The sequence below is a fragment of the Peromyscus leucopus genome, chromosome 3 (assembly GCF_004664715.2).
Source record: "Peromyscus leucopus breed LL Stock chromosome 3, UCI_PerLeu_2.1, whole genome shotgun sequence".
Classification (NCBI taxonomy): Eukaryota; Metazoa; Chordata; class Mammalia; order Rodentia; family Cricetidae; genus Peromyscus; species Peromyscus leucopus.
The window spans coordinates 104,143,349-104,272,280 of record NC_051065.1 but is presented as its reverse complement, the minus strand read 5'-3'; the positions used below and the strand labels follow the sequence as shown (position 1 = coordinate 104,272,280).

The window sequence follows — 128,932 nt, the reverse complement described above, 5'->3', positions numbered from 1 at the left end:
TAGCTATTGTGGTTGGGTGCCAGGAGAGCAAAAGCGGCACTCCATGTGACGACATGGAGATGTTTCCTTGCACCAAGTTGAGAGGTTTCCAGGAACCATAACTTGAACTGCAGACGATCTCCCTTTTCCAGTTTTCAGCCACAAATCAAAACCGAGCGTGGTGAAACCCTTTCAGTGGAAATCTCTAACCCTTAACAGTGCAGAACAGTGATTTATACGCTGACATGGGGCAGTTTAGAAAGGCAGGGAAAATTAAGGGGCCATGGAAGAGAAAGTGACCCTTCACCTGGCGTTCCCTGAGGGTCAAAAATTCTGCGAACATTGCCTTACAGACGATTTTTATTAGATAGGAATATTTCAAAGAATGTTACAATAGCTGAATTGGTGGGGCACCCATAATCCCAACACTAGGAGAGCCTAAAACAGGGGGATTGCAGTGAGTTTGAGGTTAGCCTGAGTGTCAGAGTGTTGCCTTGTCTCAATCCAAAAAGAAAAACTCAAGGTCTTAGGTTGCTCAGCCTTAAACTTTAACGGTGTTTATCAACTTGTGTATCATGACCCCTTTGTGGGAGTCGAACAACTTTTTTTTCACAAGGGTCCTCTGAGACCATCTGCATATCAGATATTTACATTACAGTTATAAAGTAGCAATGAAAGTAATATGCTTGGGGGTCACCACAACATGAGGAACTGTATTAAGGGGGTGTAGCATTAGGAAGGTTGAGAACCACTGAGCTTAAAGTATGATTCATTGTCATTTTAATTTATTTATTTTGAAAGGTTACAGGTAGCACAAGCTGACCCTGACTCTTCATGGCCAATGATGTTCCACCTCCTGAGCGCTGGGAATCAGGTGTACACTGCCACACCTAGCTTCATTTGATTTTACTTTTTGAGGCAGAGTCTCACACTAGCCCAGGCTGGCTCAGGCTGGCCTCTGTCTCATGCCTCAGACATCCCAGTGCTAGGATTATAGGTACCACACCTTGATACATCTTTGAGTTTAAACTTTTAAGTATGCTAACTGCACCCTGTTACCTTCTGAGAAACTTAGAGGATAACTAGCCTTATTTACCAGTAAAAGCATGATTTAACTTCAATGTTGCCACTATAGAGAAATTCTCTCTACAGCAAGTCAAGAAGCCTGGCTTTTGGGGGGCTAGCAATATGGATGCCTGCAATGTACAAAGCCCTGTGAGACACCCCCCCCCCCAGCACAGCATAAATCAGGAGTGTGGGTGTACTCTTGCCATCCCAGGATGCAGGAGGATCAGGTCATTGTCAGCTGCATACCGATTTCAAGCCAACCAGGGCTACAGGAGACTCTGTCTTGAAACCTAAATGTATCGTTAGGGTCTGGAGATGTAGTTCAGCTGGTGGAGTGCTTGCCTAGCATCCGTGAAATCCTGAGTCTTATCCCCGCTCCCCCCCCCCACCATATTGCATAAACCAGGCATAAACTTGTAAGCCTAGCACTTGAGAGTGGAGACAAGTAGCAAGTTTAAGATCAACCTTGGATACATGAAACTATTAAAAAAATAAATCCTGGCCAGGAATGGGGGCTTATGACTTCTATCCCAGCCTGGAGCCAGAGGTAGGTGGATCTCTTTGAGGCCAGCCTGTCTATATAGCAATCAAGTTCTAGGCTAGCCTAAGTTACATATTGAGACCCTGAATCAAAAAATCAAATCAAAACAAAACAAAAAACCCTGGCTCCACCTGAGTGGAAGTCTCTGAAAAGAATTTGTTAAGTCACCATTTGAAATAGGGTGAGTTGTATTCCCCTCTCTTCTCTGCTATTGACAGAACCAACTCCAAAGTGTGTGTGAGCAAAGCACAGGAAAATGTGTATGGAGAGGGCAGTGTTTGTTTTTAGACAGATCCATGAAGGTAAGGATACATACTAGCTTGTGTAGCACTGTATCTCCAAGAAATGACGAACTGGTAACTGACCAATGAAAGGACAGTGTCCATCTAAGATTAATTCTGCTAAGGTTTATAAATTATGATGCTTTTGTTTGTTTTTTTCAAGACAGGGTTTCTCAGTGTAGCTGTGGCTGTCCTGGAACTCACTCTGTAGACCAGGCTGGCCTTGAACTCACAGAGATCCGCCTGGCTCTGCCTCCCAAGTGCTGGGATTAAAGGCATGCTCTGTGGCCACTGCCACCACCACCCAGCAGAGATCCAGTTATAACAATAGGTCATCTCACCTCTGTCTGACCTGTCCATTTGTGAGTTGCTGTTTACCTTAAATTGCAGGATGTCAGATCTGGCAGATAAACATCCTGTGAGGGAAATGGACATTGGCCTCTGAGCCAGCACTGGCCTTTCCAGCAAAAGGAGTTTCCTGAGCACCAGACTGGTGGTTGTAGACCCCACCCCACCCCAGCAGCAGCAACTACTTTGACTCCTCAGACTGAGTCCCTCAGCTCTGGCCTCGCAGCCTGAAGATACAGACACGTTGAAGGTAAAGCTCCCTTTCCTGTTTCATCATCTTTCCTGCCTCCTTTTCGTTCAGGGTGAGTAGCAAAATCTAGTCAGTTAGGATCCTCCAAGGCTAGCTTTTCTTCTGGGGTTCTAGACATAGACCCAACACATCTGAAAAGATCAATGATACAGTTTGCAGGGATAAAACTTTCAAGGTTGGTAGGTATTACCAGCTGCCAGGAATACAGTTCCGAGTGACAGTCTGAGCCCTCTTGGAAGTCACATGTAGTTATTTTGGGGGAGATAGAGAATGATCAGGGCCATGAAGATCTATCTACCTGTCAGCCACACCCCTGCCTTTCTACTGTCTACACTCCTGTGGCTTTTCAGGTGACATGTGCTTTGGGTTTAGTATTACAAAAAACGGGTAGCATTAAGTTAGAGTTGGAGCCCAGCTCAGACTTAAAATCATTTGGAAAGATGTTTTCAGTGCTTAAAAAATAAAGTAGCAGTCAGAGTGAGGTCAAGATAAGCCCCTCCTTCCACAAAGAAAAAGAAAACCCAAATATATAAATATAATCAGCCAAGCCACTTGATACCTGTACCAAGTACTTGATAAGTATTAGCTGTGTGTTGTCCTAGAACAATATTTCATAGCTTGAGACAGTGCAGCTTAGCCTCTGTGTTTCTTGGGGGCTTAAAATATGTTAGTTCCATAGTCATCTTAGAGGACGCATAGTACACTAGGAAGAATTCGGCTTCATCCTATTTATCCTTTTGTAGTTTACTTCAGCTCCATCCTAAGGTGAAAATCGCAAACCTCTTTCAAGGGTAACAGTGAAAATTATTAGAAGTAATTTATATAACCAGGCGTGGGGGTTCACATCTGTAATCTCAGCTGAGTCAGGAAGAGCTCAAGTTTGAGGACAGCCTGGGCTACATAATGAGACGCTGCCTCAAACAAAACATAACAAAACAAAACAGAACAGAACAGCACAAAGCCCCCTTGCCAGTCACCCCGACACTGCTTCAGGTTTGGTGGCAGACTGCTTCACCTGCTGGCCCTTCTGACTGACTTGAAAAAGGAATGTGCACCGGGTGGGTGGTAATTCCAGCACTCGGGAGGCAGCGGCAGGCAGAGTTTGCGGGCCAGCCTGGTCTACAGGCTGAGTTTCAGGACGGCCATGTGTCTGAAGCTCATCTTCATCCGATTCTTTCCCCTCTTTTCTTTTCTTCCCAGAGACTACCCAGCTGTCCTGAAACTCAAACTCACGTGGTTAGCCAAGGATGACTCTGAACTCTCTCTCTCTTCTTTTTGTTTTGTTTTTCAAGACAGTTTTGTTTTGTTTCTCTGTGTAGCCCTAGCCGTCCTGGAACTCACTTTGTAGACCAGGCTGGCCATGAACAATTTTAAACTCTTGCTCTTCCTGCCCCACCCCTACCCTACCCCCAAATCTGAAGTGCTAAGTCTACAGTCATGCATCACCACACCAGGCTCTTATCTTCATACTTTACTATGAATTGGTCTTGGATACATTTTAAAATATATTTAATTATTGCAAAATACACACAACACAAAGCTTAGCATCTTACCCTTCTGAAGTATGTAGACCAATAAAGTACACTCACAGTATTTCGTAAGCAACCACCAGGACTCTCTCCATCTTGCATAACTGAACTGAAAGTATACCACGAAGCAGCAATTCCTCAATTTGCTCCAGCCCCAAACTCTGGCAACCAGCATTCTACTTTTTTGTCTCTCTGAACTTTATTGTTCTATATAGCTCATTTTGATGGGACCACACAATATTTATTTTTGTGTATTTGGTTTGTTTAATTCAGCCCAGTGTTTTCAACATTTCAAGCATGTTTTCAGGACACAGCAGAACTTCATTTCTCTTTATTCTGAATAATCTATTTATAGAGTACCTTTATCTGTTCACCTGTTAATGAACACTTGGGATAGCTGTACACTTCCACTGTACAGCTATCAGCATTAAAATCACTATAAATATGGGTTGCAGACATACTTTAATACGAGGAAATTCTGATAGGACCAGAGACAGTTTATTACATTTTATATTTGACTAAGTAATTCTGCTATTGTAAAAAGCTGCTATGTGCCCTGAGCAGTGGTGGCACACGCCTTTAATCTCAGCACTCAGGTGGCAGAGGCAGGTGTATCTCTGTGAGTTCAAGGCCAGTCTGGTCTCCAGAGAGAGTTCTAGGATGGCCAGGACTGTTATACAAACAAACAATAAATAAAGAAGCAACAACCAAAAAGCTACTATGTTTTATGTTTTCAGGCAATATGGAAGTTCTTAGAAGTTTCTTTTGTGATTTGTTTGAGTTGGTTTGATTTTTAGTTTTTGCTTTTTTTTTTGTTTGTTTTTTGTTTGTTCATTTCATTTTGTTTTGTTTTTTGACACAGGTCTCATGTACTGCAGGTTGGCATCCAACTTGCTTTATAGTTCAGATGGGCTTCAAACTCCCAATGTAGCTGAAGATGACTTTTAACTTCTTATCCTCCTGCCTCCACCTCCCAAGTATTGGGATCACACCACTTGTGACTATTTAAATTTGTTTTATTAGCTCGGGCTGTCCTGGAACTTGCTGTGTAGCCCATGCTGGTATCAAACTCATGATCTTTCTGCTTTAACTTTTTTTTTTCTTTTGGTCTTTTTGAGACAGAGTCTCTCTGTTTAGTCCTGGCTGTCCTGGAACTGGCTCTGTAGACCAGGCTGGCCTTGAACTCAGACATCTGACTGCTTCTGCCTCCTGAGTGCTGGATCAAAGGCATGTGCCACCACTGCCTGGCCTACTTTAACATCTTGAGCACTCGGATTGCCGGTGTGTGCCAGAAGTTATTTTTGTTTTGTTTTAAACACAGTTTCTCACAGCACATCACAAGCCATGACAGCCCTGTAAGGAGATACAGGTTAAAGAGTCTATGGCAGCATTGGTCTTCCTTTTTACCCTAGAGCAGCAGACTTTAGGGAGCTTGTCTACAGCTTTATTTAGCAATGGCATTGACGTGTAAGAACTCAAAGATAGAAATCAAAGACTCTTAAAAAAAAAAAAAGAAGAATGACAGTTAAACGGTCAGAAGCACCTACAACTTTATTCATATGTGAAATGTGGATTATTACAGGATTCATCTGACAGGGTCATGCTGTGTAGTGAAGAGCCCACCTAGGCAGCAGTCAGTGTTGTATTTGATGGTAAGTGTGTGGACATGGTAATGTTTATAATAAATGGGATAGTCTGAGTGCATCTGCAGCATTTCATATGAGGAAATCCTGATTCCTAGGCCTTGGCATTGCTTAGCACACATGTGCGAAGCCACCGTGATTAAGATTAGTGTCCTCATAAAAGGGAAGAAGGAGCTAGCTGACCTTATCCACCATGATGGGCACAGCAGGAGAGTTCCATCCAGTGAGCCAAGAGCAGCAGACCTTCACTGGAAATGGCATCTGCTGGGCTTGATCTTGGATTAGCAGCCTCTATGATGGGGAAAATGACATCCAGCTCAAATGTGATCTATGTATGGTGTTTATTGTTGTAGCCCAAATGGATTAAGATAACTTCTGACCGACTTTATTTCTTTACATTGATTTACTTATTTTCACATTTATGCCACGGCCTAAGTTTGAAGGTGAGGGGACAGCTGCTGGGATTGGTTCTCTCCTTCCACCATGTAGGACAGGGGGATTGAACTTAGGTCATCAGGTTTGGTGGCAGGCTGCTTTACCTGCTGACTCTTCTGACTGATTTTTAAAGTAAAAGGAGAGGATAGGTGGTAGGAACTATGGGAAAGAATCTGAGGCCAGGAGATTTCGTCAGCCAGACACAGATGAAGGAGATGTAATGAGCCAAATGGCAGAACGTAGATGAATATAAATGGGTTAATTCAAGTTTTAAGAGCTAGCTGGGACTAAGCTTAAGCAAAGGCCAAGCTTTCATAATTAACAAGAAGTCTCAGTGTCAGTATTCAGGAGCTGGTGGTCTAAAGAAAGACCTAATATATTTGCCTCATACACTCTGTGTAGATGTAACCAACCATCTTATTAAATAAGAAACACAGAACCAATGTAAAAGAGAAAGCCAAGAGGTCAGAGCTCAGAGCTAAAATCTTACCCTTCCTCCTTCGGTGGTCCTAGCTCTCTGAAAAAGGAGCTACTTCCTGTGTGTATATCTTTTCATAGTCTTTTTGTTCTGCCTTCTCATTGCTTGTAAACCCAAACACGTGACTGCTTCGTCACTGTCTGTATGTACAGCCCTCCAGGTCTTAAAGGCATATATCTCCAATGCTGGCTGTATCCCTGAACACACAGAGATCTACCTAGCTCTTCTACCAAGTGCTGGGATTAAAGGCATGTGCCGCCGCCGCCGCCGCCGCCGTCGCCGCCGCCGCCGCCGCCACCACCACCACCACCACCACCACCACACTCTTGCTTAGGGCTCTAAGAGCTCTGACCCCCGGGCAACTTTATTTATTAACATACAATCAAAATCACATTTCAGTACAATTAGAATACCACCACAACTCTGCCTCAAAATAAAGTAAAAAGGAAGTGGGAGCTGGGGCTATAGTAGAGTTCAGTGGTAGAGCATTGCCTAGCATGAGACTCTTGGTTTAGGAGAGTCCAGAGTTCAAGGCAGCCTGAACTTATGGTGAACAGGATGACTTGTCAAGAAATAAAGAAAAACACACAACCTTGTCAAAAGCCAACAAACAAAAAATTTTAAACCAGATGTGGTGGAACATTTTTTGATCACAGCACTCACAAAGTAAAGGCTCACTTTACTCTCTCCGAGAGTTCCAGGCCAGCCAGGGCTTCTTAGTGAGACGCCATCTTAAAAAAAAAAAAAAAAAGAGAGGAAGAAAAGACAGAATATACTAGGCAGATATAACCATGCTTGTAGTCCCAACACTTGGAAGATGGGGACAGGATGACCAAATACTCAAGGTCTTCCTCTGTTACTGAGTAAGTGTGAGGTCAGCCTAGGCTGCATGAAGTTCTGTCTTAAAACACACACAAAATTAAAACACCATCAAAATGCCATGTAAAATAGAATACAACTTTCAAAAAATGAATATAGAAAATAATTGATACTAAAATAATAAATGTGGCTCTCTCCAGGAAGCAGAACTACAGTTTCCTCAAGATGGTTCTTTACCTCTTTTCTTTGTTGTTTTGACTATGTCTTAGTTTAATAAACATGGATAATAAGTAAATAGTTTTTTTTTTTAAATCTTATTCAGGCCTGGTGCCAAAGGGCTGTAATCCTAGCTGCTCAGTAGGCTGAGACAGGAGGATCACAAGGTTCGGGGCAGCCTGGACAATTTAGAGTGTGTGCTTGTGGTGATATACTGTGTACCTTAGTAAAATTTACCTGAAGCTCAGAGGACAGAACAAGCCACTAGATTAGACACAGAGGCCAGACAGTGGTGGCACACACCTTTAATCCCAGTACTAGGAAGCCCACATGCCTTTAATCCAGGAAGTGATGACTGGATGGAGAAAGGTGTATAAGGTGTGAGGAGACAGGAACTAAAGACTTTTCAGCTGAGGAACACCTTTTGGCTAGAGGACTTTCAGCTAGAAAGCCTTTTCAGGTTGAGGAGTTGGTGAGGTAAGAGGTGGGGTGGCTGTGGCTTGTTCCTTTGTCTCTCTGATCTTTCAGCATTTACCCCAATATCTGGTACCAGGGTTTTTTTTATTACAAGACCATTTAGCAATTCGAGGTACATGTGGTAGTTTGAATGAGAACGGCACCCATAGACTCTTATTTTTAAATGTTTGAGCCCCAGTTAGTGGAACTGTTTGCAAAGGATTAGGAGGTGTAGCCTTTTGGGAAGAGGTGTGTCCATTGGGGGCAGACTTTGAGGTTTCAAAAAACTCATGTTATCATGTAATTCCCAGCCTCTTCTCTCTCTCTCTCTCTCTCTCTCTCTCTCTCTCTCTCTCTCTCTCTCTCCCTCCCTCCCTCCCTCCCTCCCTCCCTCTCTGTCTGCATCTAATTTGTGAATCAAAATGTCTCTGTTGCCATGCCTTTGATCTGCCATCATGGACTCTGACCCTCTGCAACTATAAGCCCTAAATAAAATGTTTTCTTTTATAAGTTGCCTTGGACATAGTGTTTTATCATAGCAACAGAAAATTAATTAAGATAGTGAGAACTTGTTTCAAAATAAAAAGATGAGGTGATAGGGGTGTGGGAGTGGTGGGGGTGGTGGGGGTGGTGGGGGTGATAATGTGTAACAAGCTTTCTCATCAGACTTTCTTTGGGGACTGCCATCCCCCAAATGATGACATGGAGACATTATTATTTATGAAAGCTTGGCTCAGTTTAGGCTTATTTCAAACGAGCTCTTATAACTTGAATTAACCAGTTTTTATTAATGTACGTTTTGCCACGTGGCTCTTTACCTCTCCTCCACCCTGTATGTCTGACTCACTCCGTGTCTTGCTGGCGTCTCCTACTATGCCATATTCTAACCCTGAGTTCCTCTCTCTACCCGGAAGTCCTGCCTAGTCTCTCCTGCCTAGCCATTGGCCATTCAGCTCTTTATAAGCCAATCACAAAGCACCTTAGGCAAAGACACATCTTCACAGTGTACAAAAAGGTTATTCCACGACAAGAGTGCACATCTTTAATCCCAGCACTTAGGAGGCAGAGGCAGGGGCTCCAGTCTAGCCAGTGCTGCATAACAAGACCCTATCACAAAAAAGAAGTAGGGTGGGATGGGGGAGAGGAGGTGCTGGGATATAGCTTAGTGGTAGAGCACTTCACTAGCACACATGAAGCCCTGGGTTCAATCCCCACAACCCCTAATACCACTAAGTAAAAATAAATAAATAAAAATACATCAATATCTTCAGCCTAATAATTACCCAAAGAGATATATGAAGACTTCCTGGTTGACTCTGTCTAAATGAGCCTAGCCTCATCGAAGAGAATGACGTTGGAAGAACAGTAGTACACTGCGGGGAAGCAGTACATTGCACCTCGACCTCAAATGGATGCTCTCTCAGTGTTGTTAAAATCCCACTGTAGAATCAAGTTATGTGTTTAGAATACTAGTTCAAGGTGGCAGGTTCCTCAGCAGTCATGGAACACAGACCTCTAAGGTCTGGGCGTCAGCTGTTCTGTCAGGAGTGTCCATCCCTGAACTGAACTTCCTGAGGTGGAAGTTCCTCACTCTTGGAAGCCTGACATGCTTTTGTAGTGCTCTTGCCACGGGAAGGTCTTCCCTCAGCTGGAGCGCCAATCTGAACCTCTCTTTTCTTCCTCAGAGTGGTGCTGACATTTCTACCCACCCCCAGGCAGGTGTTGAGGAACTTTCCAACTATCACCAGGAAGCCTCCAGCCTGTCCTTTCAGACCTCTTCCCAAGTCCCTGACCCAAACATCACCTCTCTCTCAGTCTGGTTGGTTGTCCCATCATTGAGATGCACCATTTCCATTGTGTGCCCATAAATTACTTTTTATCCAGAACCATAGTATATATGCCAAAACAACTAACAAGGAGCTGAAGAGAGAGTTTGGAGAACTTGCTGTTCTTGCAAAAGACCTGGGTTCAGTTCTCAGCACCTGCAATCATCTGTATGTGGTTCGGAACCACCCAGTTCCAGAGAATGGGATACCCTCTTCCGATCTCCATGGGCACAAGGCACACATGTGGTACACACACACACACACACACACATATACACAAAACACAAAAAACACTCGTGCACACAAACAAGTTAGGGCTTGGTCATTCCATTCTGTAAAAGAAATTTGGATCTATCCTTTTATCATTTAATAGAAAATCCAATACATGAAGAGGGTATGCTCAATGGTACAGCACTTGCCAAGTACACACAAGGCCCTGGGTTCATCTCCAGCATCTCAAACTCAGGCCGTGGTTTCTTAACCAGACACACATTTAATCATCTTTCTCCTTAACTGAGAGGTCACCATGGAGTCACTAGAGACCAATGCCTCTTTTATGCTCAGTCTTCCTTATCCTGTGGCTTTCATCTTTCAACTGTCCCCTCAATTCAAAGATGATTGTGACACTTCCCCATCACTGCCCAGTTTCAGACAGGATGAAGGGGGATACAAAGCCACCAACTGTACTTTCTGGTTTAGTCAGTTCTTCCTTTGTGAAAATTTCAAGGAAGCACACCCATCAGCTTCTACTTCCACTCTGTCACCTGGCCACTTGCTCCCTGCACGGAACACTGACAGAAGTAGTTTTCATTTTATTATTATTATTTTATGTGTGTCTGTGTGTGTTACCTGTATGTATGTCTACATGATAACATGAGTTTTTTGAAACTGCGAGCATGCTGGTACCCAAGAGGCAAGAAGAGGACATCAGAACTGCAGTTACACATAGTTGTAAGTGCCTTGTGGGTGCTGGGAATTGAGGTCCAGTTCTCTGGAAGAGCAGCCAGTGCTGTTAACCAGTCAGTACTTCTCGAGCCTCAATATATAGTTCTTTTTTTTTTCTTTTGGTTTTTTCCAGACAGGATTTCTCTGTGTAGTCCTGACTGTCCTGGAACTCACTCTGTAGACCAGGCTGGCCTTGAACTCACAGAGATCCACCTGCCTCTGCCTCCTGAATGCTGGGATTAAAGGCGTGCACCACCACTAGCACCACCCATCATGTAGTTCTTTTTTTTTTTTTTGAGACACGATTTCCTGCAGCCCAGGCTGTCTCTACCTCCGGAGTGCTGGGATCACAGGTGTGAGCCACCTTGCTCAGTTTTAACCACAGTTGGGGATATTATTTTAAGGTATGTTACTTTTGTGTGTGTTGCATTTGTTTAACGCTGTGAAGCTGTAATACTGTGCTTGTCTAAAACACTGACAAGTGTAATAAAGAGCTGACCAGCCAATAACGAGGCAGGAGAAAGGATAGGCATGGCTGGCAGGCAGAGAGAATTAATAGAAGGAGAAATCTGGGCGTGAGAGGAGGAGGACATCAGGGGCCAGCCATCTAGCTGCACAACAAGCAACGAAGTAAGGAAAGAAAGGTGGACAAAAATAGAGAAAGATAAAAGCCCAGAGGCAAAAGACAGACGGGTTAATTTAAAGTTAAGAAAAGCTGGCAATAAACAAGCCAAGCTAAAGCCGGGCATTCGTAATTAAGAATAAGCCTCCACATGTGATTTATTTAGGAACTGGGTGGCAGGCCCCTCAAAAGAGCAAAACCAAACAACAAACTACCTTTTCTAACTTAGGGCTTCCCAAGGACTTTAAAATTCCAGTATACACATTGGGTGTGGTGGCACAGCCCTGTAGTTCTAGCATTCTGGAAGCTGAGACAGAATTTCCTGGGCTACATAGTGAACTCTAGTCTATCTTGAACTACACAGAGTGAGACTCTGCCTCAAAATAAACAAACAGGTGGATAAGTAAACAAATATAATTGCAGCATTTATTAGGAATCTTCTGGGAAAGACAAAGCTGCAACCATGGTGCACACATTCCAGAAAACAGAATGAGCCTAAGGAGCCCTGTTACTTTGTTTTCTTAATTTTTAAAATACATTTTATTTTGGGCCAGAAAAAGATGCCTCAGTGGTTAAAAGCACTGGATGCTCTTTGCAAAGGACCTAGGTTTGGTTGCCAGCACCCACATAGGGGCTCATAACTGTCTGTAACTCCAGTTCCTGGGGATCCAATGCTCCCTTCTGGTCTCCACTGACACCATGCACACGTGGTGGCCAGACATGTGTGCAGACAAACACCCATACATATAAAAATAAATATACGAAACTAAAAAACAAAATCAAATACATTCTGGTTGTCTTCACATTCAATTCCAGCCAATGGAAACAGAAGAAAGAAAAAAGGGTGCACACACATTCCATTTTTAGTAGTGGGTATCGACCCCAGAGCCACGCTCATGTCACGCAAGTGCTCTGATCCACACCCCACACATCCCTCTGTTGTAGAACGGCATTTTAAGGGGTGTTACTTTTGTTTATGTTGCATTTGTTTAACTCTGTGAAGCTGTGATTCTTTGCCTGCCTAAAACACCTGATGGTCTAATAAAGAACTGAATGCCCAATAGCAAGGCAGGAGAAAGGATAGGCAGGGCTGGCAGGCAGAGAGTATATATAGAAGGAGAAATCTGGAAGGAAAGGAAGAAGTAGCCACAGAAGGTGAAGGACTCCAGGGGCCAGCCACCCAGCTACACAGCAAGCCATGGAGTAAGAGTAAGATTTACAGAAGTAAGAGAATGGGAAAAGCCCAGAGGCAAAAGGTAGATGGGATAATTTAAGTTAAGGAAAGCTGGCAAGAAACACTCCAAGCTAAGGCCAGGCATTTATAAGTAATAAGACTCTGTGTGATTTATTTGGGAGCTGGGTAGTGGACCCCCCCCCAAAAAAGAGTAAAAACAAACAGCAACATTCCTCTTTTTTATTCTGCCTCAAATTTATTTGTAAAAACAGTACAGAACACCAGCCATCTTCAAATGGTGAGGGGACTGGGGATAGAGTAACACCAGTCTGTCTTACAATGGCAGATAGAGGCCTTCACTGTGGGGCCTTCATGGGAGCTGGGAATCTTTAGGAGTTTGAGCAACAAAAGGAACTGAAGCCGGGCCTTGGGCCAGTGCCCCAGCCTCCACCTTGGTATGGGCTTCTTCTTTGCTTGGCAAAGCCGCAAGTCAGCGTTCTAAGCTTGCTGAGAGCCACGAAACAAGTTGGTAGAGCTTGTGGTTGAGACCCTTTAGCAACCTGGGGTTAGCATCCCCAGGCCTCCCAGAGGCCTTAGCCATGCGCGCACTCACCGTCTTCCCAGTCCAGGCCCTCCTGTGCTTCTTGGCAAAGCGCATTTCCTCAGGAACTTGGAATCAATGTCCCTCAGAGATTCATTTCTTTGTCACCTGAGTTTCTTGATGCCATTTCTCTGCCATTTTGGAGTTGGCTCATGGGGCTTGACCTCACTAAAGATCCTGAAGGTTAAGAAAGTATTTGAGAGGTGGACTTAGACAGTGACAAATTCATGTTCTTAAAAAGTGCACCTCTTCCTCCTTTTCAAGATTGTGACCTACAAGTTGCTCCAGCCGGCAGAACTCCCATTTCAGATAAACACTGAGTTTTGGGGAGCAGGGAGATGGCTCAGTTGGTAAGATAGCTGCCATGCACGCATGAGGACCTCTTCTGGTTTGCTTTCTGTTGCTGTGGTAAACACTGTGACCAAAAGCAACTTGGGGAAATGGTTTGTTTCACTTTACATTTCTAGATAATAGTCCCTCACTGAGGGAAGTCAAAGCGGGAACCTGGAGCAGAAACCCAGGAGGAAGGCTACTTATTGGCTCCCTCTCTGGCTCTTACTCAGCTAGCTTGCTTCTACAGCTCAGGTTACCTGCCTTGGAGTGATGTTTCCCACAGTAGCCTGGGCCTCCCACATCCATCATCAGGCATGACAGTCTCTCATAGACACGATCACTGGCCAATCCGACTGAGGCAATGCTCCACTGGAGGTTCTTTGTTTGCAGGTGATTGATTATAGGTTGGGACTTTTGTCATATAGGTTTTAGTGTCAAGTTGACACTAACACTAACCAGGACAGGACCTGAGTTTGAATTCCTAGCATGCATGTAAAAGTGAGGCATGGTGGTTAACTCCTATAGCCTTAGCTCCTAGAGGAAATGGGAGGGACAGATGTAATAGGTCTGAGACCTTTGTAGGCCCCAGATCTTAGCACAACTGACTCCATGATGGAAGTACCATTCAGACCATAAAACTCAGCATGTAGACAGTACCACTTGCCAAAATGAAAACAAAGACCTAATCCATCAAAGTCCGTAGTTTTGGGAAAGTCTCTAAATGTACTAACCTTGCCCTTTGGCTTCTGTAGTTCTGCTCTGGCTAACTGTTCTAACTGAGGTATGTCAACCCAGAATATGGGTTTTGTACTTAAAGGCTCACCCTGAGACAGGATCCACTGTGACCCTGAACACCTACTGTCACCACCAGCTGGCTAATAAACACTTTCTATTGGCTTAAACCAGTGTCCAAGTAATATTCTTTGGTGAATATTCCACAACACAGAGACAGACAGATTTCCCAGAGCTTGACAACCTGAGTTCAATCCCCAGCGCCCACATGGAGGAGAGAACTGACTCCATAGTTATCCTTTGACCTCCACACACGGGCACAGCCATGGCATGTGCATGCCTCCTCCCACACAAATAAATAGATGAAAAAAATGTTAAAGAAGATATGTAACACGAATTGCTGTATGGTCTTATTAATAAAAAACCCAGAGCCAGATACTGAGGTGAAAGCTGAAAGATCAGGGGAATAGAACAAGCCAGCCACAAGTCTTACTGCTAGGAAATCCTCAGCCCAAGAGAGCTACTTCCTGTGTACTCACGCCTTATATACCTTTCTGTGCCCTGCCATCTTACTTCCATTTTCTGCCCAGTTACATCACTTCCTCTTTCTGCCCAGCTCTATCACTTCCTGTCTGTCTGTACAAACCTCCAGACCTCTTTGGTTAACTAGTGCTGGAATTAATAGTGTGTGCCACCCCACCTGGCTCTGTTCCCAGTGCGACTGTGAATTCACAGAGATCCAGATGAATCTCTGCCTCCCAAATGCTAGGCTCAAAGGTGTGTGCTACCACATCTGACCTTTGTCCTCTGATCCCCAGGCAAGCTTTATTTGTTAGAGCACAAATAAAATATCACCACAAAGATACCAGTGTTGAATTCTGCCCTTCATGTGAACAGACACATATTTGCATGTGCACTACCATACACATCCAGCATACACACACACACACACACACACACACACACACACACACACACACACACAAAAAAAAAAAACAACAACAACAACAACAACAAAAACACTGATAGCTTTGGTGCTAGTGAGTGTTTACCGTGTGTGAGACCCAATGTTTGATACCCAATACCACCAAGACTAATTGAGGGATTCATTCGAATGTAAATGATCAAGACCCTGCCTTGTGCTTTTGCACATTTTCTCATCTCTCTTTAAAATGAGTAATTTCTAAAGATTTAACGTATGGTTCTGGAGGCTGGGAACCAGGAGCCTGGAGCACACCTGCTAAGTGCCTTCATGCTGTGTCATCCAATGGCCAAAGGCAGAAGGACAAGAGAGGGCCAGCCTGCTTTGGTTTCCAGCAAATTCACTCTCTATAACTAATTACTGTGCAGCACTTCATCACTCCATTCCTGGGCCAGAGCCCTTTTGACCCATATAAAACCTGTTGCACAGCCAACCTTGAACTTTGGGAGCCATATTCAAACCCCAGAGCCTTCCTAGAGTATATATTCTCTGAAGTGGCACAGTGAGATAACAATAAGCAGAAGTTATAGGTCTTAAGAAGGAAAAAGAGCAGAATTGGGGGGACGGAGGTGACCTCATTAGGATGGTCAGATTATTGGGAACCTGAAGAGATGCTCATGGCAGGAGGAACATCAAGTACTCGCTCCCTGATAAGGAATGTGCTTGGCATGCTTGAGGAACAGCATGTTATGGCCAGGTGCCTGGAACTGGGTGAAATCAGAGAAGGGGTATAAGGTAGAGCAAGTTGAACCCCGGGGGATGGGGCAGGGGATAGAAGCAGGAGGTGGCATTTAAGAGCTGAGAAGCCTCTATGGATCTCTGAGCAGAATGACATTTCAACTTACATTTCCCAGACACTGTTCTAATTTAATAGGTTATAAGAGCCACCAGAACCCTAACCAAAAGAACAAAGCTGTCAAACTTGTAGAAGAAAACTCACAAGACCCAGGGAAGTACTTCCTGACATCTATCAGTTAGTGTAGAGCATGTTATAGAGGATACAATTAAACAGCAACATGGAACATAGCATGGGGTGCGGTTTGGAGAGAGGGTACCGAGCTTCCTCACCATCTCCAGGCAGGTATGCAACCCTCCAGGACCCCTGCACATTCAGCACTAGGCACTCTCCAGACCCGTTCTTTGGGTTTTCGGGCAGCATCTTTACGTATGCATGGTGTATTACATTACAGGCTGTTGATGACCATTACCACCTTCATCTTCTGCAAGAGTTGTTTATTAGAACAAAAGATGCTCATACTAGCCCGGTGTGCTGGGACACTCCTCCAATCCTAGCACTCGGGAGGCAGAGGCAGGTGGATCTCTGAGTTCAAGGCCACCCTGGTCTACCAAGTGAATTCCAAGAGACAGCCAGGACTACATAGAAAAACCCTGTCTTAATTTAAAAAAAAAAAAAAAAAAAAAGAATCTTATCACCAAAGAAGTTCTAAGGGATCGAAGAGGCCTGATATCAGAGTTGTGGGGTCCAAGCTGAAGCAAGCACTCCTACCACTCAAGAAATTAAAGCGATTCCCAGAATCCTAAGCTACAGTTTAGAGGCAGGAAGCAATTGTGTATATATCTTTTTAAAAGTTTTAGATTAACTTTATTTTATTTGTATGAATGCTTTGCCTGCATGCCTGTCTGTGCACCACTTGAAATTCCAGGTGCACTTAGAGGCCAGAAGAGGGCACCAGATGCCCTGGAACTGGAGCTACAGAGGTTTTTGAGCCACCAGCTGGATGCTGGGAACTGAACCTGGGTCCTCTTGAAGAGCAGCCAATGGTTGTTGGGGAGATATTCAGTCACACTGTGAACCCTGAGTTTGCATTTCCATTAACTGAATAAAATTAACCTTGGGTCAGGAGACTGAGTTAGCAATTAGTTGACAGAAAGTAATCATAGAGGATCAGAAGGTGTCGGGAAAGATAGACACAGGAAGTAGTAAGGATGGGTTTGGAGTGGCCCGCACTGCCTAGGTCTTGCAAAGACTTTTGTAAAGGCATACTCGCACAGCCTTATTCATAGTAGCCAAATGGTAAAAACAAATGTTCACCAGTGGATGAATAGCTAATCAAAACATTGTATTTATTGAACCTGAGAAAGTCTTTGTTGAGAGTAGTGCCACATGCTTATAACCCCAGCATGTAGGAGGCTGGGGGTGCAGGAGGCCATCACAAGTTGAAAGCTAGCCTGGTCTACCTTAGTGAATTCATGTTGTTTTTATATAAACCTCAAAGGTTTGATTTTACCAATAAAGACTTTTTTTTTTTTTTTTGGTTTTTCGAGACAGGGTTTCTCTGTGTAGTTTTGGTGCCTTTCCTGGAACTCGCTTTGTAGACCAGGCTGGCCTCGAACTCACAGAGATCCGCTTGCCTCTGCCTCCCGAGTGCTGGGATTAAAGGCGTGCACCACCACCGCCAGGCAACTTTTTTTAATTTTACCAATAAAGATTTTCCCAATAAAGCAGGGTGAAAGCCTGCTAGCTCAGAGAGGCAGAGCAAGTACCCAGCTAACCTTCCTCCTCCACTGTCGTCCCAGAAAAAAGGCCTTTCTCAAACCACGCCATCTCAAACAAAACTCCTCAAATTCAATGTCCCTCCCTCTACTTCCTGTGCATCTCTCTATCTGTCCTCCTGACTCCCTCTTACTCTCTCTGTGTTTTTTTTTTGTTGTTGTTGTTGTTCACGTCAACTGGTTTCTTGTTCCAACTGTTGACCTATGGTTGACTTTATTTAATCCTGTTTATAATAAGCAGAAGCTCTTGGATTAAAGGTGTGTGCAAGAGCTGGGCCACACAATTTTTTGCAGTAACTAATGCGATCTTGGGGTTCACAGTATGATCAAATATCCGCAAGAAATCTGAGTCTAGCCAAGACGACAAGAAATTCTGTTTCACTTCTCACTCCCTCTCCCCTCCAAAAAAAAAAAAAGTAAGGAAGGAAGGAAGAAAGGAAGGAAGGGGGTTGGGGATTTAGCTCAGTGGTAGAGTGCTTGCCTAGCAAGCACAAGGCCCTGGGTTCGGTTCTCAGCTGGGGGGGGGGGAGAGAGAGAGAGAGAGAGAGAGAGAGAGAGAGAGAGAGAGAGAGAGAGAGAGAGAGAGAGAGAGGGAATATGAGAAAGTTTTCTAAAGGAAGGAAACTTTGAAGTACTCCATTTGTAGAGTGTCTATCTAACATGCACAAGACCTGAGTTCAGTCCCAGCACTGCTAAACTGGGTGTGATGATGGACTGGAGAGATGAAGGCAGGAAGATACAGAGTTCAGGGTCACTCTCTCTCTCTCTCTCTCTTTTTTTTTTTTTCAAGACGAGGTTTCTCTGTGTAGCCCTGGCTGTCCTGGACTCACTCTGTAGACCAGGCTGTCCTCAAACTCAGAGATCCACCTGCCTCTGCCTCCTGTGTACTGGAATTAATGTCATTCACCACTCACCTCCTGGATCTAAATTTAAATATTTGAAAGTTACTTTAAAAATTAAATTGCAAAAAAAAAAATTTAATTGCAAGGCTGCATATGGCGGTATACACCTGATGGCCTGACACAATTAGGTCCTCTTTTTCACACACTGGGATAATAATTAAGCAGGTAGAGAATTGTTCAAGTTAATAGTAGGCCCTCTTTATAAGCACCTCCTTTCAGGTGTGTGTGTGTGCATACATGTGTGCAAGTGCACATGTGTGCACGTGAAGGTCAGAGGAAAATCTTAGTTTAATTCTTCAGATGCCACCTTGTCTTTGAAAGGTGTCTCTCAGTGACTGGGAAATCTCCAAATAGGCTCAGTTGTGTGCCCAGTGCGTCCCAGGGGCTTGCATGTCTCTGATTCCTCGATGTAGGAATCACACAGGTATGAACCACCAAACTTTGCTTTTTGAAAAAAAAAAAAAATTAAAGTAAGCATCTCACTTTGTTGCGGTGGTTTGGGGGGTTATTGAAATAGAGTCTCTCTATGTACTCTGTGATATCCTAGAACTCACTATGTAGACCAAGCTGGCCTCACACTCACAGAGACCCTCCTGCCTCTGCCCCCTAGGTGCTAGGATTAAAAGTGTGCACCACCAGCCGGGCGGTGTTGGCGCACGCCTTTAATCCCAGCATTCAGGAGGCAGAGGCAGGCGGATCTCTGTGAGTTCGAGGCCAGCCTGGGCTACCAAGTGAGTTCCAGGAAAGGCGCAAAGCTACACAGAGAAACCCTGTCTCAAAAAAACCAAAAAAAAAAAAAAAAAAAACCCAAAAGTGTGCACCACCATGTCTGGCTAGAGTCTCACTTTGTAACCCAGACTGGTCTCAGACTTGTGCCTCTGCCTCCTAAATGCTGGGATAACAGGCATGAGCCACCACATACAGCCTGGCTTAAGTACTACTTCTTCTACCCCTGCTCTGTGTGTGTGTGTGTGTGTGTGTGTGTGTGTGTGTGTGTGTGTGTGTGTGTGTGTAGTGTGTGTATGTGTTCATTCCCATGTAAGCACATGCCTGTGGAGGACAGAGGTTGGTGTTCAGAGTATTCCCCAGTCTCTCTCTATTAACCGAGGGAAGGTCTCTTACTGAATCCAGACCCCTCTGATTTCCGTAATCTAACTAGCTATCATGGGGGGCTGTGGCATTAAGCACACAGGGGTTTGGTTTCACAGAGATAGATGACTGATACAATCATTTGGCCCAGTATCCCCTTGAACTAATGGCTGGAACTTCTGGAACTCCATCCTCCCAGAGGTTGCCAGCGGGTAGCATCCCCTGAAGTCTCCATCCCCACCCCACCACTGCCTTGCTCTCCCTCCAGTTCTTGGAAGATAGAGGACAGGCCCACGCCTTGTGTCCTTATATGTTGCCTCGGGAAAGGAGACACATGTGTCCCTGGGTGTGTCATGTCTCGTGCCTTAAAAGCCAGGCTCTTAGGACCCCTTTTGGCAATGGTGGGGAAGGAGAACCCCACAGGAGGCACATCTGCTTTCCCAGCTGCTCACCTGGGTGTGTTGAGGGAGGGGACTGTAGTGGTCCAGCTCTGCCACCTACTAGGGAACTCCTAGACCTTGTTCTTCTCCATTCTTAGTAGACTTCCTGAATTCCTCCTCACACATGAGGTCCACTGTCCTCTGCCTTCAATTATGGCTCTCAATTGTCAATACCAGGAAAATGGGGAAAGTCCCCATCCACATCAGAGCCAGGGCCCCACCACAACCTGCTCTCTGCTTGGGCTCCCATGTCCGTTTCCTTCTCCCCGACATCGTAGCTGAGCAGTGTTTAGAGTATTCCCCAGTCTCTCTCTATTAACCGAGGGAAGGTCTCTTACTGAATCCAGACCCCTCTGATTTCCATAATCTCACTTACCATCATGGTAGGCTGTGGCATTAAGCACACAGGGGTTTGGTTTCACCAGCAGTTTCCAGGACGAGTTACGCCACCCTGTCTCCTCTCCATGCCTTGTGCATGCTTGTCCCTCAGCTGACAACAGCCTTCCTCTTCCTTTACCAGGGCAGAGTAAGTGTTGCCTTCCTGAGTCATCCGCCTGCTGACTCCTCTGGGAAGTCCTCCTTGAGTGTCCCACTTCCCTGGTGACATCAGGGGCCTCTCCTGGGTCACTCCAGCTTCTTTGCTTTCTTCAGATCACATTTATTCTGCTGGACTAATGGCAGACACAGAAGGTTCTCCATCAACTATTATTCCTTTCCACAGTGTATGTCTGTTGCTAGAAAGCAGCTGTCCAAACTGGAGCCCAAGTCATGGCCCTCTGGCTTGTAGGCGTGGCCACACAAGTTGCTCCATCCACAGGTATGTGAGCAGAAGCGATAGGTCATGACTGCACGGAGGCTTTTAAGTGGGTGTGCCTCTTGACACACTTGTTGTCCTGCGATCAGCTGTATTTAGACAATGACAAGCCTCTTTGGAATGGTGCTACAGAATGGTGCTGGCATGGTCCCTGGGATCTGTTGATGGAAGGAAGATACCTGCTGTTATTTTGTTTGATATGGAATTTCTATGGAGACATATTTGTCTCATAGCTAAGTACTAGCCAGCCCTAAGTCCTTAGCTTCCAAGATAAGATAAGGTGGGGTGCATCCCATCAAGGATGGTATGGCCATAGACCAGATATATTGTTACAGCATCTAGTGTTGTCTTACTTAGAACATACCTTAATGTTATGTTTACTTCTTTCTGGGTGGCCTCTTTGCTAGACTGGTCTTAAAGGAAAATGGGGTGGGTTTCTGCTGCCTCCTCTGGGAAGTCCTCCTTGAGTGTCCCACCTCCCTGGTGACATTAAGTGTGTCTCCTGGGTTACTCCAGCTTCTTTCCTTCCTTTAGATAGCATTTATTCTGCTGGACTAATGGCAGAGATAAAAAAATGAATCTCACTGAGGGCCAGGAAGGTCCCAGACATTGCCCCAAGCCTGGGAGTTATACCAATGAATGAGACAGACATGGGCATAAGCTTTAGGGGGGAATCACTGGCAATGTGAACCCTTCAGTGTAGAGAATTATTTCTGAGTGGTGATGGGGGAAAGGCAGCACCGTGTAGAGGGTGGAGGTCAAGCTGGACTGGGCAGGAGGCTCCCCTGCTTCCTTGACTTATTCTATCACACTTACCATTGTCTAATATGCTACACATTGAAGCATGCTCCTAATTAGTCTTAACAATAAAAACCCAGAGTCAGATATTAGGCTAAAAGCTGAAAGATCAGAGAAAGGCAGCAGCTGCTAGAAATTTCTTACCTCTACAAATCCTCAGACCAAATTGGGGTGGGGGGGAGATACTGTCTCCACTTACCTTATATTCCTGTCTCCACCTCCCTAGTGCTGGGATTAAAGGTATAAGATCCCAAGTGCTGGGGTCAAAGGCATAAGATTCCAAGTGCTGGAATCAAAAGCACGATCCACCACTGCCTGGCTCTGTTTCTCTTTTAGACTGATTAAATCTCAAGTAACCCAGGGTGGCCTTGAACTCCTGATCTTCCTGCTTCATCCTCCCAAGTGTTAGGATTAAAAATGTGTGCCACTACTGCCTGGCCTCTATGGTTAACTAGTGGCTAGCTCTGTCCTCTGATCTCCAGGCAAGCCTTATTTGTCAGAGCACAAACAAAATATCATACAGCAACAGATTTCCCTCACTCACCTGTTTTCAGTTTAATTTTTATTTTGCATTGCTGGAAATTGAACTCTGGATCTCCTGTATGTTAGGTAGAGCTATATGTGCACACATAACCTGCTTTGTTTTCTGTCTCTTCCACAAGAACATACATTCTAGTAGGGCAGAAATTTGTGGTGTTCTTATTCACTGAGGTCTCCTAGCAGGCCCTACCTAAGAGCTGTCTGTGCCTGCCAGGCCAGTAATGTTCAAGCTATGTTTGCTGAGCAAATAAATGGATGAGGCACACAAGCTGGACTGAAATAGAGTCTTCAAGGCTCCAGGGTCTTTCTAGGCAAAGAATACCTGAGATGCACACAGATGGATCAAAGCAAGCCACCCTCGGTCTGGTAGGGATACAGCCAGACCAGGGCTTCAACCCACAACGCAGATATGATGGATAAATGGGAGCAACTCTGTTATTTATGAATTTGAAGTGAAAGGCTGGAAACAAGTGGGTGCAGAGGTCAGATGAAGTAGTAGAGTTAAGGGTGTTGTGCTCATGTCCCGAGACCCCCGAGCAAGACCACCACAGAGCCGATATCCGATGCAAAACACACAGGGTCTTACTGATTACAAGTCCGGGCTTGGTCCATGTCCAACACTCTGACACAGCGGGTGGAGGAGGACGGCCCTGAGCTCTCAGAATGAGGGGTTTTTAAAGGGAAAAGCCAAAAGCAGAGTGGAACAAGCCTTTGTGTCATATGACTGGATGAGGGTGTTGTAACCTTTGGATTTAGTGGTTGGGGTCCAAAGGAATTTTCAACAATAGTTATCAGAAGGACATTTGGAGCCCACAGATGTTGCTTATCAAGATTGGTTTATTTGAATGGCAATCATGTTAGTAACTTTTAATTGGCTAGGGTTAGTTAGGGGTTAGTTACCCATTTTGGGGCAGGCCTGGACAAGTCTCAGGCTTTGTCCTTGAGCTGCCATGAAGGCTGGCTTGCCTAGTACATACTGACTGTGAGGGCTGACTCAGTGGCCCACGCTTTGTCCATGACTCATGCACATAGCTCTAAGTTGGTGAGGGGTCCCAGACAGTAAACAACTGGCTGAACCTTGAGCAGTCAGAGTACATGCAGAAAGGGAGCTACTGCAAGGACTATGTCTTTTGTTCATGGCCCTCCCAGAAACTGCTTGCTCAGGTCTCAGGAAACTGAAATTGAGGCCTGATCTCTGAGAGAAGAGTGAGCAGCCTGTTATGGTATCTGCTTGGTCCTTTCAAGGGGACGTCAACTGTGAGTTGCTGAGAAGAACCAATAGTCAAGGTGTCTTTCAGCCACCTTAGCTCTGTGCCGCAGGGGCAGCTCTGGCACTCAGACTCCTGCCTTCAGTGGCTCAGGTGTTGAAGGTTTGGTCCTGAGCTGGTGACTCAGGAGAGGTGATTAGATCACAGCTGGGTTCAGTGGGTTGATCTTTTGGACAGCTCATTTTCAGGGGGCTGTTAGGAATGAACATAAATGTCAGGCTGTCGGGAAGTGTGGCCTGGTTGGAGGGATGACTGGGTGTATGTACTTGAAGGGTCCCTTGTCTGTGGGCTCTTCTTGCGTCCTGCCAACCATCAGGTGAACAACTTCCTTCCACTATGCCCTTCTGCCGTAATGTTGCAGCAGACTGTGGCCAGAGACCTCCTAGGCTGTCAGCCAAAATGTATTCTTCCTCCTCATGCTGTTTCTCTCAGGTTCTTAGTTGAAGGTACTAGAAAGTGACGAATACACATATGACTACAGTAGCCTAGCGACTCTGGAGTTGACCCCCTGCCCATGGGGAAGCAGCTGTCATCCCATAACAGAGGGAAATGAGGTTAAGCATCATGTTCAGGACTCTTAGAGGCAAGCGGTGGAAATCCTGTTTGAATTGGCTTGTGTTTCTAGAACAGAGCCTGAGAGCAAAGTTCAACCTGAGGTTGCTGACTGTGGCATTCAGGCCTGGGCAGCAAGACCTTTACAGAAAGAGAAGAGAACAGAGAGGTGTGATATTAACTATCCACAGCAGCACGGTGCTCCATCCATCCTACAGAGGCTGCCAGATCAAACTCATGTTGCACAGGGAAGCATGAATTCTAGATGGCTATGGCTAGTGTTTTAGCACAGGCTTTCACATTTGCTAATTCTGACAGCCCTGGGCCCAGGCGCTATCTCTAGGGATAGCGTCATAGGGGTGAAGGCTTTACCTCTCACCCCCTCTCCAAATTCTGAGTGTAGTTCTTCAGTTTACCCTGGGGAATTGTGTTAGTAAGATCATTGTAACAAATGCCTGACATAATTTATGAAGAAATTAGGCTCATCTTTGGGTCTTTTACTAAGATCAAGTACAGTTCAAAGAGGAAAGGCTTGGTTTTGGTTCACGGCTTTGGAGGTTCTAAGCCAGGTGTCTGTATGCACACATACACTAGCAAATTAACCAACCAACCACCCCACCATACACCCACACAGAAAACAAAACCCAGTTTTGTTAGTTCCCACCTGTGCTGATTAAATTTTTGTCAACTTGACACAAGTTAGGGCCATCTGAGAAGAGGGGACATCAACTGAGAAAATGCTTCCATAGGACTGACCTCTAGGCAAATCTGTAGAAGTGCTTTCTTGATTAATGATTGGTTTGGGAGGGCACATCCCACTGTAGGCAGTACCACCCTGGGCAGATGGTCCTGGGAAATATTAGAAAGTTGAATGTGAGCTTGGAGCAAGCCCAAGGACCCGAGTTAGATTCCCAGCACCCACACGGCTGCTCATAACTACCTCTAACTCCCGTTTTAGGGAATCTGATGTCCTCTTCTGGCCTCCAAAAGCACCAGGCACACAAATGGTACTCAGACATACATACAGGGGTAAAACACATCTATATGCACAAAATTAAAATTAAATAAAATTTAAAAAGAGCACCTGTAGGCAGGGGATGGGGCATGCCTTTAATCCCAGCACTTGGGAGACAGAGGCGGGTGAATCTCTTGAGTTTGAGATCAGCCTGGTCTACAGAGTGAGTTCCAGAACAGCAGGGGTTACACAGAGAAACATTGACTCAAAAAACAAACAAACAAACAAAGCGAAACAAAAATAAAAAAGAGCAGAGTTGGAAAATAAAAGGGAAGAAATATAACCTCCAGGATTGTGGTTTTTCAAGAGCTGTGGCTTTGGGAAGTGATTAAGTTGTTTATGGGTGCTCTATAGTCAGGAATGGCATTAGTGGCCTTGGAACATGGCTCAGGGAGCCTGGTCATTCTTTTTGCCTGCATCTGCCATGTGAGGGCATAGCAGACCTCACCTGTTACTGCTTGTCCTGGTGCCCTGACCTCAGACTTCTCAACCTCAGAAGCTTCAGGAAGCAAAGGTCTATTGTTATACATTTCCCTATGTAAGGGCTTTTGTTGTGTGTGTGTTGTTTTGTTTGTTTGTTACTATTTTCAAGACAGGGTTTTCTGTAGCACAGACTCTCTTTGAACTCTCTATGTAGCTGAGGATAAAAATGGCCCTGAACTTTTGATCTTCCTGCCTCCACCTTCTGAATGCTGGGATTGCAGGTGCGTGTTGCCACAAATGGCTGAAAGTGATCATATAAAATACCAAAATCAAGGTCTAGAGGTTAGCTCAGTTTATGTGGTGCTGAGGATCATATCCTGGACCCCATTTCACAGCACATTTCCCAACTTAATATCCTCCTTTATGGGTCTGTTGTTTTATTTTTAAATTTTCATTATTTATTTATTTTGCTTTTTGAGAAAGGGTTTCTCTTGTATAGCCCTAGAACTCACTTTGTAGACTCAAGAGATCCGCCTGCCTCTGCCTCCTAAGTACTGGGATTAAAGGTGTACGCCATGTCCTCTCGCCCCCCAGCTATTGTTTAATTTTCAACCCACTCTGTCTAATTAGTGCTGCCCCTATGTTTGTGGGAATAGGTGGTCTTCCACTGGACCATGGGCAGATTGGTAGCTTTTGAATGAATGAATGAGCAAACCTTCATTCCCTTAGTACCTACCAGACCTTAAGCCACTGCCCACAAGCTCCCTTACTGGGCACCTGACAAGAAGCTTCAGTCACTCCATGTTATGAGATGGAGTGTGCTCAACACGTTCACACACAGTCTCTCACAGTGAGATGAGACTTATTACCCCCAACTTTGTAGGTAGTAAATGATCATATAGAGGCACAGAGAACTCCTGAAATGGCTGCAAGAAACAGAGGTGTCATAGAAGCTAGAGGTTGGGTGGGGTAATCAAGAATGTTGAGTGCAGTTGGGCTTGTGGACAGAGCCTGTGTGAGACTCAGGGCTGATAAGAACTTTCTAGGGAAGAATCTTGAGCAAAATTGGCTATGATAATAGAGTGATTCTCCCTCTCCTTCGATTTTTCATTATTGTGTATTTGTTTAATTTATTTGAAGCAGGTTCTCAAGTTCTCTAAGCTAGCCTCTGCTTTCTAAGAGCTGGGATTCTAGGTATGTGTCAATATGCTAGGCTAAAACTGATATTTTATTTTTATTTTTATTTTTGACATACTCTCACTTTGAAGGCTGGCTATGAGTTCAGTGATTCGAGATATTTGATTACACTGTGTAAAGATATGTCACTATGTTTGGTTTAATAAAAATCTGAATGGCCAATAGCCAAGCAGAATTTCCAGGCACAAAGGATGCTGGGAAGAAAGGGGGAGTCACCAGCCAGATGGAGAGCAAGGAGCATGGGCAATAAAGAGAAAAGGAAGCCGGGCGGTGGTGGCGCACGCCTTTAATCCCAGCACTCGGGAGGCAGAGCCAGGTGGATCTCTGTGAGTTCGAGGCCAGTCCGGTCTACAGAGTGAGTTCCAGGAAAGGCGCAAAGCTACACAGAGAAACCCTGTCTCGAAAAACAAAAAAACAAACAAACAAAAAAAAAGAGTAAAGGAAACCAGGCCACGTAAAAAGAACGTAGATTAAAAGATATGGATAAATTTAAGTTGTAAGAGCTAGTTAGAAACAAGCCTAAGCTATTGGCTGATCTTTTATAATTAATAATAAGTCTCCATGTTAGGATTTGGGAACTGACTGGCAGGACAGAGTAAGACTCACTATAGTTCAAGGCCAGCCTGGTCTACATAAAGCAATGGTTCTCAACCTTCCTAGTGCTAGGACCCCCATATAGTTCCTCATGTTGGGGTGACCCCCAACCATAGAATTATTTTGTCGCTACTTCAAAACTGCAATTTTGCTTCTGTTATGAATCATAATATAAATATTTCATATACACGACATCCGATATTCCATTCCCAAAGGGGTTGTACCCCATAAGTTGATAACCACTGACATAGAGAATTCTAGGACAGTGAAAACTACCTAGAAAAAAACTCAAAAAAAAGAAAAGAAAAAAGAAAGAAAATACCTGCCCTGGGGATCGTTTTTCTTCTACTGGGTTGCCTCATCCAGCCTTGAAATGAAGGTTTGTTCCTAGTCTTACTGTATCTTGTTATGCATGTTAGGTGGATATCCTTAGGAGGCCTGTTCTTTTCTGAAGGGAAACAGAGGAGCAGTGGATCTGGGGGAGAGGGGAAGTGTATGTGTGGGAACTAGGAGGATTGAAGGAGAGGAAACTGCAGTTGGGATTTTTTTTATATTTTTTATACAATATGTATAAAAAAGAATAAAAATAATCAAAATCAGAGGTTATAGTGTAACTCCGTGGATAGAGCACTTTCCTGAATGCAATCCACAGCAGTGTATAAAACAGAGGTGGCCGTGCATTGCAGACTGTGGAAGCTGGAGGAGCTCAGACAAAGTTAGACATTTGTAGCTAGTATTTCTTGTTGGACTTTCTTTGACCTCCAGCCCCCAAATAATGACAGGGAGACTTATTAATTATGAAAGCTTGGCCTTTAGCTTAGACTTGTTCCCAAACAGCACTTATAACTTAAATTGACCTGTTTCTGTTAATCTATATTCTGCTACATGGCTCTTTACCTTCCCTCCATTCTGCATATCCTACTCCCTCGTGTCTCCATGATGTCTCCTATCATGCCAGATTCTGCTGTGGAATAATCTTTCTATACACTGTAAATATGCACTACTCTCATTGGTTAATAAAGAGCTGACTGGCTAATGGCTAGGTAGGAGTTTTAAGGCAGAGAGAACGCTGGGAAGAAGAAGGGTGGAGTGGGAGGAGACTCCATGAGATGTAGAGCGAGCAGGATGGGAAGTGTGTACATGAGGTAAACAAGCCTCAGGACATCACATGGATGAATAAAAATGGGTTAATTTAAGTTGTAAGAGCTAGCTAAAAAAACAAGCCTAAGCTATTGGCTGAGCATTTATAGTTAGTAAGTCTCTGTGTGGTTATTTGGGAAGCAGCTAGCAGGACAGAACAGTCCACCTACAAGAGTTCCTCTCTTTGCCCAGAAGTCCCAACTATTCTCTCCCTCCTAGGTATTGGCCATTCAGCTCTATATTAAACCAATCAGATGTCTTAAGCAGGTGAGGCAAAACATAGACACATCCTCATGCAATATAAACAAATATCCCAAAACAGACTGGATCATGGGCTATGGGAAGAACCTTCCATGGACATGAGGTTCATTATAGGAAAGAGGAAGAAAGGATGGTGGCCAGGACATGCTCTGCTGTGCAAATGACCTACACAGACCTCTCTCTCTCTCTCTCTCTCTCTCTCTCTCTCTCTCTCTCTCTCTCTCTCTCTCTCAAACACACACACACACACACACACACACACACACACACACACACACATCTCATCTCATCTATACCTTCAGGGCTTCTTTTTACACATGATATAAAGGTCATGACCCGGAAGCTACCATTGAATCTGGCTCTCCCCCAACCCCAATTCCTTCTCCTTACTTACCTATTCTTCTTCAACCACATTGACCTCTGCTGTTGCCTGAACAAGGTGTTTTCTTCTGTATAGAACTTTTGCTCTATTGTTATGGCCACATTCAGCACATTCTGTTCATGTAGGCTGGCTGTGTTAGTTGGTCTTGCTCAAATTTTACCTCCTCAGAGAGGAATTTTTGGACACCCATGCCTGGTATCATCTATTTTACATCATGACACCCTAGCATTTTATTTGTTTATTAAGATAGGTTCTCTATATGTAGCCCAGACCCGCCCCCAACTCTTGGTAATCCTCTGGTGTCAGCTTCAGTTCCTCTGTCTAAAAGGGCTGAGATCCTCTCTCAGCCCCTCCTTACCATTTCCTGTGCCCCTCTCTCTAAAGTCCTCCAAACCTCTATGATCAACTAGCTGCTAGCTCTTGTTGTTGGTTTTTTGTCTGTTTGTTTGTTTCTTTAATCTTTTGACTCTTTGCTCTTTGGCTTTTTTGGGGGCCCACCACTCAGCTCCCAATAAATCACACATGGAGGTTTATTCTTACTTATAAATGCCAGGCCTTAGCTTGGCTTGTCTCTTGCCAGCTTTACCTAACTTTAAATTATCCCGACTACTTTTTGCCTCTAGACTTTTAACTTTCTCTTACTTCTGTAAACCTTACGTTCACTATTACTCTGTGGCTGGCTGGCTGGCCCCTAATGTCCTCCTCTCCTTATTCTCTTGCTCCTCCTTTTTCTTTTCAACCCAGATTTCTCTTTCTATTTATTTTCTCTGCCTGCCAGCCCCGCCTATCCTTTCTCTTGCCTTGCCATTAGCCATTCAGCTCTTAATAAAGATCATCAGGTGTTTTAGACAGGTAAAGCAACACAGCTTCACAGAGTTAAACAAATGCAATATAAACAAAAGTAACACACCTTAAAATAATATTCTACAACAAGCTCTGTCCTCTGACTCCAAGCAAGCTTTATTTGTCAGAACACAATCAAAATATCACACAACATTTCCCCCTTTTTGTCTAAATAAAAAAAACGAAGGTTTTAGCTAACATAGTAAAACTATATACAATAAGTACAATAACTATATACAAATATTTACAGGCAATAATTACATTAACAATGTCTGATCCGTTTGCCTTTGACAAATTCAGAGAAAATACTAATACTCTATTAACTATCTTATCTTGGTGAGTCCAAAATGTTGTACCAATTCACTTTCTATCCTAACCAACCCAAAACTATCTTTTTATGTCTCTCAATCTTGTACACTTTATACCTCTTTTGTGAGTTTCTTTGCTGAATTTGTTAACAAAGAAAATTATAACTATGTAGTCTTCAACTCCATCAGAGACCTGAGAAGAAGGATGTAGCATGAATTCAAATTGGTCTTAATAATAAAAACCCAGAGACAAATATCAGGGTGAAAGCTGAAAGATCAGAGAAGAAGAATAGCCAGCCACTAGGAAGACTTCTTACCTCTAGGAATGCTTAGACTGAAAGGGGCCCAAGCTCATGTCTCCACCTGTCTTATCACTTCTTCTCTCCACCCAACCACACCACTTCCTGTTTCCTCTTCCTAAGTGCTGGACTTAAAGGCATGTGGTTCCCAAGTACTGGGATCACAGGCATGAGATCCCAAGAGCTGGGATTAAAGGTGTGTGCCACCACTGCCTGGCCTCTAGTGGCTAGCTAATATTTTGTTAGAGCCCAAAAAGTAACACCACAGAATATAATGTTACCTGAGTAAGCAGGAAGCAAATGACTTCTAAAAAATGTGACAAATTACAGAAACAGCTGGCTGCCTGGACAGTCATCCAAGTTTTCTCTGTAATATTGGGGCATCAATTTTCAGCTTACAGGCCTAGAATATCTGACAGACTTATCTATGAAGCAGGATTTTCTGAAGGGCTATCCTACCTTGTCTTGGCAAAGTTCAGCAGTCCTTTCTCTTGTGTCCTGCTTGTCCAATTTGGACAGCATATTGTCAGCAGTCAAGTGAAGGGCAATTTCTTGCCCACTGGCTAACTTTTGTGACAAAGAAAGTAAACTCCATATGGAGTTTCTTTGATGCCCATCATCTTCTCTGAAGTAGAATGATGCTGCCAGGAGCAGACATGTCTAATTGTCATAAACAAAACAAATAAACAAAAATCTTAAATGCCATGTTCTGTAGATCTCTGAAATGTTTGAAGACCACCTGTCTATCTAAAATATATCTGTTTGGCCTTGAAAACATACCTAACATGACTACAAGTTCGATTGTAATAGGTGACTAACTCCTAACCTGCATTTCTTTATTATCCTAAATAGTTTGTAATAATAACTCTCAAGGACTAGAAATTTACATTACATTGTTAAATGAGCTATATAGGTACAATACCTTGAACAAGAGTAGAAACGTATATACAGTATGCTCTAACAAAAATAACCTTAAATTTGTATCAATATACAAAAATATCTTAAACAAGAGTAGAAACATATATACAGTATAATAAAAATAACCTCATTTGTGTCAATATACAAAAATCCATACCAATATAAAATATTTAAGACTAGTAGTTGCTTTCTTGGTTTAAAAGTGGATTCAATAATCTACCCTTTTATCCTTTCATTTCTATATCTCCCCCTTTTTCTTTTCAGAACCTTAGTTGGATGCCTTCATTCTCCTGGAAAGACAAAAACAAAACCCTGCCCCAACCCTAACTTTGGGGAGTTCCCCCCTCTTTTTTTTTCAGAGCTGAGGACCAAACCCAGGGCTTTGCACTTGCTAGGCAAACACTCTACCACTGAGCAAAATCCCGAGCCCCAGGGAATTTCCCTTTTGGCAAGTTATATCTGATCAAATGGAAAGCATTTGTTAGTCATATAAGTTAGTTTAGATTGAATGGTCACTCTGGTTGATGAACTATCACCTCGTCTAATCAAGAGGTCTCTCTTGTTCAAATCTAATCTTTATCAATTTTGATGGTATCCATAGCTTTTCTTCTCCTGTGAAATTAAAGCAAAACCTCTTCCCTAACTTAACACATATCCTGGTTTCCATTCTTAGGTCAACACATCTTTGAAGTAAACTGTCTGATTTACTGTTTATCCAATGTTTCTCCACAGCTGCCATTCCTTTCTCATTAGCATTTAGAAAATTTAAAGTTAATAAAGCATTGTGCAATCTATCTCTGGAGGTCTTTATTACCCCTTTCTGTTTATGTAGCATATCCTCTAGAGTTCAATTAGATCTCTATAACTGCTTGCCCTGTATGGTGTGATATACCTGTAAAATGCTTTATGTTGTAATACTCAAAATTGTTTCATTTTACTAGAGATATATGCTGGATTATTTTCAGTCTTAATTTGTACAGGTATCCCCATGATAGCCATAACTTCTAACAAATGTGTGATTACAGAATCAGCCTTTTCAGAAATCAAGGCAGTTGCCCACTGAAATCCTGAATATGTATCTAATAATAGCATGAGAATAGCTTATAATTCTGACTTTTGAACAGAATCATAATGGTAAGAAGTCTCTAGTGGCTGCTGCTCTGCTTCTCTGATCTTTTAGCTTTTACCTGAATATTTGACTTCTGGTTTTTATTGGTAAGACTAACGCTTCAGTTATCTTCTCTCTGCATTGAAATTCCTGTAGGGGAATGTGTAGAATGTAAAATAACCAGAATGCAATCAAGCTCTGGAGCCAAACAATCCACATGTTCATCCTATAATTTCTTTTTTACCAGAGCCAATTCTCTCTCAGCTTCAGCTGATAATTTTCTTGAACTATTTAAGTCCTGTCACCTTGTAAATTTGAAACAAGTTACTCAGTCCTTGAGTTGTTAATGCAATAGTGGGCCTTAGCCAGTTAATGCCTTCCAGCAACTTTTGAAAGTCATTAAGAGTCAGCAATTGATCTCTTCTGATTTATACCTTTTGGGGTTGAAATTTTTGTAAACCTATTATATATCCTAGGTAACTAGTACAATCTCCTCTTTGTATTTTTTCAGGAGCAATTTATAATCTCCAACAAGACAAAATTTTCTTTACTTCTTCAAACATTATCTCTGAAGTATCTACATTTAAATCAGCTAGTAATATATTTTCCATATAATGGTAAATTATATATTGAGGAAATTGTACATGAATCATTTCTAATGGCTGTCATACAAAAGCACACGGTAGGGCTGTTTAACATCACCTGTGGGAGAACTTTCCACTTATATCTTTTAATGGGCTGTGAATTATTATAAGTAGACACCATGAAGGCAAATTTTTCTCTATCCTGTCCTTGCAAAGGTATAGTAAAGAAACAGCCTTTTAAATCAATCACTATAATAGACCATCCTTTGGGTAATAGAGAAAGCATGGGAATTCTAGGCTGTAAAGAGCCCATTGGCTAATTAATAGCTCATTGATCTGTTACCATTCTCCATTTTCTAGATTTAATTTTAATGACAAATACAGGAGAATTCCAAAGACAGGTTGAATGCTTAATATGTTGAGTATTTAGCTGCTCCTGTACCAGCTGTTCGAAGGCCTTAAATTTTTCTGATGTCACAGGCCATTGTTCCACCCAGACAAGTTAGTCAGTTAATCATTTTAAAGGTAGGGCTGTTGGTATCCTTGAAAGATCAGCAGCTGTTGTACTGTGTTTATGTACAACTTCAATGATCAGTGACTGTTCTTTATAAAACTTTTTAAAATTTTTCCCAGAAACATATGTTAGTTTATGGTTTGTTTCTGAGACTGGAAGAATGGTAATCTGGGTATTTCATTGCTGTAACAAATTATGTCCCCATAAATTCATTGCTATGTTAGCCACATATGGCTTTAATTTTCCTCTCTGTCCTTCTGGTCCTGTACACTTGCTCCATCTCATGCTTTATTTTATCTGAGATAAAGTTCCAATCCCTAAAAGCTGAACATTTATTCCCTGAAGAGGCCAATTTGGATGCCAAGATTCTGTTGCAATAATTGTTACATGTGCCCCTGTGACTAGAAGACCTCCAATGACAATGTCATCTATTCATATTTTTACCTTTGGTCTTTGATCATTCAGAGAAGTTTGCCAAAATATTTGCTTTATGATTTCTCCTGCATTTTTTGTTTTATCTTCTAAAGCTGTTCAATCATCCAGAACAGTATCAATCTTTCCATAGGCATTAGATCCTTTAATTGCTCTGGGGAGGAATTTCCCCCATTGTGACAGGAAATGATTCAACCAAATTTGACATGGGAGCCTTCAAAGTCCTCCTAAGGCATTTGCAAATGGCAAAGGATTACTTTGTCTGTCCCTTGTTGATCTATATTCACTGGTCCAATGTTAGCCTTTGCTGCATCTTCTCCATATTTCAGAAGGCAGAGCCCTTCTGTTTGGATTAGTTCTAGAAAAAAAAAATTAGGAATGCCCTGCCTACAGTTGCTTTTTTTTTTTTTTAAGTAATTCATGTATTCTTTTTTTTTTTTTAATGTGCATTGGCGTTTTGCCTGTGTGTATGTCTGTGTGAGGGTCCCCTGGAACTGGAGTTACAGACAGTTATGAGCTGCCATGTGGATGCTGGGGATTGAACCTGGGTCCTCTGGAAGAGTAGTCAGTGCTCTTAACCGCTAAGCCATCTCTCCAGCCCCCTAAAATTGCTTTTTAGGTGATCTTGTTTACCACAATTAAAACATCTGACATTTTCATTTTTCTTTAAGCCTCTGAAAATTACCTCTCCTATCCAAGCATCATGGTTATAAGAGTGAATATTGACTATATCTTGGATCCATTCCTCTATGAGTGCTGATTTGCCTTTAAAGGTCTAATTACCCTTTTGCATTGTGAATTAGCATTTTTTTTTTTTTTTTGGTTTTTCGAGACAGGGTTTCTCTGTGTAGCTTTGTGCCTTTCCTGGGACTCACTCGGTAGCCCAGGCTGGCCTCGAACTCACAGAGATCTGCTTGTCTCTGCCTCCCGAGTGCTGGGATTAAAGGTGTGAGCCACCACCCGTGAATTAGCATTTTCAAAAGCCAAAGATTCAATTATTATTTGTCTAGCTTCTGAATTTGGTATCATTCTATTCATAGCTGAAGTCAATCTTAGTAAAAAAAAAAATCTGTGAAGATTTATATAACTTATGTAACTTCCTCTATAACTTTAGTAAATGACCTAGTTCTCTTTCCAACTTCTTCAACTGTGTCCCAAGCATTCAAAGCTGCTACATGGCATAGAGCCAAGGTATGGTCGTCACATATAAACTGTCTTTGTACATTATCATAATTGCCCTCTCCAAGAAGTTGTTCTAGGAAAATTCCATACTTCTAGCCCTACTTCATTGTTCAATGGTCTTAGCCTCATCTTTCTACCAGGTCCTCCATTGTAATTGAGGACCAGTTTTCAATAATGTTATAGCCAAGTCTTTCCTATCTTGTGAGACAATTCTGTTACTAGTTGACCATGATTTTAACATCTGCTTCAAAAAAGTTGAATGTGTTCATTCTGAGACTCTCACTTCCTTGAATCTCCTCAAATCTAACATTTCCAAAGAAATCCAGTCAGCTCTTACATAGCCTTGGGGTCATTTGGCAGTTGTTCCTGTAGGGTGACTGGATAAATTAAGGTTGGTTTTTTTTTTTTTTTTTTTTTTTTTTATAACCTTGAGCTGTTCCTCTCTAATTTTACAATGTAATGGTGAGGTTGGTTCTCCTTTAAATTCCTCTGTCTTTGTCTATATATCCCTATTATCTGTTTTATTAAGTTTTTCTAAGGCTTGTAACTTATTAGTTAAAATTGCCTCATTTTCTTTAGTAACCTTTTCTAAGACCTGTATCTTGGCACTCATATCAACCAACATTTTTAGGTATAAAACAAGAATTATCAAACCAATAGTGTTTATAATTGACATTATGTAAATTCCAGCTAAGTTAATTATCCCCTCCTTTGCTGCATTTTTAAACCATCCATTGTGGAATCATACAGAGACCTAACTCCCTCCATTGTAATAGTATTTCCATAGTTTAATGTGGGAAGTTCTCTCTCTCTCTCTCTCTCTCTCTCTCTCTCTCTCTCTCTCTCTCTCTCTGTCTCTCACCTAACTCCCCCCTTTAGGAATTCCAAGTTGTCTCACCAAATTTGCTGACGATGACGGTGAACTGTCAGACTAGCTGTCACTGCACAGCATGTCTCAGTGGAGAACACAGGTGATGCACAGTCTGGTTAAGGACAGCTGCTGTTGATCACATTTCTGCAGCCTGAGTAGGGGGTCCATGGAAAGCCCACAACTCATGGGAAAAAGAAGCTAAAGGACCAGTCTCTGAAAGGCAGAGGCAGACAGATTTCTCTGAATTCATGTCTACCCTGGGCTACACAAGACTGATCCACTCTAAGAGAGAAACAGAGCCAGGCAGTGGTGGATCACACCTTTAATCCCAGTACTTGGGAGGTAGAGACAGGAAGTGATATGGCTGGGCGGAGGGAGGAACATAAGGCGGGAGGAGATAGGAGCTCGGCTCCCTTTTAGGCTGAGGATTCGGTGGAAACCAATTAGGGTTCGAGTTACAGAAATGTGCCATGATGCCCAGCTTTTTATTTTTATTTATTTTTTTATTTTATTTTTTCTGAGACCGGATTTCTCTGTGTAGCTTTGTGCTTTTCCTGGAACTCGGTAGCCCAGGCTGGCCTCTAACTCACAGAGATCCACCTGCCTCTGCCTCCCCAGTGCTGGAATTAAAGGTGTGTGCCACCACCGCCCGTCTATTTTTATTTTTTGATAGTCTCTCACTTTGTAGCCCAGGCTGGCCTTGAACTTAAGGTAATATTCCTGCTTCATCCTCCCAAGTGCTAGATTACAGACAGGAGCCACTGTATCTTCTTTTTCTTCTTTTCCTCCTCCTCCTCCTCCTCTTCTTCCTTCTCTTCCTCCTCCTCCTTCTCTCTCTTCCTTCTTTCTTCTAGACCAGGCTGGCCTGGAACTCAGAGATCCCCCTTCCTCTGTCTCCCGAGTGCTGGAATTAAAGGTCTGTGCAACCACAGCCCAGCTTAGAGAACTTTGAAAGTTGCTGTGATACTCATTCCCTAACAACTGTGAGGTATGCTCCCATCTTGATTTGTTTTAGGACTATTTCTACAACTCTTCCCTTCCTGTATTGTCTACTGGTACCTAACCAGGCAGCTGATGTGGCTTGGGTATGGCCTGAGTGAATCCTCCTAGAATTCATGTATTGGAGGCTCTCTCCTCAGCCCGGAGATGCCGTTGAGAGGTTAGCTTAGCACAAAGAGATTCATTGATACCGGTCCTGGAGAATGAGTTGGTGGTCCCTTAGAAATAGAATTATTATATAAGTTACTAGAAAAAATAGTGGTAGAGGCTATAACTCTAGAGTTCTTGTTTTTCTGGGTTTTTTTTTTTTTTTTTTTTTTTTTTTTTTTTTTTTTTTTTTTCCCTTTTGGTTTTTCCCGACAGGTAACCCTAGAATTCTGAAGGCTTGAGGCTAATTGGAGTTCAGGACTTTAAGGTGAGTTCCAGTGAGAGAGAGAGAGAGAGAGAGACAGAGACAGAGACAAAGGCACACACAGGGAGAAAGACTTTTCTCTCCCTAGAGCCTCTGATGGACAAAGAAGGAAGAAAGAGGCTGGGCGGAGGTGAAGGCGTCGGTGCACGCCTTTAATCCCAGCACTGAGGAGGCAGAGCCAGGCGGATCTCTGTAAGTTCGAGGCCGGCCTGGTCTACAGAGCAAGATCCAGGACAGGCACCAAAGCTACACAGAGAAACCCTGTCTCGAAAAAAGAAAGCAAAACAAAAAGAAAGAAAAAGAGTATTAGGGCTGGTCCTCTACTCTTGGGAACAGATTTAGTACTAGCGAGCAGTCTGGTCTGCCTTTATGGACCTTTTTAATTGACTGAATTGTAGACCCAGCCTCTCCGTTCTCTTGCCTCTACCTCCCAGGTCTGAGTTCCACACCTGCGCTGCCCCAATCACCCTTTTGTGTCTCTCTTTTCAATTCAGCAATCCCTTAGCTCTGTCTCCGTTTTCCTGGATCATCTATCCTGCCCAGGTATTTAGTAGCGTCTAGTTCACCTCTGGGTCTCCATCACAGAGGACATTGTAACTGATTATTTCCAATCACCTTAGAGGTTATAACTGGTGGGATCACAAGACCCTGGATCACACCCTGCCTGCCACATGGCTGACTACTGACCAGCGTCTTCCGGAAAGGCCAAGTGATTTTTCTCTCTTTCAGCGTTCTTTATGGGAACGGGGCGGGGAGGGGTGTGATGGGGGGGGGGAAGGCCTACAGCATTATCAGTTCTCGGCCCAATATGGCGTGCTCCAGCTTCTGTACGACTCTCAAAGATGGCAGCCCCCATCTGGAGACCGCCATATTTACCCCCCAAGACGGCCGGTCAGGGCCTGACGCGACCGGAACGTGACGCAGAGTGGAGGCGGGGCTCCTCCCCCCAACCCCTAGCGTCGTTGTGTCTCGTGACAGGCACTTCCGCTCGGGGCGGCGGCGGTGGCGGAAGTGGGAGCAAGGCCGGAGCTTTGGCCATAAAGCCCGAGGCGGCGGCGTTGGCTACGGTGTTTGGGGCTGGGCAGCTCCTAGGAGCCTGCTGGAGCCGGAGTCGGACCTCTCTGTCGCGGCCTGCGTTGTGTCTCCTTCTCAGCGTACCCCGCGGTGAGCGGCGGACTCGGGCCGCCCTTCCCCCGCCGCGGCCCCGGCCTCCGGGCCTGGCGTCCTCGGCGAGAGCCGGGCCGGGCCGGGCGGGGCGGCGCCCGGCGGGCGGAGGTCGGAGGGCGCGGGGTGAACTGACGGGCGGCGGGTACGGGGGTTCTTGGGCCAGAAGCGTTCCCGGCGGCGGCCCTGCTGGGTGGGAAGAGCTGCGGGCCGGCCTCAGGCAGCGCTGCCAGGCGCGTCACATGCCCCGGCCCACCGCAGGCTCTGGAAGACAGGAGCTTCCAGGGTCCTGCACGGTAAATCCTATTTCCGAACTTCCGGGGGGGGGGGGGAGGACCTCCTGAGTGCCTTTCAGAAGGCTTGGTGCCCTCCTGGCTGGTAATCGTGCGGCTGTTGAGAGTAAACGTTGTGAAGATTTCAGATTTCTCGTTTGCCGGGCTGCGTGGCAAGACCGCACAGGTTGCCCTCTTCTCCCAGCAGCCTTCCGAAGCACCGAGGCAGTGTCCACTTACAGAGAAATCAAAGAACAGAGAGGTTAAGTCGCCCGTCCAAGGTCACACCGCTGATAAGTTACAGAGAGAGAGATTGAAGTGTAGGCACTCAGGCTACTTAGCAATCTCCTGGCCTCTGGCCTCTTCTGCTTTAGCTGCTCCAAAGCTTGCCACCTGTTATCTGTCCATCAGCAACCCCCTCCACCTCCTGTCTAGTGTTGTCATTTGAGAGCCTCTTGGTCCTACCTTAAAGCTATGTTGCGTTTGCAGTTGTAACTTACAAGGCTGTTACGGAGTGTAGTGTCACCGAATCAGAAGATTTTGAATTCTGGCAAGGTATGTGTTGGAGTTGAATAGTTTTTCGTATCCAGATCTTTTCTTTGAGTCAGGTCTGGCATGCCTGCCGTGTGCACCTTCCTCTCTACAGGAGTTGATGGGGGCCTAGCTTGTTGATTCTTCACTGTTGAAAATACTGTGTCTTTGACTTCCCAAAGAACAGACTCTTGTCTTTTCCTTGTGACTTCACCAGCTGATTACCCGCATGATTGGGTTAATAAAATCTCCTGTTAGTATGTTTTTCTTGGCACTTGGGAGGATTGGTTCAGACTTGAGTGTAAGAGTTGGAAAGTGAGTTACAGCTACTTCTGAAGCTGACCAAGCTGAAGTTTGGTATCCTAGAGTGTCTGGCGTTGAATTTTGCTACCCAGCCTGATACACTTGAGGGCTTTATGTAATATGTGAGTTCAGAGGAGATCAGTGACTGGTGCCTCCATTTAGGACATGTTTTTCTTCCATTATATATGTGTCAGGCATTACTGGGTCCTGACTCAGGGAGACAGGCATGAATCCTGTCCTCAAGGAATTGTAAAATGGTGAGCCTCACACCAGGAACTCGGTTTTGGAATGGCTGGGCTATAGAAAGAGTGTGGGGCTTTTGCAAAAAGTAGGTTTTTTTTTTTTGTTTGTTTTGTTTTTAAATCTCCTTAGGTGAATCAGACATCCAAAAGTGTAGTGTTCTAGCTAACAACTTGAAATATTTTGCCAACTTTTTGTGTGTAGTGTATACACATATCCATGTGTGGAGGTTGGTATTGGGTGTCTTACTTAATTGTTCAACTTTTTTTTTGTTTTTTTTTTTTTTGTTTTTCGAGACAGGGTTTCTCTGTGTTGCTTTGCACCTTTCCTGGATCTTGCTCTATAGTCCAGGCTGGCCTCGAACTCACAGAGATCCACCTGCCTCTGCCTCCCGAGTGCTGGGATTAAAGGCATGCACCACCACTGCCCGGCAATTGTTCAACTTTTTATGTGATTCAGGGTCTTGTTACTGAACCTAGAGCTTAGCCACTGCCAAGCAGGCTAGCTGGTGAGCTCCAAGGTGCCCCCCTACACACCCACCCACCCACACCCACACTGGTGTTACAGATGCCTCTGCACCTAACCTATTCTTTTTCTTGATTGAAATGTGAGTCCTGGGGATCTGAACTCAAGTCCTCATGCTAGTACAGAGGCCGAGCCATCCTCAGCCCCTATCTTTGTGAGCTTTGGTAACACATTTGTATGGTTTGCTCCTGAAAGGATCATGTTACAGTTTATGATTGACCACCTCTTTTGAAGCGTAACCATCAACACTAAAGTTGATTCCCTTTTTGTTGTGATATTTTTGTCCTTCCTTCAGGGGAAATGGAATCCACTTGCCCGCGATGCCCAAAGAGGAGGCACAGGGTCGGGCGAGGTACTGTAATGTGTGAGCAAAGGCACATTGAATATGCTGGATTTTCCCTTTCAGCTGACAAGAAAGCTTAATGTAGCTCCTGCCATACTTTGTGATGCATTCTAGATTAAAAAAACAAAAACAAAAAACCTGTGCCCCTTTTCCCATGGCTTTCTGGTCCCCTTCTTTAAAGGGCCCAGGTTTTACTCTGAAGGTGGAGGGTAGAACTAAGAAGTCACTCTAAAAATAGTTTTATTAGTGTAATCTTCCAGGTAATTGTTGGCAACCACATGGGTGACTTTTCTGGTTTTCTGTTTTTGGTGCCAATTGTGCCTCATAATCAGAGGTCCTAATCCTGTAAAAGAAGAGTCCTTGTAGATAGGGGCTGTGAATCAGTTTCTGGCTCCACCACCTAGTGAGGCAAGGATGTTTGGTCATTGGATTTGCTCTTACTCCATCTTCAAAGAGATCTAATAATACTTTTACCGTACATTTGTCATTAACCTTTCTATGAAAATATGGTGCAAACTCAGACCCTAAGAACCACTAGTCGTCTTTGGCATTCATCTTTGCTGGGTCAAGTCAGCAGATATGGCCCAGATGGATGATGACAGTCCCTGGGGAAATAACGAGGAGGTGGCCTCCTAATCTGGGTTTAACAGCATCTCATGGTGGAGCTGGGTCCTCTTTGGAAGGATTCTGAAGCTCCCCTTTCTGGCTCCTGCTTTCTGCTCCACTGGGGTTGCTATTGTGTTTTCATTGTGTTACCCGACCCCTACCTGTGCCAGCCTATGCTCTTGCTCCGTGGTCTGGGTGCTGCACTGCTTGCAGTTGCAGAGACATTTTGCAGTTTTCTTGAGTTATTTGTCCTCACATCTTTCACCTATTAGACGACATTAAAGACTGGAGATCATTTGTATTTATGGTTTGAAGTTTAAATAAAAAACAGAAACAAAGCCAGACTTTAAATAGTGGTTGTGAGCTGTGATTTGTAAACCAAAGGTAAAACTGACATGGGTAAAATCAAAACGGGCTTCAGGACTGTCCCTGTCCAGTTTCAGTTTTAGTACTGCACACTGAGTCCAAAACCAAATTTAAGAATAGCTACTTGCAAAATGTCCCTTTAGGGAAGGAAGAAAGCTTGGGATTTGGCTTTAGTGGTGACGTGATATGCAGTATTGGCCTTGTTCATCTGCTTGAAGATGCAGTAATTAATGCACAGGGTGGGAGTCCAGCCAGAACTCTGTTTTGATGATGTCATTACCGCTTTGGAGATCTGTTTGATTCCTGTTGTCCATTTCCTGGTCTCCTAGGATTGCCTGTGTTGGCACAGAGCAGATCTGAGGCAGCCTGAGGACCTGAGCACCTGAGCGGTCTGTAGGGATTACACAGCCTGGCCTGCTTCTCAGTCAGCTTTGCTTATGATGCTGCCAGGCAGAGTGAAGGTTCTTGATGCTCCCTAGCATTAAGTGAAGATAACTTCTTCAGGAAGTTAACTCACTTGACTTCAGGAACCCTGTAACAGTTAACTGCATACGAGCTAAGTGCGCTATATATACATGTATGAAAATGATGTAAAAATACATGTTAATAGAAATTAAAATGGTTAATACCATTTGTTCTAGTCTGTATCATTGTGATTTTTAAAAGGTTGACTTCAGTTTAGTAAACTTTAGTTTGAGTTGAGCACACAGTGAGAAAGCTACTATGAATTCATCTTTAAAAATCTCAGCCTGGACTTTATGAAAAATAGTGGACTGGTACTCATGCTCACACAAAAGCCACCTTCTTTTGAAATAGGGTCTTCTGTAGTCCAGGCTGGCCTTGAATCCTTAAATTGCCAAAGATTACTAAACTGATCCTTCGTTTACCTCCTAAGTGCTGGGATTATAGGCATTCATCACTGTATCTCTTAGATAAATGATTGGTCAGTCTGCCAACAATTCTCCATGCACTTACCAGATCTGGGGACCTTGAAGCCCTAGGTCATCTTTGCAGTTCCTAGTAGAACTGTTTCTGGGGTGTAGTGATATACAACTTTTGAGAGGCAGAGACAGATGAAGCTTTGAGTTCGAGGCCAGCCTGGTCTACATAGTGAGTTACAGGCCAGCCAGGACTACATAATGAAACCCTGCCCACCTCCCCATTTTTTAAAAGCAGTCCAGGTGGGTTGGCACACACTTTTAATCACAGTAGGTGGATCTCTGGTAAGTGAGGCCAGCCTGGTCTACATAGTTTCAGGACAACCAGAGTTACAAAGACCCTGTCTTGGAGAAAAAGGCTTTGGCCTGTGTTACTTTGTCAGTGACTGCAGGAAGAACATTGTTGTAGAAACCCTCCTACCCAGCATTTCCTATAAATGCATTTTAGTATTTGTGTGTTACTATTGGGGTCAAGGAAATGTAAATTTATGCTCACAGCTGGTGTTTCTTGTTGAGATGGTCCTGACTGGTTGGGTGGCAGCTAGAGTAGAGTGCCATCCTGCCTTCTCCATCCCACGTGTGTTTCTTGAAGGCCTCAGTAGTTGATCCCTTATGCAGATGTGTCTTTCTTCTACTAACTTACTTAAAATCACATCTTTTTTCCTGATTATTAAACTAATCAGATTTTTTTTTTTAAAGGTAGGAGCTAGTGCCGGGCGTGGTGGCGCACGCCTTTAATCCCAGCACTCGGGAGGCAGAGCCAGGCGGATCTCTGTGAGTTCTCTGTGAGTTCGAGGCCAGCCTGGGCTACCAAGTGAGCTCCAGGAAAGGCGCAAAGCTACACAGAGAAACCCTGTCTCGAAAAAACCAAAAGAAAAAAAAAAAAAAAAAAAAGGTAGGAGCTAGAAAGAAGAAGAGTTTGCCATTTTCTACATACTAGTTTCTTCCTGCAAGTATATACTTTAATTTTATTTATTTTTTTCCAGACAGGGTTTCTCTTTGTATCCCTGGCTGTCCTGGAACTCACTCAAGGTCAGAGATCCGCCTGCCTCTGCCTCCTGAGTGCTGGGATTAAAGCCGTGTGATACCATGTATGGCCCACTTTTTAAATGGGCACACATCTATATGGAAATAAACTTAGATGAGCAGTTTAAAGAATTTTCACAAACTTAAAAGACTCCTTGCACCTCTTTCAAACCATTATTTCCTTATTGCTAACTCAAATAAGAATTTTCTTTTCTTTCTTTTTTTCTCATCTTTGTAAAGCTATTTATTGAACATCTCCAGCCCCAGTCCTATCCCACTCCCACGCTCAGAACATGAAGCCAGCTGCAGCTGATTTCTAACACAGTGACTAATTTTGCTTGGTTTGGATTCCCTTATGTAAATGGAATTATCCACTGTGCAGTCATTCCGCTATATCTGTTTCCTTGACTTTTCTGAAACTTCGTGTAATGTGTGGTTTGAATTCCATTTTCATTGCACTATATTATCCCATTGTGTGATTAAAATATTTAAAATTAAGTAGAGTTGGTGTGGTGTGCATCAGGTCCCTTAGCACCTCAGAAAGGAAAACAAGTAATGAAATGATGAATGTTCTGAGGTTAGAAAAACAGAATGACTTGAGTGTGGTGAGTGAAGAGAAGCCTTCCATGGCCTTCCATGGTCTCTTGGCTTTTGGTGGTATGTGAGTAGTTTCTGGACCAGTAGTTAATTTTCAGATTTTTATTGTCTACTATAAGAAAAGGCTGCCAGCAGCTGTGGGGAATGTAAAAGTGAGAGTCCTGAAAATAGCTTAAAGAAAATGTTCAAGTTCTTTGATGACTAAAGTAGGGAGAGAGGGCCTTAGTGAATTTTTGGATGACTTTGGTGTGGAAGTGTAACTTAGTGGGAGGCTGGTATTTCGACTGAGAGGTGCCACTGTTGTTAGTGCTGTGCCAGGGAGACATTCTCTTTAATCCTCATGACAGACTGTATTGAAGAATCTGGATAGCCAGGCTGTTAGGCTGCATGCTTTTAATCCCAGCACTCGGAGGCAGAGGCAGGTGCATCTAGGTAGTCGAGGCCAGCCTGGTCTACAAAGCAAGTTCCAGGACAGCCAGGACTGTTACACAGAGAAACCCCATCTTGGGGGTTGGGGGGAAGGGAGAAAATAAAAAAGTAGAAAGATAAAAAAATAAAAATAAAAAACAAAAAACAAAAAGCAGCTGGATATGCCCTAGTTCTGAGAGGGGAATGACTTTGTTATTATAATTTACTATTACAGTTGAACCTGGGGCCTCGCAGGAGCTAGGCAAGCACTCTACCACTGAGCTATAATCCCACTCCAGAATTGCCTTAACAGTAAGTTAAAAATGGGAAGAAAAGGGGTGGAAGAAGAGACTTGATTTAATTTTCCTCTTCAACCAGCCACTGTGTAGGTTCCTCTTAGGAGCTTATGGCCAGGCTGTCACTGATTGAAGTGTCTATGATATCTTAATATCTGGAGTTGGAATCAAAACTTCTGGAGATGTTGAAAATAGTTCTTACATAACTGCCTGTGTTACTAGCTATCTGCTTTTCAGCCTGCCTGCCTAACAAAAAAGAAAAAAAAAGCACTATCACCCTTGTTTCTTATTTAAAGAGTTTAAATTTTAAATAGGTTTAAAAATTTAGCTTAGGACAGCTTTGGAGATAGAGCTGCATGGTAGAGACCAGCAAATGCAAGCTGCAAGCTCCTCCTTATCCTTGCTCACACCACCACCACCACCACCACCACCAACACACACACACACACACACACACACACACACACACACACACACACACACAAAAAGGCCACAAACAAACAAAAAACCTGAGAGCTGTAGCGGCAAAGCCCTTTTAGCAAGAATTGTTTTCCAAGGAACTTGCTTTTTCAAAGTTGCCTTTGTTTTCTCTCCCCTGTGGGAATATGATACCTGGAACAGAGTGTGAACAGTCTGTACATTAATTCAAATTAAACTTCTTGACCTGTCACTTTCTTTTTCCAAGGAGATCTTCAGTATTGTGAAGCCACTATGTAGAGGGCCTGGGACTAGCACCTAGTGTCTAAGCTTACAGAAGGCTCTGTGACCCTAACGTGAGAATGGCACCTTCAGTGAAGATCTCCCTTCCTTAATCTCATGCTTTGTGTTTTAAAAGTGAGCTACACAAGCTGGGTGTGGTGGTGCACACTTTTAGTCCCAGCACTCAGGAGGCAGAAGCAGGTGGATCTCTGTGAGTTCGAGGCCAGCCTGGGCTACAGAGTTCCAGGACAGCCAGGAGAAACCTTGTCTCAAAAAACAGGACAAAACAAGTCAGTTACACTTGCCGTTCTATGATGATGTGTAAATTCTCATGTAGAGACCTTGGAAGCATTATCAGACATAACAGGTGAGGCTGTGCTTTGTAACAACTTCTGAATGTATGCAATAGCACAAGGTTCTTGACTTTGGCTTGCTTTGTTTTGAGAGGAGCTTTGCCATGTTAGCCCAGACTGGCCTCACACTTGAGATAATAGGCCCATCTGTTTCCATGCTTCCCTTTCCCTTCTGTTCTTTAGGTAGAACCCAGGGCCTTGTGCATAGTCAGCAAGTGGTCCACACTGAACTAAACTCCAGCCCTGCATCCTTCTTACTCCTGAAGGAGCATCCATGATAGGGCAAAGGAAAAACAAAGTGCTAAAGTAAGTCACTTGGACCTAGAGGGAAGGGTTCCAGCCCCAAAATGACTCATCACTTCTGCTACTGGCTCATTGGCTAGAATAAGTCACAACATAGACGGCGTCCTGAAGTGTGATCCTACTGTGTATCCAGTAGCTCAGGGCTGGAAGCACTAGTGTCAGTTGAAGTGACTGAGAGAAACAAGACTTTTTAGAGATTTCTGTTCCGGGCAGGTGGTTAACTTAAAAGCTGAAAGGAGCTTGGTTTTGCAGTATATATGTGTGCGTTGTTTGAACCCGGGTCTCCCTGTGTGTCCCAGGCTTGGCAGCCCCTCGGTGCTGGCATTGTAGGTGCTACCAGCCCTGGTTTGGGAGTTTAGCTCTGTTTATGAAGTGGCCTGCCACCTTGGTTCAAGACTTACCCTCCAAAATAGATTTATTCTAGAGTTAAGTGTAATACTTTCAGTCAGGTACCTGGAGTTGTCCTCTGCACACAGTGAGGATGAAAGAAACATCCATTCAGATCTTCCACCTTTGCTTCCCATATTTTCAGCATTGAAATCCTAGACCTTCTAAGTATCCTTTTACTGATGGATGCCATCCCATTTTCATGAGGCAAAGCGTCACACACAGTCTTCAAGTATTCATTAGGTCTTCCTTCCCTGGCTGTAGGACCTCCTTTTCCATTGCCTGTGGTTGAAGCCCTTCACCTGCTGTTGGTAGTGTTGGCCTTCCTGGCTTTGTCCCCCTGGCTGGCAATGCAGTCCCAGTGGTACCTTCCCTTTATAGCCACTGAGTGTGCTGGGATGACAGGTGTGTTCCACCAGGCCTGCCTCTAGCTGCGCTTTTGTATGCTTGGGATGCTTTTATGTATCTATCCTCTGAGTGCTGGGATTAAGGCATGGTCTATCATATCTGGCCATCCCCAACTGGCTTTGACAAATAATCTACATGTATATCTGCTGTGATTAGTGGTTGAAAAGAATAGGTGTAAGTTCCTTGTATTGTGTGGAATGTAGGATTTCAGGTGTTTCCTTAAGCAGGACTTCAAGGTGTAATAAAAGAGTACCTGGCTGGAGAGATGGCTCAGAGGTTAAGAGCATTGGCAGTTCTTCCAGAGATCCTGAGTTCAATTCCCACCAACCACATGGGGCTCACAACCATCTATAATGGGATCTGATGCCCTCTTCTGGCATGCAGATGGAGCACTACATCCATAAAAATAAATAAATCTTTAAAAACTATTGAAAAAAAAAGATTACCTGTTTTTGACTGGGCGTGTTGGGGCACACCTTTAATCCTGAGCACTTGGGAAGCAGAGGCAAGTAGATCTCTCTGAGTTCGAGGCCAGCATGGTCTAAAAATCAAGTTTCAGGATAGCCAGGGTTACACAAAGAAACCCTGTCTCAAAACCAAAACAACAACAAAAAGATTACCTGTTCTTAAAATGCTACTTTTCAATACTCTGGCTCTTAGTCATAGAACCTTATTGATCTCTTTGATTGTTTGAGGTAGGTTCTCTTGCAGCCCAGGTTGGCCTTGAACCCCTACTGGGATTGCGGAGTGTATGCAGCCCTGCTGGCTTCCTTTAGCCGTTTTCAAGCCGCTGGCATGAAGCTTGGCCTTACTTTTTTTCTTTGTGAGAGGGAAGCATTACCTCATGACCTGAGATTTGTCCTTCAGATTGGTTAAAAATTACAAAAGCAGTATAGAAGTCTTTTTTAGAGATAGACTCTCACTGTGCAGCCTAGGCTGGCCGTAAATTGTAATCCCAACTCTGCTCATGAAGTGTGCTAGAGTTACAGGTCCACACCACTCCGACTTGCTAGTATAGAAGTTCATTTGGGCAATGTGGTGGTTACTCAAAACTCTTTTAAAGTGGAGTCACACAGCACACATTCTATAGCTTTGTAAAAATTCTGCCGTGTGTAGTAGAAACTCTTTCTTGTAATATATGCAGGCTTTTGTTTTTGCTGTGCTGGTGAGCAAGCCCAGTACCTCATGCTTGCTAGGTAGGTAGTGTATTACTGACCCACATCCCTCATCTATTACATGCTGTTTTTAATAACTGTGATAACTGCACTGGCCATCCTCTGAAGAACATTTTAGTTCTATCCCTGCAAGGAAAGAATTCAGGGGGTTAGAAGAGATGGTACAGGGCTTAAGGCTACTGGATGAACTTCCAGAGGTGCCGGGTTTAATTCCCAGCACCCATATGGCCACTCACCATGGCCTGTAACTCCAGTTCCAGCAATCTGATGCCCTCTTTTAGCCTCTACAGGCACCAGGCATGCATGTGGTACACAGACATCCATGTAGACAAAACACCCATCCACATAAATAAATTAAAAGAATTCAGTGTTTATCTTATGCTACTTACCCAAGATACAGTGGTTAATACACTCAAAATACACTTAAAATTTTGTTTTCATTGCCAAGGGGGCCTCAGGAAGGTTTGTACTTAACAGTTATAGTTTGAGAATTGTGTTCGTAGGTGTCAACTGTCAATGTTCTTAATTTTATCCACTTAACAAATGGGAAAAATGTTAAGTACTTTAAGCTTTGAGTTTTGATTCATTAACTGTAGTAGTTTGAATGAGATGTCCCCCATAGTCTCGGGCATTTGAATGGGTGGTCTCAAGTTGGGGAGACTTAGAGGTGTGGCCTTGCTAGGTCACTAGGATCTGGCTTTGAAAGCTAAAGACTTCTTCCATTTTGAGTTTCTTTTCTCTGTTTTCCTGCTTGTGAGCCCTCAGTTTGCTGCTCCAGTTGCCATGCCCGCCTAACACCAAGCTTCCCTGCCTTGATAGTGGTGGGCTTTGATCTCTCTCGAACTGTAAGCCCAAACAAACCCTTCCTTGTAATTAGTTGCCTTGGCCTTGACATTTTATCACAGCAGTTGGAAAATAGCTATTAGTTTTAAAAATACATTCATTAGTTATTTGTGTTCGGTGAATTTGCTCTTAATGTGCCAAAGCTCCAGTGAGCCCCTCCTTCCCTCCCTCTCTATAGAAATGGCTCAGATAACAGAGTTTTGATTCTTTTTCTTGACTTGTTTTCTTGGTGAAATTTGGCCGGGTGGTGTGTTTTTGTAGAAGCAAACTTTTCTGTGTCAGATCTGCCACTTTGTTTTCTTCTCTGGGTTTTATGTCATACTTAGCCCCTTTCTATACAGGACAAAAATAGCTGTTCATCTAGCCCTTGGCCCATGTGTGTCTGGTGGGGTTTTTGTTTTGTTTTGTTTTTTGCTGGGATCTTTCTCCAGATGCCTGTTGTTAGTGCTTAAATTATATTGTCTGTTCCTCATTCACAATATACTACTTTATCACATGAATTCCACCTACACATGACTCACCCTTTCTCCTCCCCTTCCCTCCCCTCCCCTCCCACATGCCTTTTTTCCTCTGTCTTTGGAGCAGTTTCCTTCTGCTTTGTGCTATGTTGGTAAGCCAGGCAATTTTCTGTCCTTCAAAGAACTCCATTGAAGTTACTTTGATCAGTGCGGCCAGCAGAATCAGTCATCTAGATACTGAGAGGAAGCTTTTCCCAAGGTGCCCTCAAAGAGTGAAGCAGCTCAATATTTCCCTGTTAAGGTATCTGGACAAATGCTGTGTAGTATTTATAGATCTACAGTGGTAGAAGACCTGTTTTTGACCCCCAGAGCCCTGGGTTTGTTGGGGCCGTAGTAATGGAGTAATGGATTACCCTTTGAAGAAGCAAGTGTTAGATTTAAATTATGTTCCTGAAACTCCTAAGTATTTACTTCTCTGCCTTTGCTGGTCTTTTCCTGCTGCATTTGGAAAACAGTCTCAGAGAGGTGTGGCTCAGTCTGTAAAGTGCTTGCTACAAGCTTGAGGACCTGAGTTTGGATCCTCAGTACCTACAAAAAGCTGGATATGGTAGCACACTGCTGTGACTCCAGCACAGGTGGTAGGTATGAGACTGGGGAGGCAAAGATAGGTGGATCCCAGGGACTTGTTGGCCAGACAGTGTAGCTGAAAAGGTGAGCTACAGGATTAGTGATCGACTGTTTCAAAATAGAAGTTGGAGAGCAATAGTGGAAGACACCTAGTGTCAGCCTCTGGCTTACACACCTACTCACACACCCACATGGGTGCGTGCACTATTCAACAGCAACAACAACAAAATTTCACAAGTACGATTACTTCATAATCTACATTGTAGATGAATGAATTATTTACTGTTGGTTAATACTTTGTGCTGATTGTTGTCTTTGAACTGGATTTCTTTTATTGTTCCTATGGGGAGTTGTTAATGGTGGATTTTCTGTTCCATTAATTTAAAATCTTGATTTTTATGTGTATGGGTATTTTACTTGTATGTCTGTGCAGTATTTCTGTTCCTGGTTCCTCGAGGAGGCCAAAAGTTGTCTGATCCCCTGGAATTGGGTTTACAGATGTCTGAGAACCACCATGTGGGTTCTGGGATTCAAACTTACAGGTCCTTTGGAAGAGCAGTTGGTGCCCTTAACTGATGAACTACCTCTTGTTTTGACAAATCAAGAGACAGTTAATTCGTCCTCACAGAGTTGACCATTGGGCCAGTTTTTCTTTTCAGAACTTTTAAAGGAATGTTAGCCATCAGAATTGAGGGAAATGATTGCCTTCTAAATAGGAAGAGAGTCATAGCTCAGCCAAGTCTTCCCATTTTTCGTGGCTGTCTTTTGGAGGCTGAGTTAATCATCTGTACATGTCATGTGAAGTCTGTCTCTCTGCACCTACTGAGCTGTTCCTGCCAAATGGCCGCCTTTTGGCTTGCAGTCCTGTGAACCCATGAAGCTGTCTGAAGTTGCAGAGGATCCACAATCTGCTTGTTGTCTCTGTGAAGGGTGGAGCCTTCTGGTCAGTTTTTTTGTTTTTTAAAGCCAAGTAGGGTTTTAAAGCAGGCAGGGTTAGAAAGATTCCACTTACTTACTCTTATTAGTGTCTGTAGTTAGAATGAGTGTGTGTGTGACAGGCAGATGGCGTGTATAGTTAATTAGTAACTTCACCTGTTCAAACAGTGCTGATCAGAAACCAAGAAGTGAGTTGGTTTTTCTGCTTCTCATTGCTGCTGTAGAGAACACTGAGTTCTTCTATCCTTGGGATTCAGGGGAAGTGAAAGTGTAGTCAGCATATAGGCAGCCACAGGATGTATCATGCTGAGTTCTGTGCTGAGGAAAGACCTGTGGAGGGAGTTTTTCCTGCACTAAAGAATTTAAGTATGTGAAGGGCCATCAACAAGATGAAGACATGATATGCTAAAAGTTAAGATTGCAATGACTTTATGGTTTGTTTGTTTGTTTGTTTTTTGTTTGTCTTTTGGTGTGTGTGTATGTTTTGGGGTTGTGTTTATTTATTTATTTATTTTTTCATTATTTTGCAGTTTGGGGCTGCTGAACACATGGCTCCAACAAGCATCTACCACTGAGCTACAACCTTAGCTCCACCTTTGTGAACAATGTTTTTGTTGTTAGTTACTATTTGGTGACACAGGGTCTCTATGTAGTCCTGGATGTCATGGAACTTACATAGATCCTCCTGCCTCTGCCTCCAGAGGCATGTGCTACAATGCCTGGCCAACAATGGTTATTTTTAGAGGACTAGTTGTACAAAAAGAATCCCCCAATCCCCACAAAATTCAAGGGCTTTATTTAGAAGAGAAAGTTCAGGGTAGATGCAGTACATGGGAGCAGTGGGTGCAGGTAAGATTGCCTAAAAGTGTTGATTTGTTTGAGGTTTTAATTTTTATCTTACTTTTTTTTTTTAAATGTGTATGGGCATTTTGGCTGTATGTATGTCTGTGCATGTATGCAGTACCTGCAAAGGCCAGAAGAGGGTATTGGATTTCCTGAAACTGGAGTTACAGATGGTTGTTAGCTGCTATGTTGGTGCTGGAATTGAATCTGGGTCCTCTGTAAAAGCAGTCAGTATTAACTGCTAAGTCAGTACTCTCTCCAGCCCTTGTTGTTTTTGTTTTTGTTTTCTGAGAGGTAAGCTGGCCTAGCACTAACTTTATGTCTCAGGCTGACCTCCAGCTTCCAGCAATCATCCTGCCTCAATTTCAGGAGTGCTGGTACTACAGGCATGAGCTGCCATGACATAAAAGGAAATCTTGTGGGATAAAGTCTTTGTCCCATTAATAAATAATGTTGAGCAAGGTATAGTGGCCCAGGCCTTTAATCCTAGCACTCTAGAGGCAGGGGCAGGTGAATCTCCAAGTTTGAGGGCAGTCTGTCTGCATAGTCCCAGGACAGCCAGGGCTATGTAGAGACTCTGTCTCAAAAAAACAAAAACCAAACAAACAAAAACAAAAAACAAAAACAAAACCCAAAAGACAAAAAAAAAAAAAAAAAAAAAAAGAAACAAGGTTGAAAAAAGAAACAAGGTTGTAGCAGGCTTTCTTTGATGCCAGCCCCCAAATCATGACTGGGAGACATTATTAGTTATGAATACTTGGCCTTAGCTTATGCTTGTCCCACTAGTTCTTATAGCTTAAATAACTTGTTTCTCATCTATGTTTTGCCTTAGGGCTTTTTTTATTTGTTTTTGTTTTTGTTTTTGACCTTTCATTCTGTATATCCTACTCCATGTCTGGCTGTCTGGCTAGCCCTGGGCATTTCCCTCTTTTTCTCTCTTCTCTCTAGAGCCTGGATTTCTCCTACTTATTCTCTCGGCCTGCCAGCCTCGCCTATCCCTCTTTTTATTAGACAAGTCAAGTGCCTTAGGTAGGCAAAGTAAAACAGCAACACATCTTTACATAATTAAACAATGTAGCATAAACAAATGTAACACACCTTTACACAGTTAAAGTAATATTCCACAGCATAAACCAATGTAACATATCTTTGCCTAGTTAAAGTAATATTCCACAACACATTGTTGAGCTGTATACAGTTATGGGTTTCTAACCTGCAGAATGATGGCTTTATAAGGTAATAACACTGATGAGAATACTGTACTGAAATAATGGATATATGTGCCTATAGGTTTGTGTGTATACGAATTAGAGTGTTTGTGTTTGCTAATAATGCATCAAAGTTTACTTCACCTGAACTAGGTACTTCTCCCCCCCCCCCATTTTCTTGACTGAGCAAATGTATCCAAAGAAGGAAGAAGTGTTGGCCTAACTTTCTACTTGTGTTTATGGCAGAGCCCAGAGACCCCATGTGGATAAGCAGCCACCATTGGACAGAAATTTGCTCTGGAGGCTTTCTAGTTCTAAATGAATGAAATCTTGTACATTCTGGACAGTATCTGCACTTACAGCTTTACAGAGTCCAACATATGGCAGGATCCTGATGACCATGATGTGGCACATTCCTTGGCTCCATACGGTCATTCATGGTGGGGCTATCCTACTTTGAGGATATTACTACTCACTGCAGAAATCAAAGAATTTATAAGGGAGTACTGTGAACAGTTGCATACCTGTTAAGCAAATAACCTAGATGACTGTACAGATTCCTAGAAATACCAAACCTAAGGCTGAATTACAAAGAAGTAGGAAATCTGAATAGACTCTTTACAGTGAAAAGCCCTGAGCTTGGTAACTTAGTGAATTCTAGAGACGTAAAGGATTTAGACGAGCCCTTCTCCTGGTCGTGGTGTCTCTCCTCAGCAGTAGAACAGTGACTAAGATGTTTGAAGAGCTACCGCTTTGACTCATTAACTGTCTCCCTGACACGTCAGTTGTTTTCATCAATAGTTTGTGGTTTGTTTAACCTGCTTAAATTGAACTCTTTTGCATACTTTTTTTTTTTTTTTTTTTGGTTTTTCAAGACAGGGTTTCTCTGTGTAGCTTTGCGCCTTTCCTGGAACTCACTTGGTAGCCCAGGCTGGTCTTGAACTCACAGAGATCTGCCTGGCTCTGCCTCCCAAGTGCTGGGATTAAAGGCGTGCACCACCACCGCCCGGCCTCTTTTGCATACTTTTATAAATAAATTGTTTTATGAACTTCCTTTTGAGATTAGTCTATAGAACTGTGATTTTTTTTTTTTTAAGCTGCAGATTTAGTTTCTGCAATTTTGCTGAGTTACTTTATCAGATCTAAGCTTTCTTATTGAAATCCAGCCTGGCACACTAATAAGTTAACAATTCCAACAAGTCTTATAAGAAAAAGCATTTAATTGGGTCTTACTTACAGTTTCATACCTCCTAAACATTTTAATCCTATAAAGAATTCCATTCCCTGGTGATTAAGCATTCAACTATATGAGCCTATGGGAGTCATTCTAATTCAAACCAAAAGTCTGATGACCCAAGTCAATCATTAGAACCTACATAAAAAGCCAGATGCAGTGGTGTGCATCTGTAATCCCATCACTACTAGGGTGAGAAGGGAGACAAATTGCTCAGAAGCTTGTGCGTTAGCTAGTCTGGATTATGAAGTGTGGTGCAATATACACATAATACATTTTTAAAGATTTTTTTTTTTTCATTTAATGTGTATGAGTGTTTGCTACATGTATATATGTGTGCCTGGTACCTGAGGAGGTCAGAAGAATGCATTGAATCACTAGAAACTGCAGTATAGGAGGGTTATGAGCCACCATGTGGGTGTAGGAAACCAAACCCCTGCCCTCTGCCAGAGCCACAAGTGCTGTTAACCTTTAAGCCATAGCTCCAGCCCCTCTAGGAAGGAAGGAGGGAGGAGGGAGGGAGGGAGGGAGGGAGGGAGGGAGGGAGGGAGGGAGAAAAAGGAAAGAAGTTGAAGAGGGTTGTCATGAAACTGCTGTGTAGAAGCAGCCTAAAGGAAAGAGTTTGTTTTGGTCTGCAGTTTGAGAATATACAGCCTGTCATAGCGAGGAAAACATGGCATCAAGAGTGTGAGGTGTTGATGTGTCTGGAAGCAGAGAGCTATGCATACTGGTGGTCAGTTTCTGTTCTGTTTTTTCAGACCCTGACTCCAGCCTGTGGGCAGTTTGCTCTCTTTAAGGTGTGTCTTCCCTGTTGAGTTGAAAGGCAGCATACACTAACCAAAGCACAAGCCTGACACAGTGGCTTTTAGTCCCAGCACTGGGGAGGCAGAGGCAGGCAGATCTCTTGAGTTGAGGCCAGAGTTAGTTTCAGGACATTTAGGAACATACAGTTCCAGAGCCCACCTCAAAACAAACCAAACAAAAACAAAACAGCAACAATAAAATTTTCAGCAAACAGCCTTATACACTTATCAAGAGTTTCCATGGTGCTTCTAAAATGTTTTCAGGTTTTGATATAGTGTCTTACTATGTAGCCCTAGCTAGCTTGAAGCTTGCTATATAAGACAAGGCTGGCCTTGAACTAACAAAGATTTGACTTCCTCTGCCTCCTGAGTGCTTTGTTGGTTTGCTGTTTGTTTGGTTTGGTTTTAAACAGTCTCTGTGGTGATTCTAGATCTTAATCAAATTGATAAGATTAACTACTGAACTGGAATGTAACTCACTGGAAGAGGATGTGGGACCCATCCTTAGCATTGCAAAAAGGGAAGGAAGAAAGGAATGCTAAATGAATGAAAAGACTGCTTGTGCTCATTGATTAGAAAATTTACTTAGGGAATCACAGTGCTATCCAAAGTAGTAAATTCATTGCAGTCCTTAGAACATTGCAGTTTTAAATATCTATCTTTGTATTGTGGTATACACCTGTAACCTCAGCATTCAGCAGGCAGAGCCAGGAGGATCTAGAATTCAAGTCCAGCCTGGGGTTACAACATAGTAAGATTCTGTTTCCAAAAAAAGAAAAGAAAAATGCTGGACTGTAGTGGTGCACGCCTTTAATCCCAGCACTCTAGAGGCAGAGGCAGAGGGATCTCTGTGAGTTTGAGGCCCACCTGGGCTACAGAGTGAGTTCTAGGAAAGGCTCAAAGCTACACAGAGAAACCCTGTGTCAAAAAACAAAAACAAACAAACAAAAAAAAAAAAGTAGAGGCAGGCAGATTTCTGTGAGTTCTAGGCCAGCCTGGGCTACAAAGCAAGTTCCAGAACAGCAAGGACTACAAAGAGAAACCCTGTCTCAAAAGGGGGGGGGCGGCAAATAACCTACTCCAAATGTATGTGGGAATTCATGGAATTCTGAGTGCCCAAATTGTCTTGACTGTCCAGAAACTAGGTTGTGTGGAGTGGTCACAGTTCCTGATTTCAGATTTTACATCAGTGTAAGCCAAACATCACAAAAAACCACACCTGAAATCTCAGCACTCTGGAGGCTGAGGCAGGCAGATGACAAATCCCAGAACAGCTCTGCTTCCCCTAAACACAGTGAAACTTCCCTTAAACAAAGCGCCTCCAATCACAGTAGCCTGGTACTGGCACAAGTCCAGAGTTTGACTTGAGGTCCTTTTTTTCCACCTTAGTTTAGTATCTGTTGATAATAGCAATAACATAGTAACAAACATATAACTGACACTTTTTTCAATTAATTTTTATTGTGATAACAATGTATGTGGTGTAAACTTGCCATTTTTATCTTTTTGCCTTTTTTTGTGCTGTTGAAGGCACGTTTTTGGTGTTTGTATGGTGTATGTGTATACGTACATGTTTGTGTGGGAGTGGGTGTGCTGCTGTAGGCCAGAGGCTCATGTTGGGTGTCTTCTATTGCTCTCCACCTCATATATATTGAGAGGCTGCATCTCAATATATAAATCTAGAACTTGCTGGTTCAGCTAGTCTAGGTTGCCAGATTGCTCCAGGGATCTCTTTTCTCCTTTTCCTGCCTGCTGGAATTCCTGGCAGGCCACCCTGCCCAGCTGTTATTTATGAGTGCTGCAGACCCAAACTCCAGTCCTCACGTTTGCTTGGCAGGTGCTTACCTACTTAGCCAGCTCCCTAGCGGAGTACACTTTTAGTTTATTTTTGAGTTAGCCCTGGCTAACTTTGAACTTAAGCTCTTCCTGCCTCAGGTTCCCTGCCTTGACCTGCAAGGCTTTGGGGTTGATGTGACTGGGGATGAGGGAGTGAAGAAAGGACAGACAGATACACAAAAGCTGGTTTGGGTGGGGGTGGGCCATGTACTCTGATGGACCCATACCAACAACAGCCCGGGAACTCGGGGTTTATACTTTTGAATGAGGACACAGGTTCAGCTAATCTTGATAGGTGGTTTCTTTAGGGGAGCAGTTTTAGACTGTAAAACATCTGGGAGCTATACCAGGCTTTTTCTTTTTTGGGGGTGCCACCAACCAGCTCCCAAATCATGACATGGAGACTTATTAGTTTGGAGTGCTTGGCCTAGCTTAGGCTTGTTTCTGGCTAGTTCTTTTTAACTTAAATTAACCTGTTTCTCTTTATCCCACCCTTTGCCTTGGAGCTTTTTACTTTTCCCCCTTCTGTATATCTTACTTTCACTGCTGCTTGTGTCTAGCTGGCTGGCGGCTGGCGGCTGGCAGCTGGCTGGCTGGCTTCTTGCCCTGGGCATGTCGCCCTCCTTCTCCTCATTCTCTTCTCTCCTTCTCATTCCTTTCTAGACTAGATTTCTCCTCCTACTTATTTTCTCTCCCTGCCAACCCAGCCTATCCTTTCTCTGCCTATCTATTGACCATAATCAGGTGCCTTAGGCAGACCAGGTGAAACAAATGCAATACATCTTTACATAATTAAAGGCAACATAAACAAAAGTAACACAGCTTTACACAGTTAAAGTAATATTGTGCAGCATAAACAAATGTAACACATCTTTGCCTAGTTAAAATAATATTCCACAACAGGGCGAGGAAACTTTGGTCTATACTTTTTACACATACTGTCAACATCCATACACAGCCCAAGTGAAGGCTTTGCTATTTTCATGAATTGGAGGCATTGAGGTCCTTGATATGGCTATGTTCTTGTCAGTAGTAGGTAGATGAATTCCTAAATGGCCTTATTAAATAAAAACCCAGAGCCAGATACAGAGGTGAAAACCTGAGAGAGCAGAGGAATAGGAAAAGCCACAAGCTAACCTCACCTCACCAACACCTCAGTCTCCAAAAAGAGCTGCTTCCTGTACACCCACACCTGTATGCCTTTCTGTTGTTACATCATTTGCTCTCTCCGTCCAGCTACATCACTTCCTCTTCCTAGCCAGCTTTGTATAGACCTCCAGACCTCCATGGTTAACTAGCGTTGGAATTTATTATTATTATTATTATTATTATTATTTTTGGTTTTTCGAGACAGGGTTTCTCTGCGTAGCTTTACGCCTTTCCTGGAGCTCACTTGGTAGCCGAGGCTGGCCTCGAACTCACAGAGATCCGCCTGGCTCTGGCCTCCCGAGTGCTGGGATTAAAGGCATGCGCCACCACCGCCTGGCTCTGTTCCCAGTGTGGCCTTGAACTCACAGAGATCCAGACAGATCCCTACCTTCCAAATGATAGGATTAAAGGCGTATGCTGCCATTGCCTGACTTCTATGTTTAATATAGTGGCTGGCTTTTTCCTCTGATTCTCAGATAAACTTTATTGGGTTTTACAAATAAAATATCACCACAGTACTACATTCATTCAAGACTTCATCCACTCCTTACATGTTTGCACAGGGCATCCTCGGATCCTCACAGTTCCCTAGTGTTGAAATTACAGGTATGTGCCCCGCACCCTGCTTGTTGTAGTCTGTCTTAAGTGAACACATCTGGTACCATCAGGAACCATTCCATTGTTGTGCTGCTATTACCACTACCTGTTTCTGAAACTTGTCCATCCCTTGCCAGGTGTTGTACATGGCTGTGTTTTCAATACCTAGGCTGAGACAGGAGAAAGGAAAATTGAGGCCACCTTGGGATGCGTATGAGGACCTTGTCTCAAAAAAGAATACCAGAGTTCAGATTCCCAGAAACCCACATAAAATATCAGATGGGTGAGGCAAGCTGGCTAGCAAGACTAGACATATTTGGGAGCTCTGGGTTTGATTGAGCACCTGCCTCATTGAATAAAGTAGAGGAGTGATCAGGATGATTCTGGACATCAGCCTTGAGCTTCCACATGCACACAAACACACATGCACTCACATCACACAAAAATAGGTGCATATGCCACACACAAGAAATAAAAAGATCTCAAGCATCAAAGCACCCCTATGGTGGTATTGTGTTCCCCAAAATATTGTGCACGCTAATAAACTTACCTGGGGTCAGAGAAGAGAACAGCCACAATATTAAACATAGAGGATAGGCAGTGATAGCACACACCTTTAATCCTAGCATTCCAGAGGCAGAAATCCCTCTGGATCTCTGTGAGTTCGAGGCCACATTGGAAACAGCCAGGCATGGTGACACAGGCCTTTAATCCCAGAAAGTGAGCCTTTAATCCCAGGGAGTGATGGCAGAAAGCAGAAAGATATATAAGGCGTGAGGACTAGAAACAAGAAGCTTTTAGCTGGTTAAGCTTTCAGGTTTTGGAGCAGAAGTTTCCAGTCCGAGGAAACAGGATCAGCTGAGGAACTGGCAAGGTGAGGTAACTGTGGCTTGTTCTGCTTCTCTGATCTTCCAGCGTTCACCCCAATATCTGGCCCAAGGTTTGATTTTATTAATAAGACTCTCTAAGATTCATGCTACACACCCCTGTTACTTGAAGCCTCAAATGGGTGCTTGATTAGGTTTCATGTCTATCCAGGTGTGATGGCTGATTTCATGTGTCGACTTGATTAGACCTTGGATGCCCAGGTACTTCACTCAGACTTGTTCTGGCTGTGTCTGTGAGGGTGCTTATGGGGGAAGCATTTGAATGGGGCACTTGAGTCAGATAGAGAGGCTTGTGTTGACCAGAAGGCCAAGGGAGAAAAATGTGCTCTGTGCTTGTCTTTTCATGCACCGACTCTGTCTCTCTCAGACATTTTGACTGTAAGATCATGGAGCCGATTGGCCTTCAGAACTGTGTGAGCCATTCCTTAAAATAAATTCTTGGACTGCAGCTGTAGTTCAGCTAATAGACTACTTAACTAGCATAAAGAAGGCCCCTGGCTCTGTCATTAGTACCACATAAACTGGGCATGGTGGTGCATGTATCTGAAATCCTGGCACAATGGAGGCAGAGACAGTAGGATCAGAAATTTAGTGTTTTACTCTTCCCAGTGGGGTGAGTTTGAGGCCAGCCTGGGGTACATGAGACCCTATCTTAAAACAGAACAAAACTGTCATCTTCTCTTGATCTGTTTTTTTTTTTTTTTTTTTTTTTTGAGAACCCTACATACTCAGCATTGATAGAGTCCTTCTTTCTCAGAGGCCAGTTTTGTCCGGAGTGTCCATACATAGATCCTTTGTATACTCCAGCCAAAAGGTTGGTTCACTTTCCTAACCAGAAAATTTATTCAGCAACTGCACCACACCTTTCTCTGCCTCCCTGGTGCTGTGCTTTTTGTTTGTTTTGAGACCTTTTCACTGGCACCATGGCTGGCCTAAAACTCAGAGATCCACACCTCTCTGCCTTTGGCTCCCAAGTGCTTCACAGTATAATAGTAAACTTCAAAAATTAAACCCAGTTAAAAACAGACTGGACTAGTGGTGGCCTTGAGATCCTTTTTGATATTGTTTGTACTTTGCTTAGAATTCTACTTCTATCCAGTTGAGAGTTCAATATGTAGATACCTTTTAAGAAATTTATATCTTGTTGGGCGGTGGTGGTGCATGCTTTTAATCCCCGCACTTGGGAGGAAGAGGCAGGCAGTTCTCTTGAGTTTGAGGTCAGCCTGGTCTACAAAGTGAGTTCCAAGACAGTTACGGAGATGTGGATGTTTTGCCTGCATAAATGTATATGAACCACATGCATGCCTGATGTCTTTGGAGACTAGAAGAGGGCATTGGATCTCCTGGAACTGGAGTTACAGATGATTGTGAGCTACCATGTGGGTACTGAGAATCGAATCCTCAGCTCACACTTCTGAGAACCCTGAGTCATGGGATAGGAGATGTTTTGTTTTGTTTTTTTGAGACAGGCTCATGTAGCTCAGATTTTCCTCAAATTTGCTATGTAGCTGAAGCTGGCCTTGAACTCTTGATCCTCCTGATTCCACCTGCCTGCCTGATAGAGATGTGCATTACCATACTCCACCTGATTGTGGAACTTTAAAACTTAAAATTCGAATACAGATTATTATTATTTGAGGGAGGGTTCAAGACCGGGTTACTCTGTATAGCAGAGGCTTGTCTGTCCTGCCTCCTGAGTACTGGGATTAAAGGGTGTACCGACACGCCCTGTTTACAGATTATTATTTACCTGACTGTTTTGTTTTTCTTGGGGATGCTGTTCAGGAAGTGGACAAGAATTTGTTTTGTATAAGAAATGGTAGCATGGGAAGTGGTGGTGCATACCTGTAATCTCAGCACATGGGAGGCAGAAACAAGTGGATCTCTGTGAGTTCCAGTACAGCTGAAAACTGTTACACAGAGAAACCCTGTTTTTTTTTTTTTTTTTTTTTTGGGGGGGGGGAGATATAGCATGAGGCACCTTATTTTTATGTTGTTGTTTGTTTTTGTTGTTTGTTTTTGTTTGAGATTGGGCCTCACTGTGTAGTCCAGACACTCACTGTGTAGACCATGCTGGCCTTGAACTCACAGAGATCCACCTGCCTCTGCCTCCTGAGTGCTGGGATTAAAGGTGTGTGCCACCACTGCCTAGCTAAGTTTTTTTAAACTTTTAAAAAATAACTAAAAGTTGAATATGGTGTATATGTTTTTGTGTATTAATACATTGTGGAATAGCCACATCATGCTATTTAATGTACACCTATGTTTTTGTGGGAGAACACTTAAAATCTACTTAGTAATTTTCCAGTATACAATATATTGTTACTAAGTAGTTGCCATAATGTATAACCATTCCCTTTGACCATGCCTAGCCACTGGTTACTGACTGACACATGGCATCCAGGGTTTGAGATCAAGCTGAAAGTATCTTACTGTATCTGATTTATTTCATGTAACACAATGTTCTGTGATTCAGCTGTGTTTCTTCAGAGTTCAGTTTTTTAAAATACTGAATAGTATTCCATTGCAAATATAAACCAAATCTGTATCCTTTCAACCTGCTGAGGTAAACTTAGTTGTATTTCCATATCTTGGGTATTGCTGGAAAGATAAGACATACAAATGCTACTACCTGCTAGCTATTTTGTATATCTTTTTTTTTTTTTTAAAGAATGTTCTTTAATAGTATTAGTTGTATGAATGGAATTCAGTGGGATTTTTATTTTTGGTTATTCAGGACAGGGTGTTGTGTGTGTGTGTGTGTGTGTGTGTGTGTGTGTGTGTGTGTGTGTGTGTAGTCCTGGCTGTCCTGGAACACTCTTTGTAGACCAGGCTGGCCTCAAACTCAGAGATCCACCTGCCTCTGCCTCCCAAGTGCTTAATCTAAAGGCTTGTGCCACCACCATCCAGGTTAGCAGGATATTTTTGTTATGATAAGCATATAGCATAGGGGAAGTTTCTAAGTCCTGCTCGCTCAGAGGTCTGGATGAATCTCTCCCACCTGAGCTTTTGCAACCATTTATAAAATAGTCACTCAGAGACTTATATTAATTACAAACTGTATGGCCTATGGATCAGTCTTCTTGCTTGTTAGCTCTTTCATCTTAAATTAACCCATTCCTATTAATCTATGTATCACCACATGTCTTGTGGCTTTACCTGAGTTGCATTACATCTTGCCTTCCCAGGCTGCTTTCAGCGCCTCTTCTGATTCCACCTTCTTCTCTTTGTCTCTCTGGTTGGATTCCTGCCTACCTCTAAGCTGCCTTGCCATGGCCAAAGCAGCTTATTTATTAACCAGTGGCAGCAACACATATTCACAGCATACAGAAAGACCATCTCACAGCAATATAGTGATAAGCATGTACTGATCAGATTCAGCCTCCCTTTTCCACTCTCCCCACATCTTTCCCAGCCTCTAGTGATCATTATTCTACTTGGAAAAAAATTTTTTTAGCCTCTCATATACATGGTATATTTGTCTATGTCTAACTGAACTTCACTTAATGTACCATCCTGCAGTTACCCTCAATTTGCAGCAGATGACAGCTGTCATCTTCTTTATGGCTAAATAATACTGTGGTATATATATATTGTTTCTCCTTCATTTTTCCGGGGTTAAAAAAATTGCTGTATGCATGTGTGCATCCCACACACACTGTTGGAGGTCAAAGGACATCTTTTGGAGTCAGCTCTTCATACCTTTTATGGGTTTTAAAAGTTGTACTAGGTCATCAGGCTTGCTCTGTAAGTGCTTTTGCACACTGAGCCATCTCACAGGCTCCTCTTTCGGTGTTTGTTTTGTGGGGTCTTTTCCTGTTTTAAATTTCAAGACAGTATAAGTCAAACTCACTGCATGACTGAGGATAACCTTAAGCTTAAGACCTTAAGTGTCGACTTTCCAGGAGTTGGGATTACAGGTGTACTCTACCATGCCTGCTCTGTATTCCATTTTTAATCTATTTATCTTTTGGTGGATACCTGGCTGATTTCATGTCCTAGCTATGGTGCCATAGTGAACATGGGTGTGCAGGTGTCCCTTTGGTGTGCTGGTGTGGTGTGTATCTTCTTTTGAAAAAGGTTTGTTAGATTCTTTGCTCACTTTTACAAAAATATATTTTTATTATTTCTAAGTGTATGTGTATGTGTGTGCACATGGATGCACGTGCAGGTGCTCACAGAGGCAAAAGTTGTCAGATTCCCCTGGATAGTAATTATAGGTGGTTGTGAACTACCTAATGTGAGTGCTGGGAATTGAACCTAGGTCCTCTGGAAGAGCAGTGCTCCTAACTGATAAGCCATCTTTCCAGCCTATCTTTGCCTGTTTTTGTATGGGTTGTTTTCATCCTATGAGGAGTTGTTGCTAATATTTTTGGCTCTTAATTCCTGTATGGTTTTGTATAGGTATATTTTGTATAGGTATATTTTCTCATTTTGTAGGTTGTTTCTTCTTTCTGTAATAGTTTTACATCCTGAATTTTGTATTTTTGTATTTGATAATAAACTATTTGTGATCCATGTGCTTGTCTTATCAAATGACATAAAATCCCTTAAGAGGCCTTTATTTGTCCAAACTTTGTAGACCTTTACACCCAGGCAGGGTGAAACTGCTTGTACAGGTTGTAAAGATGCTTTGAAGCTTTAGTCTGGCACATGCATGGCGTTGCCCAGGTGGTTGTCCCTCTGGTGCTGTGGTTGCATTTCCCTTTGCTCTGGTGTTACACATAATTATTAGGATCGTTAACTGAAGCTTAGTCTCGGTGGATTCCAGAGACTTTCAGATAGAGTTTGAGCACCTATGGTCTGCTGAGACAATGGTCACAAATATTTTGAAGTGTACACTATTCTCTTGAATTCACATATCAGATTTACCCATGTTTGCCATTGAAAAGCCAAGATTTATTATGCTGTCCTTCTGGAGCAGGAGAGATGGGTAGATACTGGGTAATGAAACAGGAAGTATTATAGGTTGAGATTTGAAGTGGCACACTATATATTAATCCTAATAAAATACCCCCAAATACTTAGATCCACTCTGTGCAGTAGAACTTTCTGTTATGGTGAAAGTGTCCATATCTGCATTTAATTCCTGGTGATTATTAAGCACTTAAAATTGGGCTAGTGTTGCTGAAGAGAGGTGTTTAATTTATTGAATTGATTTTATTAAATGAAGCCAGCTGTGGCTAGTAATGACTATATTGTAGATTCAGATCTTAACTAGTGTTCAAGCTTTTTCCATTATTGTTTTTCCCTTCTACTGTGTCTCTAGACATTTTCCTGCAGTGTCTCCCCAGGTCCAGCATTCTACCACCTAGCAACATTCCCCAGCACCCAGTGATGATGCTAATTCCATAGATGTACTAATGTGTGTACTGTGCCTATCCGATCTAAGTTGATCATTGATTAACATCCTTTGGGGAATGCATGGTCAAGACTAATGGAAGGAAGGTGATAGCATAATGAAGGTTAACCAAGTGTCATTTTGTTGTTGTTGTGACTGTTAAGGCTAGCCATATTTGTGACTTGTGTGGTTCAGAACTTGAAAGCTGAGGAAGGTTTTGGAGGAGCTGTAAAGTTCTCTTTCATCCTTTGTCTTTAGGTAACATTCTATATGATTAACCTGTTTTTGTTTACTTTTTGCAGAAAGTCATTATATAGCCCTGGCTGGCTTGAAACTGTATAGACCAGACTGTCCTCAAACTCACAGAGATCCGCCTGCCTCTGCCTCCTTGGTGCTGGGATTAAAGGCGTGCGCCACTATGCCTAGCAATCTGTTCTGGTAGTGGATAGTACTTGCATATAGAAGCAGGTAGTTGTATACACAATTCTGAAGAGATACACTACTCTTATTAGATCAGAGTGGGCACCTTGGACGTTAGGAGTCTAGACTCCCTTTCATGAAGAGATGGAAGTACCAAGAAGAGTGTTCCACTTGGTTCTGGAAAGACTGTCTATTGAAGGATGTCTTGTGGTGAAGGGTGATCATGGCACCGTGCTGCCTCACAAAAGAAGCAGTAGAAGAATAATAGCTGATTTCAGTTCATTAGAAACTGCACAGGAAATGGTGCAGTGTTGTGGATCCTAACTGGTGAAGAATTTAGATAAAGTGTGTGTGTGTGTGTGTGTGTGTGTGTGTGTGTGTGTGTGTGTGTGTGTGTGTGTGTGTTGGGGAACATATGGATGTGGAAGTGTACACACAGAGGCCAGAGGAGGATGTTAGGTGTCCTGCTCTATCACTATCTACCTTACTTCCATGACACAGGGTCTCCCATTCCTGGAGCTAGGCTGATGTTCCCCACAGCACTGAGGTTATAGGCATGTGCATTGGCCATTCGTAGATTTTTATGTGGGTGCTGGGATCTGAACTTGGGCTCTCATGCTTGCACAACAAGTGCTTTTACCCTGAACAATTTTTCCTCTAAGGATCCTTTATGGCTAAGTTTAAGGTACTTTGGTTTTTGTTTTATAACTGGCCTGTTCACTTATGGAATTACTTACATTTCCTGATCCAGTAAGAAGCTGTGCACTAACCTCTGAATTTGGCCATAATGGTTTCTAGTTTGACATTTGCAAAAGCCACAGAGCTCAGTGCTGTGCTTGCCATCTGGTAGGAAACTCAAAAGGTGGTCCCCTTTTGATGCACGTCGGCACTAGATGTGCAGTTTTTTTGAACTGAACTAAGTTTTACTACGACTAGATCATGGTCAGGAACCACTTCTCCAGAATATGGGATTGGGCATCTGGAAGTCTGAATAGTTGGGCCTGAAGTAAGAAAGTCAGAGAATAGGATATTTTATCCTGGGGTGAGTAGGATTGTGTGAATAGTAGTAAATAGTAGTAAACTTATCTTTAAGGATACAGCAAGAATTTACATTGGTCTGTGGGAGTGAATCACTCGGAGTCAAGGGCGGGTGATTTCAGTACTGCTTTCTTTTTCTCCTGTTGGAATTAGCCAACAGGAAACAATAACCCTGTGCTGAACCTGAGTTTCCACTGAAGTGTTTGTTAAAAGCATATTGAAACAGTGGGGAAGTACACAGATGAATGTTTAATACATGTTAACATGTTAGAATGAAGACGCAGTCAGCAGACACATGCAGTGAATGCACACGTGGATAGAGCAAAACCCATAAAGCCGGTGTCGAGACCACAGTAGTGGGATTAGAGGATGGATAACACTTGTTGATTAGGTAAATGCTTTTTGTCCAAATTACAAAAGCTCTCATTTGATAATGCCATTCATGAGATACATTTATGTCAGGTGACATACTATCGATTTTCTTTGTATTATGTTACTTAGGATTTTTGTTTTTCACATGAAAGCAGAGACATGTTTGAGTTCATACAGTGGATTGTGTTGAAGTGGGTGGGATTTAAACCTGGGCTTTTCCCACTGCTACTGTGCTGCTGAAATTGAAATGGCTTTGTCTTGGTACTGTCTAGCCCTGGTCTCTCCCTCCCTCCCTCCCTCCCTCCCTTCCATCCATCCATAAATGTGTATGTATCTGCCCACAGGGCAGGGGTGTGTCCATGCATGTACTTGCCATGGCAGGCATGGAGAAGTCAGAGGGCAACTATGTGGAATAGATTCTTTCCATTTGTCAGGCTTATACAGTAAATACTTTATCTGTTAATTATAGCAGTACTTTTTTTGTCAGGACTACCAGCCCACAAATAATGACATGGAGACTATTAATTTTGAAAGCCTGGCTTTAGCAGGCTTTTTTCTAACTAGCTCCTATAACTTTATTAACCTGCTTCTAGTGATCTACGTTCTATCACGTGACTTAGTTGCCTTTCCTCTGTCCCATATGTCTGACTTGTTCCATGTCCTGTTGGCATCTTCTGTGCGCCTAGATTCATCCTCCTCTCCTCTCTTCTCTCTCCCCGGAAATCCCGCCTATCCTCCCTGACTAGCTGTTGGCCATTCAGCTCTTTATTAAACCAATCAGAAAGCACCTTACACAGAGACACATCTTTACAGTGTACACAAACAATTCCACAACAGTTCAACATTCTCACAGGTTCTTTCCCCAGTAATCAATCTAAACATGTAGCCATCTCCTGAGAGTTTGGGAGTCTCTGCTTTCTGTCTGTAGTATGGGATATGATCTCAAGTTCTTTAAGAACCTTCACTGAACAGGGCAATCAAAGAAGACTGTAAAGTTAGGCATGGTGGAGGGTGCCTCCCAGTATTTGGCAGATGGAGGCAAAACAGGAATTCAAGGCCTCCAGCCTCAGCTCCATAAGGAGTTTAAAGTCAGCTTGGGATACACAAATATCCCCAATAAAAAATAAAAAATACAAACAAACAAAAAGTAGAACTGTAAGATAGAACCTAGCCTGGTATTGGGCATTTTGGCACCCATGAAAATTGAATGTTTGAGTGCTAGAAGATGATTCTTGTAGAAAGAATCATTGAAGAGTAAGAACTGTGCAGTCTAAGGTCACGTACTGACTTCATAGTCACTAGCTGTGACCATTTAATCTTACTGTTCTCTGTAGGCCTAAAGTTCTAAGCAACAAATTGCCACTTAATACAATGGCTGAGAGGATCTGTACTGTGTGGGTCAGAGCAGTTCTCCCTGGTGGCGTGGGCTGATAGCGCATGACTTGGAAAGCTTCTTTCTGCCTTCCTGCTCCCTTACCATTACCTTACAAGCAGCATGTCACAGATTACCTCTGGATAGCACCACACAAGCTCCTTAGGCCAACACAAAGGGATAGTAGTGTTTAAGGGCACCAAGACTGACTTGTGGAAATTAACAGCAAAAGCCTTCTGACACTTAGTTCTTTTGTCTAGTAACTGCACGCCAGCTTGCCTCTGCTCTCCATCATGGCAATAAGATAGAGAACCATGAACAGAATTCATTGCAATTTGATGGGGCGGGCAGGGGAGTTGCCAGATAGTGTTTAGATCTCATGTAATCTTCCTAGATTTTGCTTTCTTCTTCTTCAGTCAGCCCTTTAAGGATCATGGGCCACTGAGCAAAAAGAAGTAGTATTTCCACCTGAGGCATTTAGTCACTGGTGGAGTAATTGCTTAGCATGTATGAGATCCTGTTAGCATATTTTGAGCACTAGCATCTCCAAAAATAAAATTGGTTCTGCTTTTTAAGGGAGAGCACAAGGAGCAGTTATTAATATTATCTTGCTGCTTCAGACACTTTTTTTCTTGTCCAGACTTATCACCCAGCCTTTTTCTCATGATGACTAATAGACTTAAGATCTTCATTTGAATAAGAGTAAACAGCATCACAGTCCTTAGTAGAGCTGGAAACACTCAGGGCAGCCACCTAAAAATGTGTGTCTAAAGGAAGAAGGTTCTGTGCAGGACTGTACACTATCCACAGTGTTAACCTAGCTTTCTTCCCCCCCACCACTGCTAGGCTTGAAAAGTTAGCGTGAAAGAAAGAATTACTTTAGGATAGTGTGTGCCCTCCCCTTTTTCCTGGCCTGCCACTCAAGGTGGTCATGAGTCCAACATGATAGAAGGTAGAGTGGCTTGGTGTCCAGAGCATCACTTCTCTCAGGAGAGCAAGTCTGCTTCAGGGTACATAGTGAGTGGGACTGGGGAGGTGTGTGAGCTTACTTACTTGACAGTAGATATTGGGGGTTTGGAGTGAGGCTTAGTTGAGAAGGGAGTTGTGAGGTTTAACTTCCTCTCAACATGGTCATGTTCCTATGCCATGGTTTGTTGCCAGCTTTGATGAACCTACATCCCCGAGCTCTTCTCCACCTCTCAGCTGTCTCCTTTACCCTCCTGGCAATCAGCTTTCAGGATCTCACCCTTAGTCTTGTTTTCATTCCAGACCCCTGCTCCTTTTTTCTTTTCTCTCTCTCTCTTTTTTTTTTTTTTTTTTTTTTTTTTTTTTGTTTTTTTGAGACAGGGGTTTCTCTGTGTAGCTTTGTGTCCTTTTTTCTTTATATTTTTCTTTTTCCTTCTGTCCTTTCTGGGAACTTTCCCCATACTTGAGATGGATTAACCAGTAAAATGTCTTGAAGCGCCTGCCCCCTTTAAAATTATGATGTATGTATAGAGAGGTCAGAGGACAATCTGGGTGTTGATCATAGTCTCGGTTTGCACAGGTCAGGGTAGCCTATCTAAGAACATTCAGGGATTCTCCTGTCTCTGCCTCCCATCTCACCATGGGACAGTGGGATCACAGATATGTACTAGCTACCACATTTCGCTTCATGTGGCTCTGAGGATTTGTACGCAGGTCACCACAGCTGCACTGCATTTACCCACTGAGCTTCCCGAACTCATTTCTGACAGCGCCAAGGAAGGAGTGCTTCTTCTCAAGAATTGCACACCCAGTGTTGAGTCTGTCTGTCCCTGCTGGCATGTCCCCGCCTTTGCCGTGTTCTGTTTGTGCTGCCTGTGTCTTGATGGTATCATTTGACTTCCCAGGTAGCGAGCCTCTAGAAGGCAGCTCTTTCCATCAGTTTTCTTGTATATTGAACTGTGTGTTTGAGGAATGCTGGTGTTTCCAGCTTAGCATAAGGTGGTAAAACCCCAACACAAACAAGCATTCCTTTGGGTGAAACTTAAATCCCAAATAATCACATTATCCCTTTTTGGAGACAGGCTTTCATAATACAGCTTAGGCACCCTTGACCTCACCATGTACCCAGGCTAGCTTCAAACTCATGATCATCCCATTTTTAACCACCAAACGGTCCTGCCAGCAGAGCCCTACACTTCTTGTGCTCTTCCTGTCAGTCAGGGTTACCGTCCAACTCTCTTGTTCCTGGATGCTGTTTCCTCCTAGCCTCCCCTTATTCTAGTGTTATCACCTCTTATGTCAATAGCTTCAGCCTTCCCCAGCATTGGGCCTTCATGGGGTAAGCATCTCTAGACTGTGGTTTCAGGACTTTCTCGTGGCCTGCAAGGCCCCATAGGATGTGTTAATGGGCTGCTTGATTTTTGTTTCTTTCTCTGATGAGATCTATCAACATGCTGTTCTCTCTGCCTGAAAGACTTATTGTTATCTTTTTCTACTCTAAAGTAGAAACCAGGCTCACCTGGTTCTTCTATAGGAATCAGTTCTTGAAGCTGTCATAACTGCCTTCAGCATAGCTTGATTTTTAGTCTACATGTGAACATACAGTTAGTATACAGAGTAACAGAGTTCATTAGAACATTTTCCTACATTGTTTTGTTTGGTGTCTCATTCCCATCCCCCAGTATTTTATGTCTGTGTTTGGTGTGATTTCTGCCTGTAGTCTAGTGCCACTTTTTGTGTTTGATAATTGTTTAGTGTCTCCTTACTTACTCCTCTGTGTAATGGCACCTCTGACACTGTCCCCCTTCCTTGCCCCACCTCCTGCAAGCATGAGGAAGTAGCCTTACCTGGATTTTCTTTTCTTTTCTTTTTTTTTTAAAGATTTTATTTATTATGTATACAGAAGAGGGCACCAGATCTCATTACAGATGGTTGTGAGCCACCATGTGGTTTCTGGGAATTGAACTCAGGACCTCTGGAAGAGCAGTCAGTGCTTTTAACCTCTGAGCCATCTCTCCAGCCCTTACCTGGGTTTTCTTAACCCTTAGGTTATTATTCAAAGTGGCCATTGTTATTCCTGCTCCCCAAGGACCAGCTGACATCTGTCCCCAAGTAATCTTCACCATCATACTTCCCAAACCAGGTGGTAGACATAAATTCTTTATTTTATTTAAAAAATTATGCATGTATTTTGTATATGAGTGCTCTGTCTGCAAGTATGCCTGCATGCCAGAAGAGGATGTGCTGTTGAGGTTACCCTTTAATCACTTGTTTTTTTGTTTGTTTGGTGTTTTTTAATATTGAGGCAGGGTCTCACTGTGGAGCTCTGGCTGTCCTAGAACTTATTATGTAGACTAGGCTGGCCTTGAATTCACAGAGATTTGCCCACCTTTGCCTCCCAAGTGCTAGGGTTAAAGGCATGTGCCACTATGCCCTGCTCTACTTGGCTTCTTAATAGTGATCTATCAAGGAATCCTGGGTCCAGTTGCTTCTGCTACCGCACAACTCCCTAGCAGTGCTTGGAATTAACTGATGCTGCTGTTGAAGTCTTCTGTCATTAGCTCCTCAGAATTAAAAATCCAAATTCATATTTATATTTTCTCTTTCCCCTATCAAAACCATAACAAGTTTTCACTTAAAACATCTCTTTAGATAGTACATGCTCGATGCTTTTCCGGGAGCCAATAAAGGCTGGTATCACCTGTGCCTCCTGAGCTTCGTTGGTAAAAAGCAAAATATACCCTGGTTAGTAAGTTATGCTGGGACCCAGCAACGTGTGCTGTGTGTGTCCTTCATGGGGGAAGGGAACTTTTTCCTTTAATGTATAAGTGTGCTCTGCCATGAGGGACTTTCATGTCTTTTGGGCCTAAACCAAATGCTGAACGAATTCTTGAAAGAACTCCCACTGTTAATGCCCACTGATGCCTGTTGGTGGCATGTGGAAACTGGGTGAGTCTGAATGGAAGATCTCTCCATCTCTGAATCCTTCTCCAGCTCTTGCTGCCTCTCAAGGAAAATTATCCCACAGACAGAAAGAATTCAGAAATATTTTTCTCTCTCTTCTCTCCCTCTCCCCTTCCTTGCCTCTCTCCCTCTCCTTTAGGTGCTGAGGATAAAGCCCTAGGGCCTTTGTATGGGCTAGACAGATCCTCTTACCATAAAACAGCATCCTTAGTTCCAGAGACATTCCTTACATTTCTCCTTCCACATTTTTCATATATCAACAACATAGAAGAATCAATATAAGAAAATTGAATGCTGGAGACACTGTTTGCTGTTGTGGTAATTTGGTGGCTTTGGGACAGCATTCCTCTGCAGTTTCCACAGTTTGCAGATAAGAAAGTGACTCAGGTTGTCTCCCTTCGCTGCTGCAGAGTAGGCATGTTAGGTGCTTTGTGGCACTGCCTGTGAGTAGAGACACAGTGGGAAGGAAACAGGGGTCAGTATGCATGAGCAGAGCCTGAGTGTAGTTCTTCCTTTCTGATACTCAGAGAGGCTGTTAAGAAATCAAGCTATGACCAGGACATGTGGCACACACCTGTAGCTGGAAGGTTTCCTGTGTTGCAGCTGCTCAGACCCAAATAAACATACAGAGGCTTATATTAATTATGAACTGTATGGCTATGGCCTATGGCTCAAGCTTCTTGCTAGCTAGCTCTTATAACTAAACTCAGCCCATTTCTATAAATCTATATGTCGCCACATATTCTGTGGCTTTACCTGTGTGCCATTACATGCTGCTCCCTGGACGGCAGGATGGCGTCTCTCCAGCCAGCACTCAGGAGGCAGAGACAGGCTGTGGGTCTCTTGTGAGTTCAACATAGTGAGTTCCAGGACAGCCAGAGCTACATGGTAAGACACTGTCTAAAGACACACATACACACACACACACACACACACACACACACACACACACACACACACACACCGCCGCCCAAATAAAAGAAAGGAAATCTTTGCAAAACCTCTCTTTTTAATCTCTTTCTTAACTCTGCCCCTTAGATTCAAAACTTGCCCGCTGGCATAGTGTAATCTCCATCTCCAAAAGTGATTCTAGACCTTAAATGAGACTGTAACCTTGCTTAGTCACCCCGGGATGGGGAGGAATAAGTAAGGCTCCGTAAAGAATGTATGGTTTAGGGTATGACAGGAGGCTTCAGCTCTCTTACACAGCCTGTACCCAGCACTGGCCCATTTTTTTCTGACCAGCGCAACTGAGCTTAAGAGGTGCTGTCTTCATAGAGCAAGCCATGAGCATGGGGTTTGGGTAGTGAGACTAGCCAGACCTTCTCTGATGGTTGCTCCCCCCACCCCCAAGACAGCGGTTCTCTTGTAGCCTTAGCTATCTTGGAACTCAACTCTGTAGACCAGGCTGGCCTCCATTTCACAAAGATCTGCCTGCCTCTGATTAAAGGGATGTGCCACCACTGCCTAGCTGATGATTGATCTTGATTACCAACTTCATTTGATTGAAAGGCACTTAGGAGATGTATAAGGCTTATCTTTGGGTGTCTCTATGATGGCATTATTACATTTATTTTATTTTGTGTATGTGTGTGTGTGCATGTCCCAGCATACATATGGAGGTCAGAGGACAGCTTTCAGGAGTTGGTTCTCTCTTTCCAACCTGAAGGACCGGGGATTGAACTCTGGTCATTAGGCTTGGAGGCAAGTCCCTTTACCTGCTGAGCCATCTCACTGACCCAATAGACAATTAAGTCAGGAGGCATTCTTTGAATGTGGGTGGTACTGTTCCATACCTTGGCGCAGGGTTGGAGGGTAGCTTATGAAATAAAGGACAAGGAGGAGACCTAGTGGTACAGACTTACTTGCTGTATACTTTCTGGGCATCATGAGGTCTCGTTTCACTCCACACCCTCCCTGCCATGATGTTCTACCTCCCTGTGGAACCACAGTCTTGGCAACTGCCCTAATGCCTTTGAAACTGTGATCTAGAGTAAATCATTTTAAGAGGGTCTCCGTTTTTGTCACAGCAAATAGCTTTCCATTAGTTCATGAGTACATACAGTACTCAACTAGCAAGTAGTAGTTTGAAACCTACTCATTTTCTGGTAAGTCACTAACTGCGGAGCCCTTTTTTTGTGAATTGATGACGGTTTGGCAAGTGCTGGTGAGGTTAAGCATTTTGTACATTGTATGGGCAGGGGAAGCAAAGGCCCCAGAGTTGCACTGCCAGGTATTGTTCATCTGCTAACTAACCCTGTGTTTGCTCATTCTTTACTTGGCACTAGGCACAAAGAGAGTAAATTGTCCTTGTGGAGACCATTAGAAAGGGGAGACTATAGATTGCATATATACAGATGTGTATAAGTGCTTAAAAGCAGCAAACAGTAGTTGGGGGAAGGAGTGTGGTGTATAGTGGGCTGTCTTAGATCATGTCCCCAGATCATGACAGAGACTTACTGTTAATTATGAATGCTCAACCTTAGCTTAGGCTTGTTTCTATCTAGCTTTTTTTTTTTTTTTTGAAACTTAACCCATTTCTGTTAATCCTTGTGCTGCCCTGAGACTCGTTTACCTCATACGTACTGTCCATCTTGCTTTCCTGTTTCCTCTGTGTCTGGCTGGGTGCTCCCCCCACCCCCCCACCAGTCACGCCTATCCCTCCTCTGCCTAGCTATTGGCAGTTCAGCTTTTTATTAGACCAATCAGGTTCCTTAGGCAGATAAGATAAAACAGCAACACATCTTTACATAGTTAAACAATTATTCTGCAATACAAACAAATACAGCACTTCTTTATATAATTAAACAAATATTCTGTTCCACTCCGGTGGTGTGTCTTAGTTAGGTTACAATTCCTGTGATGAAATGCCACGACCAAAAGCACCTTGGGGAAGAAAGGGTTTATTTATTTTTATTTATTTATTTGTTTATTTATTTATTTATTTATTTATTTATTTATTTATTGGTTTTTCGAGACAGGGTTTCTCTGTGTAGCTTTGCGCCTTTCCTGGATCTCGCTGTATAGACCAGGCTGGCCTCGAACTCACAAAGATCCGCCTGCCTCTGCCTCCCGAGTGCTGGGATTAAAGGCGTGTGCCACCACCGCCCGGCCCAGGGTTTATTTTTTATTTTTTTTTTTTTGCTTATATATCTCAATTCATAGTTCATTGAGGGAACCCAAAGCAGGAACTCAAACCAGATGGGAACTTGGAGGCACAAGCTGATGCAGAAGCCATAGAAGATTGCTATTTACTGGATTGCTCCTCATGGCTTGCTCAGCCTGCTTTCGTATAGAACCCAGGGCCACCAGCCCAGGGTTGGCACCACACACAATGGGCTGGGCTCTCCCACATCAATCACTAATTAAGAAAATGGCCTACAGACCTGCCTACAGCCTGATCTTATGGAAGCATTTTCTCAATTGAGGTTCCCTCCTCTCTGATGACTCTAGCTTGTGTCAAGTTGACATAAAACTAGCTAGTACCAGTGCTGCTTGAATAAAGTGGTTCCTATCCAGGTGTCATGATGTAGGCTTTTAATCCCAACACAAGGGAGTTTGAGGCCAGCCTGGTCTATGGATTGAGTTCCAGGCCAACCAGAGAAACCTTGTCTTGAAAAACCAAGAATAAAAAATAATAAGTACAAAAGTGGTTCACTTGCTTAAGCAGTGAGGCAAATCTTCACTTGGGAACTCTTGACTCTGTTTGGGACATTAATCCCAACTGATGATGTGAGGAATGGATTCAGCATTTGAGAGAGGGGGAAACATCTTCATCCTTGCAGCTCCTGCTCAGCTGTCTAGGCTAGCTCAAGGGTTCACGGTTCTGCTAAGGATGTGTTCTCCTCGTCAGGATCCAGGGGCAATCTGAGTGAAGGCTGGGGCTCTTCTGGCTGAGTAGAGTGGCAGTACAGGAGAGTGTCTGCTCTGGTCTTTCCTCGGCTCACCTGTGCTTTTCTTATTCTTCTTCCTACAGCTTAAAGGATGACCTCTAGGAAGAAAGTGTTGCTGAAGGTCATCATCCTGGGAGATTCTGGGTAAGTAGTTCTCATGAATTCGAGCTCACAGATGGGCTTGAAGCCTCATCTTCACTGATTCCCATGAGTGACAGTTCCACATTCTGCTCTGGGCCTTACTGTTGGGATATAGTAAAAATTTGAATTCCTTTGGTGTGTATTTTTGTTGCTTGGTTTTTGGCATGGGTGTGTATGCATGTCCCTGTATGGGTGTGTGTTTTCATGTGGAATACAACCCAGGGCCTTGAGCATGTTAGGCATGCACTCTACCACAGCTATATCGCTGTCTCTTTTAATATGTTTCAGTTTGGGGTTTTTTTGGGACGGGGGGGGGGAGGGGAGGTCTGAACCCAGTAAATGATAGTCATTTTTCTGAATCCTTTTCTATACCATCTGGCTAGACTAGGAAGTGCTGGTCTCGTGATCTCTTATTGCCAATACCTTGCCTATGCAGATGCGGATCTGCCCGCATGTGCATTAACATCTCCCTTCTGTGCCTGACCAGTTATATGTGAAAGAGGACCAGAATCTAGTATTTTGTTTCTAGATCATCCACTCACCAAGTATGAATTCTTCAATGGCTATTAAGATTGTCTAGTTGTGGGGTGTTGAGTTTAAACGGGGTCTGATCTTGTAGTTCTAGCTGTCCTGGAATTCATTGTGTAAACCAGACTGGCCTGAAACTTACAAGAAATTAGCCTGCCTCTGCCTCCCAGTTGTTTTCTATTACAGTTTTCAGACTCAGTTTCTTATGTGACTCAATGACAGCCTTGCTTCACTGAGGATTTGTGTATAAAATAGTAAGTTGGCACATGCCTGTCATCTCAGCTACTTGGAAGGCTGAGATGGGAAGGTTACTTAAGCCTGGAAGGCTGAAACCAGCCTAGGCAGCATAGACCCTGCTTCTGAAAAAGAAGACAATAAGAACATGCAAAAAAGCAGGTGGTATGCTCCTCTAGTTTAAAGTCCCTTTTTTTCCTTAAGAGTCAGGGATTTATCTGTCTCATTTGGCCTATTTGAATTGCTTAAGGAACCCTTGAACTAGTGTTTTCTTGTCCTGCAGCTGTATGCCAGTGGGGTAGAGTGTAGGGCTAATGTCTCCTGCCCAGTGTTGTCAGAGATGTCTTAGTCCTTAGATCTGTGCTGACCAAGCTTGTCTGAAAGGAGTCTCAGGGACTTGGATCCATTACCGATTCTCCCCTGTGAATTCTCTCGAGCTTCAGTACTGGGGAAGGAGCCAAGGCCTCAAACGTGAAGTCAGTGGTCAGCTATTGAACTACACCCAGCCCAGCACTGCTGCCTTGGGCCGTGTGTTCGTCCAGGTCTTCTGAATATGTATTTGATTCTTTGTGGAAAGCCATGGACAAGGAATGCTTTAGCTCTGTCTTTAGGTTGCATTACCTTGACCCTACCCTTACCTAACCAAACACTTGGTTGGTGTGTTTTCTTAGTGAAAAAATTCCTTCAGAGGAACATCTTTGAGTTGTTTTTTTTTTTTTTTTTTTTTTTTTAAACATTTTATTATTACTGTGTGTGCATGTGATAGAGGTCAGAAGACAATGTGCAAGAGTTGTTTTTCCTTTCACTACAGGAGTTCTGGGAATTGAATTGAGGTCATCAGGCTTGTCAACAGGTACCTTTACCTGCTGAGCCATCTCACAGACTGTTTTATTGTGCTTTGTTTAGGCTTTATTTTTGAGACAAAATATAAGTGGCTCAGATGACCCTTGAATTCATATGCAGCCCCGTCTAGCCTCAAGCTTCCAATCCTGTTAGCTCACTCTTTCAAGTGCTGAATTCCAGTCATGTGCTTGGAGGAACATTCTTTTCTAGCTGGCTACTGATGCTTTCTGCTGTGTGTCAGCTAAGTCAGTGGCTTCTTCCTGGTATTACTTGATCACAATGAGTAATACACTAAACACCTGAGATTACAGTGGTGGGTTTGGAATAATAGAGTGATCTTATTATAGAACTTTGTTTTAGGAGTATATATCTGCCTGCCTTCTGGAAGGGAAAAAAAAATTAAATCTAGGTTCTACCATTTGAGCTGCCTGTACTGAAACTTAGAAGCTGTTCTGTATATGATGAACATCTGTACTGTGGGTTCTTTCTTGTTTTGTGTTTTTGTATTGTACTGCTGTGCTGGAAACAAAGGGGCTCTGCCACTGAGCTAATCCCTTCTTCCCCTTGTTGCACAAATCCCAAATGGTCTTACAATAAAATAACCCGGAGCCAGATATTGGGGTAAATGCTGAAAGATCAGAGAGACAAAGGAACAAGTCACTAGGGAAACTTCTCACTACTACCGAATCCTCAGGCTGAATGGAAGGCGAGATCCTATCTCCATGAATCCTCTAACTGAAAGCCTCTGAGTCCTCAGCTGAAAGGCTTTATTTATTTAGTTCCTGTCTCCTCACGCCTTATATGCCTTTCTCTACCCAGCCATTTCACTTCCTTCTAGTGCTGTGATTAAAGGCGTGTGTGCTTCCCAAATACTGGTAGCAAAGGCATGTGATTCCCAAATACTGGGATTATTAAAGGTGTGTTCTACCACTGCCTGGCCCTGTTTCTCTCCTAGACTGACTCAATCTCATGTAGTCCAGGGTGGCTTTGAACTCACAGAGATCCAAACAGATCTCTGCCTCCTAAGTGCTAGGATTAAAGGTGTGTGCCACCACTGCCTGGCCTCTATGTTTAATCTAGTGGCTGGCTCTGTACTCTGATCCTCAGGCAAGCTTTATTTGATGTACAATATATCACCACACCCCCTGTATTTGTTTTTATTACATTTTTTTTTTATTTTACATGGGGGGGTATTCATTTTGTTTCTGTATAAGTGTAGGGGTTGTACATATCCTGGTGCATGTGTGGAGGTCAGTATAATTTGCAAGAATCCCCACACCAGTGAAGCCTGGGGGTTGAAGTCATGTTGGGCTTGTCAGTGCCTTTCCCTGATGTTTTAGTTCCTTTTCTACTGCTGTGATGAGACACAATGACAAAGACAACTTACACAAGAAAGAGTTTACTGGGGGCTTACAGCTTCAGAGGGCGAGTCAGTGACCATCATGTTGGGGAGCATGGCAGCAGGCAGGCCTAGCTCTGGAGCAGTAGCTAGGAGCTCAGATCATGATTTGCAGCTACTAGGCAGAGAGTAGAGATTCATTTGAAACCTTAAAGCCCATCCCCAGTGACATATCCCTCCAACAAAAAACCAAGTATTCAAATATATGAGCTAATGGGGGCCTTTCTTATTCAAACCCCCAAACCTGCTGAGCCATCCTGGCAGCCTCTCCCCCTGCACTATCCCAGGAAAATACCAACTTTCTAGTATGTGATGGTAGGGTGATTATTGATGCTACCCTTGGCTGAGAGGGAGACACCTGGTCTCAGTCATGACAGACTGGTTCCTTTGCTTTGTTTTGTTTTTCAAATTGCAGTACTGGGGGTTAAACCCAGGGCCTGTGTGTCAGGCAAGCACTTTACCAACTGAACTCTCTCTCTAGCCCAGACAGGTTGCTTTTTCAGTTGCAAGTGCAAGTTGATTTCAGTCCCTTATCTGTCTTAGACTCATGGTTTCCTCCAATTTCAGTGTTGGAAAGACATCGCTCATGAACCAGTATGTGAATAAGAAGTTCAGTAACCAGTACAAAGCCACAATAGGAGCAGACTTCCTGACCAAGGAGGTGATGGTGGATGACAGACTTGTCACCATGCAGGTAAGCCACTGCAGAGCTGCTAGCCTGACTGTTTGCTACTGCATCTTCTTAAAAATGTATTCCTTATGTGTGTGTCAGGGGACAACTTTGTGGAGCTGGCTGGTTCTTTCTACCTTTATGTGTGTTCTAGGGATTGACTGAAAACACTTTACCTGCTGAGTCCTCTTGCAGGCACAGCTTATTGAATATAAGTTGTTTTTCACATCTAACTGTTGTAGGTGGACTTCTCCTTCCCTCTTGCCAGTTCCCAAATAACCGACATGAGACTCAATTATGGATGCTTGGCCAATAGCTCAGGCTTATTACTAACTAGCTCTTACAACTTAAATTAACCCATTTATATTAACCTAGATTCTGCCACGTGGCATTTACCTCTCTTTCATCTTGCACCTTCTGTTTCTTCTCTGTGTTTTGCGGGTGACTCCTGACTCCACCCTCCTTCCCAGTGTCCTTAGTCTGCTTTTCCTGCCTAATCTTATCCTGTCCAGCTCTTGGCCAGTCAGCTTCTTTATTAAACTAATCACAATGTCATTTACAGTGTACAGAAGGATTATTCCACAGAAGCTTGTTTTCTTCCCTGTTTCTCAAACCTACTGTAACATTCAAAGAGTTGTTATATAAAATAAAAGACAACCAGTTTAAACTTGATTGGAGGCATGGTAGGGATGGAGTCCGGGGCCTCATGCCTGCTGAGTGCACATGTTCACATGTTCCCAACACTAAGCTAGACCGCCAGCTCTAAATTTGAATTTTATATTGCAAGACAACTAGGAATTTTTGTAAAATTTAATTTAGCTGGGTTTATTTGTTGTCTGGTTTTTGGTGGTGGTGTTTTTTTTCCCCCTAAATTTAGCGACAAAATGTCTTCATTTTTCTTTCTTTCTTTCTTTCTTTTCTTTTCTTTTTTTTTTTTTTTTTTTTTTTTTTTGGTTTTTCGAGAAAGGGTGTCTCTGTAGCTTTGCGCCTTTCCTGGAACTCGCTTTGGAGACCAGGCTGGCCTCGAACTCACAGAGATCCGCCTGCCTCTGCCTCCTGAGTGCTGGGATTAAAGGCGAGCACCATTATCACCTGGCCCTCCCTCCCTCTCTCCCTCCCTTCCCCTCTTTCCCCTCCCTCCCCTTTTTCTTTTAAGATTGGTGCTGTAGGGTCTGTCTGTCTGTGCAGCCATGACTGTCCTGGAACTCATGCTGTAGACTAAGTTGGCCTTGCATTCAAACAGCTGCACTTGCCTCTGCTGGAATTAAGGTCTTGAGCCACCGTTCGGCTTATCTTTTAGTCTCTTTGTCAGTGCTTCAGGTCAGAAATCTTTGTGTGCTTCCTAACGTCTCACAGCAAATATAAAGTGCATTAGGCATGCAACTTGGTGCACAAGTGCAGGCAGACACACACATAGCTAAATCCTTTTTATAAGGTTGAGTCCTGTTAAGCCAGTCTGCTGTTTTCATGTGTCTGCTCAGCTTCATGCCCCAAGTGTGTTAGTGGTCCCAATGAAACATACTTTTTGAAAATCTTCATTTTATGGCTATACACTTTTTGTTGTTGAGGCATTTTGTGTAGTGTGCACACGTTCTTGTGGAGAAACACTTTTAGAAAAAGAATCCCAATTTTTGTCTTGTCTTCTGGTGGTCCATCATGCCCCTTCAGGTAGTTGGTACAGCAACATCAAACTAGAGAGACAAGAGATTAACTTTGAATTTCACATTAGATCTTTGAGTTCTACATTAAAGCTAAGGGCTGACACCCCATATTTTATTTTTTTGGTGTGTGTGAATGCAAGTGCATGTGTACCAGGTCATGAGTGTGCAGGTTAGAAAACAACTTCAGGTGTTGATCTTTACCTTCTTATCCTCTCCCCCTAATTTTTGGGTTTTTTTCTTCCTAGATAGGATCTCACTTTGTAGCTCTGGCTGACCTGGAACTTGCTGTATTGACCAGGCTGGCCTTGAACTCAGAAATAATTGACCTCTGTCTGCCTCCTGAGTGCTAGTATTAAAGGTGTGCACCATTATAGCCAGCTTCCACCTTGTTTTGAGACAGGGTCTTTGTTCTTACTTTCTCACTCCATGTGCCAGACTAGCCTTCTGAGCTCTCGGGAATCCCTGCTCTCTCGTCCATCCCCCTGGTGTATTGCTGTTATTGGAGATGCTCCTCCAGTGTGTCTGCTTTATATGTGTGATGAGGAGCAGAAATCAGGTCCTCATTTAGGACCCCATTTTGTTTTTTAAATTTTATTATTTTTATTTTTTATATTTATTTATGTGAATTGATGTTTTACCTGTATATATGTCTGTTTGAGGGTGTTGGATCCTCTGGAATTAGAGTTACAGACAGTTGAGAACTTGTCATGTGGGTATTGGGAATTGAACCTGGGTTTTCTGCAAGAGTAGCAGTGCTGTTAATCACTCGCTGAGCTATCTATCTCTCCAGCCCGTCCTTTTTTCTTTTTTTAAAGATAGTCTTTCATTTAGCCTTTTATGGGGCTTGGGGAACCACAGGGCTCATATAAGTCCAGGCTGGTCTCAAACTCTGTAGCAGAGGATGATGGCCTTGATTGTTTGATCTTCCTACCTCTGCCTCCTGAGTGTTGGGATTATGGGCTGCTGCCACCACACCTAGCACAAAGGTAAGAACTCTTAATTGGCTCACATTTTAGGGTAGAGTTAATGTAAGTCAGCCTTCCCCAGCCTACCCTTAGGCATCTGGAGATTTTCAAAACACCTGAGTGAAAGTTAAAACAAATTTGAGAAAAGAAATTTCCAGATTATAGGAACAAAGAAAGTGAAGCTATGATAGGCTCAGAGGCTCCTGCCACTGGAATGGGTGTAGATGGACTTTCTTTGGATCACCAGCTCCCAAATAATGACATGGAGACTTAATTATGAAAGCTTGGCTTTAGTTTATGCTGGTTTCCAACTAACTCTCTTTTTTTGTTTTTCGAGACAGGGCTTCTCTGTGTAGCTTTGTGCCTTTCCTGGATCTCTCTCTGTGTAGACCAGGCTGGCCTGTAACTCACGAAGACCTGCCTGCCTCTGCCTCCCGAGTGCTGGGATTAAAGGTGTATGCCACCAGTTCCCGGCCCAACTAACTCTTAAAATTTAAATTAACCTGTTGCTGGAGGGCTTCTCTCCAGGTTCCCCAAGCCCCACAGTCCCACAATCCACTTATAAAATAATCACTCAGATGCTTATATCACTTATAAACTGTATGGCTGTGGCAGGCTTCTTGCTAACTGTTCTTTTATCTTAAATTAACCCATTTTTATAAATCTATACCTTGCCACGTGGCTGGTGGCTTACCAGAGTCTTTACATGCTGCTTCTCCTGGCGGTGGCTGCAGTATCTCTCCTCAGCCTTCTGCTTCCCAGAATTCTCCTCTCTCCTTGCCCCACCTACTTCCTGCCTGGCCACCTACTTCCTGCCTGGTCACTGGCCATCAGTGTTTTATTTATATAGAGCAATATCCACAGCATTAACCCATTTCTATTCATCTGCGTTCTGCCACATGGCTTGTTACCTCTTCATACTGTATGTCTGACTGTCGGTCTCCCCCTCCCCCCCAAGTCTCTGGGGAATCCCCCTCACCTCAGATTCCTCCCAGAGCTCCTATCTCTATCCATTAGTCCTGACTCTCCTCTCTTGCCTAGCTGTTGGCTGTTTAGCTCTTTATTAAACCAATCAGAAGGTTTCTTAGGTGGAGGAGGTTAAACAGAGACACATCTTCACGGTGTACAGAAGAATTATCCCACAACAGATGGGATGATTTTTAAGTTTCAGCTGTGAAAGGACAGGAGAAGTAAGTTACTTCTTAACCATGTGGGGAGCTGAAGCTGAGAAACACACACTCCACACCACATGGTCGGGCCTCAGACAGAATGTAAAAACACGACAGTGAGACAGGCCAAAGGCATGGCAATGGGCTTGAGGCAGTGCCCCGTTGTCCACATGTCCACCTGTGTGGGGCTTGCTCTGGGTGTATTTAGGGAATGGAGAACTTGGGATTGAACCTAGGATCTCTGCTGTTGGCCTCTGTCCCAAGATCTTTTTAAACTAGTGTCTTGAGACAAGGTATCATTTAGCTTCCCAGGCACTGACCTTGAACTTGCAGATCTCTTCTCAGCCTCCCCAATAGCTGGAATTAAAGGTTTGCCTTCCCAGATCCAGCTTCATATGTGTAGAATCTAAGTTTATACTCTTCAAAGAACAGGACTCTATCTTGAAGAATTTAACAGAAACTCGTATCATTCTTGACAAAAACCGAGATTAGTTTGTGGGACAACTTAAAATTGGAGTGAGAAGATATGCTCCTGACCATATGCGGAAATCATATGCCACAAGAAATCTTCACAATGACTGTCATTTTTTAAAAAATGGGAATAGAAACCAGAATGGAAAAAAAAAATGCTATTAAAAATGAGGAATGGAAAAGTCAGAACTTCAAAAACTGAAAAAACAACATCAAAATAAGTAAAAGACACTGAAACTATAGAAGCCCAGTAAGCTGCAAAGGTTGGGCAAGGTTTCAAAAAGAACCTGAGACTGTCTAGGCATAGTGGTGCATGCCTTTGATCCCAACACTTAGGAAGCAGAGGCAGGCAGATTTTTGTGGATCTCCATGAGGCCCGCCTAGTCTTAGTGAAAGAAGCTACATCTTAGTGTATCCAGAGCTACATAGTGAGACCCTGTCTTGGAAAAACAAACAAAAGGAACCTGAGATTGCAGGAAACTAAATGGTAGCGCAAGAGCTCCCAGAAATAACAGGTGACTTGTAGGAAGGGTGGCTAGGCTAGTGCTCTCCACAGCAGCAGCAGGGGTGGGAGAGAATGGGTGCTAGCTCAAATGCAGGAGCTGGACTGGGGTTCTGTGGTCACAGGTTAAGAATTTAGATCCCAGCCACACTGCTGCAATAATGCAATCCAGGGGGTCACAACTGTGGAGACCCCCAGGGCAGAAGGTCCAGGAGAGGGTAGGATGAGTTAGTAGCTTTTGAGTGATGGGGCAGAGTCTGGAGTGGGCGCCACATATTTCTCAGCTTGTAGTAAAAGATAAATAGAAAAGAAGGAATCACAAAAAAAGAACCCATTGGTGACCTCCTTGGTCTTAGAGAGTACATTTTACATTTAAAAAGGAGCCAGGTCTGGTTTCACAGGCCTACAATCCCAGCTAGTTCAGGGTCATACAGGCCAATTGATATATTTTTTTTTTTACAGATAGCCTAGGCTGCCCTCAAACTCTTAGAATTCTTTTGCCTTTTCCCCCCAAGTGTTAGGTGTGGGGGCATGAATTTAATAGAGGAAAATAATCTTGCATCTACAGAGAAAAAAATTAAATAGGCAATATAGATTTGAAGAGAAAAATTAATAGAACTTCTACAACTTTGGGAATTTCAGTTAGCAGTAAATTAGACATAGCAGAAAGGACCAACAGAGAAAACTGGCAGGAAATGGAGTGGAAGGCTGTATGAGTCACCACCACTTGCTTGATTTTATTTTGTTCTGGGCTTTACACATGCCCAGCAAGTATGATTTCCAGCACAGACCCACTTTTAATCAATTTCAGGAGGAATAAGAGATTACGCTGGGCAGCAATGGTGGTGTATGCCATTAATCCCAGCACTCTGCAGGAAGAGGCAGGTGATTCTCTGTGAGTTCGAGCCCAGCTTGGTCTATAGAGCGATTTCCAGGACAGGCTCCAAAAGCTACACAGAGAAACCCTGTGGGGGGGGGGGGGGAGTGAAATTTGCCAAGAATTTCCCAGAACTGACATTGCACCCATTCAGAGATCCAGAAATACCAACTTCCCAGGAAGGATAAATAAAAAATGTACATGAATGACATAGTAATACCCACTCTCAAAAGACTAAAGAGGAACCAAGGAGAGTGTGGCCGGGGAAGCCAAGGAAGGAGCAGCCGTGCAGTTTGCCAGTTAACCCTCTGTAGCACCACAGGCACAGCAGCAGTGGGTGTTGTCTGAAAGGCCTGGGCAGCAGGTTGTTTTTAGAATTCGAACTCTGGATACTGAAAGCACAGGTTCTTTCTCCTCCGGCCTCCATGAGTGCCCCACCATAAAGACACACAAGAATAAAACACACCTAAAGGCATAGAGCTAGAGGAGGAAGTCGGTCCGTGATAGAATGCTTGCTGTGACACATGAGGCCTTGGCTCTGTCCCCAGCACTGTGGAGCAAAGAAAGCATAGGTGGCTTCCCTTGGTGTCTCCTCAGAATTGCCCAAGACACTTCCCCACCCAGATGAAGGTGGGTTTCTTCTGTACCCAAGAATCTAACCAATACATATATGTCTAATTCAGCTGTTATTTGGTTTAAAGGGACTTATTGGGAAATGTTATCATTTTTACTATTTTCTACAGAGAAAATATTTTACTGTTTAAAATAACCCTGGACTTTTAAATTATAACCTGTCTTTATGTTCAAGCTATCTGTATATTATTTCTCCTGCAGTTGTACATAAAATGTTTTTACATTTAAAAAATACTATAGAATTGTATTACATGAAATATATAGAATATACAAATTTGTAGAGACAGAAAGATTAGACGTTATCTCCAGATGGAGAAGAAATATAGTGCAATGATTTCCTAAGTACAGAATCTCTGTTTTTGTGATGGAAAAGTCCCACAAATGGACAGTAGTATAAAAACATATCATGAATGTAATAAATCAATACAATTAATGTAATTAATGAATATCATAAATATAATTATTGAATGAATACTGTAAATGTAATCAATGAATACCACAAGTGTAATTAATATCATGAGTGTAATTAATGAATATCATGAGTGTAATTAAAAAATAAATTAAAAAAAAAGTGGTTAGGACGATCCTGGATTCAGTCCCCAGCACAACATAAAACTGAATGTGGTGGTGCTTCCCTATAATCCCAGCCCTTGGGAGCTGCAGGCAGAAGGATCAGAAGTCTAAGGCCACCTTTAGCTGCAGAGTAAGTTCAAGGTCACTGTGGGCTGGAGAGATGTTGAAATGTTTTAAGAGCTTTTTTCAGAGGACCCAGGTTTGAATCCCAGCATGCACAGTGGTATACACAACCACCTGTAACTCTAGTCCCAGGGAATCAGATAATCTTTTCTGGCCTCCTTGAACACCAGGCATGCACGTGGTACACAGACATACACGCAGGCAATAATAATAAAAATTTTAATTAGAAATAAATTGTATAATAAAATTGATTTGTCATGTCTACATAGAATGTAAGGATACCCTCCAGTATAACTTTAAATAATCTCATGTAAGCAGTTATTAGACTGTGTCTAGGAATAATGATAAGAAGGGAAATCCATAAATGCCTACTAAAGTCATGGCCTCTTGTTAGTTGGATCCTCAGGTGTGGCCCACATTGGGTCCTACTGTATGGAAACCAGGATTTGGGTTACGGGTTGTGAGGTCCAGTGAAGAGCAGTGGTGGCTGTGTTTTACCATTTGTATTTCTGATACTATTAAGGAAAAAGCTAGGAGTCAGCTGTTGGTGAACACTCAGGAACTTGGCCAGCTGAAATCACTGAAGCAGTGGTATTGGCACAGACACAGAAGGCCATGGGACAAGCCATAGGCACAGGACCTTGCTGGGAACTCTGAGGACAGCTTCTACTCGGACTGGAGTGGAACCTGCAGGCAAAGTGGCTAGAGGCTTCAGGGCCTGGGTGAGGTGGAAAAACATAAAGTAAAACTGTTCAAATGAGCCGGGCGGTGGTGGCGCACGCCTTTAATCCCAGCACTCAGGAGGCAGAGGCAGGCGGATCTTTGTGAGTTCGAGGCCAGCCTGGTCTACCAAGTGAGTTCCAGGACAGGCGCAAAACTACACCGAGAAACCCTGTCTCGAAAAACCAAAAAAAAAAAAAAACTGTTCAAATGTAAAGTAGAGGCTGTTTTTGACCTTTGACATTTAAAGTGCAGCAAGAACAAGTCATAAAAGATCAAGATTATATGAGACCACATTAAATCAAATACCTAAAGAAGGTGATTTCCGGAAAGCCAAAGAATCACTGAACAGGAGCACATGCTGGCGGGCAGCCTGTGGTTAAGTAGGCAGAATGGCAGCCTGTGGCAAGTGGCAGGTCACAGAAAAACCTTAATGGCCTAGAAGCCTGACTTCAGGGATTGGAGTAATGTCAAGGTGGCTTAAGAGTATTCATTGCAACCCTGCATATGAGGATGGATGGATGGCCAGGGAATAAAGTGCAGAACAATAAGGCCGTGGGTACTGTTAGCTGTTAACTTTGGATATGAGAAAAGACAAGGGGAAAGAGATTTACTGCAGAGTACTATTGGTGTAAGACGTTTCTTCAAGCCATTTGATTTCTAGGGAGTGAGGAAAATGTGTCATGGGGTAGTGTCTTATGTGCATGTATGTCTCTGCGCCATATTGCTGCCTGGAGTCCACAGGAGCCACAAGAAAGGCATCAGATCTCCTAGAATTGGAATTACAGATAGTTAGGAGTTGCCACGTGGGTGCTGGGAATCACACCCAGGTGCTGGGAAGCAAACCTGAGTACTCAGGAAGAGCAGCCAGTGCTCTTAACTGCTGAGCCATCTCTCCAGCCATAGGTTTACTCTTAAAAAACAAAATAAAACATGAAAAATAAGTACAGTAGCAGTGTTAATACTTAGCAGGTGGTAGAATGTGTACTTAGCATTCATGAGGCCATGTGTTCCTTCTGTAGCACCCTCAAAAAATTATATCAGAGCATTGGATAGGTAAATATATGGGTATAATTTTGGAAATAAGAAAAAACATTTCACTTGGGAATCTATTATATAGATGAGCAGTAGAGCGTGTCAGAGTCTGCAGTGCCCTGTGTTCTGTTCTCAGCACCACCTTCCAAAAATACTCAGTTAGAAAATTTAAAAAGGACCATTTGGCGTAGGGTTGTAGTCTTTTATTTTTTTGTTCTTGACAAAAATGAATTGTACTTTTTAAGTTTGAAGCTAAGATAAATTTAGAAATTTGCCAGGAGTAGTGCCTCAGTTTTCCACTTGAGTTTTTTTCTTCAGTTTTTGTCTGCTCTGTGTCTTTGAATTCCTTATACTGTTTGCACCTCAGTTGAACATGACCCTGTAGGACAGGGTCTATGCTGAACCAGTGGGACCTGCTGCTAGCTTCCACTCTGTTGCTCTCATCTCTCCAGATATTTTTTGTAAGGATTTTTAATTAATTTTGGTTTTGTTTTGAATTAAAAACAAAAACCACTTTTTGATTAAAGAATTAAAGATTGTTAAAAATCCATTGATAGAAATATTGTTTTCATTAGTACTCCTTTATTTCTACTACCTCTAGAAAAGCTTGTGGTAATGCATACTTGTACTCTCAACACCCAGGAAGCTGAGGCAGAAGGATTGCAAGTTCAAGGCCTGCCATGGCTACATAGAGCATTCAAATAAAGCACAATAATCAAGCCCTTAGGGAGTTCACCGAATACCTAAGTCTTGAGGTTGTAACTTCATTTTCTGTGTACATACCTGAGAGAAGAGAGGAAGCTCGTGTCAGTCACTCCCTCCTCTAAATGTGTGTGCACACACATACACATCCACACTACCCAGAATCTCCTGGAGACCAGGTGTTTTGTTTCTTGTAGATATGGGACACAGCTGGTCAAGAACGGTTCCAGTCTCTTGGTGTGGCCTTCTACAGAGGTGCAGATTGCTGTGTTCTGGTGTTTGATGTGACTGCCCCCAACACATTCAAAACCCTTGACAGCTGGAGAGACGAGTTTCTTATCCAGGCCAGTCCCCGGGATCCTGAGAACTTCCCCTTTGTTGTGTTGGGAAACAAGATTGACCTTGAAAACAGACAAGTAAGTGCTAACATGAAAGTTACCCCCACAGGCCCCTTCTCTAATACCTTGGAGTTTGGAGGGTTCTCTTCCATGCTTAGAGTAATTTGGGAAGGTGCTGGTAGCAGTGCTTGTCACCCAGTCCCCCAGCTGACCCTGGCCAGCTTTGATGTGAGGCTATTGGTTCTCAGAGCCTTTATTCCTTCCCTCTCTGTACCTTAAAGGAAGGAATTGGTTTTCTCGCTTCACAGTGGAAGAATGCTGTGGGCCTTGAGTCGTGTTACTCAGCTGTGAGTCTACCCAGCATTTCTGTTGGAACATAGTTAATTTTAGCTCAGCTTATTTCTGACCATCTCTTTCCCTTTCCAGATTTTGTCTCTGTTTCTTGGCTGGGGCGAGGGAAGGAAAGATCTAAGGGCTGAGACCTGCAAAGTCTGTGCCACTTACCATTTCTGCACGTGGTCCACCAAGATGAGTGAGGGGAAATGGAATTGTACCAGAGCTTAGCCATGGACCCAGGAGAAATCACTCTCCACCTCCTGGGATTGGCTTGGTCTGTTGCACACTGCTAAAAGCCACAAAGGTCTGGCCATGGTCCAAAATAGTTTGGATCCCTCACGCAGGCGGCAGAGTGACCAGACCTTCAGGTCTATAGGCCACACTCATCTTCATTCCCAGATCTGTTCTCTCCTGTGTCCCTGTCCTGGGGAGGACTGAGTCACTCATTGTCCACTGTTCATGTCAGTAGTGTCCTCCTCCCTCCTGTAGGTGGCCACAAAGAGGGCACAGGCTTGGTGCTACAGCAAAAACAACATTCCCTACTTCGAGACCAGTGCCAAGGAGGCCATCAATGTGGAGCAGGCCTTCCAGACAATTGCTCGGAATGCCCTTAAACAGGTGGGTCTCCAGGACTGTCCAGCTGCGGGATGGCCCTCTGGTGATGTCTCATGTTCTTTCCTAGATGCCTTTCTTCCCAGGCTGCAGCTGGGAAACCTAGGGTGCTTCTCTAGATGGATAGGTCATGACATATTCCTCCTCCGTCCTTAGGAGATCCACGGGTTTATTAGTTATCTAAAAAGACATAGGGCAGAGCTGGGCTTGGCTTGGTGATAGAACACTTACTTGAGATACGGAGCATTCAAGGGCAGCCTAGTGCTTGAATAATGAGTTCCAGACATAGTGAAACCTTGGGGGACAAAACAGACATCCTTGTGAAGGAGCTGTGGGCTTGTTTGTTCCTGGGCTTTATAGGAGGTCAATGCTTCTAGTTAATGAGATAAACCTGAATCAAATCTTAGTTGCCACCTAGTCATTCATGTCTGGGCTTCCACCTCTCACCTGCAAAATGCAACACCAGCTTTGAAGGGTGAACGTAGTAACCTGACTTAACTCTCAAACCATGAAATGGCTTTTTTCTGAGAGTAGTTTTGTGCGTATACTAGTAAGAAATACAAGAAAACTGTCAGGGAACCCAGAGCTTCCAGCTACTCTCTTCTGTGAGAAGATACCGTGTGCCAAGGCAGTAGTATAGAGGCTCGGCCGGTGACACGGGCCTGTAATTCTAACTATTGCAGGGATGCAGAGGCAGGATGGCAGATTCAAGGCCAGCTAGGACAATATAGTAGTACTGGAAGTATAGCCAATCTAGAGTGTTTGCTTAGCATATGCAAACTCCTGGGGTTTGTCACAGTCTTAGGGGGGAGTTTTTTCAAAAGTGTGGGCTTGCGCTACTGGCACTTTTGAGGGCCATGGTAAAAACATAAGCCACAAGGCACCATCATCATGTGGCATTACAGAAAACTCTGTGTCTCTGCAGGGACGCCTGAGGCAGGTGGTAGCTGGGAAGTCAAGACAGGTTCCCTTCATCTCTAGGGAGCTGGGTATCAATGCACTGGTTCTCAGCAGTGTGGGTGGCAGAGACTTGGAATTAACTGTTCCAGAGGCAGGGGTCCTGGCTTAGAGGGCTGCACAAAGTGCCTCCTGACAGTGGTGGGCCTGTCCTGGTAGGACAGTTCACCCAAATGCCAAGAAAGCCCCCCAGAGAAACATGCTTTCTTCTGACATCCACCACCCCAGTCTCCCCTCCCAGCATGCATGGATCCATGTGGAAATGCAAACACATGGAAAAGTCTCTCTCCTCTCTGTTCCGTTGACTGGCACCACTGTCAGGTTCCCTCCAACACTTTCTGTTGCTCTTTCTGTGGGATGACCCCTAGAGGCTCTGGTAAACTGAGGCTGTTGAGGATGGGGCTGGGTGGTTCACCCAGGGAAGCTCCCCAGCTGTGGGTGGTGCCCCAACTAACTGCTGGCTCTGGCAACTGCCACCTCATAGCACTGTCCCTTGGCGCCTTGCCTCCTAGGCTGGCTACTGTGGGCTGGTATTTCTCTGTCAGTTTAGCAGCTGAAGTATCAGTTCTATTTATCAGTAAGACTCAAAAGTCAAAGGCCGGGGTAAAACCCTGCTAGCCCAGAGAGGTTGGGTTGTAACTAGCTGACCTTGCTTTTTGGCTGGATACACCACAAAAAGCATGTCTCTTCCCTCCCAGAACCAAGAGAGCTCAAACTCTAGTCCCACCCTTTCCTTCCTGTGCATTTTCTCTATCTAAATGCTGGCTTCTCTATGGCCAATTCTGGTCAGCTAGTCACTGGCTCTGCCCCCTGATTAAAAGTATCTTTTTTGGGCAGTCTCAGGAGTGTCAGAGTGCTATCAAAATATCCCACAGTGGTGGTGGTCTCTGAATGGCCAGCACAGAATCTTGGCTGGCCCCCTGCACGTTCTCATGAGGTTTGTTGTGCTTTTTAAATATTTCATCTTCTCTTGGGGTTGGGGATTTAGCTCAGTGGTAGAGGCCCTGGGTTTGATCGTCAGCTCCCCCTCCAAAAAAAAATTTCATCTTCTCTTTACCTAGAAAGAGAAACTGGGTGTCCTTGAGTTCTCCTGCTCAGGATACCTTTACTATGGGGCTCTTTAGTTCCCTAACTCACCAAGGGTCCTTATACCTATAAACTAGTGTTACAACTCTGGGAACGCTGGGGAAAAGGTATCCTGACTGCTCCGGGAGTCAGGCTATACCTGGAGCTGCAATGGGATTGCTCAGCTCTGGAGGGAAAAGTATCCTGACTGTTCGGGAGTCAGGTGATATCTGGAGTTGGGGTGCGGTGGGGGATGGTCTCCCTGCAGGATATAGCAATCTTGCTCCTCTCCTGGAGAGCCGCTGCAGCTGAGCTTTGCTCAGCTTCCACTTAAGGGGGCTTCTCGGCGGAGCTTTGCTTCTTCTCCTGCCCAAGATGTTGTTTTTTTGCTTCGCTCTGCTAACGGGGAAACCCCTGCAGAAATGTAGCAATCTCCTCCAGCTTTGGCGAAAAGTTTTTACTTTTTCTGCTCCGCCTTGCTCAGTCAGTCCCTTAAGGGATGTCCCAGCAAGGTTATTTTGTTCAGCTCCACCTTGCTCAGCCCCCCTAAGGGAACATCTCTACAAGGTTTTTTTCTGTTCAGTCCCCTAAGGGACATCCTAGCAAGGTTCTTCTCTGTGCTGGCGAATGAAGATCTTCACACCGAATACTCTTATGAGAAAGAGATTTGTTTGGAAAGGTCCCACCCTTACCAGGGTGGTCCAGGAGAGTGGCTGCCTCTACCAGGGTGGGAAAGAACAGCCCGAAACTGAACAGTCAGGATGGTTTATAGAGGATCTCTTGGGGTGGAGTTTCTCTAGGGAGAAGATTTTCTCTTCAGGGATTGGTTAATTTTTTCTGCTTAGGGATTGGTTAGTTTCATTGGTCAGGGGCAGAGATGGCTCTGATTTCAGAGTCAAACTGTATTTTTTTCATTGGCCTTTCTTAGCTTTTTGGCTCTAATTCTAAGACCAGGGCATATTTCGTTCACTAGCTCTGATTCTAGGGACAAAGTATGTTTCTTTGGCAGTGGTTTCGGGGTCAGGACATGTTTCTTTGGTTCTGGGTTTGAGGATAAAGTGTTTCTTTCACTGGCTAGGGTCCCAGATCCAGGCTGTGTATCTTTCACTGGTTCTGGGATCCGGGGTCAGGGCGCTCAGGGATTGGTTGGTTTCACTAGTCAGTTGGTTGGGGACAGAGATGGCTCTGGTATCAGAGCCAAACTGTTTCTTTCACTGGTTCTGGGCTCCAGGGTCAGGGTAGGTTTCTTTAGCTGGCCCCCTTTCCCTGCAATACCAGTGTGTAGTCCTTTCAGAGATAGCCCCTTGGGAATGTGCCCAGAGTGATCTTATGAACTCTTGGTAAGTACACATTACCTTCATCTACCTTCCAACTTCATTTACCCCTCCTCCCAGCTGGGTTTTTTGTTTGTTTATTTGGTTGGTTGGTTTTTGTTGTTGTTTTATAGCCTTTGGCTATAGAAAAGACAAGACCATCTCAGGTGGGTATGGTGGTGCCTGCCTGTGATTTTAGTACTTAGGGAGCTGAGGTAAGGAGGGGGGGATGAAGTTCCAGGACATCCTGGGCTAAACAGAAAAAAAAAGACCAGATGTGGTAGAATATGCTAGAATCCCAATACTTGGGAAGTGGAGGCTAGAGGATCAGGAGTTCAAGGCCAACCTCAGCAACAAAGCAAAGTGGGAGGCCACTCTGGGGTATAGAAGACCCTGTGTCAAACAAGAAGAAGTCATCTTTCTGTCAGATACATTGGAAAGGTCTCAGCTTTAGTCCCTTTGCCCTTCAGAGGACCCACATTTCCAGTGGGAATGAGTGTTGGGAAGTAGCTGTTGTCCCCTTGAAGTGTGACCAGTTAAAGCATTCCTGTTCTTCCAGAATTCCTTGACTGTCTCGGCCATGCCTGGGTTCCTTTACTTCAGTGGTTCTCAGCCTTCCTAATACTGCTGAATTAACTCTTTAATACAGTTCCTCGTGTTATGGTGACCCCCAACCATACAATTACTTCATGCTACTGCATAACTGTAATTTTGCTACTGTTATGAATTAAAATATCTGATACACCCCAAAAGGGGTCGCTGCCCACATGTTGAGAACCATTGCTTTACCTGGACCACCTTTATTTCTGTATCATTAGTGTCTAGTTCTGCCTACCTGTAGCTGCCTCCCAACACCCCAACCAGCTAAGTGAAAGCCTTGAGATTTTTGTTGGAACTGTATTGTCTACTTGGGTGGGCCATAACAAAATACCATAGATGAGACAGCTTATACAGAAGACATTTTATTTTGTTGTCACAGTTGTAGAGTCTGGGACCCGGGGTTTGGGATAGGGGACTGACTCTCCTGCCATGCAGATGGCTGTCTTCTTGCTGTGTCCACACAGGGCTGCTTTGCTCAGAGAGCAAATGTGATAAGGCCTCTGGGGTGTCTCAGTAACAACATTCATGGTCAGCTCTGGAGCTTGAGTTCAGCTGTCATTCATGAGACCCTGGGATCGATCCATCTTCAGCACAACATAAACCCAGCTTGGTAATAAATGCCTTGTAATCCCAGCACTGTAGAGGCAGGAGGATTTAGGAGGTCAAGATCCTCAACATAGCAAGTTCAGGGCCAGCTTGGAATACATATGAGTCCCTGTCTGAAAAGGAAAATTGGAAGTGCTCTGAGATCCCATGCCATGGATAACCTTGTCTGATCTGAAGAGGCACAGGCATGCTAGGGCTAAGGCTTCAACATACAGACTTTGGGTGGACACCCATACTCTACTTTTTGTGTACGTATTAGTACTGATGGGAGTATAAATGTATTGTTGCTTATAATAGCCAAAAAGTCAAAACAACACAAACGTTCACCAGCTGGAAAGTGTCTAAACAAAAGGCGCTTGCTTCATCTACTACAGATGCCGTTCAGCCACAGGCGCGGTGGAGTAGACCGTGGCTGTAACACAGGCTGAACCTTAGAGGTCCGATAACAGGAAACCTTTCCAGATCAGGGTATGCTGTGCACACTGTCATCTTGTAGAAGCGGGAAGACTGCCCATAAATCCAGGGCCAGGCTGAGCTCCAGAGGAAGACCCAGTGTAGAACAGGAGAAATGAGGCAGGTCTGGATGAATGTGGCTCATTGGCGAGTGCCTGCTTAGCATATGTGAGGCCCTGGCTTCCACTCCTACCTCTGGTTGGTTGCTGGGGAAAGAACAGCTACTAATTATAATTAGCACAGGGTTTCTTTTTGGGGTGATGAGTGTTCGGAACTGATGTGATGGTGGTCCAGTTTTGTAAGTACATTAAGACCACTGTGTGCACACTTGGTATATTGGACCCTAGTAAAGCTTCTGCTTTATCTGTGTTCAATATGTATCCACAGATATTTTGTAGTTTTGTAGCTGTTGTAAATAAAATAAAAATAATACTGTTTAGGAGACTTTCCTTCTCGGGTACAGTGCTGAAGGGTGAGCCTCAAGGCTTAGTGTGTGGGCACTCAGTTACTCCTCACAGGCATTAGTCCAGGAAGTGACTGAAGCCCATCTTAGCTGCTTATGTACCCCAGGTGATGATATACCCCTCAGCGCTGCCCCTCAGGCTACAGTGTGGGAAACAAACCTTGGGAAGAAAAGAGACTAGCTCCTGGACAGCAATCCAGAAAATTGACTGGGACATGGTGGCATGCTGGGACCATGGAGCAGTGAGCTGGGCCCTAGCTAACAGTTTAGAACTGGCAGTTGCTGGGCAGTGGTGGCGCACACCTTTAATCCCAGCACTTGGGAGGCAGAGCCAGATGGATCTTATGAGTTTAAGGCCAGCCTGGTCTACAGAGTGAGATCCAGGACAGGTACCAAAACTACACAGAGAAACCCTGTCTTGGAAAAACAAACAAAAACACAGAGCTTGCAGTTCTGTGAAGCCAGCAGAAAGCACATTCACTGTGTGTGCTCCTGTCCCTAGGCCAAACTGAAAACTGGAATGTCCTATATCCCAAGTCATCAAGCTCTCTCTTTCCCCTGACCAGGAAACAGAAGTGGAGCTGTACAATGAATTCCCTGAACCCATCAAACTGGACAAGAATGACCGGGCCAAGGCCTCCGCAGAGAGCTGCAGTTGTTGAAGGGGCAGTGAGCACAGAGCACAGAGTCCTTCACAGACCAAGAACACACATAGGCCTTCAATTCGCGACCCTCCTCCTCTAAACAGAACAGAACGTGATCTCTCACATCCAGCTGCCAAAAGAAACTCCACCAGACACACTTATCCACCACACACACACACACACACACACACACACACACACACACACACACACACACACACACACACAGCAAGCTAACTCTAGCCTGTGCCTGACAGGCTTTTAGGGCAGTTGCCCACTGTAAGCCCTGTATATGGCATTTGGCAGAGACCCTGGGTGCTCTGGGGTGCAGTGGGCATGGAAAACTTACTCTTTTTGTCCACTGGAGAGTGAGAGAACTGTTCACAGTTCATCTGTGTCTAATTATCTGATTTTTTTTTTTAACGGTCTTGTGGTCTTTTACCTACCCCTCCTTGAAGGTCCTGTGGGAAGGCTGGTGCCCCACGCTCCATTCTGAACAGGCTGTTTTGTATGTATCTGTTAATGCTTGTTACTTTTAAACTAATCAGATCTTTTTACAGTATCCATTTATTATGTAATGCTTCTTAGAAAAGAATCTTATAGTACATGTTAATATATGCAACCAATTAAAATGTATAAATTAGTGTAAGGAATTCCTGGATTGTGTGTTTAAGTCCTCTAACGCAGGCGTGCAAGGTGGAGGGTTGAACCCTGTCTGGATTACAAGAGTGTTAGAGACTCAAATTTGGAAGTCCAGCTAGCGGCAGTATTCTGTACAGTAGACACAAGAATTATGTACGCCTTTTATCAAAGACTTAAGAGCCAAAAAGCTTTTCATCTTTCCAGAGGGAAAACTGAACTAGATAATTCTCCTCTGTGTCTAAATTTTCCAAAAGGTTGATTTGCATAATACAGTAGTGTGTACAATGGATAAATTGCGTTATTTCAGAAATTAAATTCTTTTTCCCCTTTTCTGTTTCTTTTTGTTTTGTTTTTTGTTTTTGTTTTTTCCAATTCAACACTTTACTGTGCCCTTTAGATCAATATCCTACTCTAAGAGGAAAGGAGAACCCAGCAGACCTGTCCCAGTGACTCTACCTTTGTTCTAGAAGGCTCCTTTCAGGGTTGTGGTACCTGTAGTTAGCAGACCCCTCCTCCTATCGCCCCCACCCCACCCCCCACCAAGTGTGGCCCAGCACTAACCCACCCGTCTCTTGGGTTGAGCCCTGGCAGTTCTGTCCCGTCCCAAGGTCTTGCCCTGCATCATGGCTTGCTTCCCGGAGCACTTCCCCCTCCAGAAGTCTACATTCTAGGGTGTAGGCTGAGTTCTTCTGTAAAGAGACGAACGTGATGCCAATAAAATTTAACAGGAACAAAGCACAGCTGCCCTGTCTTTTTTCTTGCAGACTTTGGCTATGTGGGGACATTCTCTATGTTCACTGGACCCACCCTCATGGTGCTGACAGGCAGAGGTGCCTTCATGCCTGACCCTAGAATACCTGCTCCAGTGTGGATCTTTCTCTTAACCACGGTATTGGGAAAGGTGGGACATAGACTGGAAAACATTCCCAAAGAGCAGCAGCCCCAAACTGCTGGTGACCTTGGGACATTTGTTGCTTTCAGATACAACTATAACCTGACCAGGGTGCGTGTGTATGTGTGCCACAGACGGAATGACTCAGGCCAAGTCACAGCTGACACTTTTCACAGATCTTCCCTGATGGGAGCAGGAACCTGTATCCCAGCATACATAAGCCACGTGCTAAGCCTGTTAAAGTCCACTTTAAACAGTAGTGATTCTTAAGATGTCCATTGAGGTTTACTAACCTGCTCCCCAGAATCTTCAGACTCCTGTTGCTTTCCTTCCTTCCTTCCTTCTCCTGCCCCCTGGCACAGACTCACTGTTAAAAATGACATCTTTCTGGGCATTATGACACACTTGCAGGCAGATGAAACAGAAGGCTAAGGCAGGATCCCTTGAACATTTGGGGTCGGCCCTGTATCTGAACTCTAGCCAGACTTCAACTGATTTAAAAAAAAAAAAAAACATTTCCCCAAGATAGACATGACAGAACACCAGGGAGGCTAGGGCAGGAGGAAGGGGAGTTCAGGGCTAGCCTGGGCTACATAGTTTTGTGAAACCTGTCTCAAAAGATTTAAATATAAGGCTGGGGGCGGTGGTATAGGCTTTTAATCTCTGGAGGCAGAGGTAGGTGGTGTTCTGTGAGTTCTAGGCCAGCCTGGTCTATGTAGTGAGTTCCAGGACATTTGGGCTATAGAGACCCTGTCTCCAAAAAAAAAAACAAAAACAAAAACAAAACAAAACAAAAAAAACAGTTCTCTACATACATCCAGCTTTCCACATTCTTTTTAAAAACAGAATACTTCAGTGAGCACATTCCTGAGCTAGTAGTGAGTAAGGGCCCCTCAGTCAAATTCTGGGGGCTTAGGACTTGGGAGGCTCCCACTTGCCTGGTGAGGCTCTGGATTGCACCCAGTACCACAGAAACATCCAACACCACCAGCAACTCTAAGTGGTATTTCCTATGACCTGGTTTGTGATGATGGTCTCGGCCAGGCAGAGTATGCTGAGAGCTGGAAGGCTACTGGGGAGTCTGTTCCTGCCCTGTCCTGTAGGGGGGCTCTGCACCTTCACTCTACATTACAAGATTCAGAAGGTTCTTGTTGCTAGGCAAGCACATGCTCTACCACTGACTGAGCCACACTACCACCAGGAGCTGGTTCACTTCCTAGGGTTTAGTTGTGGTTCACTGTTTCTCCCTCAGAAAGGTTTGGAAACAACAAACAAAAGCGGGAAATGCGATGATAGGAAGCCTCTCAGCATCACTAGGCTACATAGGCAGAGCTGGCATGATAATGCTGAGACTCTAGCTTAGATCCTGAACAAGATGGGTACACTACTTTGCTACATCAATAAAGCAGAGAAAAGGCATCCAGATTCAAAATGAAGATGTAAGCCTGTCTTCCACAGGTAGCACACTCATGTAAAAAACTTAGAGCTGACTAAGTCAGTAAGGAACAATCCCAAAAGGAAACCAAGAAAAATACCACATTTATAAAAATCAGAATCCGGGCGGTGGTGGCAGCGCACGCTTTTAATCCCAGCACTTGGGAAGCAGAGCCAGGTGGATCTCTTTGAGTTCGAGGCCAGCCTGGTCTACAGAGTGAGTTCCAGGACAGGCATCAAAACTACGCAGAAAAACCCCGTCTTGAAAAACCAAAGGGAGGAGCTGGAGGGGTGGCTCAGAGGTTAAGAGCACTGTTTGCTCTTCCAAAGGTCCTGAGTTCAATTCCCAGCAACCACATGGTGGCTCACAACCATCTGTAATGAGATCTGGTGCCCTCTTCTGGCCTGCAGAGATATGTGCAAACACTGTATACATAATAAATTAAAAAACAAAACAAAAAAAAAACCGAAGGGAGAAAAAAAATCAGAAATCAAAGGTTTTGTGTTTGGAGACGAGATCTCCTGTCCCAGACTGGCCTCAGACTCACTGTAACTAAGGATGCCTGTGAACACCTCCTTATGCTGGGATTACAGGTGAAAGCCCCCATGCTTGGTCCTCAGGGTTAGGAGTAGAACCAGGGGCTTCCTTAATGCTTTGTGAATACGACCAACTGAACTACACATCTCAGCACCAAAAACCAAGGCATTTAAAAATAATAAGGTGAAAGATTTGCTCATTAGGAACATGAGATGTGGCTGAAGCTAAATCATGACTTTATCATGGCCCCTGGGAGACTGAGGCTTGAAGACTGTCACCAGTTCAAAGCCAGTCAGGGCTAGAGTGAGACACTCAAAAACTTTAAAAAAAATCAGGCCAGGTGGTGGTGGCACACGCCTTTAATCCCAGCAGATCTCTGTGAGTTGGAGGCCAGCCTGGTCTACAGAGCGAGATCCAGGAGGGCTCCAAAGCTACACAGAGAAACCATGTCTCAAACAAACAAACAAACAAAAAACAAAACAAAAAACTTTGAAGTTTTCAGAAATTAAAATAGCTGGGCAGAAAAACTTAACACTTGTAAGTCCAAAACCTGGGAAATGGAGGCAGAAAGGTTAGGAACCTTGGTCCATAAAGGCTCTCTAACACCAGGTCCTACCTTCATTCAGTGTGGTTGTTGTGGAGAGGACCCTGTTGGCATCAGCTGTAGATTGGGATTCCTGCACTCCAGCATCCCTCCACTTGTAGAGCAACCATTCCCAGGAAAGTCCCACATCCACGCCTGGCCCAGAGTGGTAAGCCCAGGATCTGATTTCAGGCATCTCAGGGCTGTGGAGTGGATAGACTCACTTCCAGGTCCCTCCCAGGCAGCTTCTAGAGAGGCAGAAAGAGAAGAAATTTAACTGTCACTGGATTTTTTCTAGTTTTTTCTTTTTCAGACCTGCCTCTTTTGGCTACAGGTGGGTGCTGCAGTATTGGATGTACAGGCAAGGGTGTGGTGCTCCACCACGGCAGCATTTTTCTTAGTAAAAAGAAAATTGTTAGAAACGGTGTAAACATCTCATATGGACCTAAGCCTAATGTGTAGCAGGTGTGATGGCCTTAAACCAGCGGCTTTCAACCTGTGGGTTGTGACCACCAGGAAACATTCCCAATGGTCTTAGGACCCTCCAACCATAAATTTATTTTCATTGCTACTTCATAACTAATTTTGCTCCTGAGTGGTGTCATGGTTCCTAAGACCATCAGAAATAAGTGTTTTCCAACTGTTGCGATCCACAGGTTGAGAACTACTGCCTTAAACTGTTAGGGGCTGGAGAGATGGCTCAGCGGTTAAGAGCACTGACTATTCTTCCAGAGGACCCAGGTTCAATTCCCAGCACCCACACCGCAACTCACAACTGTCTGTAACTCTAGTTCCAGGGGCTCCAACACTGTCACACAGGCAAAAACACCAATACACATAAAAAAATTAAAAATTTAGGCCGGGCGGTGGTGGCGCACGCCTTTAATCCCAGCACTCGGGAGGCAGAGGCAGGCGGATCTTTGTGAGTTCGAGGCCAGGCTGGTCTACAGAGCGAGATCCAAGAAAGGCGCAAAGCTACACAGAGAAACCCTGTCTCGGGGGAAAAAAACAACAACAAAAAACTGTTAAAGAGACAGGCTGACCATCCGACTTCCTGGCTATACGTTCCTGCTGGGTGTTCAGGACCATAAGTGGGCCACAATCAATCACGGTTTTTGTTTGTTTCACTGTCAAGACCTTTTGGGGATCTGCTCCTCGGGTCACAGGCTTGAGAGGAACCTCTGGCTCCTCTAGGCTCCTTGTACTAGTTTGTCCATCTATGTGAGAACAAGTCAAAGGCCTTGCTTGACCTGGGCTTTGCTTGGAAGCATGGAGCACCTTTTTCCTCTGTATTGACCCTCCTCTTTGTAGACTGGACACTGGGGAGAGCTCACCATGTGGGGTATCCATGGTCCTGAACAAAGGAATAGGAGACCCCCCACAGTTTAACATTTGAGAGACACCCTTCAATCCCAAAACCTAACTGACTCTGAAGGGCAAGGTGGCAAGATTCTGCCTTGTCCCTCTGATCACGTTAGTCTAGTCTCTGCATGTGGTTCCTGAACGCCCGGAAGGTATCTGTCTGGTCCTGTAGTGACTGTGTGATGTTTAGATAAAGCTTGTGCAAAAACCAAGCACTTCAACTTTGATTAAATATACATTTTTCTTCTGTAAGCCAGTTCTTGTCATTGTTATGGAGAATAGACCAGTAACTCCATCAATTTAAGCCAAGGTATGACATCAGTGTATTGAACTCTGACCTACGAGGCAGTAGTGGTGCACACCTTTAATGCCACTACTAGGGAGGCAGAGGCAGGCAGATCTCTGTGAGTTCGAGGCCAGCCTAGTCTACAGAGCAATTTCCAGGACAGCCGGGCTGTTCCTGTCTTAAAAACACAAAACCAACCAAACAAACTCTGATCTACATGCCTTATATATATATGACTTGCTCAGGTCCCTGTCACTTCCCAGCTTTCTTTTTCATTTTTGGAAACACATGTAGCCATCTTATGGAACATCAACACCACCTTAATAAAAGAAAGTTGAACTTAAACTAAACACATAATAAATTATCATTACCTGTGTGATTACATGTGTACATGCTGTTAAACTAAGGGGCTTGGTAAGTTCCCAGGTAAACCTTATAAAGAACACAGGACAGTCTTCGTACATGGAGTGATCTACCGTAACTGTTTTTGGTTTTGAATGAACATGTAACAGAGACAGAGCAGTATTACTCGTGGATACAGGCCTTTGCTCTGGCTATTTTGCTGTCCTTTCTTCCTGTCACAAAGTTGGGGCCAGACTGACTTAGGAAAAGGAGCCTTGGAAGACATTTTGAGACAAAACATGGTTGGGTCTGAAGTGGGAGGGCCGAATCCCACCTCCAGAGCCAGCATCTCAGTGAGTTCAAACAGCACATGACAACTTACTGTATCTACAAAAGGCATTCGTTTCTCTCTAACTGAGTCTAGTGTTTTGCACTGACCAGGAAACAGTGCTGAGTCCAGGGATAACTGGCTGGACCCAACCTGCCTCCTTGTTTTATGCAGGTGAGTCTTACCTATTGAGTCATGCATTTAAACTTTTCCAGATCATGAGCATCCATGGTCAAGAAGGATCAAACTGATACGAGGTTCTGCTTTACCAATGCTCACCCTGAAGTGCTGGCTAGACTTGGGGTGACCAAGTGATGGGGTCTGCAATCCCCCTGCTGTCTAGCCTCTGCTCAGAAGGCCCTGTGACTATGCGTGGGTCTCAATTACTGCAGGGCTAACGTCCCATGGATACTAGGGCCATGCCTCCTGACAAGGAAAAAGAGACAGGGTTGTGTGAATTCCTGAGGACCTACCCGTGCCTCGTGCTGGAGGAACAGCTGAATGTACCTTTCTTGGAACCAGATAGTTCTGTCTACAAGGAGATGGAGGAGGACAGAGAAGTCTTGGGTCAGAAGTGCTTTCTCACTTCAGTGATTCCTCAGTCCATCGGGATGAGCATGTCCAGTCTGTCAGCAGTGAGCAGCTAGTGAGGTCTAGTCTGTCCCAGGGAGAGACCAGACTAAACTAGGATTTCTACATCATGGCTCAGTCCCCTCCTGTCTGCCCATGTTCTCCTTTAATAGACCCCACAAACCTGAGAGGAACCGGAAGGCCCTCACAGGGCCTGTGTGATGGGTGCTGCTCTGCCCCAGCCTCACACGATCTAGTGACCAGTCAGAGTTGGAGACAGCTTCGGGAAGGAGGTAGGTCAGACTCTCACTCCTTAGCCTGTTGGTATACTAGGAGAAGCCCAGAGGCCAGAACTATCTGCTTCTGAGATCCGCCCACCTACCAATGCAGGGTCATTTGCAGAAATCCCAGAGAAACAAAGACCAAACATACCCTCCTGATTCCAAGAGGGAAGAACCAGGGCACAGTAACAATCAGAGCTCAGTGTCCAGTGTCTGGACCCACTCACAATCTGGGCTCCAGAGGGCCTGAGCAGCGCTTCTACAGCTCTGCCTTCTACAGCACACAGCTCCTCTCCATATCTGCTGCTGCTCTTGGTGGCCCTCCCCGTCCTGGCATCTCCTGCAGCTCTTGCCACTAACCCAGTGTCCTGTGGGAGACTCTGAACACATCACCAAGTTTGGCTGCCGGCGTGGGATACAGCCTTGGTCCCTCTGACCACAGCCTGTGCACTGACCCTGAAGAACTACTTCCCAGAAGATTAGCCTCCATCACACTGCTCTTGTAATAATCCCAGCCAACTCTTCAGCCCCAGCTGACCAGAAACCATGGATCATATAAATGGCCCTGAGAGTCAAGGGATTCTCAAACTTTCTTCTGAACCTTCACAAGCCAATCCCTCTAGCCCATTACCAGCCACAGCTGAGAGCTCACAGGTTTGCCTCTGATAGCATATTCCCATCTAGTCCTCAGATAACAATTGCTAGAAGACAGGTGACCTGTCTCTGAGACTAATGTCATCCAGCTGAAACAGGTTACATGCAGCTTACAGGTCCTTTCCGAGTTGGCCAGCAAGGTTTCAGACACATGCTGGGCCTGCCAACTAGTCTGCCCATTTGTCAACAGTGGCTGTTCATACGCACCTTTCCTCTTGGATCTCACCACACAACCATCAGGACAAGCGTTCAAGGTTGCCAACAAGGAGCACCCAGGAGCACCTGTGACACTGTCCTCACAGAGAGGGAGGATCCTCAATAGCTTAAAGGCACCCCTAGTGTGTGGGGAGGGAATATCTGATTGGGAGGAAAAGTATTTGTGGTACCCAAGGTGCAAGGGCACTCATGGCCACTAGGATAGCAGTACCTTTGTCCTCCAGAAGTCCCTGCCACAGTGACCATGCCATAGCCAGACCAGGGGGAAGGAATGTCTGAAGTGCAACTAGATGCTACCCCCACCCCCACTTAACCATGGGAAGCCAGACCTAGGAGAAGCACCCCAGGTACTCAGAACATGCCACTCTGCCTTCAGAGTCCTCAAGTTTAACCCTTTGTTCTCCAGACCCTACAGCAGCCAGGGGTTTCTGCTACACCCAGTGAAACTTCGTTGCTTCTGGAGTCTTCCTTATTGACAACTCTCAGGAGAAATTGTGAAGTACTTAAGGAACACAGAACTGGCCTCCAAAGCTTCCCCAGTAAGAAACCAGTCTGATCACTGAGCCCATGCAGAGTCTGCTCACAGCTGTGGAGATTTGGTTAACCATTGTGCAGAAAAATATCAGTGTTCCATTCTTAGGCCCATGACCCAGAGACCGCAGTGGCTAAGGACGCAGTCTGGGGGAAGCTTTGCTGATGACTACCCATCTGAAAGACAAAAAATATCTCGAAACATCTTTCAGATCCTTGTCTCCCTCTGCAGAGCATCCTCTGAGGATTCTAAGGCACGGGCATGGGTACCTGTGTCCTCTTTTTCTTTAGCTTCCATGAAAGAAGGGCAAGCCTGTTCAGAACATTTGCTGCATATGACATGCATGACCTTTTATATGCCCCGTGGACTTAATGAATCCCCCCCTCCTTTTTTTCTTTTTTTTTGGGGGGGGGGGGTTCGAGACAGGGTTTTTCTGGGTAGCTTCGGAGCTTGTCCTGGAACTCTTTCTGAAGCCCAGGCTGGCCTCGGACTCCCAGAGATCCACCTGCTTCTGCCTCCCGAGTGCTGGGATTAAAGGCATGCGCCACCACCACCTGGCAAATCCCTAGTCTTATAAGACCCAACGTTCAAGGAAAACTCTGGAGTATATTTGTGGGCAAGCGCGATATACCCAGAGGAAATAACTCACCACAGGCACCCGTGTCTAGAGAATGGGCGACGGACGCCCTTTTTCCTCAGCCTGTTTGTGCTACAGTGGCTGGAAAGTCAAGATGAAAGCATGGGGGCCAGCGCGTGAGGAAGGGAAGCAAAGGCGGGCAGCAAGGAGGAAAGACAGACAATGAAGCCTGGAGATGTGGACAGACAGACAGGCATCAGGAGCCAGCAGAGCCTTACCTCCAACCTTCCCAAGCAAGCTGATCCCTGTGCCACCAGCTGGTACCGGCGTCTGGACACTGCGGCGTGAAGGGTCCTGTCTTCTCCCCACCGAGTGCTGGGGATAGGAACCAGAGACCCGTGTGTGTGTAGGAAATCCTTCTCCCACTGAGCCACACAGCCAGCGTCTGCTGCAAGGTCAGCAGAGCGCTCCTCACACATACTACAGACACAGGGGTCGGGTCAGAGGAAGGCACGTGTGTGGTGGCAGCATCTGTCATCCACTCACGGCTAGCTCAGGCTGACTCGGTTCCTGCCACCATAGCCCGTCTCAGAGTTCACATACGGGTCATTCGTACCTCTTTTGAGAGCCACAGGGAAGCCTCCAGTAGCCCCGTAGATGCCACACAGCCCGCCCTTCAGCACTGCCAGCACCCACAGGTGCTTCCCTACACAGATGGGACTTTCCCTCCTAGCTCACTCAGCAGCCTCTGAATTCCAGGCACACCCTATCTGAACTCAGAGCAACGCTGGTCTCTACATAGGAAGACAGCGCCAGCTTTTGTCTGCACACTGGGCATAAGAAGCAGCCGAGCAAGTATGCCCACAGCTGGCCTACCCCTAGGTGCCTTCACAGCTCACTGGAGGGCCCGGGAGCCAGGCATGGAGCCAGGCAGCTATCTGGCAGAGGAGTGAGCTCCCCAGGAAGCTCACTCCACAGAACCGTCTTGAGTTTTGCTTGCATCTGAGGGCTTTGTTTTGAAATAGGGCCTTAGCCTCCCCGTGTTAGGATGGCAGGTATGTCCGACCAGGCTGGGCAAAAGAGTATGACTGCATTTGCTGCTCTTCCAGAGGCTCAGGGCTTCATTTCCAGCATCCACGGGGCTGCTCACAACTGCCATAACTCCAGGCAATCTGGCACCCTCTTCTGGCATGCCCTACCCCCCAGGGAGATTTAGGAGAAAACAGGTTAAGCACGCACACACATACACACACACACACACACACACACACAGGCCACAGCTGGGCTGGGGTCCACACTGGGCTTCCCACAGAGGCAGGGCCTCTGTCCCCTCCAGCTCTAACCCTCAGGAAATGCTTCTTCCGTCACTTGTCCTTTCTCCTTGGCTCTGGAGTCTGAGCGGCCCTGAGAGGGATTTGACCAGTGCTCTGTGTTTTGTTTTGTTGTCTTGTTTTTTTTTGTTGTTTTTTTTGTTGTTTTTTTTTTTTTGGTTTTCGAGACAGGGTTTCTCTGTGTAGCTTTGCACCTTTCCTGGAACTCACTTTGGAGACCAGGCTGGCCTCGAACTCACAGAGATCCGCCTGCCTCTGCCTCCCGAGTGCTGGGATTAAAGGCGTGTGCCACCACCGCCCGGCTTGTTGTCTTGGTTTTTATCGGTTTGTTTTCTTATTTTCTGGAACAAAATTTATCAGAAAAAAAAGATCCAAACTAGGCTTGTGAGTAGATGGACGAGAGACCTTAGGGGTGTATTGTATGTGGCTGTTTGTGTGTCCCAGGCAAGTATGGGAACCACTGGTCCCAGTGTCCCTGGCCACCACAGGGACCAGTGTCTGGATTTGAGATAATGAGCCAGAGATGCTGACTGCACAGCCCTGGAAGACCCAGGAATGGACCTCCATCCTGTGGTCACTGGAGAAGGCAGCTCTGCCATGTGGTCTTGGTGGCTGGTACCCCAGAGGTCTGCTTGCAGATTGATCAACCTCAGCATGAAGGTGCTGTAAACCTTTGGATCTTGTGCTGGGCACAGGAGATCTCACACCCTCAACCTCCCTGACAGGCTTAAATGTGGCGTAGTCTGGGGTAGGGTCTAAGCAGAGGTCTATGCAATGTTTTTTCAGTTTTCCAGGCAAAGAGTAAAGAGGAGACACCTTAAGCTGAAGTGCGGGAGGGAAGCAGTCCCCAAAGCCACGGCCTCAGGTTACATGGACTAGGCCCCAAGGGGAAACCTCTGGGCCCTCTCGGGATAAAAGGAGGAGGGCGAGGCTGCAAAGACAAGGCTGACCCAGCAGCAAACATTCCAACACCCCCACGCCCCTCCCTAGTTCTTCTGGCCACTTCTCTGGAGAAGGGTCTGTGAGCACACGGTGGCTTTGTGAGTGGCAGCCACACAGGGCCTGCAATGGGGGCCGCCTCCGTGACTGGGGTGGGGGTGGGGAGAGCGTGGGTATCCATGGAGATGGGGTGTGGAGGGGGATGGGCGCTCCCAACGCTTTCCAACGGCCAAGCCTGGAGCTGCAAGGCAGTCGGGCCCTGGGCGCTGCTGCAGCCTCCAGCAGCGGGGCCTGAGGGGCCTGAGAACTGGGCAGGGAGGGAGGCGGCTGCCTCTTCCTCAGAGCTGGGTCCTCTGCAGACCAGGACCATCTCAGAAACAGGCCCTTCCTTCGTCCTTGCCAGCCTGGGCCGGGCAACAGCCTTGTGGGTGGCGGACACACCGCCGGCGGGCGGCGTCTAGGGCCCCAGCACCAAGGCCGAAGACCTTCCTAGCTCACTGAGCGAATGAACATTTGTGAGCGCGAGTCGCAGTTACAGAGGACTTGGTTACACAGACTGGCCGATAGGGCCCAAAGAGACTAGCTGGCACAGAAACGCACAGAACTTGAAGTGCCCCGAAGGAAAGACATGCAGAAGTCACAGGAATGGGGCCGGGCCACCCTACTTCAGATGGGGTGTTTGGAGAGGGCCTTTCTGTGGAGGGGCAGGGCACGGGGAAGTGTTTGGAGACATCAGCAGCGCAAGGCAGAAACCACGGAAGGGCCCCCGTGTGGAAATGGGTGTTCAGGGAAGGCCGGGCCCTGACACCTCACTCCAGAGACACTGGATTTCATCCCTACAGGGGCAGGACCTATTATGGAAGCTTAAAAAAAAAAAAGAAAAAAAAAAAAAAAAGGCAACAGCAGACCCACTTGGATAGGGCAAGGCCAGCAGAAACTCCTCAATGTCTGCCTCTGTGGACCAGGATACTTCCAGGAGTCTGATTCTTTCCCCTACCTTTTTCCCCTGGGGGAGAGGGGGAGTTATCTTTTGAGCAGGGCTTCTCTCCATAGCCCTGGCTTTCCTGGAACTCACTACGTAGACCAGGATGGCCTCAAACGTAGAGATCCTCTTGCTTCTGCCTCCTTTAGTGCTGAGACTAAAGGCATGCGCCATCATGCCCAGCTCTCAGAAGTCCTGATTCTTGAGGTTTTCTCATTCAGGCCTACAAAAGCACCCAAAGCCTTCAACTAGGGTGCTGGTCCTGGCCCAGGCCACCCAGGAATGAAAGGAACCAGCACTCGGAAGCCACAGTCACTGGCTTTCTGTACGCCACTGACCCTCTAACTTTAGCTAAAGCATGGGAATGATGCCATTAAAAAGCAACAGGACCAAAAACCCCTTTGGGTTTGGGGCTGGGGCTGGGGGGCAGGACTGATTTGGGGTACGTGTACAACATTAGTGAAAAGCATGTCCTTGTACTGCCTACAAGTTTAGGAACTCCCCGTGTATCGTACCATTCACCCCAGACAAGAACCTCGGCTCCGGCTTCCAGACGAACAGCTAACACTACTCGGACACTACAAGCCATGTTCAGTGACAACGTGACCCAGACAGGAGAGCTCCGGGGCCCTGGGCTGTGTGGTCAGTTAGGGGCTCCTCCCTCTCGGGGTCACCCCACAGCCAGCTCTCGGCTCTGGCCAGTGCTGTTGGTGGATGCTTTTACATGAGGAATACATCCTTTCCTGCACTTTAAAATGAAATTCATCTAAATCTAATTTGAAAACTTCTAAGGGAGAAAAATCAAGTCTATTGATATTGGTGACCTTTTTCCTTTTTTGGTCCCAGGATGGAGCCTAGACCCTCAAGACGACTAGGCGAGCGCTCACCGCTGAGCGCTTTAATCCCCGTCACAGAAAGAGGACATTTTTAGAGTAAAATGTATGGGTTACAGAACTGAAAATTTCTTTTTCCAGGGCAGGGCCTGAAACTTCTTGGGGGGGGGGGCAGAAGAATTCAAAATTTTTGTAAAATGAACATTTCCCACCAAATATGCTTCATTCCTTCTGCGGCACCCACTGAGAAAAGGACAGAAATGGCCTTTTGCTTCTCATGGTGGACATGTCTCAAATACCTGCTGGGTTTTATTGGTCAGTGTTTACATAGGAGTTGACCTTATATAGAGAAGACCCAGAGTTATCAGAAAAAATTAATTTGTTTCTTCTGTTATGTCAATAAGGATAAGCTGGGGGCCGGGACTTTCACAGTGCAGGCAGTCAGTCCATAGGAGTTGGGGACAGGATGTTCCTTAACCAACAAATAGCGCACACACACACACACACACACACATACACCCCCAAGTCCCGCCAATGACACCTAAGTGGAGCCCTCTTGGGACACCTAAGGGTTGTCTTTGAGCCAAAGACCCAGGAGGCTGAGTGAAGCTCTCTATACCCCGTCCAATCCTGTGGCTTCTCATTCCCCCATGAGGTGACCTGCCCAGTACCTCTGTGACCCCTGCTAGCTGGACAGTGGCAAGGACAAGGGCAGGAGGAATCTGCTCGGAATATTTCTAGAATATGTCCTGTGCTGGACCTCAGCTTCTTCATGTAAGATGGAGGCTGGGACAAGGCACAGGCGAGATAAGGCCCTGGCCACCTCCTAAGGGCCACCTCTCCATGACACTCGTGTCCTAGGAGAACAAAGGATGGAGCCTCTTCTGAGGCTGCCCAGCAGTGCCAGGAGGGGCAGGCGGGCTTGGTGAGGTTTGCTCTGCTTTTTAATCTTTCATAAACAGAAGTCCAAGACAGAGTGGCATTTCTAGACTTCTATCACTCGGTGTTGTAAACACCAAGTCTCTGTGACAGCGGGATGGATAGTGCAGTCAGGAAAAGATAATTTAGCCAGAAAAGGCTTAAATGAAAAGGCGTTAGGATGGCCTGTTGAGGGACGGCATGGGGACAGGAGATAAAGTTGAAGAGGTCAGCAGGGGCCAGGATCCCGGAGCACTGGAATCTAGGCAGAAATGCAGTCACACGCAGCTGAGCGCCGAGTCCGTGACACTGCCCATGTCTGCGTCTGATGGCAGTGAGGAGGGACCGAGGACCCAGCAGCTGCTGAGCGGCTCCTGAGCTGGGGAGCTCAGGATCCCCGAGAGCTGATGGGACAAGGCACTCTCTGTATTAAAGGGAAGTTCTGGGTCCCTCACAGACACATAATTAGCGTTCTGTTAGACTCTGAGGTGAGGTCCCACCACCTGCCCTGTCAGGGGACCTAGACCCCAGGAAACTCTCGAACCCAGGTCTCCGGTGGAGATGGTGACATGAAAGATTCAGAGATGCCCCAAATCTGTTCTTGGCTTTGAATTGCATCTCATTCATTCAACAAATATTTATTGAGGGCCTACTATGTGCCGGACTGTGTAGTAGTGAGCTACAGAGTCTTGCTCTAGCTAAGGATAGGATCCCAGAAAGTGGTGGGCAAGCGAAAGGACCGCTTACATGGATCCAAGAGTAAAGATTTGCTGTCTGTCACAGCGGATCTCTCAAGCGTGAGTCCCCTCTCCCAGCTACCTGATGCTCCTCTCAGGAGCCTCTGCCAGGGCCTGCCCTGCTCTCCTAGGTTGAAGATTCTGCCTCCTTCCCCCACTCAAGTGAGATCAGTGGCCCAGCAAGAAGGTAGCCCCGCTGGCCGGGCTTGTTTCACTTTGATTCCTAGGCCCTTCCATGGTGGCCTCTCATCCCATCCCAGCTCCTTAGGGACCCGTCACTTTGTCTTCAGGGACAAAAACAAGGTGCGATTGGAGGGGGGTGAGGAGTCACTGGGAATGCAAGCAGGGCTAACAGCTCCCCACCAAGACTAAAACTGGCACCAGGTAAAGGGGGACCCTTGTCCCCAAAGCAACTGGATGTCCCGAGGCTTTAGTGGGAAAGCTGGAGGCCTCCAGCTCTGGACTGAGCACGGAACATCTAGGATGAGGCCTAGGAACGAGTCTTTATTAACAGCCCCGCTCAACCCTTTCCAGCCAAAATTCAGGAAGCAACAATTCCAAACTAAGGGTCATGGGGCAGGCGGCGGCAGGGCAGGGTAGAGAGGAGGTGGTCAGCGGGGACAGCAGGAGCTCCCGGAGACCAGGGAAGAGGAAGTGAAATGAGGCTGGGGTCGGGCAGAGCTGCTCACTAAGCTGGCCGGTCTTCCCAAGAGCCTGCAGAGGGGGGTGAACTATGGTGCTGTGCCAGCACAGAAGGAATACGGAGAAAGAGGCATCAAGACTGGCATGGAGAAGTCAGTCAGCAAAGAAAGCTGCACAGCCCGCCTGGCCATGCTAAGGAAAAGCCCACAACAGACAAGTGCAGAAGACAGTTGCTGTGTCCGGAGCATAAAGGGGCAACCGTGGTGCCGCCGCCTCAGGAGAGTCCTCCTCTTTCTTAATAAACTGCCTCTGTTCCTATCACTATTCACATGTCATTGTTAGGTATCAAACACTGGGCAAATGAGGCGCCCGTTAACATATCAAAGTGGACACTGGCCAGCTCTCCCTGCCCCCCCCACTTCTCACCCCACCCCCACCCTAAATAGCTCCCTCCCAGACGCTGGGTTTCTGGGCTCCTCTCCCCCCACCTCCCAGTCATTTTGGCTACGGTGGCCTCTTGGTCTCTTGGCCCTGGCTGCCTCTCCTGGTTGGTGGCTCCTCTCTTGCTCTTGCTCCCCATCTCTCCCCTCATGGTCCAGTTTAGTCAGCCAGCCATGGGCAGCCTGGACTCTTCCCTCTGCCTGCTTTCTCCCTTATATCTCTAATACAAATCTTCTTCGGACTCAGTCATGGCCTCTTTCTCTTTTTTCATTCATCTGGTACTGAGATCACGGGAGTGGCGTAAACGGGCTCCCTTCCAGGAAACTCGGCCTCTCGGAACCAAGCTGCTGATCTGACTCTCCTGAGGTAGGAATGGATCACTTGTTTCTACTGGCTGCTGCCACCCACGAAATTTGATCCCAAATTCTAGAGGCCAATTCTTTAGCTGCTGCTCCCCTCGACCTGTTCTAACCATTTGTCTCTCCCTCTCTGCTCTGGAAGCCCAGCTCACACACACGTCAAACAACAACAAAGGCCCTGGAAATGTAGGCAGGTGCCCTCCAAACTCAGATCCGCACCAGAGACTGACCCGGGGTTCAAGGCACACAAAGAAAACCAGAAGGGATGAAAAAGGAACCTGAGACCTGGCCTCAGGCTGGGGGGGAGGGGGGGTGAAGCGGGGGTGGGGGGGTGACGTGGTCCAAGACATCAAGCACAGCACGGGTGACCCCATTTCCATCCTCCAATCTCTGTATGGCCCTGCACAGCTTCCGGAGGGAGGCAGGTGGGGGTGGAGCATTGGCCCTGGTACAGCCATGGTCCATGTAGCCGGCTTCTCAGGCCCAGCACCCTCGAATGAGAACTCTACGCCTAGGCTGCAAAGGTCTCCACCGTGAGGCCCTGCTGCTGGCTCACAGGCTCACAGTCCTTTCCCCAGAGGCCTCTTTAGGACATGTTTTCTCCGAACATCAAAGCCTTCTAGGTTCCAGCGTATCTGGGACTGCCCACAACTGGGGTCTGCCCTCATCTGGAGCCACACTACAGCCCCTCTGCTGCCTCCAGATCTGGGCGCCCCCCAGGTTCCTCTTCAACCCATTAGACACTTCACTCTGGCCTGGGTACTTCAGGCTCTCTGGAACAGACAAAGGGGTCCCAGCCCAATAACAATGCCCCCTCTGGCTTCACAATGCTCATTTGCATCTTAAAGGCACCTTCCCCACCACCCCAGCGGCCGAGACTGTTCCTTTGTGTTCCCATCCAGGCCTAAAGCCACTTGACATTCCTAAAGGGGGAGCACCCTTCCCTCACCCCATCTTGCTGGCCACTCAAGGTCACAGCCTCCAGTTCTGACCCAGGAAACACCACAGACCCTCCTTCCATTTGCCAGGCTCTGTCAGGTACCTGTTAGAGGAGGCTTGTTAGAATCCAAACCAGACTGCTGCTCAGACATCATACTTGCAGCAGCACCCCCATACTGATGGGCACCCCACTGAGGGCACTGTCTGTGAATCTCTAGCTAACAGACTTCCAAGTGTCCAGATTTCTCGCTTGGAAAAGTCGTGTGACTACTGTGGTCACACATCCCGTCCCCTCCCCTTTCCCTGCTGATGGCTTCAGGCTGTGAAACCCCATGCTTCAGAAGCTGTAAGAGTGACCCAGACTCTGTCTGCAGAATTGAACTCTCCTCGGACAGACAGCCATGGTGTTGTTTGTCCCTGGCATTAATAACTCTTCTAATGAACTCCTTACCCCCACAATCCAGCTCAGTGTTCTCTTTGAACCCCACTACTCAAGACCTTTCAGTTTGTAGGGAACAGGTGCCCCCACCACTCACAAAGTTGTGGGATCTTAATCCTGCTCCTCCTTGCCTGAGTCTGTGTGTGTCGCTTCAGCCAGGCTGCACTTTGGTTCCTGTCAATCATTTTCTGAGGCTACTTCTCTGCATGAAATGAGACTGGTTCTCAAGCTGTTAGGATCAGGGCCTGGGCCTTAGCAGCCCAGGAACTTCCGCCACCCACCCTCAACAGGTCTGATTACCAGACAAGCAGTAGAGAACATAGATTTAGTGGCCACAGGGAAGAGACAGGGATCCAGCAACACCCCCAACACTATCCTGGCTAGCTAGCATTTCTCCAGCACAGAAGTCGGGCAAGTTGTCAGAATCCTGTGAATTCTCTTTCCAGAAAACAAGCTCCCTCTCTGCCCTCAGCCTTTTCCTTTCCCCATCAGGAGATTCCTGGGAACATTCCAATGTATTGTAAAGTGTTGAGAGCCAACGGCAGAAGCATATATGTCTATAAAACAGTGGTTCTCAACATGGGGGTCCCAAACCCTGTAGGATTGAACAATTCTTTTTCAGGGGTCGCCTAAGACCATCAGAAAACACAGGTGTTTACATTACAAAATTACAGTTATGAAGTAACAACGAAAAAAATTATGGTTGGGGGTCCCCACGACATGAGGAGCTGTATGAAAGGGTGGCAGCGTGAGGGAGGGTGAGTGAGCAGCGCTGCTGTGGAGCATCTTCGCCCCTGCCATGATGATGGTACTATGAGGTTTCAGAGGAGGAGCGAATCGGATGTGGGATCTGGATGTGGGATCTGCAGCAGCCGCTCCCAGCGGCTGTGAAGGAAGGGCGAGGCCTCCCCAAGAGCCTGTGTATCTGCAGGCCTCTGACAGACTCAGGTGCCCTGTTCCCAGAGAACGGCAGGCACACTAATTATTATTCCCTGCAGGAAGTTTACAGACCAGACCTACAGACTCCAGAACAGGAGGGCTCTAAGTGTACCGCGCTCAACCCGATTGCACATGTCATCCCTTCCAACTCCTTACAGCTTGGGAGTCAAACATTCTCTGTCTGGAGTGCAAGCTGCCTGCCCGCTGCTGGGCCTACTCTTTTGTGCTCCCCTTTTTCTGAAACCACTAAGAAGGGGCTCCCACTCTGCCTCAGGGCCCCCGGCATGCTCTTCCATGACATTAATAGCCAAATAAATTCCCTTCCCCAAACGGCAATCTGCCTTAGTGACTCCCGAGAGCCCGGTCCCCAAAAGCGCTCAGTTACAAGAATGCCAAGGAGAAGGCTCACTCACTTGGGATGCCACGTGACTGGGGGTGAGGAGTACTGAGACACAGCTCTGCTCTGAAGAGCTTCCATCAGGCCAAATGGCAAGTCCTGGGATTGCTATGGAGCCTGCCAACCTGAGTTTGATCCCTAGGACGCACATGGTGGAAAGAACTGGCTCTCACCTGCTGTCCTGTGACCTCCACACATATGTGGTGGTATGTGAGCCCTCCCTCCAAACCCCACTCAATATAATTCAAAAAAAATTAAATAGCAAGTCCCTGTCTAGAAAAAAGATAGACACAAAAGCCACAAAAAAAGCACAAGCCAGAGCCAAGCCCCTGAGTAAAGAGGGAAGCAGCACCGGATGATGGGAAGTGCTATGAAGGAAATAATACTGGGAGGCAGCATGGTCGCCCAGAGACTGGGGTGCAGAAGCCTTGAGGCAGGAGCCCTCGGGGAAGGAAAAGGCTAGTGGCTGAAGCTGGAGCCAGGGTGGAGCCTGGCCCCAGCTGCTGCAGAGCGTGCCCTACCAGATGAACGCCAGCCACTGGAGTAGTCGATCAGCAGAGGCTGGCACCACGCACGCCCCTCGCAGACGCGGGGTGAGGCGAGGGTGGAGGTGTGGACAGAGGTAGGGCAGGCTAGTTTGTCAGCAGCATCAAGGAATACACCCCCCAACAGAGCCACCAGCAACCTAAAGGCTCCCTTTCCTTAGACCTCCACTTAGGTGAAGCAAGGTCCTCGCCTGCCTCCAAAAACATTTCAGAATGAGTCAGAGCAGAAGAGTGGCAGTGAGTTCCAGTATTCGGGCGGAGAGAAAGTGAGGCAGCAGAGAGAGGTGGGGGGAAGTATGGAGCGTGAAAAAAGGGGGGACCCCTCACCCAGGAATCTGGTTGAAGCCTCTCACCAGCAGAGAAGCAAGAATTCCAACACAGGTACCTGATTACGGCTGTTCTCTTTCTGGGGAATAGCCTGCAGCTTTCTAGGCCTCTCACTGGAACCCCACTTCCAGGGAAACACACACACACGGCACCCCTTCTGCAGGCCTCCTGGCTCCTGTTTTAGCTAATCAGGTAATTCCACCCGAGGCACCCTTGGAGCCACTATATAATCTCACTAAAAAGATGGCCCAGTGGGTAAAGTGCTTCTTGGTGTGAAAATATGAGGATCTGAGTTCAAATCCCCAGCATCCCCATAAAAGCCCAGTAAGACAGCGTGCCTCTCAAACCCCAATAATGGGGGGGGGGCAATAGGCAGACCCCGGAGTATCACTGGCTAGCCATTCTTTAGGTTCAATGAGCAAGGCTGTCGCCTCAAAAACAAGGTGTCGGGGCTGGAGAGATGGCTGGAGAGAGTGGGAAGAACACTGGGTCAACTCCGTTAAGTTCTTGCAGAGAACCCAAGCAGTTCCCAGCACCCACACGATGGCTTCCAACCATCTGTGACTCCAATTCCCGCAGATCCAATGCCTTCTTCTGACCTCTGCACACATACGGTGCACAGACATATATGCAGGCAAAACACTCACATACACAGTCAAGCATCTTCAAAAAATAAGATGGAGAGTGACAGAAGAAGACACCCACAGCTCCCTCTCCCACGCACATGGGGGAGTGTCCTCACACGCTTTATGCATGGGGAAAGGGAAGTGAAGGGTTTCTTAGCAATCTTTTGAGATGTAACTTGAGAGACACCAAATGGTACACACAGCTAATCATTCCTAAGAGAACTCATCTTGACTCCCTTATAGAAGCCCACATCCATGGTCTCGGGCCTGCTTTCATTCTCTTGAGTACCCTTCTAACAAAATCTCCAACTCTACTTCACGTGGCTAGTCCTGAGATCCTTTTCTACATTAAAACCACAAATTAGCTGGGCCTGAGTCGAGGTCCCTAGAAAAGGAAGGGGCTCGAGTGTGAGGTGTGGCCTGCGTCCGTGTCTCTTCACCACTAACCCAAGGGTGACACAATTCCCAGACATGAGTGTGTGAGGGAAAACAGGGATGGGGAAGAGGAGGGGAGGGCGTGGGAGGGGTCAGTGGGGAAGAGGCTGCTGCTCAAGCAGAAGTAGCTGAGTGCCGATCCCTGGCCCCCAGCTGGGTCTGTCTCTGCAGCTGTTACTCCAGCTCTACCTGGGCAGAGAGACAGCTGCCTGGGCTTGCCTGGGCTCACTGGCCGGCCAGGCTAGCTGAACCTAGGGGCTCCAGCTTCAGCGAGAGCCCCTGTCTGGGAAAATAAGGTACAGAATGACTGAGAAAGACACCCAAGCCATGCATGCAACATGCACACATGCGCGTGCGCATGCGCGCGCACACACAAAGTCACACTCTTTATGTGTCTTTATAATGACTTTCTAAGTTACATTCCTCAGAGTATATAATTTACAATAAGGTTTAAAGATTTAAGCAAAGCTTAAAATGCAAGTAGAGTTTAAAAGTGGGTTAAAATACATGATCTGGCTCACTTTTTTAAATCTTAAATAAAATTCTTTCTGTGCCGGGCGGTGGTGGCACATACCTTTAATTCCAGCACTCGGGAGGCAGAGGCAGATCGATCTCTGTGAGTTCAAGGCCAGCCTGGTCTACAGAGTGAGTTCTAGGACAGCCAGGGCTACACAGAGAAACCCTGTCTCAAAAACCAAACAAACAAAAATCCTTTTGTAAATGAAGTAAGGTGTTTTTATGAGACGCATTCTTGAAGGGGAGGGATGAGAGAAGTGCTACTATGATAAAAACTCAGTGTCACAAGCATTCTGTCCCTGACTAATGACAGTTCATTTGATGTTCAGATATCTTAGGAAAACCGTATTTCTGTGGACAATTTTGGGTTTAGCAGTTGTATTGAGGTTTCTTGACTCTTAGCAAGAAAGACAAACGAGATCCAAGAGACTCTTGTTACCTTTCCTTTCCCTGTCTGTCTAGCCTACCTCACATTGACGGGATGGGAGTGAAAGACAAATCAGTCCTCCTGCCTGAAGCTCCAAGTGAGCCTGTGGGCAGCATCCCAGTGCACAGGACAGGAGGCAGCAGGCTTCTGCTTGGGGGAGGTAGAAGTGGGTGTCATCAGCCCATGGATGGCAACTGAAACCACCAGATGAGCTGCCCTGGAGACAGGGGAGTGAGTCCAGGAGAGCCTCCCCATACAGTGTCTCAACGAGCTCCATAGGGCCTCTGCTAAACCCTGGCCAACATCCTGAGGCTCCTTACCACCCCTTCCTTTGATGGGGTGTGTTGTGGATATTTGTACACTGGATGAAGGTGTATTGATGTGATTGGTGTAATAAAACGCTGAACATCCAATAGCTAGGTAGGAGGTACAGGTGGGACTTCCAGACAGAGTAAGTAAGACAAGGAATCAAGGTGCCTGGGAGAGACTCCAGGAGACATGGAGGAAGCAGGAGTGGGTGGTAAGTGACAGAACGTAGATGAATAGAAATGGTTTAAGTTGTAAGAGCTAGTTAAAAACAAGCCTAAGGCTGGGAGGGGGTAAACACCTTTAGTCCCAGCACTTGGGAGGCAGAGCCAGGAGGATCTCTTTGAGTTCGAGGCCAGCCTGGTCTACATAGATCTGCCTGGCCTGAGTTCAATATCCAGGACAGGCACCAAAACTACGCAGAGAAACCCTGTCTCAAAAAACCAAAAAAAAAAAAAAAAAAAAAAAAAAAAAAATCAAAACAAGCCTAAGCTAAAGCCAAGTTTTCATAAGTCTCCATGTTGTTGTTTGTGAGCTGGTGGCCTGTGGGAGCCCACAGAGGCTTCCTAGTGAGAACTTACCTTACTCAGGGTCAGAGAATCTGAGCTTGCTTTACCCAGCAGGGCTGCATAACAAGATGATTTGGTCACAGGCGTGTTTACCAGGTGTTTGGAAGGGTCTACACTTGGCTGTACCGAGTGCTTTGATCTTGCAAGGGGGAGGTCTTTTGCCTCTTCCTTGGCATGTTATAAAAAAGCCTTCTGAATAAACCTTTGAGGCTGGTGGGTGGGTATTGATCCAGGCCCTCCTGAAGCTATCCTGTGTTTCTGTCTGTCTTCTCGTTGGCTAGATCTCTCTTTCTACCTAACATTTCTTATCCCTCTCTCCTCCTTCCAAGAACCCTAGAAAAGGTGAGAAAGGTAGGAGCTGGACTCCCACAATCACCCACAAATGGCACCAGAATATGGGGCTTAGGTACAAAGGATAAGAGAGGAGGCACCTTGAAGCAGGGAAGCATGCCCGGTAATGAATTAAGTTGAGGCAGGGGTATTCTATTCTTTAGGAATAAAATTGTAAATATAAAGCAAAGTAAAGTTAGGCTGCAGCAAGTATCTATCTCTGTCTATGTTTCTCTCTCTCTCTCTATTTAGTAAGTTAGGTTTAAAGTTGTAAAAAAAAATTTGGTGAAGTTTGGAGAATATAAGTTTTAGGTCCAGGGATATGGTGAAGGTTTAATATAAAGTAATTTACAGTAGAGTAGGGATCCCCCACACACACACACACACAGCATGGACAGGACCTGGGACACAGAAAGCAGTGTCCAGGTAGGACTGAGCAGTCTGAGAATGAAAAAGTCCCTTCAGAGACTGCCAGCTTCAGAAAGCTGCAGTGGCAGAGTGGGAGTGGCTGTCCCAGCCAGGCGTTGGCAGCTGAAACCCTCAGGGTGTCATCCAAGAGGCAGCAGAGGCAAAGAGCCAGAACAAGCAGGTTTCTGCATGCTTTCTGCCATGAAAGAACCATGGCGGAGAATGCAGTCAGCCAGCCGGAGAGATATGGTTAGAGGCAAAGCTCAACATTGAGGAGCCCAGCAGAGACACCATGGGAAAGGCATACCAGCAGCAGCTGGGACTTCGAACCTCAGCCCTGGACCAGAGCCAAGTGAGGGATGCTTGGGAGAGCTGAGCAGGCATCTGAAGGGTGAGCGCTTAGGGTGCCATGGCGGCTGCACCAGAGACAAAACCTCCAGAGAGAGGAATGCCCACAGGGTGCACAGCAGGAGGGCCAGACAGCAGGTGACTCTGAGTGTGTGTATGTTCAGGGGACACCAAGGTAGGCCTGACTACTGCAAGCAGCAGTGAGCTGGGGAAGCCCTGGGGAGGCCAGGCAGCATCCCACCAGGGCAGGACCACAGCGGAGGTGGTGCTGCAGACCCAGGGAAGACTGCTAGCTGAGAGAATGCCTGGGTGAGACATGCTGGAACTCAGGCCAGCCTGGGCTCCCAGCAGCAGAGTGAAGCAGAGCCAAATGGCTGGCGGCATTTGGCCGTGCAAACAGGGCAGTGCACAGAGGCTTCCGGGACCCGGGTGCTGAGCACCAAGCCGCTGGCAGAGCAGGTAATGGGACCCAACGAAGCCGCAGCTTGTAGTGGCTGGGTTTCCTCCCTTGAGCTCCTGAGGCGAGAGATGGTTGAGAGCCCTCTGGCCTGGGGACTGGGGCTGTAAAAAAGCTGTGCAGTTTGCTTGCTGACTGTGAGAAGGTCTCTTCCAAAGAGGTCTGCATCAGCCAGCTATGGTTGAGCTAACAGCCTTTGCCCTGGAGCAAAACTGCCTTAGAGGAAGGCTACGGACTGCAAAGCGCAGCTGTAGCTGAGAATGAAAGTTTCAGAGACTGCTTGAACTGAATTGTTGCAAGCAAAGAAAATGTAAAAAAATATTGGTTGTAGGACTTCTCATATTTGGAGCTGTTTGCTTCAGAGTCATTACGACTTGGATTGCTATACAGAGACTTCCAGGCAGCTGACAATTTTGAGCCCTGATTTCGAGCACTCAGAGGAACTTTAAGACTGGTACCAGAAATGTCTTTTTGAGCTTTTTAGACTTAAGAAATGGGATGAACAGGAGCGGTTTAATTGCAATGGAACAATTTTGACTTCACTTACACACATAGTCTGACTTACGATTTTTTTTGTGTATGCATATATACTTTATTGACTGTGGTGACTCACGAACTGTTTGGAATGGAACTGTTTATGGAACTGTTATATAAGGAATGGATGGAACTAGTTTTGTGAAGAATGTTTTTCCCCCCCAGGTTCAATTATAAAGAAAAGGGGGAGTTAATATTCCTCAGTCTATTTAATTAAAAAAAATATTTTGTTGAGTGGATTAATGTTAACTTGTGTTAATGTACCCTATGTTTTGTTAGCAAAAAGTGTATAGTTCTATAAAGAAATTGATTTTGGATGTTTGCTAAAGTTTAGGAAATGCAACAAGTTCTATTAAGAGATTTGGATGTTTGCTAAAGTTTGTAAAGTGAACATAGTTCTAGTGAGAGTTTGCTTTTGTATGTAAGTTTGTGAGAATTATAATTGTGTATAGTAATCTTCATGCTAGGGTTATGTTAACCTGGTAATGGTGATGGTAATGCTAAGTGAGTCTTTAGGTTTGATGTGGTTGCAAAAGAGGTTTACTGATTTATTTGATGCAGTTGCATCAGGAGTTTATTGATTTAAAAAAAAAGGGCTTGGTGCAGCTAAGACTGCTATAGACATCTTAGACCCATTCAAAAAAGGCCATTCTATCTTGATCATCCTCTAGTCCTTTACAGGGAGGTATAGCAGCCATAAGGGGTAGGTGTATTGCTGTGATCATTACAGCTATTTGCAAGCTCTTAGTGGAAAGGTGATTCAGAGGTGAATAGAGTTAAGCTCTGTACCCTCATTTTATATTATTATTAAGAAGGGGGATCTGTGGTGGCCCACAGAGGCTTCCTAGTGAGAACTTACTCAGGGTCAGAGAATCTGAACTTGCTTTACCCAGCAGGGCTGCATAACAAGATGATTTGGTCACAGGCATGTTTACCAGGTGTTTAAAAGGGTCTACACTTGGCTGTACTGAGTGCTTTGATCTTGCAAGGGGGAGGTCTTTTGCCTCTCCCCTTGGCATATTATAACAAGCCCTTTTCAATAAAGGACGAGGCTGATGGGTATTGATCCAGGCCCTCCTGAAGCTATCCTGTGTTTCTGTCTTTCTTCTCGTCTTCCATATCGCTCTATCTAAGAACCCTAGGAAAGGTGGGAGCTGGACTCCCATAGTGGCCCAAAGAAAAATTCAACTACAGGGGTGGGGTAGGGAGGAAAGTGGATCCAGTAGTTTGAAAGGGATCTCTGAAGCTGAGAGCTGAGAATCTTGGGTCTCCCTTTCATTTCTGAAGCTAGTGGAGTGTGTTAGGGCCTTTCTGATCAACAGAAGTGCTCCCTTCACTCAAGAGGCCAGGGAACTTCTTGACACCTATCAGCCAAAAGCTGGCATGGACTCTAGTGGTATCTACTGTGTCCTTCACAAGCAGGCCACTGCCTGAACCACCCCTGCTCCACTGTCATCCTAACCTCTTAGGCTTCAGGTCTTTCCTGCACTACCTCCTTTAAGCCCTCCATTACCAAGTGTTGCAGAGTTCCCCAAAAGCCACACCCTCTCAGGGACATGCCTCAGGAGCTCATAACCTTACACTTGTCCATCCTGGAGCCCCCACTTGGTTTTTAGGGCACCAGAGACAGCTACTTAAGCATCACAAAATGGGGTACTTGGACCAGGGAGCAGTGAGCAGTGTCTGGGGAGAAGCCCTTGTGGTTGTGCCCTCCTTGACACATCCTTGGGCTGGTGCCCAAAGCCCAAGATCTCCAGCACGCAACCTCAGGGCACCTCCCTTCTTCGATCCCCTTAGGATCTAGAGGAGACCCCCCGCCCCAGAACCTTCTCGTTTCCTCGCATTGCTCCTATTGGCCGCGTGAGGGCGTACCCTGTGTTAGTTCAGACAAATTAAAGCCCTTCCTGCAGGTAGGCCTGTGGTCCCCTGGGCCCAGACCTAACTCGGGTGCCTGAGGAGCACCCTTGGCTACCGCCTGCAAAGCTCTGGGCCTTGGGGTCTCGCCCGGGGCCCGTGATAATCGTTTCCAAACCGGGCGCCCCCCTTCCTCCACGCCCGTGCAGCCTGGGGTACACACCTCTGTGCCCCTCCGCCGAGCTCCTCCTAGGTGCAGGCTGCCTCTGCGCCGCACAGCGGGCTCGGACCCTGGCCAGGGCACACTGCTGAGGGTGCACCCGCGCCCGGAAGCCGCGGGCGGAGGAGGCAGCGGCCGCGGAAGGCACTCCAAGAAGCACAAGTTGGCGCTGGCCTGGGCCCAGGCTGTTGTTGTTCTCAACGTGGTCCGCCACGGGGAAATAAAAGCGGAGCGGGGCGCGCTCTCCGCCAGAGCGCAGCGCGCACGCCCAGAGCTTCGGAGCCGGCGCAGCCACGCCGCGCTCCCTGCAGGCTCTCCGCATCCCACCCCCGAGCCCCGCCGCGGCCGGCCCGGCCCCCGCCCGCGCCCCAGCCCTGCCGCCCGGTCCTAGGCCCGGCCGCGGCCGCTCCCGCCTGGAGCCGCCGCGCGCCCCAGCCCCCCGGCGTCGCCGAGGCCCCTCGCCTTCCTCTTCCCGGCGCGGCCCCCAGGCTACCGCGCGCCGCCTGCCACTAACCCGCTGGCCACCATGTCCGTGGAGCTTGAGGAGGCCCTGCCGCCGACGAGCGCCGACGGGACGGCCCGCAAGACGGCCAAGGCGAGCGGCCCTGCGGCGCCCGCGCAGCCCAAGAGAAGGAAGAACCGCAAGAAGAACCAGCCGGGCAAGTACAGCCAGCTGGTGGTGGAGACCATCCGCAGGCTGGGTGAGCGCGGCGGCTCGTCTCTGGCGCGCATCTACGCCGAGGCCAGGAAGGTGGCGTGGTTCGACCAGCAGAACGGGCGCACCTACCTCAAATACTCGATCCGGGCGCTGGTGCAGAACGACACGCTGCTGCAGGTGAAGGGCACCGGCGCCAACGGCTCCTTCAAGCTGAACCGCAAGAAGCTGGAGGGCGGTGCGGAGCGGCGCGGAGCCTCCGCGGCCAGCAGCCCCGCGCCCAAGGCGCGCACGGCGGCGGCGGCGGCGGCGGCGGACAGGACGCCGGCCAGGCCGCAGCCCGAGCGGCGCGCGCACAAGGCCAAGAAGGCGGCGGCGGCTGCCGGCGCGAAGAAGGTGAAGAAGGCGGCCAAACCCAACGTGCCCAAGGTGCCCAAGGGCCGCAAGTGACGCCCGACGGTCTGGCGACGTTGACAAGTTTTCCGTCTCTACCCCGCAGTGTACCGGTTCGGTACGGTTCGGCCTGGCCCAGGTTCCCCACTCCCCGTCCTTTTCCTGCCCCTCCCCCAGCGATGCTACGTTCTGTTTGCTTTAGGTTTTTGAAACGGCCCTGGCGACGCCTCCATTGGCTCTCACCCTTGGCAACGGCCGTCGTCATGGTTACCGGCCCGGCGGCGCCAATGGCCTGGCGGCGCCTGCCTGCCGTGCCCGCCGCTGGCCACCCCGCGCTCCGGTTGCGCGGCGCCTTGCTCCGCCCGCCGCCCTCCTGGGGCGCAATAAACGGTTCCAACCTTGATCCTTGTCGTTGTCTCGTGGGCGCTGAGGGCTGCGGGGGTGGAGTGGGGGCTCCTGCGGGGGGAGTCGAGGTTCCTAAGCTCAGCTAGGCAACTAGCCGACCGCGCTGGCCGAAGTGGCACAGGTGTGCCCTGAGACAGCTGGCCAGTGGAGAGCACGATACCTGTAAGAAATGTTAAAAGTGGGGTCCCAGCCTCGGGTCTCCGCACTGACCAGCATGTACAGGCTAGCTGTCCACATGTTGGGGATTAAACCTCAGGATCCAGTCTAACAATGGACAGTTTTGCCAAATGGAAGACCTGCAAAGTTCTAGAACAGTATGTACACATAAGGTGTGGGAGTGAGCTGGAGCCAGGGTTGGTGAGAGATAACAGAATGCTCGTTCCCTGTATCACTTTTTTTTAAGTGGGGAAGGGCTTTGGGGCAATGGCTGAGGGTGGGAAGGGACCAGCGTTTCTTGGCTGATGTGATCATGAGGTAGACTCAGCCATCTGAACAAAGTGGTCACTTCACTGCCTCTTGAATTCTGGTACCTGACTGAAGGTTCCCTGCAAAAGGCATGACCAGGTACCATGTTGAATTGGGCTCTACCATCCCCAAGCTGGCTCACCCCCAAACGGCTCAGCCCCTGTCCACAGGGTCATGACGGGCTAGATTCTGGAAACAACCTTACCCAATTCCACGGGTATTTTTGAGGTTTCCTGAAGGCTAAGGGTTGGCTTGTCTGCCTGAGTGTTCCCAGTACTCCACAGCCAGCACTGGCTCTTATCCAAGTGCCTGGTAAAATCCCTAACCTGTCTCCTGCCTGCCCTGCTATAACCCTCTTTTTGTGAACTCTGGGGCCTCTTAGTGCCTTTCAAATTGTCATTATTACCTCATTCTTTCCATAACTCCCAACTCTGCACACCTGCCTTCCAGGGGCTTACCCCTCACGTGCCCATCCCTTGTAACTTAGCATCCCATTCCTTGGAGATGCTGGTTCTTGGCTTCTGCTTTCCGCCCCATGCCTAAGTGTAGGCCCTCCTAGACACTGAAGTACACAGAGTAGTCCTCAATAGGTGTCTAAGGTTTTCTATTGCTGTGATGAAACACCATGACCTTAGCAATATGGGGAAGAAAGGGTTTATTTGGCTTACACATCCTAAGTCTCAATCTATTGAGAGATGCCAAGGCAGGAACTCAAACGGGGCAGGAAACTGGAGGCAGAAACCGATGCAGAGGTAGGTCATGGAGGAATGCTGCTTGCTGGCTTACTCCTCATGGCTTGCTCAGTTTGCTTTCTTGTAGAACCCAGTACCACTAGGGATGATACAACCCATTAGGAGCTGGGCCCTCCCCCATCAATCACTAATAAAGAAAATGCCATACAGGCTTGCCTACAGCCTGTTCTTATGGAAGCATTTTCTCCCTTGAGGTTCCCTCCTCTCAGATGACTCTAGCTCCTGTCAAGATGACATAAAACTGTCCAGCATGGCAGGTCAGGGCCTCTGCGCATTGTAAATGTCCTTTGGGGACCAAGCCCACCCTAGGGTCAGGTTACAGGGCTGGCAGAATACTGAACCCCTCCAGCCCCAGGGGTAGTCATGTGACCTAAGACCTGGCCAGTGAGTGCTTGAGTCGGTTGTTAACTTGGCTTCAGTGGCTAAGACAGAGATGGGTTCAGTGCCAACCACTGGAGCACTTCTCTGGGTACCACTGAGAAACAGCTGCTCTTCCTGAGGACCGCTAAATGGTAGCAATGTAAGTCCAGGGTTGCTTGAGGGAGAGGCTGCCTGAGAAGGAATCAAGATTGGGGTGCTGGAGGCAGGAAATGGACACCTGCCTAAAGGCCTCACCACCCTAGGACTGCTGCATGGCTCTGTAGAGGAGTCTGTTGGAGCTGGGTTTCTGACAGCTGCGTTCTGGCCTCCCAACTCCTTTGATTACCTTTTCTCACCACATCCCTGGACTTTGACATTTCTTCAAATGGTTGTTCTTCTAAACCATCTGCCCAGGGTCCCCAATCGCCGCTCCCCACCGGCTCATCCAGACTCACCTCTTAGGCTTGCCAACTTCCTCCACACTGAGTTCACCCAAGTAAACTTGAAAAAAGAGGCTTCCCAAGTTAAGGCTATATGATCCTAGCCAGCCACTCCTGACAATTTGCAGTGGCCAGGAGCTCGGAGGGGGGCTTCTTCAGTCTCCTCCAACTCAGAGAAGAATGTGGGCAAAGGGGGACTTAACTGATGCAACTATTGAGCCCTTGGGATGTGGCACAGTCAGCCAATGGCCAGGTTCCTCCTGACATTACATTCTGCTCCTGAACTGAGGAAGTCTAGGATCTATTTCCTTAGTACGTCCTGATCTTGGCCCCAATGACCCTGGATTAAGTTTGAACACAGATGACACCTGGCTAAGGAAAAAGGTTTTCTGGTTGAGGTAGCCCAATATAGCCAAGAGCAGAGGACTTACAATACATAAAGCAGCTGAGGCTGAGTGCTGCCTCTCTGCACCCACTAATGGGAAGGGCTGGTAGAGGCTGAGGCTCAGGGTGCTGGACCTGGCTTCACGGGGGCTTTTGGTTGGAGGACAAAGATTATTCTCTGCAAGCCAGAGTTTCCTCACATAGAGTCAAGGCTGGGTTACTTGTGACTGTACACCTGCAAACAGGCTACCACCTTGTGAGCTCCCAGATCTCAGGTATTCTTCGGAGGTCTCGAGGTCTGCCTTCTTTCTGGCCTTGGGACAGCCCTGCAGACACTACTAAGCCCTTATCCTGGGGACTGCAGCTATAGTGACCACAGGCTGGGGTCTCCATGTCTGGACCAACCTGTCCTGGACTTGTGCCTCTGCCAGATATGGCTCAGAGCTGAGCATGGGCGCTGGGAGGGTTGGTGCCGAAGACCCTTGTATCACATACCTGGTAAGTCAGTTCTGTGTGGTGTAGCCCAGTGCTCATTAGGCATTCTGGCCTTGCCAGCAGTCCCCAGGCAGCAGTGTGGCTCTGGTCCTCCACAGCAGGTGCCATTCTGGCCACTTGTCACAAGATGGAGGCCGCAACGCTGGCGGAGGTGTTGAAGAACAAAGTGAGAGCTTATGTGTCAAGAGCCGCATCTGCAGTCCTTCACTCAGCGCTTAACTGGACGGCCCTTCCCGGACAGTGTCAGGCTGGGGACAGAACAGAGAAGTCAGCAGCTTCTTGGTGGGGACCGTGAAGCCCGGAGACTCAGGACTAACACAGGCCTGGGGTCTGGAAGATGCTTCTGGGGAGTGAGGAGCAGCATCAGAGGGGAGCGGAACTTGGGTTCCTGGGTCAACCGGAGCTCAACAGGGAAGCAGAAGCTGAGGGGGCACAGAAGCAGATGCGGGAGTCTGACTTATTATGGCCATTCTGTAAGGATGTCTTCATGACAGTTGGAATGTGAAGCCACGGCAGGCAGGAACCCCACTA

The 128,932-nt window shown here is 45.6% G+C and overlaps 2 protein-coding genes and 1 long non-coding RNA gene across 7 annotated transcripts; 2 read left to right on the top strand and 1 right to left on the bottom strand.

Annotated features, from left to right (window-relative positions):
* Window positions 1-38,628: 38,628 nt before the first annotated feature.
* Rab7a (RAB7A, member RAS oncogene family) lies at window positions 38,629-98,394 on the top strand. Its single transcript, XM_028854140.2, has 6 exons — window positions 38,629-38,821; window positions 76,468-76,528; window positions 80,097-80,223; window positions 89,828-90,046; window positions 90,794-90,922; window positions 96,940-98,394. The coding sequence occupies exons 2-6, from the start codon at window positions 76,476-76,478 to the stop codon at window positions 97,033-97,035; spliced, it is 624 nt and encodes a 207-aa protein (XP_028709973.1). The 5' UTR covers window positions 38,629-38,821; window positions 76,468-76,475; the 3' UTR covers window positions 97,036-98,394.
* LOC114680977 lies at window positions 95,198-112,955 on the bottom strand. Of its 5 annotated transcripts, none has more exons than XR_005091127.1 (5): window positions 108,402-112,955; window positions 106,533-106,629; window positions 101,140-101,354; window positions 98,845-98,934; window positions 95,198-95,570 (listed from the first exon to the last, which is right to left on the bottom strand). It is a non-coding gene; the product is annotated as an uncharacterized LOC114680977 (long non-coding RNA). The 5 variants fall into 5 exon arrangements; XR_005091123.1 differs by having other exon boundaries at window positions 98,845-98,918; window positions 108,402-112,933; XR_005091126.1 differs by having other exon boundaries at window positions 95,198-95,487; window positions 98,845-98,918; window positions 108,402-109,403.
* Window positions 112,956-124,429: 11,474 nt separating this feature from the next.
* LOC114680968 (histone H1.10) lies at window positions 124,430-125,503 on the top strand. Its single transcript, XM_028854153.2, has one exon. The coding sequence runs from the start codon at window positions 124,579-124,581 to the stop codon at window positions 125,155-125,157; it is 579 nt and encodes a 192-aa protein (XP_028709986.1). The 5' UTR covers window positions 124,430-124,578; the 3' UTR covers window positions 125,158-125,503.
* The last annotated feature ends 3,429 nt before the right edge of the window (window positions 125,504-128,932 follow it).

Coding starts and splice junctions, on each gene's coding strand:
- LOC114680968 (XM_028854153.2), top strand. CDS start 124,579: ATGTCCGTGGAGCTTGAGGAGGCCCTGCCGCCGACGAGCGCCGACGGG.
- Rab7a (XM_028854140.2), top strand. CDS start 76,476: ATGACCTCTAGGAAGAAAGTGTTGCTGAAGGTCATCATCCTGGGAGAT. Junction 80,224..89,827: donor ACAGACTTGTCACCATGCAG/GTAAGCCACTGC, acceptor TGTTTCTTGTAG/ATATGGGACACAGCTGGTCA. Junction 90,923..96,939: donor CTCGGAATGCCCTTAAACAG/GTGGGTCTCCAG, acceptor TCCCCTGACCAG/GAAACAGAAGTGGAGCTGTA.